Source organism: Scardinius erythrophthalmus, assembly GCF_964197995.2.
Source record: "Scardinius erythrophthalmus genome assembly, chromosome: 1".
In the NCBI taxonomy this organism is placed as follows: Eukaryota; Metazoa; Chordata; class Actinopteri; order Cypriniformes; family Leuciscidae; genus Scardinius; species Scardinius erythrophthalmus.
The window spans coordinates 64,989,078-65,110,973 of NC_138221.1; the positions used below are offsets into that span (position 1 = coordinate 64,989,078).

The window sequence follows — 121,896 nt, forward strand, 5'->3', positions numbered from 1 at the left end:
AGCCCCTGTATAATTATTTAAATGTTCTCTAAGTACTTTGGGGACTTGATTTTTTTTTTTTAATGTGAAATGCATTACCATGAAGGATATCACGGTTAAAGATAGTTTAAAAATAAACGGTCAATGACTGGCAGAAGCGTCTGCCAAACAAAAGCTAGAACTAAGGTAAAATATTATATTTTATATCATAATTATTTAAACAATGTTTTAAAAATGTTACTTTACAAGAATTTTCTAGATTAATTTTGTGAAACACTCTCCTAATGTAACTATCACTGCATCAGCAACTACACAATTAATGCCTTTAAATAAAGCAACATGCAGCATTTCATCAGTGTTTATTGGTCTTCTCCTAGACCAGGGGTCTCCAAACTCGGTCCCGGAGGGCCACTGTTCCCAGATAGCAAGCAACCATCAAAATAATGTTAAATCAGTGTTCGAAAATATATTTCCATATTTTTATAATCATTAAATTTAATGGTTTAAATATATAGAAAAATATATCAAATAATATATTGTGTTAATATTTTGCGTTATTATATTGCAATATATTGATTAATACGTCACATTACATCTACATTAATACAAGCAATTGCTGCTTTTCATACATCAAAAAATATGTGACAATATAGTAGTTATACACTGTAAAATGTAATTAGTTGACTAATCACCATTACGGTGACTTCAAATGAAACACATTAGAGTTAAACCTCTGTTAATTCTCAATAAAAACTTGTGTAGACGTCTGACAGAAATAAAGTCAGTCTGGTTAGTAATAAGTGAAGCTGGTAATGCTGTTTGTGGAGTTGTTTAATCCTCCTCTGCTGAGATCTTTACAGATTTAATGTCTTCTTTTTTCTTCAGTTGATTTCATCTAAAGCCTTATTCGGACGGGACTAGTTTAACATGGAGAGGTGGGGTAATGTTATTTTACTACAGGACGTCTGTGATAATAATGGCCAATTTGCACGGGATAAGATATCTCAGTAAAACTAGAACAAGTGGGAGGGGTAACTCGATTTATGCAACACTGTCACCTCCCTGTCATCATGTGAGTAATAAGATGCTTCCTGATCATCATCATCATGTGCGCAAACACATATATATATAACCTTTGTATATATAAAACAATTAGGTTCAGAAATCAAAAACAGTTAGGTTCAAAATACCCAGTGTTAAATTAACATTCCTCACTATTAACACTACAGTGTGTTAAAAGTAACACTGAAGCAGTGTTGAAGATAATTAAAGGGATAGTTCACTTTGAAATAAAATTTTGGTATGTTTTAGCTTACCTCAAGGGCATCCAAGATGTAGGTGTCTTTGTTTCCGCAGTAGTTTCAATTTTGATATTTTTAGGTAAAACCGTTCTTGTCTGTCAGTCAGAGGTGGAAAGTCCAGGGGTCAGAAAGTAAAAGTCCTGCCATATATTTATTCCACCCAGCATGAACTCACACAGCAAAAACTCCAGTGTTAAATGAACTCTCCTGGGAGTTTATTTGGCTCCAGACTCAAGAGTGTTAAAGTTAATGAGATAAATTAGTGATTGATTGAGTGATGATTGAGCATTATTGAAGACACCTGATGTTAACAAGCAGAATCACCAAAGGAGAAAATCTCTTTTTTCAAGTTGCCATTATGGTGATTAGCGTTTGCTTTAGTTGGGCTCTTGACACTTACACTGTTAACTTTAGATTTTATTTGGCTGATGTATCTGAGTTATAACTCTCAGATGAACAAAGAGAAAAGTTGATCAGGTGGTGTTGATTATGATTTGACATGATCATTGTTTTATCTGAATCACTGAACTCATTTAGAGCCTAATCTCTGACTTAAATGTATATTGATCATTACAGCATCACTGTGATTCTACGGAATAAGATCCAGATTTTTCAATTTAATCCAAAAGATTTCTTAAAAGTTGTTCTGATATAAATAAAATAAAATAAAATCTTTCTTTAAGGCACACACAGACATCAAGAATGAGTGTATGAATCTCAACAATGGTGACAAAAAGAATATTCAATTAGGAAAAGGAAATTACTAAGACAATTCAGATCATAATTTATTCATACTGCAATGCATGATGGGAGCCATGAATGAGTTTTGATTGGTGGCACCCAGAATGCACTGCAACATGCTTTATTATTGTCACCATTGTTTAGAATCACAGACTGATTATTGATGTCTGTGTGTCCAAATACAATACTTCTTTAAAGTCTTTTGATCAGAACAACTTTTAAGAAATCTTTTTGATTATATTGAAAATGCTGAAAATAGTATACTTTAGAATCACAGGCTCCTGTAATCAACAGGGCTAACCTAACTCTCTAAATGAGTTTTATGAGTCAGGTCAAATGATGATTATGTTAAAACATAACCAACACCACCTGATCAGCTTTTCTTGTTGTTCATCTGAGAGTTATAACTCAGATACATCAGTCAAATAAAATCTAAAGTTAACAGTGTAAGTGTCAAGAGCCCAACTAAAGCCAACGCTAATCACCATAATGGCAACTTGAAAAAAGAGATTTTCTCCTTTGGCGATTCTGCTTGTTAACATCAGGTGTCTTCAATAATGCTCAATCATCACTCAATCAATCACTAAATTATCTCATTAACTTCAACACTCTTGAGTCTGGAGCCAAATAAACTCCCAGGCAGAGGTGGAAAGTCCAGGGGTCAGAAAGTAAAAGTCCTGCCATATATTTACTCCACCCATGAACTCACACAGCAAAAACTCCAGTGTTAAATGAACTCTCCTGGGAGTTTATTTGGCTCCACACTCAAGAGTGTTAAAGTTAATGAGATAAATTAGTGATTGATTGAGTGATGATTGAGCATTATTGACGACACCTGATGTTAACAAGCAGAATCACCAAAGGAGAAAATCGCTTTTTTCAAGTTGCCATTATGGTGATTAGCATTTGCTTTAGTTGGGCTCTTGACACTTAAACTGTTAACATTAAATGTTGTTTGGCTGTTGTATCTGAGTTATAACTCTCAGATGAACAAAGAGAAAAGCTGAACAGGTGGTGTTGGTTATGATTTGACATGATCATTGTTTTATCTGAATCACTGAACTCATTTAGAGCCTAATCTCTGACTTAAATGTATATTGATCACTACAGCATCACAGTGATTCTACGTAATAAGATCCAGATTTTTAAATTTAATCCAAATGATTTCATAAAAGTTGTTCTGATATAAATAAAATAAAAAAATCTTTCTTTAAGGCACACACAGACATCAAGAATGAGTGTATGAATCTCAACAATGGTGACAAAAAGAATATTCAATTAGGAAAAGGAAATTACTAAGACAATTCAGATCATAATTTATTCATACCGCAATGCATGATGGGAGCCATGAATGAGTTTTGATTGGTGGCACCCAGAATGCACTGCAACATGCTTTATTATTGTCACCATTGTTGAGAATCACAGGCTGATTATTGATGTCTGTGTGTCCAAATACAATACATTTTTTAAAGTCTTTTGATCAGAACAACTTTTAAGAAATCTTTTTGATTATATTGAAAATGCTGAAAATAGTATACTGTAGAATCACAGGCTCCTGTAATCAACAAGGCTAACCTAACTCTCTAAATGAGTTTTGTGAGTCAGGTCAAATGATGATTATGTCAAAACATAACCAACACCACCTGATCAGCTTTTCTTGTTGTTCATTTGAGAGTTATAAGTCAGATACATCAGCCAAATAAAATCTAAAGTTAACAGTGTAAGTGTCAAGAGCCCAACTAAAGCAAACGCTATTCACCATAATGGCAACTTGAAAAAAGAGATTTTCTCCTTTGGTGATTCTGCTTGTTAACATCAGGTGTCTTCAATAATGCTCAATCATCACTCAATCAATCACTAATTTATCTCATTAGTTCATTTAACACGGGAGTTTTTGCTGTGTGAGTTCATGGGTGGAGTAAATATATGGCAGGACTTTTACTTTCTGACCCCTGGACTTTCCACCTCTGCTCCCAGGAGAGTTCATTTAACACGGGAGTTTTTGCTGTGTGAGTTCATGGGTGGAGTAAATATATGGCAGGACTTTTACTTTCTGACCCCTGGACTTTCCACCTCTGCGGTCTATTAGCCGCACCATTTTTCTGACCCCATGCTGCGCGCGCACCCAACCTAGACGTTCGATGTTCACAAACATTGAAGGGGTCTATATATCTACACTCCAAAAAAAAAATTTTGTCTAAAAATAAGATTTATGTATTTGAATTGCATAACAAATTCCCATGCATTTGGATTACATAGTTTTAACATAAACCAATCAATAATCTGAATGTGATTCATATTTTTAAGTCATATCTAAATGAAACAGATAAGATTTATGTAATTGTATTAATAAACTGAATGTGATTTATATTTGTCAGTCGTATGTAAATGAAACAGGTAAGATTTATATAATAGTACACAGAAAAACGCCCATGTTAAATTAACACTGCTCAGTGTTCATATGTGTGCACACTACAGAGGTAAAGCGGTCTTGAAGTTAATGAGATAATTAACTGATGATTGAGCATTAATGATGAACACCTGCTGTTAACAAGCAGAATCACTGAAGGAAAGAGAAACACACTTGGACGTGGCTGTGTTATTAGAGGTAAAACTATATAAATACTGTTCGTTTTCTCACATAAACCGCTCGTTTCGTGTCTTAGGCCATCAATGTGTACTTACGATGGGGAATTGTTTAATTTGGACGATGGGGAATTGTTTAATTTGGACTCTGTGCATGCTCTTTGAGACAGTGACCATAGACCTGCATTATATGACTGACAGACAAGAACGGTTTGACCTAAAAATATCAAAATTGAAACTACTGCGGAAACAAAGACACCTACATCTTGGATGTCCTTGAGGTAAGCTAAAACATACCAAAATTTTATTTCAAAGTGAACTATCCCTTTAAGTGATAAATAGATCAACTGAAGATAAAAGATGTTAAATTCTATGTATCATCTTTTTACCATTTTAATTTATTTTACTCTAATTCATTTTATAACTGTATCATTTGTATCTCTTTTAATTCCTTTTATAAGTCTTTTATTTTGTGTCTGTTTTCTATGCAAAGCTCTATGAATTGATATAGTGTGATTATTATATGTCCTTTCTATGTAAAGCTTTTAAATTACTGTTTGAATTTTCCATGCTTTTATTTTATGATTATTTTTATTCCTCTCTATGTAAAGCACTTTGAATTGCCATAATGTGCTATATAAATAAACTTGCCTTGCCTTGCCTTACAGAAGTTCTTATTGAGATTTAACAGAGGTTTAGATGTTAATGTTTTATTGAAAATACTGGTTTCGTTTCTTTACCATTATGATGATCACTGTTATATTTAGTTGGTCTCTTGGCCTTTTAATGTTAGTTCAATGTGTGTTTATCATTAAACATTATTTGTTACAAAGCATGCCAAAAACAATGATGATCATGTGCTGTTGGTTAACTGTATTAAATTGGTTTAGTTCATATTTGACAGATCGAAGATTCTCTGTCCGTTTTGGCTCCTCTATGTCCTCTGTTGCTCACCTTCGATGGGGGGTCCCTCAGGGCTCAATCCTGGCCCGGCCCCTATGCTCTTTTCCCTCTATATGCTCCCTTTGGGATCCATATTTAAAAAATATGATGTGTCGTTTCACTGCTATGCAGATGACATTCAGATTTATGTTCCTATTAAACGGGCAGGAAAAAAATCATTTGAGCACCTGTTGGCGTGCCTAGACGAAATAAAGAAGTGGATGTCTGCAAACTTCCTAAAATTAAATGAAAATAAAACGGAACTTATACTCTTTGGTCCTTCTAAAAGTAGTTTAAACCACCTCCCTGAAGCATATACACTTTCTTTGCCAGTAAATACCTGTGTGAAAAATCTTGGTGTTTCATTAGATAGTTTCTTGAAACTGGATAAGCAAGTAAATTCTGTTGTCAGATCTTGTTTTTTCCATCTACGTATGCTGACTAAAGTTAAGCCTTTTCTATGTCCCCAAGCTTTTGAATGGGTGATACATGCATTCCTGTCATCTCGACTGGACTATTGTAATTCTTTATACTATGGAATAAATTCAACTACTCTAACACGTCTTCAAAAGTCCAAAATGGAGCAGCAAGACTTTTAAAAGGCATTCGCAAACGTGAACATATTACCCCGATTTTAGCATCCCTTCACTGGTTGCCGGTTCGTTTTAGGGTTGATTTTAAAATTAGTTTATTTGTTTATAAGTGCCTAAATAATCTAGCTCCCCTCTATCTATCTGAGCTCTTGAGAAATACAATCCTTCCAGAGATCTTAGGTCAGGTACACAGAAACTTTTATCTATACCACGGTACAGGTCAAAACACAGAGGTCATCGTGCCTTTGCCATTGCAGGCCCGACATTATGGAATAGCTTGCCTAATCATGTTCGTTCTGAATCTGACTTGTCAGTTTTCAAGTCACGCTTGAAAACACACTTTTGTTCTTTTGCTTTTAATAACTTGTAATTTGTATTTTATTTTTTCTTGTTCTGTCTGTTGTGTGATATATTGCTTTGTAAAGCACATTGGTCAGCTTGTCTGAATAAATGGTGCTATATAAATAACTTTTGACTTGACTAACTGTAATGGTCATTAAGTGGAGTGAGTCACAAATCTCACTCCTGATTGCTAATGAGTTACTGTTATCTTTACCATGGTTCATATCAGATGCTCTGACATTGGACTTAAAAAAAAAAAAAAAAAAAAAAGCACAAATATCTTTTAGACACAAAAATACATCAATAATCAGCATATGAATCTCAGCAACGGTGACATGCTGCAGTGCATGCTGGGAGCCCTATTATAAGACTCATCCATGGCTCCCAGCATGCATTGATGCATGTCACTGTTGCTGAGATTCATATGCTTATTCAGTCTGTCCAAATTGCATTAAAACATTTTTTTAACAGTGCTATTCATGTTGTCATAACACTGCTGTTAATCAAGATGTGCAGTCACATGAACACTTAACCAATAAACAAAAATATCACCAGTTAAGTCAAAGAGTTTACACTAAATAAAAACAGTGAATCAGGTCACTACATAGTATTTATTATCAACAAGTAGCCAACATCATCTGATCACACTTTCTATATTTCCTGTAACTGTGTTTGGCAACAACAACAACAAAACAAAACAAAAAAAACAGCAAGAGAAAAACCAATTATACTTCAATCTATACTTCTCAATAAGAAGTATAGGTTGAAAAAACTTCAGTCTGGTTAGTAATAAGTGAAGCTGGTAATGCTGTTTGTGGAGTTGTTTAATCCTGCTGAGATCTTGAGAGATTCAGGGGCTGTTTACACAACAAAGTTTCAACTAAAAACGTAAATCTTTTTATGCTTTTTGGCCGCTTGTTTACACAACAACAGCGTTTTATGTCCCTGAAAACGCAAACTTTTGGAAACAATCTCCGTGTAAACAGCAAAAACAGCATGCACATGCGTATTACCTGTTCAGTCTATAGTGTTCCATCGCCATCTAATGGCTTGGCAGCAGAATACAGCATTTTTTGTCGTTCTCGCAGATCTGTGTGAATGGGGATTGTTTTGACAATGGTGTCGTCTGTACGCGGAAAACGTCGCTTGATTTAAGCAAATCTTAGGCTGTGTTCCAGTTAGGGCTGGGCGATTTAAATCGCGATATTGTTATGCGCATCTCGTCAGTAAAGCCGGTTCCTTGATTAGTAGTAAATCGCCATCACCTGCTTTCAGATGAAGCGGCATTTAGGGCTGAGGAAATAATTAAGTGATTAATTTAGCGATGATTGAGCATTATTGAAGACACCTGATGATAACAAGCAGAATCAATGAAGGAGCAAATCACAAATTGTAAGTTACCATTAAGGTGATGGGTGTTTGCTTTAGTTGGGCTCTAGACCATTATATGTTTACTTTAATATTTACTGTTGTTCGTCTGCTGTTATTGCTTTATAACAGTTAACTGAACAAAGTAAAATGTTATCTTATAGTGTTGGCTACGTTTTAACATAAATCATGCTGTGATCTAAAAAAGGAAACATATTGAGATAGTTTGGCTTAACTTGTTAGCAGCAGTTTAGTGATTCTTCAGCCTATGATTATCAGTACTTTACTTATAATTCAAATTTAATAAACATTGTTCTGATCAAAAAGACATTCAGACATATTCTTTTAAAACACAGACATCAATAATCAGCCTGTGAATCTCAACAATGGTGACAATAATAAAGCATGTTGCAGTGGCTGCCACCAATCACAACTCATTAATGGCTCCCATCATGCATTGCGGTATGAATAAATTATGATCTGAATTGTCTATGTAATTTACTTTTCCTCATTGAATAATCTGCTCCTCACCATTGTTGAGATGCATAGACTGAATCTTGACATCTGTGTGTGCCTAAAAGAATTATTTTTTTTAAACATCTTTTAAGAAATCCTTTAAATTACATAAAAATTCTAGCCATTTATTCAGATTCACAGTTATGCTGTAACCAACAACATAAATCAAAGTCAGAAAGAAGGATTTTAATGACTTCAGTGATCAAGTTCAAATGATGATTGTCTTAATTTATCCAACACCATCAGATCACTTTTAATTCTTTGTTCAACTGGCAGTTTTAACTCAAATACAACAGCCAATCAAATTTTAAAGTACACATAAAAGGGTCAGAACCCAACTAAAGCAACTACCCATCACAATAATGGTAACTTACAATTTGCGATTTTCTTCTTCAGCGATTCTACTTGTTAACATCAGGTGTCTTCAATAATGCTCAATCATCACTAAATTAAGCACTTAGTTATCTCATTAACTTAAACACTCTTGAGTGTGGACTCATACACTCCCTGGAGTGTTAATTAAACACTGGATGTTTCGCTGTGTACAAAGAGCCGTAGTTAACTGACAAGCTGAGCCATATCGCATTAAATATCGCTGGCGATACGTCCGCGATATTGGTGCGATTTGGCTCAGCTTGTCAGTGAACTACGGCTCTTTGTAGTAAATGCCGCTCCATCTGAAAGCAGGTGATGGTGATTTACTACTAATCAAGGAACCGGCTTTACAGATGAGATGCGCATAACAATATCGCGATTTAAATCGCCCAGCCCTAGTTCCAGTCCACTTTTAGACACGCACTTGCGAACTTCCCTAAGCACTTCCCCTCGGGGGAATCCCTGCCGCCATTTTGAAGTGCGTTCCACTTCGTTAAGTGGATGAGGGAAGTGTATATGGACAGACCCTACCAGTCTACTTCTTATGTACACTTCAGGCACCTATATGTCCCACAATGCAGTACGATTGTGACGTCACCACAGATCTCGTCTAATCACCACCACAACAAACAAATCTATGATATATTAATTATATTTTTTTAAATTTAAAACAACCCAAACACACCTATATACATTTGGATGCTGCATTAAACAAATTTTTAATCAACTCCATTGCTGATTCCAAGTGATCGAGGGCTTAGGACGTTCCAGTTCAGCCCGTTTCCGCCAGTATTGGGCACTCGTGCAACGTAAGCAATGACGTACATCCGAGCGAACAAGACGGAGGGAAGTTAGCGAGTGAAGGGCATGACAATTTTTAACTGGAAAACAGCCATAGTCGTGTAAATATATCTTTAATGTCTTAATTTATATTTAGTTTATTTAATCTAAGGCTGTGTCTGGAAGTCAGTTGTAGTTCTTATGTTTCTCATTTTTTTCTGTTCTTGTTGTTTCAATGCTTCTGCTTGTTATCATCAGGTGTCTAAATAATGGTCAATTATTACCTAATTTATCACTTAATTATCTCATTATCTTCAACACTGCTTCAGTGTTACTTTTAACTAGGGCTGGGCGATTTAAATCGCGATATTGTTATGCGCATCTCATCAGTAAAGCCGGTTCCTTGATTAGTAGTAAATCACCATCACCTGCTTTCAGATGGAGCGGCATTTACTACAAAGAGCCGTAGTTAACTGACAAGCTGAGCCATATCGCATTAATATCGCGGACGTATCGCCAGCGATATTTAATGCGATATGGCTCAGCTTGTCAGTTAACTACGGCTCGTTGTACACAGCAAAAACTCCAGTGTTAAATGAACACTCCTGGGAGTGTATGAGTCCACACTCAAGAGTGTTGAAGTTAATGAGATTATTAAGTGATTAATTTAGTGATGATTGAACATTATTGAAGACACCAGATGTTAACAAGTAGAATCGCTGAAGGAGAAAATCGCAAATTGTAAGTTACCATTATTGTGATGGGTAGTTGCTTTAGTTGGGCTCTGACCCTTTTATGTGTACTTTAGATTTTGTTTGGTGGTTGTATCTGAGTTAAAACTGCCAGTTGAACAAAGAATAAAAAGTGATCTGATGGTGTTGATTTTACTATGACAATCATCATTTGAACTTGATCACTGAACTCATTAAAATCCTTCTTTCTAACTTTGATTTATGTTGTTGGCTATAGCATAACTGTGAATCTGAATAAATGGCCAGAGTTTTTGATATAATATAAAGGATTTCTTAAAAGTTGTTTTAAAAAAAAAAATCATTCTTTTAGGCAGACACAGATGTCAAGATTCAGTCTATGCATCTCAACAATGGTGAGGAGCAGAATATTCAATGAGGAAAAGTAAATTACATAGACAATTCAGATCTTAATTTATTCATACCGCAATGCATGATGGGAGCCATTAATGAGTTGTGATTGGTGGCAGCCACTGCAACATGCTTTATTATTGCCACCGTTGTTGAGATTCACAGGCTGATTATTAATGTCTGTGTTTTAAATGAATATGTCTGAATGTCTTTTTGATCAGAACAATGTTTATTAAATATTTTGAATTATAAGTAAAGTACTGATAATCATAGGCTGAAGATTCACTAAGCCGCTGCTAACAAGTTAAACCAAACTATCTTAATATGTTTCATTTTTCAGATCACAGCGTGATTATGTTAAAACATAACCAACACTATAAGATAACATTTTACTTTGTTCATTTAACTATTATTAATCAATAACAGGAGACAAACGACAGTAAATATTAAAGTAAACATATAATGGTCTAGAGCCCAACTAAAGCAAACACCCTTCACCTTAATGGTAACTTACAATTTGTGCTTTTCTTCTTCAGTGATTCTGCTTGTTAACATCAGGTGTCTTCAATAATGCTCAATCATCACTAAATTAATGACTTAATTATCTCCTCAGCCCTAAATGCCGCTTCATCTGAAAGCAGGTGATGGTGATTTACTACTAATCAAGGAACCGGCTTTACTGACGAGATGTGCATAACAATATCGCGATTTAAATCGCCCAGCCCTACTTTTAACACTCTGTAATGTGGACACATATGTACACTGAGGATTGTTAATTTAACACTGGGGATTTTGCTGTGAGAAGGAAGTAATAATAGTTACTTCTATAGTTTGAAATGCAAACAAATGGGCATTTTGCCACAACACAGAAGTTCTTCTGCCATCTATCATTATTCAAACTACATAATTCAGAGTACTAGGTTTCAGTTTATCTTTAAACATCACACTCACTGTTTAGTGACCTTGACTAAAAGAGCAGGTATTGTACTTCAAATAACTGTACATTCATCTCATGATTTAAATATGTGGCCTTCTTCCTTATTCCTGGTCTATCACTTCCTTGTTCAAATTCAAATTCAAATTCAAATTCAAATTCAAATTAAAAAAAAACAAAAAACATCCAAGACCCTGTAATGTAATATGAATGTGTGGTCATGAGTGCATTCATAAAATGCACATAATATCGGATTTGATCCAAAATGCAATATATACTATGTCAATATTGTGGAACAAGTCTCGATTTATAAAGGCAAAATATTCTTGTGTGTATGTCAACTGAAGAGCATATGAACTTTTTGAGCTCATATAAACCAACATTGTTAATTAAAATGGAAAGATAAATAGACAATCACAATATGCATAAATATGATTATAAGCACAATTGAGCATAATTTTAAATGCTTTGAGATAATTGTGTCACTTAAATTAAATCATTAAATATCTGAATGATTTCCAGGGGGGAAATATTCCCAGCAACTGCACATTTTGGATGTCACCTCTATCAGACACAACCTGCCCTTACAGAATAACATTTGGCTTTTTAGCTTTAGTTTTTCTCTGGCTGCTGTACAACACATACAACACAGTCATTATGGCAATAAATTATGGGGATAATATGTTGGATATGTATTGATGAGGTTATCATCATTAATTAGTACAATAATACATCACAACACACCTCACTTACCCTTGCACTTCACTTTAAAATGTTTATATTGTTATTTATGTTTATTAATTATGGGTATATTGTGTTGTTATACTGCCATGTAACAGAAACTTGCACCTAAGAATTCCACTGTCAGTACACTTGTGTATACAATGTGTGACAATAAAGAGAATAATAATAATACTGAATCACAGATCAAACTCTAATATTTAACACTGTATTTAAACTATAACAAAAAATCTTATTTTTGTAATAATCAGATATATTTATATTTAAATATATGTTTACAGATATATATGACACATTGTGAACAAAACATTGAAAGTTACAGCAGCCACAGAAAAATTAAAGCTAAAAAGTCAAGTCAAGAGCCCAACTAAACAAACAATGATATCCATAATGGTGATTGTAAAATTATATACTTTTCAATAAATCATCAACATCTAAACCTCTGTTAGTTCGTAATAAAAACTTCTGTAGACGTATGACATAAAGTCAATATTAAGTGAAGCTGGTAATGCTGTTGTTGTTGTTGTTGTTTAACCAGAGGTGGAAAGTCCAGGGGTCAGAAAGTAAAAGTCCTGCCATATATTTACTCCACCCATGAACTCATACAGCAAAAACTCCAGTGTTAAATGAACTCTCCTGGGAGTTTATTTGGCTCCAGACTCAAGAGTGTTAAAGTTAATGAGATAATTTAGTGATTGATTGAGTGATGATTGAGCATTATTGAAGACACCTGATGTTAACAAGCAGAATCACTGAAGGAGAAAATCTCTTTTTTCAAGTTGCCATTATGGTGATTAGCGTTTGCTTTAGTTGGGCTCTTGACACTTAAACTGTTAACATTAAATGTTGTTTGGATGTTGTATCTGAGTTATAACTCTCAGATGAACAAAGAGAAAAGCTGAACAGGTGGTGTTGGTTATGATTTGACATGATCATTGTTTTATCTGAATGACTGAACTCATTTAGAGCCTAATCTCTGACTTAAATGTATATTGATCATTACAGCATCACTGTGATTCTACGGAATAAGATCCAGATTTTTAAATTTAATCCAAATGATTTCTTAAAAGTTGTTCTGATATAAAAAAAATAAAAAAAAATCTTTATTTAAGGCACACACAGACATCAAGAATGAGTGTATGAATCTCAACAATGGTGACAAAAAGAATATTCAATTAGGAAAAGGAAATTACTAAGACAATTCAGATCATAATTTAGTCATACCGCAATGCATGATGGGAGCCATGAATGAGTTTTGATTGGTGGCACCCAGAATGCACTGCAACATGCTTTATTATTGTCACCATTGTTGAGAATCACAGGCTGATTATTGATGTATGTGTGTCCAAAAACAATACTTCTTTAAAGTCTTTTGATCAGAACAACTTTTAAGAAATCTTTTTGATTATATTGAAAATGCTGAAAATAGTATACTTGAGAATCACAGGCTCCTGTAATCAAAAAGGCAAACCTAACTCTCTATATGAGTTTTGTGAGTCAGGTCAAATGATGATTATGTCAAAACATAACCAACACCACCTGATCAGCTTTTCTTGTTGTTCATCTGAGAGTTATAACTCAGATACATCAGCCAAATAAAATCTAAAGTTAACAGTGTAAGTGTCAAGAGCCCAACTAAAGCAAACGCTAATCACCATAATGGCAACTTGAAAAAAGAGATTTTCTCCTTTGGCGATTCTGCTTGTTATCATCAGGTGTCTTCAATAATGCTCAATCATCACTCAATCAATCACTAAATTATCTCATTAACTTCAACACTCTTGAGTCTGGAGCCAAATAAACTCCCAGGAGAGTTCATTTAACACGGGAGTTTTTGCTGTGTGAGTTCATGGGTGGAGTAAATATATGGCAGGACTTTTACTTTCTGACCCCTGGACTTTCCACCTCTGTGTTTAACCCTCCTCCTCCCCTCCAATTTTTTTTATTGCCAACATTGAAGACACCTGATGTTAACAAGCAGAATCACTGAAGTAGAAAACCGTAATTTTAAGTCACCATTAGTGTGATCAGTGTTTGTTTTAGTTGGGCTCTTGACCCTTAAATCATTTACTTAAGATTTTGTTTGGCTGCTGTACTTGAGTTATAACCGCCAGATGAACAAAGATAAAAGGTGATCTGATGGTGTTGGTTGTGTTTTAACATAATCATTATTTCATAATCATTTGACCTGAACCTCTGCTACCATGCAGTAGCAACTGTGCCATTGATACATCTAAAAGGAGTCCTTCTACAAACAAAATATTAAACATTAGTATAAAACTCAAAAACAGTGGAATTCATTTTCCTGTATTCCCTTCTTGCATTTAAACTTAGCATAAATTAACAATAGTGTCCCCTAATGGTGGGTAGTGGAATAGCACCATAAGTAACATTTAACTGTTACATACCACCCTGATCAGAAAGAGATAATAAATTAAATGCACACCATCCATTTACTCATAAACTTGATCAGATCAGCACTTGCTGATTACAACATCATCAAGAAACATCTAATCATATTTTCACTCACCATAACAAATGTACTTTTTTAAAATACTGTTAAAGCAGCCAGAGAAACACTATAAGAAGAGTAAAGGGTCAAGACCTCAAATAAAGGAGCCATTAATCACGATTCTGGTGACTTCAAATAAAACATTCAATGAAACATCAACATCTAAAACTCTGTTAATTCTCAATAAGAGCTTGTCTATGTAGATTCATGATGTCTAAACCATCCAAATGTTCAAACAAACTTTTTATTAAACGTCACTGGACTACATAAACACAAGTTAACAATACGTTTCAGTGTTCGTCCAAACACTCAGTTGTAAAAACACAGGAAGTGACTCTGGCAAATACACACCGACTACAGTCACATGTGACACATATCTGACACAAGTTGTGTAACTATAACACATTAGTGTGTAAAAGGTTTCAACACACTTCTGTTTAAGAGGAATAACACATTAGTTGTGTTAAAGGTAACACAAAATGTGTAGTCCTTATAAACACAGAGAATCGACACAGGTTGTGTGTTAAATTTGACACATGTGTTGTCCCTGAGCATACACACACTACATGTGTTAAAATCTACACAACATGTGTTGTCCCTGAGCAGACACACTACATGTTAAAATCTACACAACATGTGTTAAAATCTACACAACATGTGTTGTCCCTGAGCACACACAATCGACACAGGTTGTGTGTTAAATTTGACATGTGTTAAAATCTACACAACATGTGTTGTCCCTGAGCATACACACACTACATGTGTTAAAATCTACACAACATGTGTTGTCCCTGAGCACACACACTACATGTGTTAAAATCTACACAACATGTGTTGTCCAACAGCACACACACAACATGTGTTAAAATCTACACAACATGTGTTGTCCCTGAGCACACACACTACATGTGTTAAAATCTACACAACATGTGTTGTCCAACAGCACACACACTACATGTGTTAAAATCTACACAACATGTGTTGTCCCTGAGCACACACACTACATGTGTTAAAATCTACACAACATGTGTTGTCCAACAGCACACACACTACATGTGTTAAAATCTACACAACATGTGTCATTTTTAACATCTCTTTTTACAGGTTGTGTTGTTTTCAACTCCTCATTTTGAGTGCCGACACTCACCATCACTGTGAATGGTATGCAGTGTTTGCTATGTTCTCAAACAAACAGACCAATGTAAATACAAGTTATTTGTATACAATATTTTGTCAGTTGCTACATTTTAATTAAATTCAGAGTACAAATTATGTTAACTGTTCTCTCTTCATGAACTTTTGTCAAAAGCAGCATTATCAATTAGGGGTTGAAGTGTGAATAACTGAATAATGTCCAGTACAGTGAGTCTGTCCAGTCATTGAGCTTGAAACATTGTCTTGTTTGTGTGCACATGCATTCTGTACTCGACTATTGATTAAACGGTTAATATTTTTGCATCTGGCCCTTTCACTTTATTTTTTAAAATGACACAATTTGTGTGTTAAAATGACTTACACATTTATTGTGTTAAATTTGACACAACATGTGTTGTCCCTGAGCACACTCACTACACGTGTTAAAACTGACACAACATGTGTCATTTTTAACACATCTCTTTTTAGAGTGCAACTGTAATAACGGAAAATAGGATACAATTCATAACAAGAAAAAAACATTTAGCCCCATGCGCTTGATCTGAAATTTTCAATGTCTAGCTTAACAATCAATGGAAACATGCAGTTTTAATTTTAATAAATAAAGTATATTCATATCTATAATCAATAGACAATTAAACTGAATATAGGCTAAATAAATGGATAGTCCTGCAGCACGGATTTTTATTGCAGATAATATAACAAATAAATAATTATTGATAGGCCTTACTTGTTAAAAGGCTTTTTGTTTAATTTATTTGGCTAGTCTACTGTCATCTGTCAATAATAGAAAAAAAAAGAATGAACGAATTAATTCAAACGAATTGAATGAATAAATAAATAATATTATTGACGCACATTTTTCTGTCTCATTATTGCAACATCTCTCTCTAATAACTGCATAAAGCCGAGGACACACTTTAAGGTTATGAATGTAATTTGATGACTGATCATGCCCAAACGCGTGTTCAGCGCGTTCAGTCTGCAGGGCTGCCAACTTTTGAGTTTAGCTTGGAGTGAGATTTATGTAAAAACAAATATTGCATCACAATAAGTGTAATTGTGATTGTCAAACCATTTGGTAACTAAATAGAATGTTATGAAGTTTAGTGACAACATGTTATGTTTACATTGTACAATGACTGGTAGGATAGAGTTTTTATTGCTTGACAAAAGATTCAAGATTTCAATTCCATTCTTGTGATTTGATTCCGATTTTGAATCAATATTGACTAATTTGGATACATGTTTATTTTAAATTTTATTTAAAAAAATAATCTCACCTAATGCTGTAAACATAGAGGGCCCAATCTGCTGGTATTATTAAAGGTTAAAAATAACAAATTAAATTAAATATAATGCAGTTTTTGTTATAATAACAATTATTTAATGACATACGTAAAAATATAATAAATATGTAATATAGTGCTCAGCAAAATCTCCTCTCTAGTTTTTTTTTTTCTATTCAATTAACATGCTATGGTCATTAAATGGCTTTCCTGAGGTAAATGTAATGTTATGTGACATAATTGTTCTCCTGCTGTTATATTGACATATTTCCGTGGTTGAAAAACACTAATTGGTCGATATTATGTATACTTTCGGTAAGTTGTACTGCATCTTTAAATAAAAAAGTAACAGATGATCAGTTCACGTGCACTTGAACTGAGGCGCTCAGCGATCTGTCACGTCACATTTACAAGCGCCAAACGTATTTTTGTCTGAATTTCGTAATAAAATTGACGGAATCTAAGAGCTGGGAATTAGTTTAATATTAAAAGTACCTCTTTGCTCCGCAATTTTTCTGTGCGTGAGAAAATGGATGTGTGGCGTGAGAGCGTGTGAAAAGTGTCAATTGCGTGAGTCTCACGCTCAATGCGTGAGAGTTGGCAGCCCTGAGTCTGTGTTCAGAGTCGGTGTTTAAAATCTGCTGCAGTCGATGAAAACAGTCAGAGAATGTGTCAGCTAGTCGTGTGTCCCCAGCATTAGTCTGCTATCAGTGGCTCAAACCTCCGTTACTAACTCTAAAATTACGTTTTGGAATTAGCAACGGAGGCATGGGATTAGATGCGTAAGAAATTAGTCCTACATACAAGAGCGTTTTAATGACAACAACTTTACAAACGTTGAAATACATAATCTGAACAATGTTTCGATGTGTGGTAACTGTAGTATAAGAGGAATAATTGACGACAGGTTGAGTCGGGTGTGCATTATTTTTCTAATAATTCAATAATTCATTCTAATAGTCGTCAATTATTCCTTACATATATACCTCATAACATCAGTAACTTGACAGCCCTACCTAGAACGGTTTCCTCCTTCACTGTGCGAAGATTCTGTTGATTTTATACTCGAAAAAAAGTATCATTCAAAGTAAAAATTAATATTACCCCAGAATGAATTGCATTGCTATCCCACCCCAAAACATACAATAATAACAACGATAAATGCTGACCAATACTTAATTATATTACTTTTTACTGAAAATGATTTAATTCAATAAAACAAACAAAATGTAATGTATGTCATATGACATAACTATGTATGAATACACTCTAGAAGTGTATATAGTGAACATCATCTAATCATTTTTATTTATGGTTTCCTTTGCAACAAAATATGTGTTTTGGTAAACACTGTTTCAAAGACAATCACTAGCATCAAAAAATGTATAGAGTCAAACTGGCCAACTAAAGGACAACCTAAAACATCTAAAACTCTGTTAATTCTCAAAAAGAACTTCTGTAGATGAATGACAGAAATAAGGTCAAACTGGTTTGTAATAAGAGAGATTTCATGTGTTTTCAGTTGATTTCATCTAAGGCTACGTTTACACGTGGATCGCTATTTTCATAAACGGACATTTCACCTCTCTTCGTTTTCAAAAATAACATTGTGCAGAATGTGCACACAAACCTGTGTATATGCTGTCAAGAGCATGCCAAACCTGTAGGTGGCAGTGTAACGAGAAGCTCAAGCCCACCTTAGCCAATCAGAATCCCGAAAATAGTCACATTCTGTGACGTCGCTGCCTAAAACTCAGTGGGTGCTTCTCAATTCTTATTTGTGCATCCTCGTTTCCTCTCCTCGCTTCCTTTCCTCGCGTCTCAGCTCCGCCCCCTGTAGGATGCGAGGGAAGGCTGCAAGGAAAAGACGCGAGGACGGAGGAATCGAATGAAAGCTTTTTTTATACATTAGAATCCTTGATCACTCGAGCGTCACTTCATCGCGTCATCAGCAGCGCTCAGAGGATCTGCCCTCATGTTGTTGAAGTTTGTTTATTTAAGAAATTCATAATAAATAATAAGAAAGAAAGATACCCTGTTGAAATATGTGAGGTGTGTGGTTTATATAAACAGCAAAAGTAAAGTATAAATCAAAATTATTGTGGCCGATGTGAAGGGGGAGGAGAATTTATACATGCGTCACGTTTAAGTCGATAAAACTCTTCCGCATAGGATCCACCTGTGTATCCTCGCTCATGACTCCTCAGGAAGCCTCCTAACTCCTCGATCCTCGACTCCTCGCGGTGCAATTAGAGAATTGAGATGTCCTTCAAGATGGCTGAGCTCGATCGGTTTCCGGGTCATAGGATGGAGGACGGAGGAGAGAGGAGACGAGGAGGGATATTGAGAAGCACCCAGTTTTTCCAGAGCCCGTCTACGGAGAGCATTGGCACTTCCTATTAGCCCCATTGTATCGATCTTGGTTGCAGTACCATTAGAATTCCACTGGAGGTGATCGCGGGCGAGTGCAGACTGAATGGGAGTCTATGGGGCTAGACGGCTAAATGTGTCTCTTTCACCCGATTGTCGTTGAGAAATCTCAGATTTTATTGTAGGTTTTGCAAGTTCAACATGGGTTATAGGTCGAAAGTTGAATGAACGAGTACTTATTTCTTTTCGATTTCTTACAGGTTGAGTTGTTGTTGCCCATAACACGCTAGCATTCTGCTAATGACGTCAGCATTCTGATGTCATTGACATTTTAAAAGACTTTTTAAACCAAATATGTGACTCTAAAAAAATCTAACACCCAGCAATGTGTAATTTCTTTGCATCTCCTTTCGAATACAACATTCAAATTACTAGACAAAAAATTATATCCTGAGAAAAGTGGATTTTGAGGGTTTTTCGCCATAGACCTCCATTCATTCTGCACTCGCCTATGAGCGCCCCCGCATGGACAGAGACGTGTTACTGCAACCAGTCCAGAAACCGGAAGTAAGCAGAGAGTGCCAATTCTCTTCCTATTAGACATTCTCTGGTTTTTCTCAGTTTACATGCAAACGTGCAAACGGAGATTTTCAAAATCTCCACTCTGGCCGGAGTTTTTAGAAAGAATCGGTTTCATTGGCGAATCCTCCGTTTTTCAAAATAACCATGTACGTGTAAACGGGGGCTGTGTCTGGAAGTCAGTTATTTTGTTTCTCTTTTCTTCAGTTAATCTGCTTGTTATCATCAGGCGTTTTCAATAATCAAACAATCATCACTCAGTTAATCACTTAATTATCTCATTAACTCTATCACTGCTCCAGTGTTACTTTTAACACTCTGCTGGTGGTTCCCATATAAACACAGAGAGGTGTTAATTTAACACCGGGGATTTTACTGTGTTTTATTGATGCATCTGCTCTAGAGGTATCAGATCTTTGGCATCACAAATGCACAATAGCAAAGAATACTAATATACTTTGGACTTCCCCTCACAGAAAATACCGGGTCAGATGGTAATACCATGCTATAGTATGATACTTGAATTCATGTAGGCCTATGTTTAATGGGAAGTGTGTAAGTCTATCTTTGGAAACAGTAATTCAGATATGTAAGGTTATGCTAGAGTGCCCCCTGCTGCCCACCTGCCCTACTACAGCTTCATGAGATCCCCTGTGTGTCCCAGACTACACTAGAGAGCATGTCAGCTCCAGTTTGGACCCAGCCTATTATGAAGACTTCAGATGCCCAACACATGAGAAGAGACAAACCTTGCTAAGACTTCAGATGAGGTAAACTCTGAATCAACATGCACCAATGCTATATTTTCTAAATGTCATAATCAATTACAAACAAACAAGTATTCATTACTTCAATAAGCTCATTGTATCTGCATTAAATTATAACATCGTTTAAATAAAAAAGAAAATTAGCTAACTGTGATTTTTTTATTATGTACATTTCTGAAATACAAAACTTATGATAATACATAAATCAGACACATAAATATGCATAACTCTGATAACAGAAAATTGTAATGTGGATTTTCTGTAAAGCTGCTTTGAAACAATGTGTATTGTGAAAAGCGCTACACAAATAAATGTGAATTGAACTGATTTCTCTGATCTCATCTTATGTCTAATCTGTGTTTTTATGTGTGTTTTATTGTTATATTTAGTAATCATGGTGTCTCTGTGAATCTTCAGCATAAGATCAGTTTCAACAATCAGTTATTTTGATGAATATTGAAATCACATAATACATAAAACATTTTGAACTCCTACATGTCTAAGACACACAGAGACATCAACTATCAGCAGTGTTGGGGAAAGTTACTTTGAAAAGTAATGCATTACAATATTGCGTTACTCCCTTAAAAAGTAACTAATTGCCGTTTAGTTACTTTTTAGAAAAGTAATGCGTTACGTTACTGTTGCGTTACTTTTTTCCCCACCTGGGCTGGGCTTGTTTTTTGTTGTTTTTTATAACAAAAAAGTAATATTTTTGGACAAATGCAAAGACCCTTTCACACCAAAAGTGAAATAATAAGCCTCAGGCTGAAGGAAATGCAGTTTCACTCCTGTACAGAAGAGGGTGCCGCTCAAACAAACCTTTCAGCTGCTGCTGTTCTGGATAACAGAAGAAGAGGATGCAGGAGAAGAAATTTTAACCAGAGAATGGCTGCGTCCGAAACCGCATACTCAATGAGTAGGTACTTAATTTCAATATGTATACTTAACGAGCGCAAAAAGAGTAGGTACTTTATAGCCAGATTTCATTAACCCATTTAAGCCCACCGGCAACTATAGTTGCCGCAGTACATAGTTTTCATTTTCCTTTTGTAAATATTTTTCTAGATGTTGTCCATGTTTTATTTCTCAATGAAATTCAAGCAAACAACCAAATAAAGGATTTCAAGAGAAAAAAAAAGGTATTCACTTCCTCCCTGTCACATGAGGCTGTCAACTTCCTACCCCTATTTCCAGGAAGCAGGGTGAAGGCAAACGCTCCCAAAGAAAGGTCATTTTCATGTTATTAATAAGTATTTTTTGTTGACATATATATATCTACATAATCATGAAGGTCTCTAGAATCAGCCAAACAAAACAAATCTTAGAAGAGATATATAGTTTTTTGTATACTTAGTCAAAAGTCCAAGCGGCAACTAGTTGCCGGTGGGCAAATGCCTTGTAAGTACATATATCATGGGAAAATGGGGTATACTGTGTTAATAGGTTAATAAATCAAGTTTATTGGTCTTGTTTAGTGCATAAACATAACTTAACCCTTTAAATGACATCTCTATATAGATATATTTTTTTCTTCATTCGATTTATTTGTATTTATTTATTTTCATTTACCTTTTTGATACACAATGCCCTGTTATGGCTGCACTTTGTTCTGCTCCACAACTTTAACCCTTGTGCGCTGTTCGTTTGAGGTTTACAGTCAGGCTGTTTGGGGTCGGAGAGACCCCAGGCAACAAAATGTTATTTTGTAACAATATATATATTTTAAACAAATGGAATTTTACTCAGTTTATTTATGTTTTTACTCTTCGTTTGGACATTTTTACTCCACAAAATGTTCAAAAAAAGAAAAGAAAAATTCTCCAAAAAGAAAAAAAATTATAATAAAAATTTGCCTTATAAAATACCCACATTTCTAACTTTCATTCATGGGGATAAGATGGATAATTTGACATTTAGTGTAAGATTTTTGGCCAAACCTTGGAAAATGCCGTTCTAAAAGTAAAAAAAAAAAAAAAAAAAAAAAAAATCCCTTTAACCAGTAGATGGCTGCAGAGCTCTAAAAGTACTAAAAGTTTCAAACTAAAAGACATCTTTTCACAAGTATTTCCAGTTAGATTCATATCTACATATAATGAAATCACAACTATAACAATAAAAGTTACTTTTTGTCAAAGTTTGGCAGTTTTTGTACTGAAAAAAATCAGTTTTTCAATAATGTTCCATTATGATTAGAATCAAACCTGATCAGGATGTTACAAAGAGAAAAGTTGGAGTTTTTAGAGTTTATCATTTATTTCAAACATCTGTTTTTCATATAATTCTACAAATTTAAAGTGTGCCACTTCATTTCTGTCTATGTGTGTTCTGTGTTGTTTCTGATTTTGAGGATGAATTTTGTCCATTGATCAAATTCATTTGATTCTAATCATATTAAAACATTTTTTTTTTCAGTACAAAAAGTGCCTAAACTTTGACAAAAAGTAACTTTTATTATTATAATTGTGATTTCATTATATGTAGATATGAGTACAACTGGAAAAACTTGTGAAAAGATGTCTTTCAGTTAGTCAAAAAGCAAATAGCAAATAGTGGTGCTCTGCAGCCATCTACTGGTTAAAGTGATAAATTGTTACTTTTAGAACAGCATTTTCCAAAAGATGGGCAAAAATCTTTTAAAAACACTTAACCATGTCAAATTATCCATGTTATCCCCATGAATGAAAGTCAGAAATGTGGGTCAAAAAGACCCTGAACAGCGCACAATGGTTAAGGCAAATGGATTTGTTGTTTGTTGTGTTTTCATATTCAAGAGATTATACGCTAGATGCAGTTTTTTTGGGGTCTGCATCAAATGTTCTTCGACTTTTATACATAATAAATTTGTTTATGATTAAAGATTGATCAGTTGAAAGCAGTTATTTTGAGATAAATGCCAAATGTTCTCCTCCTATTCATATTTTACATTGAAGGGGTGCATACAACATATTTGCCCACCGGCAACTATAGTTGCCGCACATTCAAATATGATTTTCAAGAAAGAAAAAAAAAACCTGGGGAAAATAAATGCAGAACATGTTCACATAGGACACTATTAACAGGATTATATGCATGAAACCATTCAGAAAAATTTGGGCACAAATGGGTTAATTATGAATGCGAACCGGATGCGATATTTTTTTTCCCAGGATGGTAGGGGAAGGCTCATGTATATTAATTAGGGAAGTCATCCCTGATTGGTCTTAACCCCAGTGACGGGTAGGTTTAGGGCGGGGTTAGGAGTAGATCATCAGACCCCCAGTGGCGGGTAGGTTTAGGGGTGGGATTAGGTCATCAGACCAATCAGGGATGACTTCCCTAATTTTATATTCATGAGTCTTCCCCTACCATCCTGGGAAAAAAAATATCCCGAACCGGACATCTGCCATGTATCATGTGACCTACGACGCGTTTTCACCATAGACTGTAAAAAAATATGGATGTAGTGTCCGTGACATCACCCGTAGGTTTCTGAAGAGCATTTTTGAAGCCTAAAGTGGGCGGAGCTGGCCGTCGCCATCTTGGCCTTGCGTCACTCCCGGATTACAGCCTGGCTATCTGAAATCACCACCTAGCTCGACGTGATCGAGTTTTTAGTTCAGGCTGGGCATAGATATATGTTTATATGCAGGCTGGGGAGGTAATTCTATAACGTTATGCAACTGACAGTACCAAGACTGCGACTGCACAGGGCTTTGCGCTAAAGTGACAGTTGATGATGTAAAGCCAATTAAAAGTTCCTATTTTTGGCCTTCGAAATATTAATAGTTAAAAGACATGGCTACATGTGAGACTGTATCGTGATCCTGTACTATTCTGCTAGTTGAAAATGCATATGCAGGAACTCTTAATATTACTCTGAGAGTGTGTGTGTGTGACAGTGATTTATGTGCATAACGTTACATGTCAGTCACTCTTTTTTTAGTCTATGGTCCGTCAGCGCGGCATCGCTCATCAAGTTCGTAGAGAGCTTATTCAGTCCATTTTAAATTCTGATTTTGGCCGCCTCTCAAATGGGTTAAACCATAGATATATTGCCTATGAAGTTCAAGTAAATGCGCTAGAAAATCCGCGCTCATTCAAGGATGTGCATTTATTGCATGAACGGAGAAAGCGCCGACACCTGCAGGATTTCATCTGACGGTACATAAGCATATTATAATCTATATCTGTTCCGTGAGAGCAGAACGAACGAGCCTTTATTGACGTTTTTTAAATCTGAAAACTCCAAAAAGCAACGAAATTGTCAGACATCCATTAGTGCATGTTCACAGAGGAAAACTGAAATACAGCGCTGGTTGTTCTCTCGAACGATACTCGATAAGCCGTGGGCGAAGTTAATGTTACTTAATGGGTGTATTTAATTGTATGAAATAATCCCGAAAAAAAGCACAAAACACGGCAGAGATGGCAAGTTCAGCAGCTAACATTTGCTGAGGTGAAGTGACGGCTAGTAACAGCAGACAAACGGCTAGCATTGACATCAGCGGGAATCCACCTGTCACTCAAATGGCCACACCCTTAATTATGCAGAACTTTAAATATTAATCAACTAAACGGATGAGTTATAAAAAAATTCACCCCCCTCACAGTTGTCATGAAGGGCAAAATTAGCTGTATAGACCAAAGCCACATACAGACACCAGGCTGTAAACACGTTTTTTTCAGTTGTAAAATTTGCCATTTTAACATGGGGGAGATACATATTTGACTCACTTTTGACATCAGCCGCAAGCGGCCCATCAACGGATTGCAGTTTAACTCACTTCCATGTTGGTTTCAAGAGAGAGACGGGGAGGTTGCCGCTTGGTTATCACACACGCAACAACTTAAAAGATTTGAATGACACGTTTAATTAATCTATCATTTTGTGGTATTTTTGAAGAAACTGCTGCCCATTTATTTTGTGAATACATTTAGGGTTGATTTAAGTTCTTATATTTAACCCTACTAATGTGACCCACCGTTTTATCCTTAAAGGGATAGTTCACTTTGAAATTAATTTTTGATATGTTTTAGCTTACCTCAAAGGCATCCAAGATGTAGGTGTCTTTTTTTCCGGAGTAGTTTCAATTTTGATATTTTTAGGTCAAACCGTTCTTGTCTGTCAGTCATATAATGCAGGTCTATGGTCACTGTCTCAAAACAGCATGCACAAAGTCCAAATTAAACAATTCCCCATCGTCCAAATTAAACAATTCCCCATCGTAAGTACACATTGATGGCTTAAGACACGAAACGAGCGGTTTGTGTGAGAAAACGAACAGTATTTATATAGTTTTTGTCCTTTTGTAAACACACACACCCAAATGATCAGAGGACGCGGGTGCTTCGGACTGCGCAAGCGCCGGAAAGCGACGGAAAAGGTCAGAGGGCGCGGGCGCTTCGACCCTTACTGTATATTATTAACTTTCGACTTTGTTTGTCTGCTGTTATTTATTTATAACAGTCAAATGAACAAAGTAAAGTGTGATCTGATAGTGTTGGTTATGTTTTGACATAATCATGCTGTGATCTGAAAAATGAAACTTATTGAGATAGTTTGGTGTAACTTGTTAGCAGCAGCTCTGTGATTCTACAGTATATGATTATCAGCAGTTTTTTTTATCATCCATTATATTTAATAAACATTGTTCTGAGCAAAACACTTTCAAATGTATTAGTTTAGAAACACAGATATCAATAATCAGCCTGTGAATCTCAACAATGGTGACAATAATAAAGCATGTTGCAGTGGCTGCCACCAATCACAACTCATTAATGGCTCCCATCATGCATTGCGGTATGAATAAATTATGATCTGAATTGTCTATGTAATTTACTTTTCCCAATTGTCACCATTGTTGAGATGCATAGACTGAATCTTTATGTCTGTGTGTGCCTAAAAGAAAGATAAAAAAAAAAAAAAACTTTTAAGAAATCCTTTATATTATATTTAAAATTCTGGATATTTTTGCAGAATCACAGTTATGCTGTAACCAACAACAAAAATCAAAAACATAAAGTTCAAATTATGATTGTCATAACATAACCAACACCATCAGATCACTTTTTTTTTCTTTGTTCATCTGGCAGTTGTAAGTCAGACACAGCAATCAAACAAAAATTAAAGTTAATAATTTAAGGGTCAAGAGCCCAACTAAAGCAAACACCCATCACCATAACGGTGGCTTACAATTTGAGATTTTCTCCTTCAGTGATTCTGCTTGTAATCATCAGGTGTCTTCAATAATGCTAAATCATCACTCAATTGATCACTTAATTGTCTCGTTAACTTTAACACCATGTAGAGTGGGACCATATGTGCTCTGAGCAGTGTTAATTTAACACTGGGGAATTTACTGTGTACTGAAGTTTCGGACATACTCTTTTCAAATACTGTTTTCCCCTACTATATAGTAGGAGAGTAGGCATATTCGGACGTACTATAAGTATACGTACGCCCGAATATCGCGATAATTAGTACGTCACTCTGGTAATTCTCGCCTACTCTTTTGTGGATACTAAGGATTCGGACATACTTATTCGCTCGCCTACTGCTTTTTCCATACTATATAGTAGGGAAGTATGCAGTTTCGGATGCAGCCTTAGGGTAAGTCCCAATACACCTACTTATACTACGACCTAAAAGTATGTACTTTTTTTGTGAGGAAAAAGTACATACTTTTGAGTGTGTAGCAAAAGAGTATGCACATTCTGTATGCACATTCTGGGACATACTTCGATGACGTCACGCAACGTAAACGACTGTTAACGACTGTTTACGCACACGCGACTGTTAACAAAACATTTTACATTTCATTCATTCTTATCAGGGGGGAAGGGTTTCATAAAATATTGAAGGTTCCCCGGGCGCCGCCATTGGCTAGCGGACCATCACCTGCTGTTAGCATCCCATTGACTCCCATTCATTTTGGCGTCACTTTAACAGTGAATTACTTTACATCTGAGGCGTTTAAAGACTCCATTTGTCCATTATTTATTTCTAAAGAAACACGACAATGTATAAAAGGCTCCATTACCTTGTATCTTACGTTATGGCCCCGTAGAAGCCGTTTTTGTAAAAATAGGCTAACGATTGCGTCATAACCACGCGACTCTCTGTCGCACAGTAGAGAGATTACCGTATGGACAGCAGGAGAAGCTTACGGACAATCGGGGGGACGTGGAGGCAAAATGACAAAGTAATTAATCAGAATACTTAGCAAAAGTTGCTCCTGCTCCTAGCTCATGGACACCTCCTACTCACACTCTCCGTCTCTGCAAGTTTCGGAAGGGGATGAATCAGATTTCTTTTGGCACAGCTACTAGAAGACAGACGGGTTGCTCACGTCACATCTACGTCGTCAAGCTCAGTTTGAGTCTGCGCAGTACGCTCGACCATCAGGAAGTAAGAGTTTCTAATTGACTTCACTTGTCTCCGTTGAAACCTATGGGGTCGCTGTGTTCAGTTTATATACTGTCTATGATTCTTATAGGGTAGAGTGGGGTAAAATGAGCCAGTGGGTAAGTTGCACCCACCCTCTGTTTCTAGGCAACTATACACATTTGGTGTCATGGGACCATACATTTTGAAGAACTCCATTTATATATTGCTGTGAAGAGGAGAAGCACATGGGACAAGAGGGAAGTTGTCTTTTCCACAAAAACACCTTTTTTGCTTGTTAAAGTAAATTTTCTGCATTTCAGGTATATTAGCCGTTTTGTAAAAAAGCAAATTGATCTAGGTCTAAAGTTGTGTATGGTACATGTTGGTGATTTGTCAACATTTAAAACCGTATGAATCATTAATCTAAAGGTTACCCTGAATTGCTAAGCTAGGCCGTTTTTACCAAAATGGTGACTATGGGGCAAAGTGAGCCAGATGATGTGGGGTAAATTGAACCAGTGGTTCAACCTTTTTGAAATGGAGAAAATCGACTGAAATGTGTTGAAATAAAATGTCTTTGTATAAGCAACATATTAAACCGCAATTAACATTTATATGCCCTAATATTTCATAAAAACGATACAGTCGGCCGAAATATGAAAGACAATATTTTGTTGACTAGTTTTGGATAAATTATAAAGTTTTTTAAAATAGACTACTGCCACATCAAATAAGCTTTTGTTTAGCAATTTCTGAATTTCTGCTCATATGTTTTATATATATATATATATATATATATATATATATATATATATATATATATATATTTAAATATATATATATATATATATATATATATATATATATATATATATATATATATACACACAGTATTTTTTTTATCAAAAATAAAGTCATCAACTAAGATGTTACTATAGTATTTGTTCCAATGTAGGCTATATTCAAATAAATGAATACATATAGTAAAATGTAGGCCTATAATTTATTTTTTACAAAGAAAGAGTACACTTGAAATATTGTTGAAATTGTAATTGTTGTTGTAATTGTAATATTTTTAATAAAATAGCAAAACATATATTTACAAGGTAGATGTAAGCTAAATCTTAAAAGGTCAATATAAGCCTTCTCTTTAAATTATTTGTATTGTGCTTTATATTAGTGACACATTTGGGGAGAAGATTTTGTTTTTTTAATAACCACGCATAAACATTATTCTCTCAAAAATACAAACATGTGCATACATGTTGCTCACATATTATGGTAGCCCTGTTTTGTGCTAAATAGTGCATTTACACCTTTGTCATTAATATGTTTATAAGCAACTAAAAAAAAAATCACAAATGTCAGGGCATTTCAAAACATCCGAAGGACCCCAAAAACACCTCAGACCCCAGAGGGTTAACATTGTTTAGAAAGGTAAGTGTGTTATTGAATTATTATTTTAAAGAGGCAAGTTTTTTTTATTATTATGCTTGCATAAAAAAGTGAAAGATAGGATGGTCAATTTACCCCCAGATGGCTCAATTTGCCCACAGACTGGGGATCAACTTACCCCTAGCCTGGGGTAAGTTGAGTCACATGAACACTTTTTTTTCTGAGGTCATATTTTCAAGGCTCTTTGTCATAGGTGCATTTTTTAATTTTCAGTTTATAGGCAACATCCCAAATTAACAGTGGATGTTTTCACTGTACTTCTGTGTCAATTTCCCTTGCCTTGAGATCCACATAAGTAAAAACAGGCTGATCTTACCCCACACTTTGTGTGCATTATGTTTTGTGATTTCACAAGAACGAATAGAGCACCCGCAACGGATTGAACCTCGTGTCCGAGTGAAGACAGTGTCTACAGTTGACGTTTAGTCTATCTGGGTCTCGTCTACAATCAACGTCCCCGAACGTCTACAGTCGACGTTTAGTCTATCTGGGTCTAATCTAGGGCTGAGCGATATATCGCACGATATTGTTATGCGCATCTCGTCAGTAAAGCCGGTTCCTTGATTAGTAGTAAATCGCCATCACCTGCTTTCAGATGGAGCGGTGTTAAATTAACACTCCTGGGGCTGGGAGTGTATATTAGGGCTGGGCGATTTAAATCGCGATATTGTTATGCGCATCTCGTCAGTAAAGCCGGTTCCTTGATTAGTAGTAAATCACCATCACCTGCTTTCAGATGAAGCGGCATTTAGGGCTGATGAGATAATTAAGTGATTAATTTAGTGATGATTGAGCATTATTGAAGACACCTGATGTTAACAAGCAGAATCACTGAAGGAGAAAATCACAAATTGTAAGTTACCATTAAGGTGATGGGTGTTTGCTTTAGTTGGACTCTTGACCATTATATGTTTACTTTAATATTTACTGTTGTTTGTCTGCTGTTATTGATTTATAACAGTTAAATGAACAAAGTAAAATGTTATCTTATAGTGTTGGTTATGTTTTGACATAATCATGCTGTGATCTGAAAAAGGAAACTTATTGAGATAGTTTGGTTTAACTTGTTAGCAGCAGTTTTGTGATTATTCAGCCTATGATTATCAGTACTTTGCTTATAATTCAAAGTAATTAATAAACATTGTTCTGATCAAAAGACTTTCAAATAAATTCATTTAGAAACACAGACATCAATAATCAGCCTGTGAATCTCAACAATGGTGACAATAATAAAGCATGTTGCAGTGGCTGCCACCAATCACAACTCATTAATGGCTCCCATCATACATTGCGGAATGAATAATTATGATGTGAATTGTCTTTGTAATTTACTTTTCCTAATTGAATATTCTGCTCCTCACCATTGTTGAGATGCATAGATTGAATCTTGACATCTGTGTGTACCTAAAAGAATGATTTTTTTTTTTTTTAAAACAACTTTTAAGAAATCCTTTATATTATGTAAAAAATTCTGGGCATTTACGCAGAATCACAGTTATGCTGTAACCAACAACATAAATCGAAGTCAGAAAGAAGGATCTTAATGAGTTCAGTGATCAAGTTCAAATGATGATTGTCATAATATAACCAACACTATCAGAACACTTTTTTTTCTTTGTTCATCTGGCAGTCATAACTCAAATACAGTAGCCAAACAAAATCTAAAGTAAACATATAAGGATCAAGAGCCCAACTAAAGTAAACAATGATCGCCATAACGGTGGCTTACAATTTGTGATTTTCTCCTTCAGTGATTCTGCTTGTTAACATCAGGTGTCTTCAATAATGCTCAATCATCACTAAATTAATCACTTAATTATCTCATTAACTTCAACACTCTTGAGTGTTCATATACACTCCCAGGAGTGTTAAATTAACACTGGAGTTTTTGCTGTGTACAAAGAGCCGTAGTTAACTGACAAGCTGAGCCATATCGCATTAATTATTGCTGGCGATACGTCCGCGATATTAATGCGATATGGCTCAGCTTGTCAGTTAACTACGGCTCTTTGTACTAAATGCCGCTCCATCTGAAAGCAGGTGATGGTGACTTACTTCTGATCAAGGAACCGGCTTTACTGATGAGATGCGCATAACAATATCGTGCGATATATCGCCCAGCCCAGCGTTTAGTCTATCTGGGTCTCGTCTACAATCAACGTCGCCGAACGTCTACAGTCGGCGTTTAGTCTATCTGGGTCTCGTCTACAATCAACATCCCCTATCTCTAACTTGTTCTCTTAGCTAACTTGCGGCGTAGCAATAATAAACAGACAGACTTCAGCAAATGTCCTGTAAATGCTTTAATCACAGCCAGGAGAGTTCTCGAGCAGTTCTCAGAGAATCTCTCCCAAATAGCAGAATACATAAGGTTTTATAGGATAAAGACAAACACAACAATAAGATGAATCTGCCTAAATCATGACTTAACTCATGTCACCTTCTTTCAATATGATTGGTTCAATTTGTATAAGCAATTTGTTCAAAGTATTAGAATGTTAGGCCTAAAAGGGGAAGTAAGGTTTAGACGTTAGAATCATTTGTTTAAAAGATAGTTTACTGTCTTATCTATTAAAAATCCATCACAACGCGTTTCTCAAACTGACTGCTTAGCAGAAGAGTCAGTTAGGTAACCATGTTGAATATTCTTTATATAAATATAAATATGTTTTTTTTTTTTTTTACTTGACTTGGTGTGCGTCAAATTTGGTGTTATTATCAGCGTATGTTTTAAGATTTGGTTGTGTTTATGTTTTGAAACCTTCAGAAAACTTTAACTAGATCTTTCTCAAAATTTACTTTGCTGACTCTGTTGGCTTCAAATAGGTGTAGATGACTTTTACAATAAATCAATGTTTTTTTTTAGTTTGAAGAGTTTTTTAACAGATAATGTGAAAATAACAAGAACTCTTGTATAAAAAAAATATATATAAAAAAATAATAAAAATATTTAGTCAGCATATGTTACGGATACATGTCCTCAAACCAAGCTCGTGCTCCACTCTTCACCATAATGGTAACCCCCCTAAAATTCCAACATAACAGAAAAAGTTTGTGAAAAAGTTAATGTTAAAAGTTAAATGAAACAATTCAGATTACTTAAAATATGTCAGTTGTGTGAACTCAAAAGAAAAAAGAAAGTTCTAAATTATTAAAAGTTAATTTGATTGAACTAATTTACTAATAACTTTAGTTTACCCTACTCAGGTGAATGAATTATTTTAACCATTATGGAAGATACCAAAGCGTCCAAAGCTTAGATATAAACGCAATAATAGTGATTATGTAAATAACCAAGAAGGTCACATCTATGATTCTTGCCAATCTGGTCCAGTATGGACGCTGTCGGAACTCAGTGTGGATCTGATTCAGATGGTCGAGGATCTTGTCGGGAGTACAAAACTGCTCTTTATTCTGATCTTTAACTGAGTCTGGAGTATTCTGCTGGTCTATTACAACAACTGTGAGAGGAAAAAAGCATAGCTCTGAATTAATGTTTTGTCTCCATAATCTCACATACGATATTTCAATGGAGAATCTTTGCTGATACTCCATTATAGAAAAACAAATGAATTTCACATGTGGTTTTGGGGTGGCTTGTTAAACATGTAATAATGCATGGTTTTACATTTGCTAAGTTCAGACTTGAAAGGCTATTTTAATCCATCCATTTGTCCATCTAAACCGTGTGTCCTATTTTTTAGAGGCACAAGCATGCTGGAACATGGAGTCTAATTTACTCAAAGATTAATTTAATTAGCTTTTCTTTGCATACACAGTAAATTCCCCAGTGTTAAATTAACACTGCTCAGAGCACATATGGTCCCACTCTACATGGTGTTAAAGTAACACTGAAGCAGTGTACAATTAAGTGATTAATTTAGTGATGATTGAGCATTATTGAAGACACCTGATGATAACAAGCAGAATCACTGAAGGAGAAAATCACAAATTGTAAGCCACCGTTATGGTGATGGTTGTTTGCTTTAGTTGGGCTCTTGACCCTTACTGTCTATTATTAACTTTAGATTTTGTTTGTCTGCTGTTATTGATTTATAACAGTCAAATGAACAAATAAAAAGTATGATCTGATAGTGTTGGTTATGTTTTGACATAATCATGCTGTGATCAGAAAATGAAACTTATTGAGATAGTTTGGTGTAACTTGTTAGCAGCAGCTCTGTGATTCTACAGTATATGATTATCAGCAGTTTTCTTATAATCCAATATATTTAATAAACATTGTTCTGATCAAAACACTTTCAAATGTATTAATTTAGAAACACAGACATCAATAATCAGCCTGTGAATCTCAACAATGGTGACAATAATAAAGCATGTTGCAGTGGCTGCCACCAATCACAACTCATTAATGGCTCCCATCATGCATTGCGGTATGAATAAATTATGATCTGAATTCTCTATGTAATTTACTTTTCCCAATTGTCACCATTGTTGAGATGCATAGACTGAATCTTTATGTCTGTGTGTGCCTAAAATATATATATTTTTTAATCACTTTTAAGAAATCCTTTATATTATATCTAAAATTCTGGATATTTTTGCAGAATCACAGTTATGCTGTAACCAACAACATACATCAAAAACATAAAGTTCAAATGATGATTGTCATAACATAACCAGCACCATCAGATCACTTTGTTCTTTGTTCATCTGGCAGTTGTAAGTCAGATACAGCAATCAAACAAAAATTAAAATTAATAATTTAAGGGTCAAGAGCCCAACTAAAGCAAACACCCATCACCATAATGGTGGCTTACAATTTGAGATTTTCTCCTTCAGTGATTCTGCTTGTTATCATCAGGTGTTCATAATTAATGCTCAATCATCACTCGATTAATCACTTAATTATCTCATTAACTTTAACACTGCTTCAGTGTTACTTTAACACCATGTAGAGTGGGACCATATGTGCTCTGAGCAGTGTTAATTTAACACTGGGGAATTTACTGTGTATGTACCAAAGCTACAAATCAAAAAAAATCTTAAACTGAATTCCACTGATAAACCTTAAGTTCAAAATATAAAAGTATAAAATACATGAAAAAGTTACTCATAATCTGATGTCGTGTCAGTTCTTACCATTTTGTCCACTAACAGCAGCTTTAGTTTCCACTGATCTCTTCTTAGCTCCTTTAGCCATCAGATAATTCACTAGAATGGTCTCCAAAATGCTGATGGCAATTAGAAAGAAGATCGCACCGCAGAAAACCCCTGTGAAAAACACAAGAAACAGCCCAGCTAAAAGAGTTTTGTTACAAGAACATTCTCCAAATATTCAGTGTTGGGAATGTATCAAATGCCCAGATTTCTTGACGTTACACTGTTAGACCTTTTTTTTTTTTTTACAGTAAATTACTGGCAACAATGTTGATTGTAGTGATGGCCATTTCTAAAACACTACTTTATGAAGCTCTGAAACCGTTACAAATCTTTTGTTCTGAATCAATGGTTCGGAGCGTGTATCAAACTGCCAGAATCACGTGATTTCAGTAAACGAGGCTTTATTGCGTCAAACTGTTTCATGAAATTTCAATGAATCATGAGGAGTCACTGAGAACCACTGAACAAGTGTCCTTGGGTTTTATCCTTGGTTTCACCTGATCTGGTTTTTACCTGACCACAGCTATGCAGATGACACACAGCTCTACTTAGCCCTATCGCCTAACGATTACAGCCCCATTGACTCCCTGTGCACTGATGCATTGATGAAGTCAACAGTTGGATGTGCCAAAACTTTCTTCAGTTAAACAAAGACAAAACTGAAGTCATTGCATTTGGAAACAAAGATGAAGTTCCCAAGGGGAACGCATACCTTCACTCTAGGGGTCAAACAACTAAACATCAAGTCAGGAATCTTGGTGTGACACTAGAGTCAGACCTTAGTTTCAGTAGTCATGCCCTAAGCAATAACTAAATCAGCATACTATCATCTGAAAAATATTGCAAGAATTAGATGTTTTGTTTCCAGACAAGACATAGAGAAACTTGTGCATGCTTTCATTACCAGCAGGGTGGATTGCTGTAATGGACTCCTCACTGGCCTTCCCAAAAAGACCATAAGACAGTTGCAGCTCATACAGAACGCTGCCGCCAGGATTCTGAGCAGAACCAGAAAATATGAACACATCACACCAGTCCTCAGGTCTTTACACTGGCTCCCAGTTAGATTTAGGATTGATTTTAAAGTATTATTACTGGTATATAAATCATTCAATGGCCTAGGACCTCAATACACTGCAGATATGCTCACTGAATATAAACCCAACAGATCACTCAGATCATTAGGATCATATCAGCTAGAAATACCAAGGGTTCACTCTAAGCACGGCTAATCTGCTTTTAGCTATTATGCCAGCCGCAGCTGGAACCAGCTTCCAGAGGAGATCAGATGTGCTCCTACATTAGTCACATTCAAATCCAGACTCAAAACACATCTGTTTAGCTGTGCATTTACTGAATGAGCACTGTGCCAATGTTCGTCCGACTGTTTGTACTGTACTGTATTTTATTTTATTTTTCTAAACTGTTTTAATTATTCTTATTTCTTTTTATTATTTTAATTTCTTCTATGCGAAGCACTTTGAATTGCCATTGTGTATGAAATGTGTTATATAAATAAACTTGCCTTGCCTTGATCTCTGATCAGTTTTATGCATTTGTAGATATTTTAATTCAACATTATAATTAAAATGAATAATGATAGTTAATAGCCTCTTATTGGCCTGTTTAACTGAGCAATTCATAGAACAAACAAAACAAACCCTGAAAATTGATTAAAATAACATATAGACACTTGATAATCTTATTAGATGATTGCATTTAAAAGTTTTAACTTTCAATTAAAATTTGCAATTGATTTGTAAAAGGTATTTTATCCATGTTTGGTCCGGGTTTTTGTTGCATTTACACTGTTCTGACCACTAGGGGTCACCGGGGAGACGTGTGTCGGATTGTTTCGAAGCGTTGACACGATACGGCACATTTGCTTCAAAATGTCTCAGTGTTCCACGAAGCCTCGATCTGCCCACCACTAACTGTTGCCAGTAATTTACTGTTAATTGTACAGTTCTTTATTACACTTATTGACCAGTATGACTTTATTACCTATGTTTTCTGCAAGCCACATTTGTGCACATGCACATGATTTGTGATTGATTATGATGACAAAATCATCATAAAAACCTGTTCATCCATTAAGCTCACTTAATTCTGTGTCAAAAGTGTTACATTACCACCACTGTAAAACTACAGGATTAACTCAATTCTGTAGTTTCACAGTGGTGGTAATGTAACGTTTTTGAGAATGAGGAACAATGAGGATTTTTTAACACATCATGCACTGAAGGATTGAGGGCAAACCAAACACAAATAAATCTTCCAAATGATTATTTCAAGCATAATTTCACTAGAACTCAACACTCCAGACCCCAATCCAGAACCATAAAATCGAGGCTCCAGCCAGTCTGAGCTAACCAACGAAAACCCCCAGCAAAAATGCCTTGTGTCTACAACCTATGTATATATGTGCCTATTATCACATATAAGTCGTGTAATTTTTATAACTATTAGATGTTTGAATGAAAGTGTGTCTTGTTTCCTATCAGTGCGATCGTATGTTCACAATTATGAAGATGGCTTGATTGAATTCTATGTAAAATGTTTTGTATTCTTATAGGAATCATGTCTAAACTGTGGCCTCTGTACTCTCTGCTAGAGCTGGAGAGTAAAGAGATCACAGATAACGCATGACTTACGACGAGAGGGGACATAACAGCCACCTCTAATGTAAAGACCATGTCTAATAGGTCAGAACTCATCCAGGAGGCTGGACAAACATTTGAGTTTAAATCTTAGGACCCGAAGAAAGCCGGGGGAGTTTTTGCTAGAGAAGATTCCAGAATGCATTAGAAGATACATTGTCAAGGAGACAGACAGACGAGCAACCATGTAGACGAGCAGATGAAATAACCCAAATCAAAAAGAACATGGGTTAAACAGCTTCATTCAAGCCATCTAACTACTCTCGTCTCGGATCTCTCTTATTTTCTTTTCTTTTCCGTTGAGAGTCTCAGTTCTAAGTTAAGTTTTGCTGCAAAGTTTTGGTTAAAGCCCGCTTCCAACTTCAAAGAAGATTGATTGTAAATTGGCCGCCCCAGACATCTATTCAGACAAGAGGAGAAACCCGCCAACGAACTCAGGAAACCCCTTTATACAAAAAAAAAAAACAGTGTTTTCAGTGGTTTGGGTATTTATATCCGCTGGAGAGCTGAATGTTACGGCCTGTTCAAATGAACACTGGACGAGTCATTTGCTTGACTATAATAAATAGTTCTTGCAAATTCCCGATTAGTTAATTAATAATAATAAGTCCCTTTGAGCTAAATTGATCGGTCAGACCCTTACACACAACCAAAGAAAACAGAGCTATACTACTTTGTAGAAACACAGAGATCATCAGTACATGTCTCTCAACAGTGGTGGCAATATACTTTTAATTTATTTATTCATGCAGCAATCTGGGAGTTTTTTTTACTGGAAACCAGCATGCATTGCAACTTGAAACTTTTGATTGTCACCATTGTTGAGATTCATACACTGAATGCTGTGTCTGAGTCAACCAGAAGCAATGTTCTAATGCTTTGCAAAATTTAAATATCATTGAAAATAATCGTTTTCAGAATCATTGCTGAATTTCATGTTGTATACACAGATATATGATTAAAGCTACACTGTGTGATATTTTCCCCCATCTAGTGGTGAGATTGTATATGACTACCGTGTGAATATTAGTTTCTGTTCCTTTCAATTTCGAGGGCGTTTTAACTCCTACGGTGAGCGTATTATTCCAAGATTAAAATGGCTTCCAGTTCGACTTCGTCCAATTGCACCTTTAAAACTATTCATCACCTGTGATCCGTCGCAGCACAGATTTATGTTACAAGGTAAACAATACTTTTTCACCATTGACGCGAGGAAAAGTAATGCAAGTTATACTAGAGGTCGTTCTGGCGTTATGCACAACCATGCTATGGTTAGACAAGCAACTATAAAACTTCGAATTTACACAAATAGGCTGAATTACCTGTCGAGAGGAAAGCAGGCAACTTCGGCGTCCGTTTTAAAATCTTTGCTCCTAATGAGCTCTTTCCATCTGGGAAAAGTTACTCCAGTATTGACGTTTTAATTCTCTCTTTCGCTTCCTTGGTGACTGCTACATGTCCTCGAGAATAGGCGCGATCCTCCATCAGCAATCTTTCAAATCTGCCGGCAGTCGCGAGAAATCTCCCCCACGCTTCCGTCACGGTGTCACTGAGTGTAAAGCGCGAAAGGCGAAGCTTGAATTTACAGGTATGTCCCTCTTTGGCTAATGTAGTTTCAAGATGGAGGGGAAACATGGCGACCAGCATTCGAACCCCTCACCCGTATGTACTTTCAATGGCGGAATATAAACTTACAATAATACTTTATTATAAATATATCAGTAAAAGGTCAAGTGTCAAGAGACCAACTAAAGCAAATACTGATCTCCATCATGGTGACAACATTTTTTTTATTTTCAATAAACCATCAACAACTAAATATATTTTAATTCTCAACGAGAACTTTTGTACATATATGAAAGAAATAATGTTTAACTGGTTTGTAAACTGGTTTCACACTCAGTGTGGGTGGAAGTCAGTTGTTCTTGTGTTTGTCTTTTTTCTGTTCTTGTTTCTCTGTCCTTCAGTGATTCTGCTTATCAGGTGTTCATCACTGTCATAATTTTACTCTCTTCTTTTCATACACTCTGTCAAGTGGACTACATTAGTGGGTTAGGGTTTGGAAAATGTTTTTTTTGTAATGTTTCCTGCAGCTAATTTTATTTTTGTTACCAAAATATTCTTCTAAAAGGTGGGATAACACTCTCTATAAACATTTTAAACATGTTTAGTGATAACATTGATATGACATTATCCCCTAACATTCTTATGAAGTTTTAGTGGGAAGTGTCCCAGCAGACACAGGACTGAAGCTCTTAGTGGGGGGAGCTCTAGAGAGAAACCTGCGAGGAAAAAGCGAGAATACAGTGAAGAAATCCCAAAACTACACTGTTAACCCTTGCTGTAAAAAAAGGCCAAATTCTGACAATATCATACCATTTTCCCTTAAAACAGTAATATATCGTAGAAAACAAAAGTAGCCTACAGGAATATACTGTGAATTAACAGCGCTCAAAGTCGACATTTAGAGGCTGTTTTCACAATCACACCCTATACCCTCATTCACTATTCCCTACATTAATTCACTAATATAGTCCACTTGAATGAAAAGAAGTGAGTGAATTGAGACACTGATGAACACCTGATAAGCAGAATCACTGAAGGACAGAGAAACAAGAACAGAAAAAAGAGAAACACAAAAACTACAATTGACTTCCAGGAACACTGAGTGTGAAACCAGTTTAACATTATTTCTTTCATACATGTACAAAAGTTCTTGTTGAGAATTAACAGAGATATAGTTAATAATAAAGTTTGTTGTCACCATGATTGAGATCAGTATTTGCTTTAGTTGGTCTCTTGTCCCTTGACTTCTTACCATTCATCTCTCTCTGACTGCTGTAACAGTGAGTTTATAAAACACATTTGTTAGGGCAAGAAAAAGTCAAGAGGAAGATGATCAGGTGTTTTTGGCTTTTGTGATAATGTCACAATCATCCTGGACATGTCTGATTCTCTGATCTTTTCTGTATTTATTCTTTGAATTTATGGGTATTTCATATTTAGCATTTATCTGTAAAACTACAACATAAAATCAATACTTCTGTAATAAGGTCTTCTGAAGAATATTGTAATCATATAGCACATTAAAAATCTCCTGTTTGACTCAGACACACACAGACATCAACAATCAGCACATGAATCTCAACAATGGTGACAATCAAAAGTTTCATGTCGCAATGCATGCTGGGTTCCAGAATAATATAAAACTCCCAGCATGCACTGCTGCATGAATAAAAAATATATATATTGCCACCATTGTTGAGATTCATGTGCTAAATTGTGATATCTCTGTGTTTCTAAAAGACAGTGTAGCTCTGTTTCTCTGTTTCTGCATGATGTGTTAAAAAAAATGAATCATTGTAATTTATTGTTGTGGTTTCACAGTGGTGGTAATGTAACACTTTTAATTGAGGATGAATTCCTTAGTGAATGAACAGGCAATATGATGATTTTGTCATCATAATCATTATAACCGCAATCATTCATAAACTGTGTGTGCGCACAAGTGTGACTTGCAAAAACACAGCTGAAGCAGCAAAAGAAACACTAAAGTTTTAGCATCAGCATCCCAACTAAAGCAAGCACTGATCTCTATAATGGTAACTTCAAACAAACATTTTCAATTAAACATCTTAATAACAACTTCTGTAGATGTTTGAAATAAAGTCATACTGGTTAATAATAAGTGTAATAATGTGTAATGGCTGGAAGTCAGTTGTAGTTCTTGTGTTTCTCTATTGTCTGTTCTAACAGCAGGTGTTCATCACTAATGCTCAACAATCACTTACATATTCCCTTAATTATCTCACTGCAAGACTGTCTCAATGTTACTTTTACTCTTTGTAGTGTGGATTTCCCTGTGGGGTTGAAAGGGTTAACAGTGTAAGATTAAAAAGTCACACCCACAAAATGTATTTTAACAGTAATAAACTGTAAGTTATAAAACAGGTTTATACTGGCAACACTGGTGCCAGTAGTTTACTGTAAAATGTATTTTTTGGGTCACCGTTGTGCAGAAGAGTAGAGCCTGTGCTTCAGTCCAGGAGAAGATCGACAAACATTGATGATACGCTGCATGTTGCTTTATTTAACAGGCGGTGACTGTGTAGTTGCTGGTCCAGTGAAAATGTCTTTATTTACAAAAGTTTTGTTGTGGTTTCAAATGAAAGAGGTTCATAGTAATACTTTGCTCACGTTATTAATGCATTATAAATTTTAGTTAATACATTTAAATGACAGTTGGGCAATTTAAGGCAGTCGGTTTCTGAAAATGAAATTAGTTAACTCGAGTTTTAGTGCATTTTTACAGTAAAGAACTGGCAACAGTGTTGCCAGTATTTTACTGTAAAAAAACCCGGTAAGGTCTAAAAGTGTACTGAGCCCTGCTTTAAAAGAGGTTTAGATGTTGAAGTTTGTTTGAAAGTAATAGTTTGGCTGGGTCACCATTGTGGTGATCAGTGTTTTCTTTAGTTGGGCTCTTTGGCCTTGACATCATAAGAACTATTTTTCACTGACTTCTATACATTTTTGTTATAGCAAGAGATAGGGCTGCTCGATTATGGGAAAAATCATAATCATGATTATTTTGGTCAATATTGAAATCACGATTAAGTAACATTATTATTTTTACATGACTGGGAATGTGTTGCATTTATTAAAAAGACACAGTAACACTTTACAATAATGTAGTTAACATTAGTTAATGTATTAACTAACATGAACTAACAATGAGAAAAACATTTGTTACAGTATTTATTAATCTTGTTTAATGCTAGTTAATAAAAATACAGCTGTTCATTGTTTGTTCATGTTAGTTTACAGTGCATTAACTAATGTTAACAAATACAACCTTTCATTTTAATAACGTATTGGTAAATGGTGAAATTAATATTAACTAAGATGCTGTAGAATTATTGTTCATTATTAGTTACATTTTAACAAAGGTGAGTTAGTTATAATGCTAATTAATGAACACCTTTCAACAATTCTTAAAAATCGAAATGTGAACATTGTACTTTTTGACCTATTAAAAAATAATGTAACAGATAATACTTCAATGACTAGGCTATATTAATAATTCCCGCAGGTCTGTCACTTATAATGTGGGAAATTCCCCACAAACATTGATTCACTTTAGCATGTAGATTGTATGAGTATCTTAAATGAATCCACACAGATTATAAAATCAAATCAATAATTTTAAAACTTTCTCCAAGAAGCAATTTCACAAACCGCGTGAGTGTTCAGCGGCGCTGCGTCTTCTCTCTCTCTCTCTCTCTCTGCCTCTCAAAATGCGCTGGACAAAGCAAGCGTCGAAACTACACTTTCGCATTTATGAGTCGGGACATGATGAAATTGTCACTTGTACATTCGGGCCAGCATTGCATCGTAACTAAAGTTAATCATTTTCACTTCTTTTTAAGTCTTATCAGTTTAAACATTCAAGCTGAGAGAGTTTATGCCGGCATCGGGAAGGGCGGATGTGCGCGTGCGCGCGTCATTCAGAACACAAGACAAAATAAGAGTGTTCTTTTAAAACAGAAAATGGCAAAATAATCGTTTTTACTCGATTATACTATTTTGGTGATCGTAGGGAGCAAAAATCGAAATTGAAATTGAAATTCAATTAATTGCACAGCCCTAGCAAGAGATAGTGTGATCAAGTATGTTGGCTATTTGCTGATTATAAAAGTATCATCATTTATTATTCTCTTATGGAATCAATTTTACATGATCACAACAATCCTGGGTTTACATAGAATGAGATCATCTTTCAATGCTTATATGTAATTAATAGCACAAGATGGTCTTCAAATGCTTAAGACGTCAACCCAATTTTAAATTTCACCCAAAATTTTACATCTGGTCGATGTTGGAGTCCACGTCCAATAGCAGTTCTAGCTGAGGTGATTAATATTATGGCCATAATATGAGCACACAATGAGTGCACTGTGAGGTTACACTTTTAGCTCACAGTGAACTCACATTGTGATCATATGAAGAGATCACTGTGAGATCAATGTGTGACTGGGAGGTAGGGCTGGGCGATTTAAATCGCGATATTGTTATGCGCATCTCATCAGTAAAGCCGGTTCCTTGATTAGTAGTAAATCACCATCACCTGCTTTCAGATGAAGCGGCATTTAGCCTACTACAAAGAGCCGTAGTTAACTGACAAGCTGAGCCATATCGCATTAATATCGCGGACGTATCGCCAGCGATATTTAATGCGATATGGCTCAGCTTGTCAGTTAACTACGGCTCGTTGTACACAGCAAAAACTCCAGTGTTAAATGAACACTCCTGGGAGTGTATGAGTCCACACTCAAGAGTGTTGAAGTTAATGAGATTATTAAGTGATTAATTTAGTGATGATTGAACATTATTGAAGACACCTGATGTTAACAAGTAGAATCGCTGAAGGAGAAAATCGCAAATTGTAAGTTACCATTATTGTGATGGGTAGTTGCTTTAGTTGGGCTCTGACCCTTTTATGAGTACTTTAGATTTTGTTTGGCTGTTGTATCTGAGTTAAAACTGCCAGTTGAACAAAGAATAAAAAGTGATCTGATGGTGTTGATTTTATTATGACAATCATCATTTGAACTTTATCACTGAACTCATTAAAATCCTTCTTTCTAATATTTTAATTCTCAACAAGTAATTAATAAAAATATTAATTCTCGTTGAGAATTAATATTTTAATTCTCAATGAGAACTTTTGTACATATATGAAAGAAATAATGTTTAACTGGTTTGTAAACTGGTTTCACACTCAGTGTGGGTGGAAGTCAGTTGTTCTTGTGTTTGTCTTTTTTCTGTTCTTGTTTCTCTGTCCTTCAGTGATTCTGCTTATCAGGTGTTCATCACTGTCTTAATTTTACTCTCTTCTTTTCATACACTCTGTCAAGTGGACTACATTAGTGGGTTAGGGTTTGGAAAATGTTTTTTTTTGTAATGTTTCCTGCAGCTAATTTTATTTTTGTTACCAAAATATTCTTCTAAAAGGTGGGATAACACTCTCTATAAACATTTTAAACATGTTTAGTGATAACATTGATATGACATTATCCCCTAACATTCTTATGAAGTTTTAGTGGGAAGTGTCCCAGCAGACACAGGACTGAAGCTCTTAGTGGGGGGAGCTCTAGAGAGAAACCTGCGAGGAAAAAGCGAGAATACAGTGAAGAAATCCCAAAACTACTGAGCCCTGCTTTAAAAGAGGTTTAGATGTTGAAGTTTGTTTGAAAGTAATAGTTTGGCTGGGTCACCATTGTGGTGATCAGTGTTTTCTTTAGTTGGGCTCTTTGGCCTTGACATCATAAGAACTATTTTTCACTGACTTCTATACATTTTTGTTATAGCAAGAGATAGGGCTGCTCGATTATGGGAAAAATCATAATCATGATTATTTTGGTCAATATTGAAATCACGATTAAGTAACATTATTATTTTTACATGACTGGGAATGTGTTGCATTTATTAAAAAGACACAGTAACACTTTACAATAATGTAGTTAACATTAGTTAATGTATTAACTAACATGAACTAACAATGAGAAAAACATTTGTTACAGTATTTATTAATCTTGTTTAATGCTAGTTAATAAAAATACAGCTGTTCATTGTTTGTTCATGTTAGTTTACAGTGCATTAACTAATGTTAACAAATACAACCTTTCATTTTAATAACGTATTGGTAAATGGTGAAATTAATATTAACTAAGATGCTGTAGAATTATTGTTCATTATTAGTTACATTTTAACAAAGGTGAGTTAGTTATAATGCTAATTAATGAACACCTTTCAACAATTCTTAAAAATCGAAATGTGAACATTGTACTTTTTGACCTATTAAAAAATAATGTAACAGATAATACTTCAATGACTAGGCTATATTAATAATTCCCGCAGGTCTGTCACTTATAATGTGGGAAATTCCCCACAAACATTGATTCACTTTAGCATGTAGATTGTATGAGTATCTTAAATGAATCCACACAGATTATAAAATCAAATCAATAATTTTAAAACTTTCTCCAAGAAGCAATTTCACAAACCGCGTGAGTGTTCAGCGGCGCTGCGTCTTCTCTCTCTCTCTCTCTCTCTGCCTCTCAAAATGCGCTGGACAAAGCAAGCGTCGAAACTACACTTTCGCATTTATGAGTCGGGACATGATGAAATTGTCACTTGTACATTCGGGCCAGCATTGCATCGTAACTAAAGTTAATCATTTTCACTTCTTTTTAAGTCTTATCAGTTTAAACATTCAAGCTGAGAGAGTTTATGCCGGCATCGGGAAGGGCGGATGTGCGCGTGCGCGCGTCATTCAGAACACAAGACAAAATAAGAGTGTTCTTTTAAAACAGAAAATGGCAAAATAATCGTTTTTACTCGATTATACTATTTTGGTGATCGTAGGGAGCAAAAATCGAAATTGAAATTGAAATTCAATTAATTGCACAGCCCTAGCAAGAGATAGTGTGATCAAGTATGTTGGCTATTTGCTGATTATAAAAGTATCATCATTTATTATTCTCTTATGGAATCAATTTTACATGATCACAACAATCCTGGGTTTACATAGAATGAGATCATCTTTCAATGCTTATATGTAATTAATAGCACAAGATGGTCTTCAAATGCTTAAGACGTCAACCCAATTTTAAATTTCACCCAAAATTTTACATCTGGTCGATGTTGGAGTCCACGTCCAATAGCAGTTCTAGCTGAGGTGATTAATATTATGGCCATAATATGAGCACACAATGAGTGCACTGTGAGGTTACACTTTTAGCTCACAGTGAACTCACATTGTGATCATATGAAGAGATCACTGTGAGATCAATGTGTGACTGGGAGGTAGGGCTGGGCGATTTAAATCGCGATATTGTTATGCGCATCTCATCAGTAAAGCCGGTTCCTTGATTAGTAGTAAATCACCATCACCTGCTTTCAGATGAAGCGGCATTTAGCCTACTACAAAGAGCCGTAGTTAACTGACAAGCTGAGCCATATCGCATTAATATCGCGGACGTATCGCCAGCGATATTTAATGCGATATGGCTCAGCTTGTCAGTTAACTACGGCTCGTTGTACACAGCAAAAACTCCAGTGTTAAATGAACACTCCTGGGAGTGTATGAGTCCACACTCAAGAGTGTTGAAGTTAATGAGATTATTAAGTGATTAATTTAGTGATGATTGAACATTATTGAAGACACCTGATGTTAACAAGTAGAATCGCTGAAGGAGAAAATCGCAAATTGTAAGTTACCATTATTGTGATGGGTAGTTGCTTTAGTTGGGCTCTGACCCTTTTATGAGTACTTTAGATTTTGTTTGGCTGTTGTATCTGAGTTAAAACTGCCAGTTGAACAAAGAATAAAAAGTGATCTGATGGTGTTGATTTTATTATGACAATCATCATTTGATCTTGATCACTGAACTCATTAAAATCCTTTTATTAACTTCGATTAATGTTGTTGGTTATAGCATAACTGTGAATATGAATAAATGGCCAGAGTTTTTGATATAATATAAAGGATTTCTTAAAAGTTGTTTTAAAAAAAAATCATTCTTTTAGGCAGACACAGATGTCAAGATTGAGTCTATGCATCTCAACAATGGTGAGGAGCAGAATATTCAATGAGGAAAAGTAAATTACATAGACAATTCAGATCTTAATTTATTCATACCGCAATGCATGATGGGAGCCATTAATGAGTTGTGATTGGTGGCAGCCATTGCAACATGCTTTATTATTGTCACCATTGTTGAGATTCACAGGCTGATTATTGTCTGTGTTTTAAATGAATATGTCTGAATGTCTTTATGATCAGAACAATGTTTATTAAATATTTTGTATTATAAGTAAAGTACTGATAAAAATAGGCTGAAGATTCACTAAACTGCTGCTAACAAGTTAAACCAAACTATCTTAAGATGTTTCATTTTTCAGATCACAGCGTGATTATGTCAAAACATAACTAACACTATAATATAACATTTTATTTTGTTCACTTAACTGTTATTATTCAATAACAGCAGACAAACGACAGTAAATATAAGAGTAAACATATAATGGTCTAGAGCCCAACTAAAGCAAACACCCATCACCTTAATGGTAACTTACATTTGTGCTTTTCTTCTTCAGTGATTCTGCTTGTTAACATCAGGTGTCTTCAATAATGCTCAATCATCACTAAATGAATCACTTAATTATCTCCTCAGCCCTAAATACCGCTCCATCTGAAAGCAGGTGATGCTGATTTACTACTAATCAAGGAACCGGCTTTACTGACGAGATGCGCATAACAATATCGCGATTTAAATCGCCCAGCCCTACTGGGAGGTCAATGTTAGACTCACCAATCAGAGGGACGACTTTCCCTGTAGAGGGCAGTGTGTTGTTAACAAGCAGCAGCATCACAGTAATAGACAGCAGTAAAGTCACTTTGAAGGTCACTTTGTCTGATGCATTTGATTCAACGAAGAAGGAGATCAAATCCAGCACAAGGAAGAAAATGACTGGTATTATAATGTTGATGACATACAGTACAGGTCTCCTTTTTATGGTGATCTGCAATGGAGAGAGAGAGAGAGAGAGAGAGAGAGAGAGAGAGAGAGAGAGAGAGAGAGAGAGAGAGAGAGAGAGAGAGAGAGAGAGAGAGAGAGAGAGAGAGAGAGAGAGAGAGAGAGAGAGAGAGAGAGAGAGAGAGAGAGAGAGAGAGAGAGAGAGAGAGAGAGAGAGAGAGAGAGAGAGAGAGAGAAGTAAATTTTTAAACTTGAACTCAGGATATATTTTGCCATATTTGTCTTGTTTTTAAAGTACATGTTAATGGATTAGAAAAAAGCAACATTCCTTTTCTATCAGGGCTTCGTCACTGAATGAATCCGCATGTTTTCAACAAATCTTCAATGATTCAGTGACCCATTTATAAAGACAGAGGCTGTCTTTGAAATCGCCCCCTAAACCCTCATTCACTATTCCCTACATTACTCGGCTGATATAGTCCACTTGAAGGAGTGAATGAAAATGAATGAGTGAATTCGAACTGTGCACTAGAAGGGCACAAACTGCAAACTGCAGTTTGTGTTTGCTGTTTGATAATCATTTGAAACTGGCAGCTCCAGCAGTAATGAAAGGATTTATCTTGAACTCTGTCATGGAAACTATCATGTGTAAACCTTAATTTAACAATTTAATAATCAATTAAAAAGGAATTTGAACCTGTATGATATTACACTGTTGCCTGTACAGCTGCAGCGCCATCTTCTGGACAGACGCGGGAATTCATTTGGCCTGTGAATCTCATATTGCATTATGGGTATTCTCTAGACATTGAGGCCCTGTCCCAAATGACGCACTTCATGCGGACTTTCGGTCTCATGGACTTGAATTGCGCGTACTCGCTGAGTCTACGAGTCCGTAGGCCGTCCCATTCAGCATTTTACCGCTCTGAAGTGTGCCCCCTTTGTACCCTTGAAGCGGTAACTTTAACTACCCAGGAATCCTTGTGAAAGGCCAATCAGACAACAGATGGCAGGAGATTTCACTCACGGATAATTGTTGTCATGTCTAAGAAGAAAATATTATGTTTTTATGACCTAAATGTACATTTTACCAGTTTATACAAAAATAATGGTCTCAAACATAATAATAGTGCGTTTAATAATACGATCGCATTATGATTCATTAAATAAATAGAACCGAATGTCAGGGCTTTACTGAGTCATGTAAACATAGTATGAATATTGAAACCTGTAAATTGAAAAAAATGTTTTAAAATTGTAATCTTAGTTCAAATGGAACATTATGTATTATTATGTACAACTGAATACATCATTTAAATAAGCATGATATTATCTATTGTTTAATGCCCAGGTGATATGCACAATATCAAAATATAGAACTGTAAAATTAGGCTGTGTAGTTGACATGCAGATAAACCGTCGGAGCGCAAAAATGTGATTTCTCCTGTCCAACAACAACCAGGCCGTTATTTCCGGCATGCCGATCGAGTTTGTCCCAAAAATACCTCTCAATGCGCCCTCGTGGACTCGCGCCAAGGGCCCTATAGGTCTGCACTACATGACGTCACCAAAGTGTGCACTCTGAGGAAGTCCACAAGTCCGGAGTGTGCTATTTGTTATTGCGGTGCATTGTGAGATTTAATGAGTGCACTAAATAACGTCCACTATGATTTCAGACATCACTGCAAATGGCCAGACACTTGCTTTTCCTGAACGAATCGGCTGTTTGAACAAAATGAATGACTGAATGACTCCTTAATGCCGAGTTCAGACTGCACGATTTTAGCCCGGATTTTGGCTCGCCGACAGGTTTTGAGAAATCGCCAACAAATGCCCGAAATCACAGGCAAATCGGTGCTCGTTCACGCGAGTGACAATCAAGCAGTGTGAATGAGCAAAGACGTGATCTGAGAGAATCACAGACGAGTCAAGTCTTCCTATTGTAAAGTCATGCAGTGTGAAACCTTCTGTCGCCGATCCATCGTGCAGTGTGCAGCCACACAGCAGCGACTGAATCCTGGCCAAGATAGTCATGCAGTGTGAAAAGAACAGTGACCCAACTACTTTGAAAATCGCGCATCTGAACTCGGCTTAAGACAGTGACTTGCCGTCACCTACTGATGGTTTTAGTTTAGTGTTTGATGATTAAATAAACAAATACACACACACACACACACACACGGACAAATCAACCTTTTACTGCCACACTTCCTGGGTATCTTGATTGATAAATGTTTCATCCAATCAGCTGTTATCCATTTGCAAAATATACCAACCTTTTCTGTTTTGAATGACTTGTCATTGTGTCATTAATTGTTTGGTTTGTTTGTCTTTTTATTTTCAGTTTACTTTCTTTTGTTACTTGTTTTATATTTATGTTTGAAATAAAGCATTCATTCATTCATTCATTCATTCATTCATTCAAAATCTTGTCATTGTAGTTTTAGTAAAGCCACTGTGTTTACAATTTGTTGTTTTGTTTTTGGATTTGTAATTGTAATTTTGTTTTCATTATTGTGATTTGTTTTGCACTTTTCGGCCACCATGAAAATTTAATATACTTAAAATATTTTTATCAGTGTGAATGGTTTCTTCCAAACATATTTGGCTGAATGCTGTAAAAGGGTCTATTAATAAATAATGTAATGCTGATAGATGTACACACATATTCACATCTTCCATGCAACATCTGTGCGCCTTCTGGTGTAAGAACCATATTATTAATGTATACACTTTATACTCCTGCCTTTTTTAAGAGTTAAAATTTTAAATTTTGGCACATGTGTTGGTATATTTTAAGTATATATATATATATATATATATATATATATATATATATATATATATATATATATATATATATATATATATATATATATATATATATATATATATATATATATATATATATACTCAGTACCTGATATATCAGCTGATTTATTTCAAACTCTCCAACATCACCATCAATATTAGCTCTACTGCTATTTATACTGATGAGCTCCCACTCTCCCTGGGCCTGAAATTGCTCCTTCGACTTGAAGGTCGTCCACTTTGCATCAGATAATGTGTCAAGTATAATCTCCTGATCTGTGGGAACAGACATTAATATTTTATTATTTCAATTTAAAGTCAAATAGTTTAGAAGAATAAACCATGTGATCTTTCATATGTGTGTGTTTGTCAAAACTGATTCATGTATTTCAGATGTACCTGAATACGCTGTCGACTGAAGTGTTATATAGCAGTTTTGGGTGTCGAAGGGAAACCTGTAGAGATCCATCTTACAGGCCGTGGTCAGAGCTATAACATCAGTTGAGACTGTAAAGCCTTGATAGAGCAACATCACATTTGGAGACTCCTTTGTTCCAAAATCTGTCTTGATGCTGAATGGAAAAAATATCAATTAGCATTGATTATTAAAGACATGATGATTGGTATTCAAATCAAATGTATTTGCACATTTGCAGACTACTGAGGATCATGTCAGGGGTGTACAATCCTGCTCCTACACAGCAAAATCCCCAGAGTTAAATGAACTCTGCTCAGAGAACTTTTGGTCCCTCTCTAAAGAATGTTAAATTAACTCTGATTAAAAATTAAAGTTAATGAGATAAATCAGTTATTAATTAAGTGACGATTGATCATTAGTGATGAACACCTGTTGTTAAGAAGCAGAATCACTGAAGGAAAGAGAAACAAGAACAACTGACTTAAAGGTGGGGTATGTGATTTGCAAAACGGCCGGCAGATTTTGAAAATACACAACTCAAATGGTCCTACCTTCTTTCCTTTGACTCCACCCATTCAAAGAACATGGATGGGGGAGGGGGAGGGGGGAGGGGGGATGGTACGACCGTTTGATTGACGCACTTACTGTCCAATGATTCTAGGTGGTCTTGGAAATAATTGGCTAGAGTTTTTCAAGTTCTGCCCGTTTCACAAATGATTCAATTACTTAATTATCATTTCAATGCTTCTAATTCAGTCGCTGTAAGTGGGTTAGAAATAGGATTTCAATGATTTTGAAAAAAATGGCCAAAAATTTGAATTATATACCCCACCTTTAAGCCACAGTCTTAGATGAAATCAACTGAATATAAAAGACTGATGACTTTGCTGTGAGTTTGTGGTTTTCGAAATGATGATAGAAAACACACAGACATCAAGAATCAGCATATGAATCTCAGCAATGGTGACATGCTTCAATCTGCAATGCATTCTGGGAGTCACCATAATATAAAATTCATGGCTCCCAGTATGCATTGTAGCATGAAACATGTCACCATTGTTGAGATTCATATGCTGATTCTTGATGTCTGTGGGTGTCTTATAAAAAGCAAATAAAAATAAAATCTGTAGTGTACTTTCAAAATGTTTCAATTTAAGAATGTATAATCTGTAAATAAGAAATAGCCCTTTTTAGTCAGAGACAAATAGTCAATGTGTACGGCAGTAGTTGATTTTTTGTGGATTATGAAGATTTAAATATATATATTTTTTAATGAACGTATTGCTTCAGAGGGCCTTTATCCTTTTAAACGTGCAAAGAATAGCACCTTATTCTATCGGATTAAAGAATCATTCTCACAAAACTGGATTTTCTGCAAGCTTTTTTCATGGTAACAAAATGGACACTAGGAGACTCCAAAAGGAAACCTAATTACGTCTATATAATTAATGAATTTAAGCACACCAAAGCACACACACAAAACATTACAGAACAAACCTTTTCAGAATTCAGTGTACAGTGCAACAACAAAGAGCTTGTTTACGTTTTAGACATGTGAAGTTTTGATACTGAACAGGACCACATTGAGATGCCAAAAAACAAAAGAAAACAAAAAACTAAACCAACAGCCTTGACCTGACTGCATTATATGCCTATTTCTTTGCTCTTGGCCGAGATGTGGCATTGCTATGGCCTGCTTGTGGCCCATATTTGGCAAACAGGAGCGGTCCACCCAAGTGCCGTAATTCCACGCTGCATGTGGGCCAGATCATCTTTCCACGTGTGCCATATGTGGGCCGGATCTGGGCCGACACAATGTTGCTATGTGGGCATGCATGTCACATTTTTTTGCGGTGCTTAGTCCAACCAAAATTCAACATCTGTCATTAGGCTTTGACGCCAAACAAACGTTGGGTTTAGACGTCAACCTGACTTTCAAATTCAAACCAAAATATGACGTCTGACTGACGTTGGATTAGTTGGAGTCCAACGTCTTCCTGACGTCACATTGACGTAATGTGCCTGCTGGGGACCTATCAATTGTATTCTTGTGTACTTGTATTAGGTGGGGTCCATATGTTGTGATCCCTATGGTGATCCCATATGTGTATTCTTCCATGGGTTGACTCCTGCTGCGTCTCCGTGGCTTCCCTTGGTAGAACCAGTTCTGTCATCACTGACAGGTTGCGTCTCCCCCTGTTATTGGCTGGAGCCACCTCAATGACATGCCATATGTGGTACTGGCCGTTAGCCGCTCAGTCCATATGTGTTTCTCCACGTGCTACCTCCTTCGGGCAGAATGTGGTTCCACAGCGTAGACCTTCAAACGAAAGGTACTCTTCCCATTGGTCCTGTGGAACAGCAGTGACTTTCCTGGCCTAAGTCCGCTGAGACTAAGAATGGGGTCCGCTCGGCTCCTCAGCAAAAAAACAACTGGTGCGCCACTTCCTTTTAAATGCCACTTCCGTATTTATACCCACGCTGCGGGGCGGGACGTGTGATGTCATTCACGCACGCCAATGTCCAGCTCGTTTTTACAATATTCGAAGATGACAGGCTCCCTAGTAGGGCTGGGCGATTTAAATCGCGATATTGTTATGCGCATCTCATCTGTAAAGCCGGTTCCTTGATTAGTAGTAAATCACCATCACCTGCTTTCAGATGGAGCGGCATTTACTACAAAGAGCCGTAGTTCACTGACAAGCTGAGCCAAATCGCACCAATATCGCGGACGTATCGCCAGCGATATTTAATGCGATATGGCTCAGCTTGTCAGTTAACTACGGCTCTTTGTACACAGCGAAACATCCAGTGTTTAATTAACACTCCAGGGAGTGTATGAGTCCACACTCAAGAGTGTTTAAGTTAATGAGATAACTAAGTGCTTAATTTAGTGATGATTGAGCATTATTGAAGACACCTGATGTTAACAAGTAGAATCGCTGAAGAAGAAAATCGCAAATTGTAAGTTACCATTATTGTGATGGGTAGTTGCTTTAGTTGGGTTCTGACCCTTTTATGTGTACTTTAAAATTTGATTGGCTGTTGTATTTGAGTTAAAACTGCCAGTTGAACAAAGAATTAAAAGTGATCTGATGGTGTTGGATAAATTAAGACAATCATCATTTGAACTTGATCACTGAAGTCATTAAAATCCTTCTTTCTGACTTTGATTTATGTTGTTGGTTACAGCATAACTGTGAATCTGAATAAATGGCTAGAATTTTTATGTAATTTAAAGGATTTCTTAAAAGATGTTTAAAAAAAATAATTCTTTTAGGCACACACAGATGTCAAGATTCAGTCTATGCATCTCAACAATGGTGAGGAGCAGATTATTCAATGAGGAAAAGTAAATTACATAGACAATTCAGATCATAATTTATTCATACCGCAATGCATGATGGGAGCCATTAATGAGTTGTGATTGGTGGCAGCCACTGCAACATGCTTTATTATTGTCACCATTGTTGAGATTCACAGGCTGATTATTGATGTCTGTGTTTTAAAAGAATATGTCTGAATGTCTTTTTGATCAGAACAATGTTTATTAAATTTGAATTATAAGTAAAGTACTGATAATCATAGGCTGAAGAATCACTAAACTGCTGCTAACAAGTTAAGCCAAACTATCTCAATATGTTTCCTTTTTTAGATCACAGCATGATTTATGTTAAAACGTAGCCAACACTATAAGATAACATTTTACTTTGTTCAGTTAACTGTTATAAAGCAATAACAGCAGACGAACAACAGTAAATATTAAAGTAAACATATAATGGTCTAGAGCCCAACTAAAGCAAACACCCATCACCTTAATGGTAACTTACAATTTGTGATTTGCTCCTTCATTGATTCTGCTTGTTATCATCAGGTGTCTTCAATAATGCTCAATCATCGCTAAATTAATCACTTAATTATTTCCTCAGCCCTAAATGCCGCTTCATCTGAAAGCAGGTGATGGCGATTTACTACTAATCAAGGAACCGGCTTTACTGACGAGATGCGCATAACAATATCGCGATTTAAATCGCCCAGCCCTACTCCCTAGCGTGATCCCAATCTCCCAGTCTCCGTTCCCTCCTTCAGGGAATGAGGGTTACATACGTAACCGAGACGTTATTCACAACCCTAGTTTGAAACCTAAAACACTGAATAGTTGTGATATATGACAGCGCTGAGCTGATCACATGATGGACTAAACATTCTAATCACACCGGTGTGATCGTACGCTCCAGGGACCAGCCAAGGCTTATCTCACAGGCTGTTTTATGTGCAGTATGAACAAAGCCTTTGAATCGGCTTTATATTTTCCTGTCATTTCCGTTGTCATACTATTACCTTTATTCTATCCATCAATTTTAAATCTTTCTGATCTATCATTAAAAGGTAAAAAAAATAAAAAAATAAAAGGTTCTGACAGGAGTATTTTTTATACCTTTCCATTATATTAATGTCTGGAGTCCAAAACAAATTTTTAGGGGCTGCATATGATTTGATTCCACAATATTGTTTAGGTTTCCACGTCATATTGGAATTTGGCCAACCCTGGAAAATTAGATGAAGTTCAGAGTGATTATAAGACAGAAATTGCACAGTAAATTCCCCAGTGTTGAATTAATACCATTCGGTGTTCATATGGGAACCATAAGCTGGGTGTTAAAGTAACACTGAAGCAGTGTTAGAGTTAACTCGATACTTAAGTGATTAATTGAGTGATGATTGTTTGATTATTGAAGACACCTGATGATAATTAGCAGAATCACTGAAGAAAGAGAAACACAAGAATTACAACTGACTTCAGACACAGCTTTAGATGAAATCAACTAAAGATAAAAGACATTAAATCTCTATTATTACAAACCAGACTGACATTATTTACCATTCATCTACAGAATTTCTTTTTAAGAATTAATACATATATTAATTCTCAAATAACATAACATATATCAAGACTCAGCATATGAATCTCAACAATGGTGACATGCTTCATGTAGCAATGCATGCTCAGAGTGATGAGTTTTATACTATGGTGGTTCCCAGCATGCATTGCGGCATGAAGCATATCACTAATGTTGAATATATGTGCGCATCAAAAGAAAAAAAAGAAGAATAATGTTCCAAGGACAAAATAATAATAAACAAAAAAATTCAGAATGAGTGATCTGTGGCAAGTAATTATTAGAGATGTTCCGATACCCTTTTTCCCTCCTTGATACCGATTCCGATACCTGGACTCAGGGTATCGGCCGATACCGAGTACTGATCCGATACCTGGGTGTGTATCTATACAGCTGCAATTACTAATCCTGTATGAATTGATATAATTATTTTATGGTGTGCTTCAGACTAATCCCTTAATAAAACATGAACAAATAAATACAGTGAACTAGAGTATTTTTATTATCTGACATACATTTCACAGCAATATATTATTTATTTGAAAAAGAACTTCAAATGCAGCCACACATCTAATCCTATAAACTGAAAAAGGTATTTTAGTTTTATTTAGTTATATAACTCTATGAATAATATAAGAAAAATAATCTCTTTATAACTTGAAGTCCAGAAACAATTGTGTTAAATGAACGGCATTTCATTTTTCAAATACATAGGTTAAAAAAAAGAAAAGAAAAAAAAGTACAACAGTTACTTGTACTCAATCTAACGTTAGTCTTTTAAATAAGTGCAGCCACAATGTAGTGAAATAAGAGACTTGAGTATAAATAAACCTCAACTAAAGATGTCGGTAGTAAAGCTGTTTGTTTTCACATCTTTTAGTTTGCATGAAATGTGTTTACGCACTATCTGGAACAGGGCCGTGCACAGACATTTTAAGGGGCAGTGGCCTAAACCAAAAAAGGGGCACTATTTTGTTTTTTTTTTGGGGGGGGGGGGGGGGGGGTTGGCACACTACAAAGTGTGCCAACAACAGAAAATTTAGTTATTTGTATTAGATCTGATCGAGAGTACAATCATTTGATTAGACAAGCTGCTAATTCTAAGAACGAGATATGTTGTACACAGGGCTGGACTGGAGCAACAACAAAAAAAAAAAATCGGCCCTGGCATTTTGGCCTAGACTGGCCCACTATATGATCATAAACACCACCCATCTTTGCACGCCCATAAATATATGCATACCAACTCCAATTCCTTAAAACCACTAATGCCATGTAATGAGTGAGTATATGAACGAGTGAGAGTTAACAGATGAAATAAGTAAAAATTTGACATTTATTAATACAGTGATGAAGCCTAAAACAAGCTATAATCTGCATTGGCATAGCAATACCAGTGTTTCTCACAGGATTTTTGGTAAAACTGTGGTGGGTGGACCTCGGTCCTTCTAGGGGGGTTTGGGGGCCATAAGAAAATTTTGTGCATTTTAATGTTAAATTCATCAATCTGGTGCACTTTGAGAGTTCAAAAATAAAAGCTCCAAACCATATTCTTTGTGCAAATTACACAAAGAAAAATTCAAACCTCTTTTAGTTACAGTGTCTATTTACATTACACCTACTACATAATAATAGTTATAATATTAATCCAATGACAGTAATAGCCATATTTTGTAAAACAAATGCACTAAAACAATAAAGGAAACTTTCATAATTAGTTTTGTACTAATTTCTACTTGAAAGAGATATAAGCACATAATCTTTTATTTTGACAGAAACTGCATCAAGCTTTTATTTTGGCGGAAAACATGGTTTACAAACGCCTCTCATTCAATTTCTAGTGAATTGCGGTAATCGTCAACTATGCAGATGTGGAAATAATCTGTAACTGGGTTATGGGTTCCTACACTCATCACATGGCCTAGGTGTTTTGAAAGTAGTTCTGCTTACCGCAGTCCTGATCCTCCTCACTATCATCATCTGCCAAAGGAGCTGATGAAGGGCAGAAAACATACACTACCGTTCAAAAGTTTGGGGTCAGTAATAATTTTTAATGTTTTTAAAAGAAGTATCTTCTGCTCACCAAGGCTGCATTTATTTGATTAAAAATGCAAACAAAAACAGTAATATTCTGAAATATTATTACAGTTTATAACAGCTGTTTTCTATGTGAATATACAGTAAAGTGTAATTTATTCCTGTGATCAAAGCTGAATGTTCAGCATCATTACTCCAGTCTTCAGTGTCACATGATCCTTCAGAAATCACTCTAATATGAGGATCTGATGCTCAAGAAACATTTATGATTATTATCAGTGTTGAAAACAGTTATTTACATTTTTATTTCAGGATTCTTTGATGAATAGAAAGTTCAAAAGAACAGAATTTATCTGAAATCTAAAGCTTTTGTAACATTAAACACTACCCTTCAAAAGTTTGGGGTAAGAATTTTAATTTTATTTTTAGGGAAAGAAATAAAATAAATCAATAAACTGATCAAAAGTTACAGTAAAGACATGTATAATGTTAGAAAATATTCTATTTTAAATAAATGCTGTTCTTTTGAACTTTCTATTCATCAAAGAATTTTGAAAAATTGATAATAATAATGTTTCTGAGCATCAAATCATCATATTAGAATGATTTCTGAAGGATCATGTGACACTGAAGACTGGAGTAATGATGCTGAACATTCAGCTTTGATTACAGGAATAAATTACAATTTAAAAAATATGAAAAATAGAAAACAGTCATTTTAAATTGTCATAATATTTAACAATATTACTGTTTGTTTTTTATCAAATAAATGCAGCCTTGGTGAGCAGAAGATACTTCTTTTAAAAACTTTAAAAAATCTTACTGACCCCAAACTTTTGAACGGTAGTGTATTTTGACACATTTTACAGTCTGCTTTAAGGGCCTGTTTCTATTTTTTCACGCTGTTTTTCTGCACATTACTTGCATTTCTTCTCTATTTTGACAGATACACACTGACACTGCTGCACGCTCGCTCACTCGTTTAAAGTTGTGATTGGCCCAGCCCAGTGTCAATCAAGAAAAGAACCAATGGGCCGCTGATCTTCGTGTTTCATGGACTGGTCAGTCAGAAGAAGAAAAAAAAACCTAACGCTGACTTTTTCTGACCAATGCATTACATCGGCACAAACCCAGCACCGGCCGCAAATTAAGCAAAACAAAACAAAACGAATGAGCTGCCGATGTACAAATTTTTATAGGCCGTTAAAAAGAAAAAATAATAATAATACAAATAATATATGAGATGTATCGGCCCAAAAAGCACGTCGGCCCACCAGGAAAGTGCGCGGTATGCCCGATGGCCAGTCCAGCCCTGGTTGTAGGCTACAAGTTGTTAGCACTAGTACAAAGAGCCAGAAGCCAGAAGACCAAGAGCAAAACATTACCGACATAAATAAAAAAATAAAAATAAAAAAAGACTAATTTCGCAGATTCAACCACTGTCTTGCATAGCCTACCTGTTAATGCGACAGCTTTCGTGAACTGTCGTATACTGTGAGTGATGCTGCGGAGCGAGCGGGAAAACCTGGAGCGCATTAGCGGAATCAGCGGCATGCTTTGAGCGGAGCGGTGGGGGTGGGGAAGAGGGGCACCTCAGTCGATGAGGGCAGAGGGGCAGTGGCTCTAGCCACCGGGCCACCCCCCTGTGCACGGCCCTGTGTGTGTGTGTGTGTGTGTGTGTGTGACAGAGAGAGAGTGTGTCTATGTGCGTGAGTGTGTGTGTGTGTGTGTGTGTGTGTGTGTGTGTGTGTGTGTGTGTGTGTGTGTGTGTGTGTTAATGAGCTTGTCTGTGTGTGTGTGAGTGAGTTAGTGAGTGTGTGTGTGAGAGAGATAGTGTGTGTGTGTGAGAGAGAGTGAGAGTCTGTGTGTGCATGCTTGTGTGTGTGTATGTCGAAAATTTAAATCTAAACACCTTGAAGACTAAACCAAACTGCCGTTCTATATACTATATGAGCCATTGAGACTCATTTAAACTAATCAACTCTAAACTCATACACTTATAATTAGAATAAGTGTATGAGATTAACTAATTAACTTATAAACTCATGAATTCATAGACTTATAAACTATTAAACTCATAAATTAATAAACTCTGAACTCTTAAACTCATTTAAACTTATAAACTCTAAACTCATTTAAACTTATAAACTCAAAACTCAAAAACTCATACACTTATAAACTCTAAACTCAAACTCTTAAGTGTGCGTGTGTGTGTGTCTGAATGTGTGTGTGTCTGAGTGAGTGTGTGAGCGAGTTAGTGTGTGCGTATGTGTGTGTGTGTTTATCTATCTATCTATTAACTTATTTATCTACCTGCCATAAACTTCAAACTACTGTAAACTACTTTAAACTTCAAACCACTTTAAACTTCTTACGTTTAAAGCTCCCAGTTCCCAAGCAACTCCATAGCAACCAAACTTGAGTACCCTAGAAACAGTTTTGCAGGACCTATATCTCTGTATCAGAACATCGTATAGAGATGAGGTTTGGCTCTTTTGACTCATGCTAGCAAACAGCACTTCCAACATGCTACACATGCTAGCAGTGAATAGCTACATGCTAATAGCGATTAGTTAAGTGCTAAATCATACCAAGATCATGCAAACAACTATATCAAAACTACATAGTAACCATCTGTGACAACTACCAACCACCTAGCAACACCCTAGCAACCACCTAGCAACACCATAGTAACCACCCAGAACACCCTAGCAACCGCCTAGCAACCGCCTAGCAACCACCCAGAATACCTTAGCAACACCATAGCAACCACCCATAACAACCTAGCAACTGCCTAACAACACCCTAGCAACCGCCTAGCAACCACCCAGAACACCCTAGCAACCACCTAGCAACACCATAGCAACCACCCAGAACACCCTAGCAACTGCCTAGCAACCACCCAGAATACCCTAGCAACCACCTAGCAACACCATAGCAACCACCCAGAACACCCTAGCAACCGCCTAGCAACACCATAGCAACGACCCAGAACACCCTAGCAACTGCCTAGCAACCACCCAGAATACCCTAGCAACCGCCTAGCAACCGCCTAGCAACCACCCAGAAGACCTTAGCAACACCATAGCAACCACCCAGAACACCCTAGCAACCGCCTAACAACACCCTAGCAACCACCCAGAACACCCTAGCAACCGCCTAGCAACACCATAGCAACCACCCAGAACACCCTAGCAACCGCCTAGCAACCACCCAGAACACCCTAGTAACCGCCTAGCAACACCATAGCAACCACCCAGAACACCCTAGCAACTGCCTAGCAACCACCCAGAATACCCTAGCAACCGCCTAGCAACCACCCAGAATACCCTAGCAACCGCCTAGCAACCGCCTAGCAACACCATAGCAACCACCCAGAACACCCTAGCAACTGCCTAGCAACCACCCAGAATACCCTAGCAACCGTTTAGCAACCACCCAGAATACCCTAGCAACCGCCTAGCAACCGCCTAGCAACCACCCAGAATACCTTAGCAACCGCCTAGCAACACCATAGCAACCACCCAGAACACCCTAGCAACCGCCTAACAACACGCTAGCAACCGCCTAGCAACCAACCAGAACACCCTAGCAACCGCCTAGCAACACCATAGCAACCACCCAGAACACCCTAGCAACCGCCTAGCAACCACCCAGAATACCTTAGCAACCGCCTAGCAACACCATAGCAACCACCCAGAACACCCTAGCAACCGCCTAACAACACCCTAGCAACCGCCTAGCAACCAACCAGAACACCCTAGCAACCGCCTAGCAACACCATAGCAACCACCCAGAACACCCTAGCAACCGCCTAGCAACCACCCAGAACACCCTAGCAACCGCCTAGCAACCACCCAGAATACCCTAGCAACCGCCTAGCAACCACCCAGAACACCCTAGCAACCGCCTAGCAAAAAACGTTCTGGTCCAAACTTTCTCAAGCCAACTTAAAGTTTGTCTCGACGAACTTTTGCATCTAGTTATTATTATTATTCTTCTGTGAAAAACTGTTGACTCAAACTCGTCCTAGAGCTTTAACTCTACATACTCCAAACTCAGCTCAGACACTCAAACTGATCTGAAGTTAGTTGCTATATCTTTTTAGACTGATCGGACTTACGGTTTTCCTAAAAATGACGATCAAAACTCGGAAAAACTCCCATTGACTTACACTGGGGAGTTCTAAAAAATTCAAATTTAGATTCAAACTCACCAACCGACGAAAATTCAAATCAAAATACCTTGAAGAGTAAACCAAACTGCCGTTCTATATACTATATTAGCCAATGAGACTCATTTAAACTAATGCACTCTAAACTCATACACTTATAAACTAATTAACTTATAAACTCATGAATTCATAGACTTATGAACTCTAAAACCCATAAATTAATAAACTCTGAACTCTTAAACTCATTTAAACTTATAAACTCTAAACTCGTTTAAAACTTATAAACTCTAAACTCAAAAACTCTTACACTTATAAACTCATCAATTTATACACTTATAAACTCTAAACTCATAAACTCTGAGTGTGTGTGTGTGTGTCACACACACACATACACACACACTCTAAACTCATTTAAACTTGTAAACTCAAAACTCGTAAACTACTTTAAACTTCAAACCACTTTAAACTTCTTAAGTTTAAAGCTTCCAGCTCCCAAGCAACTCCATAGCAACCAAACTTGAGTACCCTAGCAACCGTTTTGCAAGACCTATATCTCTGTATCAGAACATCGTATAGAGATGAGGTTTGGCTCTTTTGACTCATGCTAGCAAACAGCACTTCCAACATGCTACACATGCTAGCAGTGAATAGCTACATGCTAATAGCGATTAGTTAAGTGCTAAATCATGCCAAGATCATGCTAAGAACTCTATAAAAACTCCATAGTAACCATCTGTGACAACTACCAACCACCCAGTAACACCATATCAACCGCCCTGAATACCTTAGCAACCGCCTAGCAACACCATAGCAACCACCCAGAACACCCTAGCAACCACCCAGAATACCCTAGCAACCGCCTAGCAACACCATAGCAACCACCCAGAACACCCTAGCAACCGCCTAGCAACCACCCAGAACACCTTAGCAACCGCCTAGCAACCACCCAGAATACCCTAGCAACCACCTAGCAACCACCCAGAACACCCTAGCAACCGCCTAGCAACCACCCAGAATACCCTAGCAACCGCCTAGCAACACCATAGCAACCACCCAGAACACCCTAGCAACCGCATAGCAACATCCTAGCAACCACCCAAAATAACTTAGCAACCACCTAGCAACACCATAGCAACCACCAAGAACACCCTAGCAACCACCCAAAATACCTTAGCAACCACCCAGAACACCCTAACAACCGCCTAGCAACCACCCAAAATACCCTAGCAATCGCTTAGCAACACCCTAGCAACCACCCAGAACACCCTTGCAACTGCCTAGCAACACCTAGCAACCACCCAAAATACCCTAGCAACCGCTTAGCAACACCCTAGCAACCACCCAGAACACCGTAGAAACCGCCTAGCAACCACCCAAAATACCTTAGCAACTGCCTAGCAACACCATAGCAACCACCCAGAACACCCTAGCAACCACCCAAAATACCTTAGCAACCACCTAGCAACCGCCTAGCAACCACCGAGAACACCCTAGCAACCGCCTAGCAACCACTGAGAACACCTTAGCAACCCACTAGAAAACCCCCAACAACTTTTTAACTTTAAACTACCTAATTTAAACTTTAAAGTACTTTAAACTTCAAACTAATTTAAACTTTAAACTAATTTAAACTTCAAACTAATTTAAACTTCAAACTACTTTAAACTTTAAACTACTTTAAACTTCAAACTAATTTAAACTTTAAACTACTTTAAAATTTAAACTAATTTAAACTTTAAACTACTTTAAACTTCAAACTAATTTAAACTTTAAACTACTTTAAACTTTAAACTAATTCAAACTTTAAACTATTTTAAACTTCTTTAAACTTTCTGGTCCGGCTTTCTCAAGCCAACTTAAAGTTTGTCTCGACGAACTTTTTAATCTAGTTAAGTTGGCTTGAGAGAGCCAACATATTGAAATCCTATTTAAACTTATTATTATTATTAAGTTGGCTTGAGAGAGCCAACATATTGAAATCCTATTTAAACTTATTATTATTATTATTATTATTATTATTATTATTCTGACCGTAAAAATTTACAACTCAAACTCCTCCTAGAGCTTTAACTCTACATACTCCAAACTCGGCTCAGACACTCAAACTGATCTGACTCGCGTTGCTATATCTTTTCAGACTGATCGCACTTACGGTTTTCCTAAAAATGACGATCAAAACTCGAAAAAACTCATTCAAAAACTCCCATTGACTTACATTGGGAGTTCTAAAAAATTCAAACCGACGAAAATTCAAATCAAAATACCTTGAAGACTAAACCAAACTGCCGTTCTATATACTATATGAGCCATTGAGACTCATTTAAACTAATGAACTCTAAACTCAAAGTGTGTGTGTGAGAGAGAGAGAGAGCGTGTGTGTCTATGTGTGAGTGTGTGTGTGTGTGTGTGTGTGTGTGTGTGTGTGTGTGTGTGTCTGTGTGTGTAAACTCAAATACTCGTACACACTCATTTAAACTTATAAACTCTTAACTCAAAAACTTGAACACTTATAAACTCTAAACTCATATAAACTCTGAGTGTGTGTGTGTGTGTGTGTGTGTGTGTGAGAGAGAGAGAGAGAGTGTGTCTATGTGCGTGAGTGTGTGTGTGTGTGTGTGTGTGTGTGTGTGTTAATGAGCTTGTCTGTGTGTGTGTGTGTGTGTGTGTGTGTGTGTGTGTGTGTGTGTGTGTGTGAGTGAGTTAGTGAGTGTGTGTGTGAGAGAGATAGTGTGTGTGTGTGTGAGAGAGAGAGTGAGAGTCTGTGTGTGCATGCTTGTGTGTGTGTATGTCGAAAATTTAAATCTAAACACCTTGAAGACTAAACCAAACTGCCGTTCTATATACTAAATGAGCCATTGAGACTCATTTAAACTAATGAACTCTAAACTCAAAACGTGTGTGTGTGAGAGAGAGAGAGAGCGTGTGTGTCTATGTGTGAGTGTGTGTGTGTGTGTGTGTGTGTGTCTGTGTGTGTAAACTCAAATACTCGTACACACTCATTTAAACTTATAAACTCTTAACTCAAAAACTTGAACACTTATAAACTCTAAACTCATATAAACTCTGTGTGTGTGTGTGTGTGTGTGTGTGTGTGTGTGAGAGAGAGAGAGAGAGTGTGTCTATGTGCGTGAGTGTGTGTGTGTGTGTGTGTGTGTGTGTGTGTTAATGAGCTTGTCTGTGTGTGTGTGTGTGTGTGAGTTAGTGAGTGTGTGTGTGAGAGAGATAGTGTGTGTGTGTGAGAGAGAGAGTGAGAGTCTGTGTGTGCATGCTTGTGTGTGTGTGTATGTCGAAAATTTAAATCTAAACACCTTGAAGACTAAACCAAACTGCCGTTCTATATACTATATGAGCCATTGAGACTCATTTAAACTAATAAACTCTAAACTCATACACTTATAATTAGAATAAGTGTATGAGATTAACTAATTAACTTATAAACTCATGAATTCATAGACTTATAAACTATTAAACTCATAAATTAATAAACTCTGAACTCTTAAACTCATTTAAACTTATAAACTCTAAACTCATTTAAACTTATAAACTCAAAACTCAAAAACTCATACACTTATAAACTCTAAACTCAAACTCTTGAGTGTGCGTGTGTGTGTGTCTGAGTGTGTGTGTGTCTGAGTGAGTGTGTGAGCGAGTTAGTGTGTGTGTGTGTGTGTGTGTGTGTGTGTGCGTGTGTGTGTGTGTGTGTGTGTGTGTGTGTGTATGTGTGTGTGTGTTTATCTATCTATTAACCTATCTATCTACCTGCCATAAACTTCAAACTACTGTAAACTACTTTAAACTTCAAACCACTTTAAACTTCTTACGTTTAAAGCTCCAAGCTCCCAAGCAACACCATAGCAACCAAACTTGAGTACCCTAGCAACCGTTTTGCAAGACCTATATCTTTGTATCAGAACATTGTATAGAGATGAGGTTTGGCTCTTTTGACTCATGCTAGCAAACAGCACTTTCAACATGCTACACATGCTAGCAGTGAATAGCTACATGCTAATAGCGATTAGTTAAGTGCTAAATCATCCCAAGATCATGCAAACAACTATATCAAAACTCCATAGTAACCATCTGTGACAACTACCAACCACCTAGCAACACCATAGCAACCACCCAGAACACCCTAGCAACCGCCTAGCAACACCATGGCAACCACCCAGAACACCCTAGCAACTGCCTAGCAAACACCCAGAATACCCTAGCAACCAACTAGCAACACCATAGTAACCACCCAGAAAACCCTAGCAACCGCCTAGCAACCGCCTAGCAACCACCCAGAATACCTTAGCAACACCATAGCAACCACCCATAACACCCTAGCAACTGCCTAACAACACCCTAGCAACCACCTAGCAACCACCCAGAACACCCTAGCAACCGCCTAGCAACACCATAGCAACCACCCAGAACACCCTAGCAACTGCCTAGCAACCACCCAGAACACCCTAGCAACCGCCTAGCAACCACCCAGAATACCTTAGCAACCGCCTAGCAACACCATAGCAACTACCCAGAACACCCTAGCAACCGCCTAACAACACCCTAGCAACCGCCTAGCAACACCATAACAACCACCCAGAACACCCTAGCAACCGCCTAGCAACACCCAGAATACCCTAGCAACCACCTAGCAACCGCCTAGCAACCACCCAGAATACCTTAGCAACCGCCTAGCAACACCATAGCAACCACCCAGAACACCCTAGCAACCGCCTAGCAACCAACCAGAACACCTTAGCAACCGCCTAGCAACACCATAGCAACCACACAGAACACCCTAGCAATCGCCTAGCAACCACCCAGAATACCCTAGCAACCGCCTAGCAACCACCCAGAACACCCTAGCAACCGCCTAGCAAAAAACGTTCTGGTCCAAACTTTCTCAAGCCAACTTAAAGTTTGTCTCGACGAACTTTTGCATCTAGTTATTATTAAGTTGGCTTGAGAGAGCCAACATATTGAAATCCTATTTAAACTTATTATTATTATTATTATTATTATTATTATTATTATTCTGACCGTAAAAATTTACAACTCAAACTCCTCCTAGAGCTTTAACTCTACATACTCCAAACTCGGCTCAGACACTCAAACTGATCTGACTCGCGTTGCTATATCTTTTCAGACTGATCGGACTTACGGTTTTCCTAAAAATGACGATCAAAACTCAAAAAAACTCATTCAAAAACTCCCATTGATTTACATTGGGAGTTCGAAAAAATTCAAACCGACGAAAATTCAAATCAAAATACCTTGAAGACTAAACCAAACTGCCGTTCTATATACTATATGAGCCATTGAGACTCATTTAAACTAATGAACTCTAAACTCAAAACGTCTGTGTGTGTGTGTGTGTGTGTGTGTGTGTGTGAGAGAGAGAGAGCGTGTGTGTTTGTGTGTGTGTGTGTGTGTGTGTGTGTGTGTGTAAACTCAAATACTCGTACATACTCATTTAAACTTATAAACTCTTAACTCAAAAACTTGTACACTTATAAACTCTAAACTCATATAAACTCTTTGTGTGTGTGTGTGTGTGTGTGTGTGTGTGACAGAGAGAGAGTGTGTCTATGTGCGTGAGTGTGTGTGTGTGTGTGTGTGTGTGTTAATGAGCTTGTCTGTGTGTGTGTGAGTGAGTGAGTTAGTGAGTGTGTGTGTGAGAGAGATAGTGTGTGTGTGAGAGAGAGAGTGAGAGTCTGTGTGTGCATGCTTGTGTGTGTGTGTATGTCGAAAATTTAAATCTAAACACCTTGAAGACTAAACCAAACTGCCGTTCTATATACTATATGAGCCATTGAGACTCATTTAAACTAATAAACTCTAAACTCATACACTTATAATTAGAATAAGTATATGAGATTAACTAATTAACTTATAAACTCATGAATTCATAGACTTATAAACTCTGAACTCTTAAACTCATTTAAACTTATAAACTCTAAACTCATTTAAACGTATAAACTCTAAACTTATTTAAACGTATAAACTCTAAACTCAAAAACTCATACACTTATAAAGTCTAAACTTGCTGAGTGAGTGTGTGAGCGAGTTAGTGTGCGTGCGTGCGTGTGTGTGTGTGTATGTGTGTGTGTGTGTGTGTGTGTGTGTGTGTGTATCTATCTAACTTATTTATCTATCTGTCATAAACTTCAAACTACTGTAAACTACTTTAAACTTCAAACCACTTCAAACTTCTTAGTTCTTACGTTTAAAGCTCCCAGCTCCCAAGCAACTCCATACCAACCAAACTTGAGTACCCTAGCAACCGTTTTGCAAGACCTATATCTCTGTATCAGAACATCGTATAGAGATGAGGTTTGGTTCTTTTGACTCATGCTAGCAAACAGCACTTCCAACATGTTACACATGCTAGCAGTGAATAGCTACATGCTAATAGCGATTAGTTAAGTGCTATATCATGCCAAGATCATGCTAAGAACTCTATAAAGACTTCATAGTAACCATCTGTGACAACTACCAACCACCTAGCAACACCCTAGCAACCGCCCAGAACACCCTAGCAACTGCCCAGAATACCTTAGCAACCGCCTAGCAACACCATAGCAACCACCCAGAACATCCTAGCAACCGCCTAGCAACCACTCAGAATACCCTAGCAACCACCTAGCAACACCATAGCAACCACCAAAACACCCTAACAACCGCCTAGCAACATCATAGCAACCACCTAGAACACCCTGGCAACCGCCTAGCAACACCCTAGCAACCCCCCATAATACCCTAGCAACAGCATAGCAACCACCAAAACACCATAGCAACCACCTAGCAACAGCATAGCAACCACCAAAACACCCTAGCAACAGCATAGCAACCACCCAAAACACCCTAGCAACAGCATAGAAACCACCCAGAATACCCTAGCAACCGCCTAGCAACAGCATAGCAACCACCCAAAACACCCTAGCAACAGCATAGCAACCACCCAAAACACCCTAGCAACAGCATAGCAACCACCCAGAATACCCTAGCAACCGCCTAGCAACAGCATAGCAACCACCCAGAACACCCTAGCAACCGCCTAGCAACAGCATATCAACCACCCCGACCACCCTAGCAACCGCCTAGCAACCACCCAGAATACCCTAGCAACCGCCTAGCAACACCATAGCAACCACCCAGAACACCCTAGCAACCGCCTAGCAACCAACCAGAACACCTTAGCAACCGCCTAGCAACACCATAGCAACCACACAGAACACCCTAGCAATCGCCTAGCAACCACCCAGAATACCCTAGCAACCGCCTAGCAACCACCCAGAACACCCTAGCAACCGCCTAGCAAAAAACGTTCTGGTCCAAACTTTCTCAAGCCAACTTAAAGTTTGTCTCGACGAACTTTTGCATCTAGTTATTATTAAGTTGGCTTGAGAGAGCCAACATATTGAAATCCTATTTAAACTTATTATTATTATTATTATTATTATTATTATTCTTCTGACCGTAAAAATTTACAACTCAAACTCCTCCTAGAGCTTTAACTCTACATACTCCAAACTCGGCTCAGACACTCAAACTGATCTGACTCGCGTTGCTATATCTTTTCAGACTGATCGGACTTACGGTTTTCCTAAAAATGACGATCAAAACTCAAAAAAACTCATTCAAAAACTCCCATTGATTTACATTGGGAGTTCTAAAAAATTCAAACCGACGAAAATTCAAATCAAAATACCTTGAAGACTAAACCAAACTGCCGTTCTATATACTATATGAGCCATTGAGACTCATTTAAACTAATGAACTCTAAACTCAAAACGTGTGTGTGTGTGTGTGTGTGTGTGTGTGTGTGTGTGAGAGAGAGAGAGCGTGTGTGTTTGTGTGTGTGTGTGTGTGTGTGTGTGTGTGTGTGTGTGTAAACTCAAATACTCGTACATACTCATTTAAACTTATAAACTCTTAACTCAAAAACTTGTACACTTATAAACTCTAAACTCATATAAACTCTGAGTGTGTGTGTGTGTGTGTGTGTGTGTGTGTGTGTGTGTGTGTGTGTGTGTGTGTGTGTGTGTGTGTGTGTGTGTGTGTGTGTGTGTGTGTGTGTGTGTGACAGAGAGAGAGTGTGTCTATGTGCGTGAGTGTGTGTGTGTGTGTGTGTGTTAATGAGCTTGTCTGTGTGTGTGTGAGTGAGTGAGTTAGTGAGTGTGTGTGTGAGAGAGATAGTGTGTGTGTGAGAGAGAGAGTGAGAGTCTGTGTGTGCATGCTTGTGTGTGTGTATGTCGAAAATTTAAATCTAAACACCTTGAAGACTAAACCAAACTGCCGTTCTATATACTATATGAGCCATTGAGACTCATTTAAACTAATAAACTCTAAACTCATACACTTATAATTAGAATAAGTATATGAGATTAACTAATTAACTTATAAACTCATGAATTCATAGACTTATAAACTCTGAACTCTTAAACTCATTTAAACTTATAAACTCTAAACTCATTTAAACGTATAAACTCTAAACTTATTTAAACGTATAAACTCTAAACTCAAAAACTCATACACTTATAAAGTCTAAACTTGCTGAGTGAGTGTGTGAGCGAGTTAGTGTGCGTGCGTGCGTGTGTGTGTGTGTATGTGTGTGTGTGTGTGTGTGTGTGTGTGTGTGTGTGTGTGTGTGTGTGTGTATCTATCTAACTTATTTATCTATCTGTCATAAACTTCAAACTACTGTAAACTACTTTAAACTTCAAACCACTTCAAACTTCTTAGTTCTTACGTTTAAAGCTCCCAGCTCCCAAGCAACTCCATACCAACCAAACTTGAGTACCCTAGCAACCGTTTTGCAAGACCTATATCTCTGTATCAGAACATCGTATAGAGATGAGGTTTGGTTCTTTTGACTCATGCTAGCAAACAGCACTTCCAACATGTTACACATGCTAGCAGTGAATAGCTACATGCTAATAGCGATTAGTTAAGTGCTATATCATGCCAAGATCATGCTAAGAACTCTATAAAGACTTCATAGTAACCATCTGTGACAACTACCAACCACCTAGCAACACCCTAGCAACCGCCCAGAACACCCTAGCAACTGCCCAGAATACCTTAGCAACCGCCTAGCAACACCATAGCAACCACCCAGAACATCCTAGCAACCGCCTAGCAACCACTCAGAATACCCTAGCAACCACCTAGCAACACCATAGCAACCACCAAAACACCCTAACAACCGCCTAGCAACATCATAGCAACCACCTAGAACACCCTGGCAACCGCCTAGCAACACCCTAGCAACCCCCCATAATACCCTAGCAACAGCATAGCAACCACCAAAACACCATAGCAACCACCTAGCAACAGCATAGCAACCACCAAAACACCCTAGCAACAGCATAGCAACCACCCAAAACACCCTAGCAACAGCATTGAAAACACCCAGAATACCCTAGCAACCGCCTAGCAACAGCATAGCAACCACCCAAAACACCCTAGCAACAGCATAGCAACCACCCAAAACACCCTAGCAACAGCATAGCAACCACCCAGAATACCCTAGCAACCGCCTAGCAACAGCATAGCAACCACCCAGAACACCCTAGCAACCGCCTAGCAACAGCATATCAACCACCCCGACCACCCAAGCAACCGCCTAGCAACCACCCAGAATACCCTAGCAACCGCCTAGCAACACCATAGCAACCACCCAGAACACCCTAGCAACTGCCTAGCAACCATCCAGAACACCCTAGCAACCGCCTAGCAACCACCCAGAATACCTAAGCAACCGCCTAGCAACACCATAGCAACTACGCAGAACACCCTAGCAACCGCCTAACAACCACCCAGAACACCCTAGCAACCACCTAGCAACAGCATAACAACCACCCAGAACACCCTAGCAACCGCCTAGCAACACCATAGCAACCACCCAGAATACCCTAGCAACTGCCTAGCAACCACCCAAAATACCTTAGCAACCGCCTAGCAGCACCATAGCAACCGCCTAGCAACACCATAGCAACCACCCATAACATTCTAGCAACCGCCTAGCAAAAAAACGTTCTGGTCCAAACTTTCTCAAGCCAACTTCAAAGTTTGTCTCGACGAACTTTTGCATCTAGTTAAGTTGGCTTGAGAGAGCCAACATATTGAAATCCTATTTAAACTTATTATTATTATTATTATTATTATTATTATTATTATTATTATTATTATTATTCTGACCGTAAAAATTTACAACTCAAACTCCTCCTAGAGCTTTAACTCTACATACTCCAAACTCGGCTCAGACACTCAAACTGATCTGACTCGCGTTGCTATATCTTTTCAGACTGATCGGACTTACGGTTTTCCTAAAAATGACGATCAAAACTCGAAAAAACTCATTCAAAAACTCCATTGACTTACAATGGGAGTTCTAAAAAATTCAAACCGACGAAAATTCAAATCAAAATACCTTGAAGACTAAACCAAACTGCCGTTCTATATACTATATGAGCCATTGAGACTCATTTAAACTAATGAACTCTAAACTCAAAACGTGTGTGTGTGTGTGTGTGTGTGTGTGTGTGTGTGTGTGTGTGTGTGAGAGAGAGAGAGCGTGTGTGTGTGTGTAAACTCAAATACTTGTACATACTCATTTAAACTTATAAACTCTTAACTCAAAAACTTGTACACTTATAAACTCTGAGTGTGTGTGTGTGTGTGTGTGTGTGTGTGTGTGTGTGTGTGTGTGACAGAGAGAGAGTGTCTATGTGCGTGAGTGTGTGTGTGTGTGTGTGTGTGTGTGTGTGTGTGTGTGTGTGTGTGTGTTAATGAGCTTGTCTGTGTGTGTGTGAGTGAGTTAGTGAGTGTGTGTGTGAGAGAGATAGTGTGTGTGTGAGAGAGAGAGTGAGAGTCTGTGTGTGCATGCTTGTGTGTGTGTATGTCGAAAATTTAAATCTAAACACCTTGAAGACTAAACCAAACTGCCGTTCTATATACTATATGAGCCATTGAGACTCATTTAAACTAATAAACTCTAAACTCATACACTTATAATTAGAATAAGTGTATGAGATTAACTAATTAACTTATAAACTCATGAATTCATAGACTTATAAACTATTAAACTCATAAATTAATAAACTCTGAACTCTTAAACTCATTTAAACTTATAAACTCTAAACTCATTTAAACTTATAAACTCAAAACTCAAAAACTCATACACTTATAAACTCTAAACTCAAACTCTTGAGTGTGCGTGTGTGTGTGTCTGAGTGTGTGTGTGTCTGAGTGAGTGTGTGAGCGAGTTAGTGTGTGTGTGCGTATGTGTGTGTGTGTTTATCTATCTATCTATTAACTTATTTATCTACCTGCCATAAACTTCAAACTACTGTAAACTACTTTAAACTTCAAACCACTTTAAACTTCTTACGTTTAAAGCTCCCAGTTCCCAAGCAACTCCATAGCAACCAAACTTGAGTACCCTAGAAACGGTTTTGCAGGACCTATATCTCTGTATCAGAACATCGTATAGAGATGAGGTTTGGCTCTTTTGACTCATGCTAGCAAACAGCACTTCCAACATGCTACACATGCTAGCAGTGAATAGCTACATGCTAATAGCGATTAGTTAAGTGCTAAATCATACCAAGATCATGCAAACAACTATATCAAAACTACATAGTAACCATCTGTGACAACTACCAACCACCTAGCAACACCCTAGCAACCACCTAGCAACACCATAGTAACCACCCAGAACACCCTAGCAACCGCCTAGCAACCGCCTAGCAACCACCCAGAATACCTTAGCAACACCATAGCAACCACCCATAACACCCTAGCAACTGCCTAACAACACCCTAGCAACACCATAGCAACCACCCAGAACACCCTAGCAACCACCTAGCAACACCATAGCAACCACCCAGAACACCCTAGCAACCACCTAGCAACACCATAGCAACCACCCAGAACACCCTAGCAACTGCCTAGCAACCACCCAGAATACCCTAGCAACCACCTAGCAACACCATAGCAACCACCCAGAACACCCTAGCAACCGCCTAGCAACACCATAGCAACGACCCAGAACACCCTAGCAACTGCCTAGCAACCACCCAGAATACCCTAGCAACCGCCTAGCAACCACCCAGAAGACCTTAGCAACACCATAGCAACCACCCAGAACACCCTAGCAACCGCCTAACAACACCCTAGCAACTGCCTAGCAACACCATAGCAACCACCCAGAACACCCTAGCAACCGCCTAGCAACCACCCAGAACACCCTAGTAACCACCTAGCAACACCATAGCAACCACCCAGAACACCCTAGCAACTGCCTAGCAACCACCCAGAATACCCTAGCAACCGCCTAGCAACCACCCAGAATACCCTAGCAACCGCCTAGCAACCGCCTAGCAACCACCCAGAATACCTTAGCAACCGCCTAGCAACACCATAGCAACCACCCAGAACACCCTAGCAACCGCCTAACAACACCCTAGCAACCGCCTAGCAACCAACCAGAACACCCTAGCAACCGCCTAGCAACACCATAGCAACCACCCAGAACACCCTAGCAACCGCCTAGCAACCACCCAGAATACCTTAGCAACCGCCTAGCAACACCATAGCAACCACCCAGAACACCCTAGCAACCGCCTAACAACACCCTAGCAACCGCCTAGCAACCAACCAGAACACCCTAGCAACCGCCTAGCAACCACCCAGAATACCCTAGCAACCGCCTAGCAACCACCCAGAACACCCTAGCAACCGCCTAGCAAAAAACATTCTGGTCCAAACTTTCTCAAGCCAACTTAAAGTTTGTCTCGACGAACTTTTGCATCTAGTTATTATTATTCTTCTGACCGTAAAAATTTACAACTCAAACTCCTCCTAGAGTTTTAACTCCACATACTCCAAACTCGGCTCAGACACTCAAACTGTTCTGACTCGTGTTGCTATATCTTTTCAGACTGATCGGACTTACGGTTTTCCTAAAAATGACGATCAAAACTCGAAAAAACTCATTCAAAAATCCCATTGACTTACATTGGGGAGTTCTAAAAAATTCAAACCGACGAAAATTCAAATCAAAATACCTTGAAGACTAAACCAAACTGCCATTCTATATACTATATGAGCCATTGAGACTCATTTAAACTAATGCACTCTAAACTCATACACTTATAAAGTAATTAACTTATAAACTCATGAATTCATAGACTTATGAACTCTAAAACTCATAAATTAATAAACTCTGAACTCTTAAACTCATTTAAATTTATAAACTCTAAACTCATTTAAACTTATAAACTCAAAACTCATTTAAACTTATAAACTAAACTCAAAAACTTGTACACTTATAAACTCATCCATTTATACACGTATAAACTCTACACTCATAAACTCTGTGTGTGTGTGTGTGTACACACACACACACACACACACACACACACTCTAAACTCATTTAAACTTATAAACTCAAAACTCAAAACTCAAAAACTCGTAAACTACTTTAAACTTCAAACCACTTTAAACTTATTAAGTTTAAAGCTTCCAGCTCCCAAGCAACTCCATAGCAACCAAACTTGAGAACCCTAGCAACCGTTTTGCAAGACCTATATCTCTGTATCAGAACATCGTATAGAGATGAGGTTTGGCTCTTTTGACTCATGCTAGCAAACAGCACCTCCAACATGCTACACATGCTAGCAGTGAATAGCTACATGCTAATAGCGATTAGTTAAGTGTTAAATCATTCTAAGAACTCTATAAAAACTCCAGAGTAACCATCTGTGACAACTACCAACCACCTAGTAACACCATATCAACCGCCCTGAATACCTTAGCAACCACCTAGCAACCACCCAGAATACCCTAGCAACCGCCTAGCAACACCATAGCAACCACCCAGAACATCCTAGCAACCGCCTAGCAACCACCCAGAATACCCTAGCAACCGCCTAGCAACCACCCAGAATACCCTAGCAACCGCCTAGCAACCGCCTAGCAACCACCCAGAATACCTTAGCAACCGCCTAGCAACACCATAGCAACCACCCAGAACACCCTAGCAACCGCCTAACAACACCCTAGCAACCGCCTAGCAACCAACCAGAACACCCTAGCAACCGCCTAGCAACACCATAGCAACCACCCAGAACACCCTAGCAACCGCCTAGCAACCACCCAGAATACCTTAGCAACCGCCTAGCAACACCATAGCAACCACCCAGAACACCCTAGCAACCGCCTAACAACACCCTAGCAACCGCCTAGCAACCAACCAGAACACCCTAGCAACCGCCTAGCAACACCATAGCAACCACCCAGAACACCCTAGCAACCGCCTAGCAACCACCCAGAACACCCTAGCAACCGCCTAGCAAAAAACATTCTGGTCCAAACTTTCTCAAGCCAACTTAAAGTTTGTCTCGACGAACTTTTGCATCTAGTTATTATTATTCTTCTGACCGTAAAAATTTACAACTCAAACTCCTCCTAGAGTTTTAACTCCACATACTCCAAACTCGGCTCAGACACTCAAACTGTTCTGACTCGCGTTGCTATATCTTTTCAGACTGATCGGACTTACGGTTTTCCTAAAAATGACGATCAAAACTCGAAAAAACTCATTCAAAAATCCCATTGACTTACATTGGGGAGTTCTAAAAAATTCAAACCGACGAAAATTCAAATCAAAATACCTTGAAGACTAAACCAAACTGCCATTCTATATACTATATGAGCCATTGAGACTCATTTAAACTAATGCACTCTAAACTCATACACTTATAAAGTAATTAACTTATAAACTCATGAATTCATAGACTTATGAAATCTAAAACTCATAAATTAATAAACTCTGAACTCTTAAACTCATTTAAATTTATAAACTCTAAACTCATTTAAACTTATAAACTCAAAACTCATTTAAACTTATAAACTAAACTCAAAAACTTGTACACTTATAAACTCATCCATTTATACACGTATAAACTCTACACTCATAAACTCTGTGTGTGTGTGTGTACACACACACACACACACACACACACACACACTCTAAACTCATTTAAACTTATAAACTCAAAACTCAAAACTCAAAAACTCGTAAACTACTTTAAACTTCAAACCACTTTAAACTTATTAAGTTTAAAGCTTCCAGCTCCCAAGCAACTCCATAGCAACCAAACTTGAGAACCCTAGCAACCGTTTTGCAAGACCTATATCTCTGTATCAGAACATCGTATAGAGATGAGGTTTGGCTCTTTTGACTCATGCTAGCAAACAGCACCTCCAACATGCTACACATGCTAGCAGTGAATAGCTACATACTAATAGCGATTAGTTAAGTGTTAAATCATTCTAAGAACTCTATAAAAACTCCAGAGTAACCATCTGTGACAACTACCAACCACCTAGTAACACCATATCAACCGCCCTGAATACCTTAGCAACCACCTAGCAACCACCCAGAATACCCTAGCAACCGCCTAGCAACACCATAGCAACCACCCAGAACATCCTAGCAACCGCCTAGCAACCACCCAGAATACCCTAGCAACCGCCTAGCAACACCATAGCAACCACCCATAACACCCTAGCAACCGCCTAGCAACCACCCAGAACACCCTAGCAACCGCCTAGCAACACAATAGCAACCACCCAGAACACCCTAGCAACCGCCTAGCAACCACCCAGAACACCCTAGCAACCAACCAGAATACCCTAGCAACCACCTAGTAACACCATAGCAACCACCCAGAACACCCTAGCAACCACCCAAAACACCCTAGCAACCTACCAGAATACCCTAGCAACCGCTTAGCAACCACCCAAAACACCCTAGCAACCACCTAGCAACCACCCAGAACACCCTTGCAACCCCCTAGCAACACCCTAGCAACCACCCAGAACACCCTAGCAACCGCCTAGCAACCACCCAAAATACCTTAGCAACCGCCTAGCAACCACCCAGAATACTCTAGCAACCGCCTAGCAACACCATAGCAACCACCCAAAACACCCTAGCAACCGCCTAGCAACCACCCAGAACACCCTAGCAACCGCCTAGCAACACCATAGCAACCACCCAGAACACCCTAGCAACCGCCTAGCAACCACCCAGAACACCTTAGCAACCACCCAAAACACCCTAGCAACCAACCAGAATACCCTAGCAACCGCCTAGCAACCACTCAAAACACCCTAGCAACCATCTAGCAACCACCCAGAACACCCTAGCAACCCCCTAGCAACACCATAGCAACCACCCAGAACACCCTAGCAACCGCCTAGCAACACCATAGCAACCACCCAGAACACCCTAGCAACCGCCTAGCAACCACCCAGAACACCCTAGCAACCAACCAGAATACCCTAGCAACCACCTAGTAACACCATAGCAACCACCCAGAACACCCTAGCAACCACCCAAAACACCCTAGCAACCACCCAGAACACCCTTGCAACCGCCTAGCAACACCCTAGCAACCACCCAGAACACCCTAGCAACTGCCTAGCAACCACCCAAAATACCTTAGCAACCGCCTAGCAACCACCCAGAATACCCTAGCAACTGCCTAGCAACACCATAGCAACCACCCAGAACACCCTAGCAACCGCCTAGCAACCACCCAGAACACCCTAGCAACCGCCTAGCAACCACCAAGAATACCCTAGCAACCGCCTAGCAACACCATAGCAACCACCCAGAACACCCTAGCAACCGCCTAGCAACCACCCAAAATACCTTAGCAACCGCCTAGCAACCACCAAGAATACCCTAGCAACCGCCTAGCAACACCATAGCAACCACCCAGAACACCCTAGCAACCGCCTAGCAACACCATAGCAACCAACCAAAATACCCTAGCAACCGCCTAGCAACCACTCAAAACACCCTAGCAACCACCTAGCAACCACCCAGAACACCCTAGCAACCGCCTAGCAACACCATAGCAACCACCCAGAACACCCTAGCAACCGCCTAGCAACCACCCAAAATACCTTAGCAACCGCCTAGCAACAGCATAGCAACCACCCAGAACACCCTAGCAACCGCCTAGCAAAAAAACGTTCTGGTCCAAACTTTCTCAAGCCAACTTAAAGTTTGTCTCGACGAACTTTTGCATCTAGTTATTATTATTCTTCTGACCGTAAAAATTTACAACTCAAACTCCTCCTAGAGCTTTAACTCTACATACTCCAAACTCGGCTCAGACACTCAAACTGATCTGACTCGCGTTGCTATATCTTTTCAGACTGATCGGACTTACGGTTTTCCTAAAAATGACGATCAAAACTCGAAAAAACTCATTCAAAAACTCCATTGACTTACAATGGGAGTTCTAAAAAATTCAAACCGACGAAAATTCAAATCAAAATACCTTGAAGACTAAACCAAACTGCCATTCTATATACTATATGAGCCATTGAGACTCATTTAAACTAATGAACTCTAAACTCAAAACGTGTGTGTGTGTGTGTGTGTGTGTGTGTGTGTGTGTGTGTGTGTGTGTGTGTGTGTGTGAGAGAGAGAGAGAGAGAGCGTGTGTGTGTGTGTAAACTCAAATACTTGTACATACTCATTTAAACTTATAAACTCTTAACTCAAAAACTTGTACACTTATAAACTCTGAGTGTGTGTGTGTGTGTGACAGAGAGAGAGTGTGTCTATGTGCGTGAGTGTGTGTGTGTGTGTGTGTGTGTGTGTGTGTGTGTGTGTGTGTGTGTGTTAATGAGCTTGTCTGTGTGTGTGTGAGTGAGTTAGTGAGTGTGTGTGTGAGAGAGATAGTGTGTGTGTGTGAGAGAGAGTGAGAGTCTGTGTGTGCATGCTTGTGTGTGTGTATGTCGAAAATTTAAATCTAAACACCTTGAAGACTAAACCAAACTGCCGTTCTATATACTATATGAGCCATTGAGACTCATTTAAACTAATAAACTCTAAACTCATACACTTATAATTAGAATAAGTGTATGAGATTAACTAATTAACTTATAAACTCATGAATTCATAGACTTATAAACTATTAAACTCATAAATTAATAAACTCTGAACTCTTAAACTCATTTAAACTTATAAACTCTAAACTCATTTAATCTTATAAACTCAAAACTCAAAAACTCATACACTTATAAACTCTAAACTCAAACTCTTAAGTGTGTGTGTGTGTGTGTGTGTCTGAGTGTGTGTGTGTCTGAGTGAGTGTGTGAGCGAGTTAGTGTGTGTGTGCGTATGTGTGTGTGTGTTTATCTATCTATCTATTAACTTATTTATCTACCTGCCATAAACTTCAAACTACTGTAAACTACTTTAAACTTCAAACCACTTTAAACTTCTTACGTTTAAAGCTCCCAGTTCCCAAGCAACTCCATAGCAACCAAACTTGAGTACCCTAGAAACAGTTTTGCAGGACCTATATCTCTGTATCAGAACATCGTATAGAGATGAGGTTTGGCTCTTTTGACTCATGCTAGCAAACAGCACTTCCAACATGCTACACATGCTAGCAGTGAATAGCTACATGCTAATAGCGATTAGTTAAGTGCTAAATCATACCAAGATCATGCAAACAACTATATCAAAACTACATAGTAACCATCTGTGACAACTACCAACCACCTAGCAACACCCTAGCAACCACCTAGCAACACCATAGTAACCACCCAGAACACCCTAGCAACCGCCTAGCAACCGCCTAGCAACCACCCAGAATACCTTAGCAACACCATAGCAACCACCCATAACACCCTAGCAACTGCCTAACAACACCCTAGCAACCGCCTAGCAACCACCCAGAACACCCTAGCAACCACCTAGCAACACCATAGCAACCACCCAGAACACCCTAGCAACCACCTAGCAACACCATAGCAACCACCCAGAACACCCTAGCAACTGCCTAGCAACCACCCAGAATACCCTAGCAACCACCTAGCAACACCATAGCAACCACCCAGAACACCCAAGCAACCGCCTAGCAACACCATAGCAACGACCCAGAACACCCTAGCAACTAACTAGCAACCACCCAGAATACCCTAGCAACCACCTAGCAACCGCCTAGCAACCACCCAGAAGACCTTAGCAACACCATAGCAACCACCCAGAACACCCTAGCAACCGCCTAACAACACCCTAGCAACCACCCAGAACACCCTAGCAACCGCCTAGCAACAGCATAGCAACCACCCAGAACACCCTAGCAACCGCCTAGCAACCACCCAGAACACCCTAGTAACCGCCTAGCAAACACCATAGCAACCACCCAGAACACCATAGCAACTGCCTAGCAACAACCCAGAATACCCTAGCAACCGCCTAGCAACCACCCAGAATACCCTAGCAACCGCCTAGCAACCGCCTAGCAACACCATAGCAACCACCCAGAACACCCTAGCAACTGCCTAGCAACCACCCAGAATACCCTAGCAACCGCCTAGCAACCGCCTAGCAACCACCCAGAATACCTTAGCAACCGCCTAGCAACACCATAGCAACCACCCAGAACACCCTAGCAACCGCCTAACAACACCCTAGCAACCGCCTAGCAACCAACCAGAACACCCAAGCAACCGCCTAGCAACACCATAGCAACCACCCAGAACACCCTAGCAACCGCCTAGCAACCACCCAGAATACCTTAGCAACCGCCTAGCAACACCATAGCAACCACCCAGAACACCCTAGCAACCGCCTAACAACACCCTAGCAACCGCCTAGCAACCAACCAGAACACCCTAGCAACCGCCTAGCAACACCATAGCAACCACCCAGAACACCCTAGCAACCGCCTAGCAACCACCCAGAATACCCTAGCAACCGCCTAGCAAAAAACGTTCTGGTCCAAACTTTCTCAAGCCAACTTAAAGTCTGTCTCGACGAACTTTTGCATCTAGTTATTATTATTATTCTTCTGTGAAAAACTGTTGACTCAAACTCGTCCTAGAGCTTTAACTCTACATACTCCAAACTCGGCTCAGACACTCAAACTGATCTGAAGTTAGTTGCTATATCTTTTTAGACTGATCGGACTTACGGTTTTCCTAAAAATGACGATCAAAACTCGGAAAAACTCCCATTGACTTACACTGGGGAGTTCTAAAAAATTCAAATCCAGATTCAAACTCACCAACCGACGAAAATTCTAATCTAAATACCTTGAAGACTAAACCAAACTGCCGTTCTATATACTATATTAGCCAATGAGACTCATTTAAACTAATAAACTCTAAACTCATACACTTATAAACTAATTAACTTATAAACTCATGAATTCATAGACTTATGAACTCTTTAACTCATAAATTAATAAACTCTGAACTCTTAAACTCATTTAAACTTATAAAGTCTAAACTCATTTAAACTTACAAACTCTAAACTCGTTTAAAACGTATAAACTCTAAACTCAAAAACTCTTACACTTATAAACTCATCAATTTATACACTTATAAACTCTAAACTCATAAACTCTGAGTGTGTGTGTGTGTGTGTGTGTGTGTGTGTGTGTGTGTGTGTGTGTGTGTGTGTGTGTGTGTGTGTGTGTGTGTGTGTGTGAACACACACACACACACACACACACATACACACACACTCTAAACTCATTTAAACTTGTAAACTTGTAAACTCAAAACTCGTAAACTACTTTAAACTTCAAACCACTTTAAACTTCTTAAGTTTAAAGCTTCCAGCTCCCAAGCAACTCCATAGCAACCAAACTTGAGTACCCTAGCAACCGTTTTGCAAGACCTATATCTCTGTATCAGAACATCGTGTAGAGATGAGGTTTGGCTCTTTTGACTCATGCTAGCAAACAGCACTTCCAACATGCTACACATGCTAGCAGTGAATAGCTACATGCTAATAGTGATTAGTTAAGTGCTAAATCATGCCAAGATGATGCTAAGAACTCTATAAAAACTCCATAGTAACCATCTGTGACAACTACCAACCACCCAGTAACACCATATCAACCGCCCTGAATACCTTAGCAACCGCCTAGCAACACCATAGCAACCACCCAGAACACCCTAGCAACCGCCTAGCAACCACCTAGAATACCCTAGCAACCGCCTAGCAACACCATAGCAACCACCCAGAACACCCTAGCAACCGCCTAGCAACCACCCAGAACACCCTAGCAACCGCCTAGCAACCGCCTAGCAACCACCCAGAATACCCTAGCAACCACCTAGCAACACCATAGCAACCACCCAGAACACCCTAGCAACCGCCTAGCAACCACCCAGAATACCCTAGCAACCGCCTAGCAACACCATAGCAACCACCCAGAACACCCTAGCAACCGCCTAGCAACATCCTAGCAACCACCCAAAATACCTTAGCAACCGCCTAGCAACACCATAGCAACCACCCAGAACACCCTAGCAACCACCCAAAATACCTTAGCAACCACCCAGAACACCCTAGCAACCGCCTAGCAACCACCCAAAATACCCTAGCAACCGCTTAACAACACCCTAGCAGCCACCCAGAACACCCTAACAACTGCCTAGCAACACCTAGCAACCACCCAAAATACCCTAGCAACCGCTTAGCAACATCCTAGCAACCACCCAGAACACCCTAGAAACCGCCAAGCAACCACCCAAAATACCTTAGCAACTGCCTAGCAACACCATAGCAACCACCCAGAACACCCTAGCAACTAGGGCTGGGCGATATATATCGTGAGATTGTTATGCGCATCTCGTCAGTAAAGCCGGTTCCTTGATTAGTAGTAAATCACCATCACCTGCTTTCAGATGAAGCGGCATTTAGGGCTGAGGAGATAATTAAGTGATTAATTTAGTGATGATTGAGCATTATTGAAGACAACTGATGTTAACAAGCAGAATCACTGACGGAGAAAATCACAAATTGTAAGTTACCATTAAGGTGATGGGTGTTTGCTTTAGTTGGGCTCTAGACTATTACATGTTTACTTTCATATTTACTGTTGTTTGTCTGCTGTTATTGATTTGTAACAGTTAAATGAACAAAGTAAAATGTTATCTTATAGTGTTGGTTATGTTTTGACATAATCATGCTGTGATCTGAAGAAGGAAACTTATTGAGATAGTTTGGTTTCACCTGTTAGCAGCAGTTTAGTGATTCTTCAACCTATGATTATCAATACTTTACTTATAATTCAAAATTATAATTTAATAATATAAAATTTAATATACATTGTTCTGATCAAAAGACATTCAGAAAAATTCATTTAAAACACAGACATCAATAATCAGCCTGTGAATCTCAACAATGGTGACAATAATAAAGCATGTTGCAGTGGCTGCCACCAATCACAACTCATTAATGGCTCCCATCATGCATTGCGGTTTGAATAAATTATGATCTGAATTGTCTATGTAATTTACTTTTCCTAACTGAATATTCTGCTCCTCACCATTGTTGAGATGCATAGACTGAATCTTGACATCTGTGTGTGCCTAAAAGAATGATTTTTTTTTAAACAACTTTTAAGAAATCCTTTATATTATATCAAAAATTCTGGGCATTTATGCAGATTCACTAACCAACAACATAAATCGAAGTCAGAAAGAAGGATTTTAATGAGTTCAGTGATCAAGTTCAAATGATGATTGTCTAACATAACCAACACCATCAGATCACTTTTTTCTTTGTTCAACTGGTGATTATAATTCAGAAACAACAGACAAACAAAATCTAAAGTTAATAATATATGGGTCAAGAGTCCAACTAAAGCAACCATTGATCGTCATAACGGTAACTTATAATTTGTGATTTTCTCCGTCAGTGATTCTGCTTGTTAACATCAGGTGTCTTCAATAATGTTCAATCATCACTAAATTAATCACTTAATTATCTCATTAACTTAAACACTCTTGAGTGTGGACTCATACACTCCCAGGAGTGTTAATTTAACACTGGAGTTTTTGCTGTGTACAAAGCCGTAGTTAACTGACAAGCTGAGCCATATCGCATTAATTATCACTGGCGATACGTCCGCGATATTGATGCGATATGGCTCAGCTTGTCAGTTAACTACGGCTCTTTGTAGTAAATGCCGCTCCATCTGAAAGCAGGTGATGACGATTTACTACTAATCAAGGAACCGGCTTTACTGACGAGATGCGCATATCAATATCGCGATATATATCGCCCAGCCCTACTAGCAACCACCCAAAATACCTTAGCAACCACCTAGCAACACAATAGCAACAACCCAAAACACCCTAGCAACCGCCTAGCAACCACCGAGAACACCTTAGCAACCCACTAGAAAACCCCCAACAACTTTTTAAATTTAAACTACCTAATTTAAACTTAAAACTACTTTAAACTTCAAACTAATTTAAACTTCAAGCTAATTTAAACTTCAAACTAATTTAAACTTTAAACTTCAAACTAATTTAAACTTTAAACTTCAAACTAATTTAAACTTTAAACTACTTTAAACTTTAAACTAATTTAAACTTTAAACTACATTAAACTTTAAACTAATTTAAACTTTAAACTACTTTAAACTTCAAACTAATTTAAACTTTAAACTACTTTAAACTTTAAACTAATTTAAACTCCAAACTATTTTAAACTTCTTTAAACTTTCTGGTCCGGCTTTCTCAAGCCAACTTAAAGTTTGTCTCGACGAACTTTTTAATCTAGTTATTATTACTAATGTATTGTTTAAAAATACACAATAAACCTTGAGCAGTTAAAGCTTCAATTGTTCTTTTTTCTATTTCCCATTAACAGTTAAAATAATATTCCTACAGATTTTCTACATATTTTACAGGTAACACAGTAGCACTATAAAAGTAATAAAATAGCATTTCATAACTGTATAATACTATACAGTATTATTAAAAATCAACGGTATAATACTGTGTTTTAACACGGTAAAAAATTACAGTAAAATAATGTATTTAATTTTACAGTATGCTTAACAGTACTGTATTTAGTGTTACAGTAATTTTACTGTTGAATGAAATACAGCATCTACTGGATAATTGTTACCAGTAAGTTACTGTTAATTTGACAATACATCTTTTACAGTGTGATTATAATTATATCACCTGGTCAGTTCTGTTTATGGCTTCTTTGGCAACAATGCATGTGCTTTGTTAAACACTGTTATAATAACAACTAACTGTTTTAAAGAAAACGGCCAGCATAATGATCACCATAATGGTGACCAGATATTTTAAATAAATCATCAACATCTAAACCTCTGTTAATTCTCAAAAATAACTTCTGTAGATAAATGGCATAAATAACATCAGTCTGGTTTGTAATAAGAGATTTAATTATTTAATTTTATCTGCAGTTGATTTCATCTAAAGTACACTGTTATCCCTTGCTGTAAAAAAGGCCAAATTCTGACAATATTATACCATTTTCCATTAAAACAGTAATATACCGTAAAAAAAAAACTAAAATAGCCTACAGGAATATACTGTGAATTAACAGCGCTCAAAAAGTTTTATTGAAAATAATAAAGTTATTATCACCATGATAAAGATCAGTATTTGCTTTAGTTGGGATCTTGACCCTTGACTTTATAATATCAGTTATTCTCTGGCTGCTTTAAAGCTGGAGTCTATAACTTTTTTATGTTAAAACTTATCCGAAATAATAGGCTAATAATAATTAATAAAAACATAACCATCCAGCGGGAAATTCGAGCTTTGCGTCTTTACGTCACATCTGTCCACATAAAGAAGGAGTTCCGGCAAATAGGCTCTATTGCGTGTGAGGATGTTCGAGGTGTAGATTTATAGCTTTTTCTCACAGCACTTAAAATACACAGACGATGCTATTCTCTACACCTTCGGCCCATCTATGAATATTGTGTTAGACAACCTTCAATCAAGCTTTAATAGCATACAACATTCATTTCGCAGTCTCCAACTAATTTTAAATTCTAGTAAAACCAAATGTATGATCTTCAATCGATCTCTTTCTGCACCTTCCTATACAAAAGAAAATTCCACTCTGGACGGGTTTGTACTGGAAATTGTTGACACTTATAAATACCTTGGTATTTGGTTAGATTCTTCACTCTCTTTCCATACCCACATTAACAAACTCCAATCTAAAATAAAATCCAGGATTGTCTTCCTTTTTCGTAACAGGGCCTCTTTCACTATTCCCGCTAAACATGCTCTTGTGAAAATGACCATCCTTCCCATCTTAGACTTTGGTGATGTAGTCTACAAATCCGCTTCTAACACTCTTCTTAGAAAGCTAGATGTATTATATCCCAGTGCTATAAGCTTTGCCACCAACGCTCCATTTAGCACTCATCATTGTAATCTCTACACACTCATTGGCTGGCCTTCCCTTCACATCCGACGACAAAGACACTGGTTCTATTTCATCTATAAAATTATCCTAGGCAAAGGCCCTACCTACTTGAGAAACCTAATTTCGGTAGTTTCTCCCTCTCACAATCTGCGATCAAGTAGGTTTATCTCATTAACTACTACCAATGTCCGTACTTCCTTTGGCCGTTTTTCTTTTCAGTTTTCTGCAGCTAACGATTGGAACGAACTGCAAAAATCTCTAAGGCTTGAATCAATTGTACCGTTATCCATTTTCAAACGATTGATAACTAACCTATTGTCACATCATTGTTCATGTTAGCATTATCATTTTCTCCCCTGTGCAAAAAAGTGCAATTATTTACCTTTTTATTTTTTTTATTTATTTTTTGTTATTTGTCAATTAGGCCTAATGCATATTGCACTTTACAGTTTAAAATATCTTGTTTTTACTATTGTGTAAAAATGTTTTTACTATTGATCCACTGAATACTGTCTAGTTGTATTTTGATTTATTTTTGTACAATGTACTATTGACTGAACAACTGTTTGTAACCTCTATTACACTTTTTTCACGTTTTGTCTTCGGCAGTAGAGATCGGCAGTAGAGATGCACCGATTACAATTTTCTAGGCCAATTCCGATTTCCGATTTTTCATTGAGTTTGACCTGCCGATTCCGATTTTAGCCGATTCCGATTTAATTTTTTTCTAACCACTTTACAGCACACACAAATATTTATTTTCGATCTTTTCTTTAAACCTTTCACACGTAAGTTTAAAATATTCTAACTGACACCCCCACCACCCACCCCCAGAGTGAGTTTTTTCAAGGCGAACGTTCCCTTTAATTGTTTCCAAGGGCGACCCGTTACGCGATACACCGCAGTCACAATAATACGTATGACAGATGTGTCGCTTTTATTTCGCTTTTTCGTTTTTATTCAAAATATTCACAAACTTACTTACCATGTCATCAACTAGCCTATCTGACATTCCCATTCTCAATGGTCAATTGTCATTTAAATGTATTAACTAAAATGACGAGTTCGGGACTGCTAAGAGACAGCTATCAGCTCCACACGCGACTTAAATGCATTTAAATGTGTTAATGTATGTGTCAGTCTGTTAGAGAATAGCAGTAAGCTTGATCAACTTTAGAATAACATACAGAACATGCACAACATGTCATATTCTAACATTTTATCATTGTTGAACTATATAACATTGATTAGTTTTATGTAAATGTGCTCACCTGTTTAATAAAGTACATGTAGGAGCGGTCGAAGTCTCGGTCGTGGAGCTCTCGTTTATATACTGTCTATGGGAGCTCTCGGCATCTCGAAAACACCGCGCTGACATTGATTCTCGTTTTAGATCTCCTTTTTTATCTAAAGTCTGCTTGCCATGGTCAATAATGTTTGAACGAAACAACAACAGCGTGCAGATAGACATTGCGAACTACATAGTCCACGTCAGTCGCTTTGGTTACTATCAGACAGCTCTGGTTCATAGCTCTGGTTACCATGGCAGCACGAGCGGAAACCAGGGACAACGCGGATATGACGCCATTGACGGCGACAAAACGGAAATAAAAAAACGGTCCGTGTCTTCGAATTAAATTAAAATTTCTCCTGGTTTGAAAGTTGTTGGAAACAGTCGGGATAATGTAAGTACACAACTAAAAAATATATATAACATAGATATAGTGATTTTTGCTATTTTTAAAGCAAAAAAGATACATATTGTAATCAGCCTGTGAATCTCAACAATGGTGACGGTAATAAAGCATGTTGCAGTGGCTGCCACCAATCACAACTCATTAATGGCTCCCATCATGCATTGCGGTATGAATAAATTATGATCTGAATTGTCTATGTAATTTACTTTTCCTAATTGAATATTCTGCTCGTCACCATTGTTGAGATGCATAGACTGAATCTTGATGTCTGTGTGTGCACAAAAGTATTTTTTTTATACAACTTTTAAGAAATCTTTTGTATTATATAAAAAATTCTGGGCATTTACGCAGAATTACAGTTATGCTGTAATCAACAGCATAAATCTACGTCAGAAAGAAGGATCTTAATGAGTTCAGTGATCAAGTTCAAATGATGATTGTCATAATATAACCAACACCATGAGATCACTTTTTTTCTTTGTTCATCTGGCAGTTATAACTCAGATACAACAGCCAAACAAAATCTAAAGTGAACATACAAGGGTCAAGAGCCCAACTAATGCAAACATCCATCACCATATAACGGTGGCTTACAATTTGAGATTTTCTCCTTCAGTGATTCTGCTTGTTAACATCAGGTGTCTTCAATAATGATCAATCATCACTAAATTAATCACTTAATTATCTCATTAACTTAAACACTCTTGAGTGTGGACTCATACACTCCCAGGTAGGGCTGGGCGATTTAAATCGCGATATTGTTATGCGCATCTCGTCAGTAAAGCCAGTTCCTTGATTAGTAGTAAATCACCATCACCTGCTTTCAGATGAAGCGGCATTTAGGGCTGAGGAGATAATTAAGTGATTAATTTAGTGATGATTGAGCATTATTGAAGACACCTGATGTTAACAAGCAGAATCACTGAAGAAGAAAAGCACAAATTGTAAGTTACCATTAAGGTGAAGGGTGTTTGCTTTAGTTGGGCTCTAGACCATTATATGTTTACTCTAATATTTACTGTTGTTTGTCTGCTGTTATTGATTAATAACAGTTAAATGAACAAAGTAAAATGTTATATTATAGTGTTGGTCATGTTTTGACATAATCACGCTGTGATCTGAAAAAGGAAACATATTAAGATAGTTTGGTTTAACTTGTTAGCAGCGGCTTAGTGAATCTTCAGCCTATGATTATCAGTACTTTACTTATAATTCAAAATATTTAATAAACATTGTTCTGATCAAAAAGACATTCAGACATATTCATTTAAAACACAGACATCAATAATCAGCCTGTGAATCTCAACAATTGTGGCAATAATAAAGCATGTTGCAATGGCTGCCACCAATCACAACTCATTAATGGCTCCCATCATGCATTGCGGTATGAATAAATTAAGATCTGAATTGTCTATGTAATTTACTTTTCCTCATTGAATATTCTGCTCCTCACCATTGTTGAGATGCATAGACTGAATCTTGACATCTGTGTCTGCCTAAAAGAATGATTTTTTTTTTTAAAACAACTTTTAAGAAATCCTTTATATTATATCATAAACTCTGGCCATTTATTCAGATTCACAGTTATGCTATAACCAACAACATAAATCGAAGTTAGAAAGACGGATTATAATGAGTTCAGTGATCAAGTTCAAATAATGATTGTCATAATTAAATCAACACCATCAGATCACTTTTTATTCTTTGTTCAACTGGCAATTTTAACTCAGATACAACCGCCAAACAAAATCTAAAGTACACATAAAAGGGTCAGAGCCCAACTAAAGCAACTACCCATCACAATAATGGTAACTTACAATTTGCGATTTTCTCCTTCAGCGATTCTACTTGTTAACATCAGGTGTCTTCAATAATGTTCAATCATCACTAAATTAATCACTTAATAATCTCATTAACTTCAACACTCTTGAGTGTGGACTCATACACTCCCAGGAGTGTTCATTTAACACTTTTCATTTCAACACTTAAGTTTTTGCTGTGTACAACGAGCCGTAGTTAACTGACAAGCTGAGCCATATCGCATTAAATATCGCTGGCGATACGTCCGCGATATTAATGCGATATGGCTCAGCTTGTCAGTTAACTACGGCTCTTTGTAGTAAATGCCGCTTCATCTGAAAGCAGGTGATGGTGATTTACTACTAATCAAGGAACCGGCTTTACTGATGAGATGCGCATAACAATATCGCGATTTAAATCGCCCAGCCCTACTCCCAGGAGTGTTAAATTAACACTGGAGTTTTTGCTGTGTACAAAGAGCCGTAGTTAACTGACAAGCTGAGCCATATCGCATTAATTAGCCTATCGCTGGCGATACGTCCACGATATTAATGCGATATGGCTCAGCTTGTCAGTTAACTACAGCTCTTTGTAGTAAATGCCGCTCCATCTGAAAGCAGGTGATGGCGATTTACTACTAATCAAGGAAACGGCTTTACTGACGAAATGCGCATAACAATTTCGTGCGATATATCGCCCAGCCCTTGAATATGATAAAAATAAAAAATTCCCGACTGCAGCTTTAATTCAACACCAGGGAATTTACTGTGTATGCTTGAAAATCAAATGAAACCTCTATCACAAAATTCTGTAAATTGAGTAACACGTTGTGAGATATGAATGAAATAGGTTTTTAAAACACTTACAGTTATCATTTTGACCAGTGTCGAGATGCTCTGGGCTTTTTCATTCTGTAGATAAAAAAGAAGTGCAGTGAGATGACACTACAACTGCTTGATATCCCATAATGACCTGAATCATGCTGGACACATACCACATTTGTGATGGAGGTCACATATAGGTCCACAGAAATGATGGCAGGGTCGAAGTATTTGACGTCTTCAGGGTCATCGTGGAATGTCAAGGGCGACATTCTAGTATTCTTAGAGGTATCCTCATTCAAGCTGAGACGATCAAAAAGTCTCTTTTTAGCTTGAGCTGTTTCTGGTTTGCTGCAGTTTTCAGCATCAGACTCCTGTCCTGTGCATATGAGACATTCAGTAACACAGCTGAGTATATTCTCCAAGCACACAGTGAAAAAGAATTTCATGTTTAAACATTCGTTTTTTCTACATTCCATGTCTCTACAATAAAAACATCTTGTAAGTTTAACTTCCCAGTTTAAAATATAAATTATTATCTACACAGCAAAAATCCCAGTGTTAAATTAATACCCCTCAGTGTACATAAGTGTCCTTTTTTTTATTATATAGTAGATTAGGCACACATTTTACTAAAGTCTAATAATTTTTTTTGTAACAAGTAAATTCATTAATTGACTCATAAAACACATAAAACACTCTTTTATGCCACCTGCTGGCGTATTTATGTAATATGAAGAAATGGTCACTGAACAAATCAGTGAACAAATCTAAGCAAATCATTTTGGTGAACGAACTGAAAATAAACAAATCTCTTGGAAAAAAAAAACTAAATTTCCACCACTATGTTGTAACTAAGTTATAATAGCCAGACGAGCCAAGAGAAAACAAGATAAGTTGTTGTTATTTGTTTTGACATAATCATCATCTTGTGACCTGAGTTTTTAAGTTAGATTTTCCTTATTAGTTTCAGCAGCCCTGTAACACTTCAGCAAAAGTTCTATCGTTATCAATTTAAAGTGAGATGATTTAAAGATTACTGATAATTAGATAAATATTCAACTTGTCTTAGTAATTGGACATACACAGATATCAATAAATCAGCATATGAATCTCAACAACGGTGACCAGAAAGTATTTGCTGTGCATTCTGGGTGCACCAATCAAAACTCATCCATGGGTCCCAGCATGCATTGCGGCATGAATAAATTATAAGCTAAATTGTCTTAGTAATTTCTTCTTTTTGCTGTTTTTTGTGTGACTTTTTAGTAGCTTGTTTTGTGATGTTCAGAGTTGAACAAACTCAGGGTTACAGGATCAGTTTAGAGTTGACAAAACCAAAACCAAATCAAAAACTCCAATCCAGCTTTGTTGGTACCATGACGCTGATCATCAGCTTTCTTTTTCAACTCATGCTTAAGCAAATTTGATTTTTAACTCATGAATTTCGTGTGCTTACCTGGGGCGGTAGTGGCTTAGTGGTTCATGTAGGTACAATTATGAGTTTCACTGTGTGTTAACAAATAAAATTGAGTAGAAATAATTGAGGAAAACTTTTAAAAAATCAAAGTTTATGAGGATTATTAACTTTTAATTTCCCGTAAACCTTTGTAAGATACTCCACACAATCACAGGTAACGTTATACACACAACCACATGCAGGTAACGTTATACATGACATATGCGCGTAATTTATACTGTTTTAACATATATTCAACATTGCCTACACTGTTATACCTTACCAGGTTGTTGTTTTTTAAATAATTGTAGAGTTCTTTACTGTAATCTACTGCATGTTTCTGTAAAAATGCACTAAATTAAAACTTGAGTTTACTGATTTCACTTGCAGAAACCGACTGCCTTAAATTGACCAACTGTCATTTAAATGTAACTAAAATTTATAATGCACAAATAACGTGAGCAAAGTATTACTGTGAAATTATTTTACTTGAGACCACTAAAAAACTATTGTACACAAAGAGATTTCTACTGGACCAACAACTACACAGTCACCAGTTATTAAATAAAACAACACACAGCGTATCATCTTTGTTTGTAGATCTTCTCCTGGACTGAAGCACAGGCTCTACTATTCTGCACAACGGTGACCCAAAAAATACATTTTACAGTAAACTACTGGCAACAGTGTTGCCAGCATATACACTGTTAGACCTTACCGTTTTTTTTTACAGTAAAATACTGGCAACACTGTTGCCAGAAAAATACTGTTAATTGTACAGTTCTTTAGTGTAGTCTATTTTGTTTCTGTAAAAATGCACTAAATTGTAATTCAAATGAACTAATTACACTTTCAGAAACCGACTGCCTTAAATTGACCAACTATCAGTTAAATGTATTAACTAAAATGTATAATGCATTAATAATGTGAGCAAAGTATTACTGTGAACTTCTTTCATTTGAGACCACTAAAAAAACTATTGTACATAAAAAGATTTTCACTGGACCAGCAACTACACAGTCACCACCTGTTAAATAAAGCAACATGCAGCAAATCATCAATGTTTGTAGATCTTCTCCTGGACTGAAGCACAGGCTCTACTCTTCTGCACAATGGTGACCCAAAAAACAAGATTTTACAGTAAACTACTGGCAACAGTGTTACAGTATAAACCTGTTGTATAACTTACAGTTTATTACTGTTAAAATACATTTTGTGGGTGTGTCTTTTTATATTACACTGTTAACCCTTTCAACCCCACAGGGATATTCACACTACAAAGAGTAAAAAGTTACATTGAGACAGTGTTACAGTGAGATAATTAAGAGAATATGTAAGTGATTGTTGAGCATTAGTGATGAACACCTGCTGTTAACAAACAGAATCACTGAAGAAAAGAGAAACACAAGAACAGAAAATAGAGAAACACAATAACTACGACTGACTTCCAGGCATTATACATTATTACACTTATTATTAACCAGTATTACTTTATTTCTGTTATACAGAAGTTGTTATTGAAAAAGTTTGGTTTGAAGTTACCATTATAGAGATCAGTGCTTGCTTTAGTTGGGATGCTGATGCTAAAACATTAGTGTTTCTTTTGCTGCTTGAGCTGTGTTTTTGCAAGTCACACTTGTGCGCACACAGTTTATGAGTGATTGCGGTTGTAATGCTTATGATGACAAAATCATCATATTGTCTGTTCAAAAAAAAAGTAAAGAGAAAGATAATAAGGTTTTTATGACTGTTGTGATGATTATATAATCATCCTGGACAAGTATGATTCTCTGATCTTAACCAGTGTTAAAGCTTTGAGTTTTTGGATATTTCATATTAATCATATCTGTTAGTCTATAACACGAAATAAAGCAACGTTTCTGTAATTAGTTATTCTGAAGAATATTGAAATAATATGGTGCTTTAAAACATTTTGAACCCCTGCTTGTCTTAGACACAAACAGATATCAACAATCAGCACATGAATCTCAACAATGGTGACAATCAAAAGTCCCATGTTGCAATGCATGCTGGGTTCCAGGATAGTATAAAAGTCCCAGCATGCACTGCTGCATGAATAAATAAATAAAAATAAATTATTGCCACCATTGATGAGAGACATATGCAGATTTTTTATATCTCTGTGTTTCTACTAGACAGTGTAGTTCTGTTTCTTTTTTAGGCTGTGCATGATGTGTTAAAAACAATTGTAACTTATTTCTATAGTTTCACAGTGGTGCTAATATAACACTTTTGATACAGAATTAAAAACTGAAAGAGATTTTTTGAATGAACAGACTAAACCAGTGGTTCCCAACCCTGCTCCTGGAGGACCCCCAACACTGCATGTTTTCTTTGTCTCACTAATCAAACACACCTGATTCAACTCATCAGCTCATTATCACATGGGTTAATGAGCTGATGAGTTGAATCAAGTGTGTTTGATTAGGGAGACAAAGAAAACATGCAGTGTTGGGGGTCCTCCAGGAGCAGGGTTGGGAACCACTGGACTAAACAATGATTTTTTTTTTCATCATAATCAATATAGCTGCAATCATTCACAAACCGTGTGTGTACACACAGTTCAATCAGACAGTGAAAAAACTAATGTTAAAAAGTCAAGGGTCAGCATCCCAACTAAAGCCAGCACTGATCTCTATAATGGTAACTTCAAACCAAACATTTTCAATTAAACATCTCAATAACAACTTCTGTAGATGTCTGACAGAAATAAAGTCATACTGGGGTGCGTTTCCCAAAAGTATTGTTAGCCAACTATGGTCGCAAGTTCCCTCGTTACCAATAGAGTTCAATGGACATTGCGATGAACTTGCGTCTATAGTTGGCCAACGATTCTTTCGGGAAACGCACCCCTGGTTAGTTAATAATAAGTGTAAAAATGTGTAATGGCTGGAAGTCAGTTGTAGTTCTTGTGTTTCTCTATTTTCTGTTCGTGTGTTCCTCTTTCCTTCAGGGATTCTGCTTGTTAACAGGTGTTCATCACTAATGCTCAACAATCACTTACATATTCACTTAATTATCTCACTGTAACACTGTCAATGTTACTTTCACTCTTTGTAGTGTGGATTTCCCTGTGGGGTTGAAAGAGTTAACAGTGTAAGATAAAAAGACACACCCATGAAATGTATTTTAACAGTAATAAACTGTAAGTTATAAAACAGGTTTATACTGGTAACACTGTTGCCATTAGTTTACTGTAAAATCTTTTTTTTTTTTTTTTTTTTTTTTTTTTTGTTGCTTTTTTTGCACAACCATTGTGCAGAAGAGTAGAGCCTGTGCTTCAGTCCAGGAGAAGATCTACATACATTCATGATATGCTGTATGTTGCTGTATTTAATAGGTGGTGCCTTTGTAGTTGCTGGTCCACTGGAAATCTTTTTATGTACAATAGTTTTTTAGTGGTCTCAAATGAAAAAAGCTCACAGTAATATTTTGCTCACATTATTTGTGCGTTATACATTTTAGTTAATACATTTAAATGACAGTTGGTCAATTTAAGGCAGTCGGTTTCTGCAAGTGTAATTAGTTAACGAGTTTTAATTTAGTTTTTACAGTAACATACTGTAGATTACAGTAAAGAACTGTACAATTAACAGTAAATTACTGGCAACAGTGTTTCCAGTATTTTACTGTAAAAACCTGGTAAGGTCTAACAGTGTATATGGGCAGAGAATGTCTAATATGGCGAGAAGTTTCACTCTCACTAGACTTCCGGCTTCTGAACTGGTTGCAGTTCCACTCTGGCTCCATATGAGGGCGCTCACAGGACGAGTGCAGAATGAATGGAGGTCAATGGCGGTATACCCCTCAAAATCCACTTTTCTCAGGATATAATTTTTTGTCTACACTGAAAAAAATGATTCATTGACTAGTTGAATTTACTAAAAAAAAAATGTTAATTGGATCCACATAATTGATTTTAGCTACATTTAAACAAATGCATTACGTTGAACTAAGTTCAGCTTAATGCATTTGTTTAAATGTAGCTAAAATCAATTGTGTGGAACCACTTACGATAATTTTTTTAGTAAATTCAATGATTTCAGTAAATTCATTGAATTTACTAAATGTTTTTATCGTAAGTGGTTCCACACAATTGATTTTAGCTACATTTTAACTAATGCATTAAGCTGAACTTGTTCAACATAATGCATTTGTTTAAATGTAGCTAAAATTAATTATGTGGAACCAATTAACATAATTTTTTTAGCAAATTCAACTAAGTCAATGAATAATTTTTTTCAGTGTAGTAATCTGAATGTTGTATTCAAAAGGAGATGCAAAGAAATTACACATTGCTGGGTGTTAGATTTTTTAGAGTCACTTATTTGCTTTAAAAAGTCTTTCAAAATGTCAATGACGTCAGAATGCTGACGTCATTAGCAGAATGCTAGCGTGTTATGGGCAACAACAACTCAACCAAGAAATCAAAACGACATAAGTACTCGTTCATTCAACTTTCGACCTAAAACCCATGTTGAACTTGCAAAATCTACAATCAGATCTGAGATTTCTCAACGGCAATCGGGTGAAAGAGACCAATTTAGCCGTGTAGCCCCATAGACCAATATTATCTGCCTGCAGAGCCGGAGGCTGCATTTTCAGGACCCCACTTCTAGGACCGCATTTCTAGGACCCCTAGTTTTTTGTGACAGCGCCACCTACCGACTCGGAGAACCGCAGTCTCAGGAACGCATTTCCAGGACCCTAGTTGTGCCAGGCAGTATTTCCACCCACCCAGTTTTAACTACATTAGAGTTTTACAGTTTTATTACACCCAAATACTACTTTATTTATTGCAATTAAACCTGGTTCCTAGGAATGTTGAGAAATTATTGGGTCTAGCATAATATAATAACTCAAGTAAATTAAACAAGGAATCATGTTATAGTCTTTTCAGTCACTAGATCGACCACATTTTCAAGTATAGAGGGAAGACAAGGATGACTCTGGGGGTAGATTGTGTATATTTTACAAAATAATATATATCACACCTCAACTTGAACACACTAAATATTTTACAAAATAATATATAACAACTGAACTTGCACACACAAAATATTTTGCAAAATAATATATAATAACTGAACTTGAACACACACAAAAACAAATTTGTTCATGATGTGGACCACAAACAGAACTTCATGGACAACATCATCACTGACTCCTAAGAGAGAGAGAGGGAGAAAGAGAAGTGAATTAAATAAGGAACATTTAGTTGAACATGTTCTACTCTTTAATTTTTTTTTCTTAGTTACCAAACAGTGCACACATATCAATTAATGTTCATAATACTATTATTGCATACTGTTCAAAGATTTGAAAAAAAAAAAAGGTTTTGATGTTGTGGGAACAAAGGTTCTAGAAACACTCATGTCAATAAAGCCCATCTCAATTGAGAAATCTGAATAGAAATAACATTGACACGACTTTTTTTCTGACCATATATATATATATATACACACACACACACATTTACATATGTATATAATATTTAAAGCACACATTATAAAACCATGTCAAAATGAAGAGACGCATGTAGACGCATACTACACATAACATGTATTGTGGGTAACGTTAAACAGGCTGACTGTGAGCACGTGACAGTGAAAACATTAAGATTATTTTAACTGAATTAAAATGGAAGAACAATGAGTAATTAACAAGCTTTCAGAACGAACATGCTACAGTTTTATTGTGCTGTCAATAAGTCAACACAGGCTTATCACGCAACAGTTCCGTTAAATGAACGTGCTAACAATTCATTTTCAAGCATTAGAGGCTAAATACTATGGCTATGCATTCAAGACTATTTATTTAGCAAATCACCATCACGTTTGCTACGTTAACTTTCCAATTAAATGCATCGCAATTGTAAAAATGTATTCGCATTTGATACTCACACTCTGATTGTCATCCATCTTCGCTGGTCCTCTAATTCGGTAGGTGGCGCTGTCACTAAAAACCTAGGGTCCTAGAAATGCGGTCCTAAAAGTGGGGTCCTGAAAATGCAGCCTCCGGCTCTGCAGGCAGACCCTACTCCCATAGACTCCCATTCATTTTGCACTCATGGCGAGCGCCCCCAGTGGAACTCTGGTGGTACTACAACCAAAATTCGGTACAATAGGACTTAATAGGGAGTGGGCAGGCTCTCCGTAGACGGGCTCTGATATGGGTCAGATATAGCCTGGCTCCGCCCTCCTACGTACTTCCGCTCAATTTCATTTTCCTTCAGTACTATGTCTGGGACTGCTGTATATTCTTAGGTTTCCAGAAACCAATTTTTTGTAGGACCAATCAGCGAACAGAGGGAGTGTCTGAGAACGATGACGTTGATGTAGTGCGTCAGTTTGAGTTGGAGTTCAGTAATGGCAGCGGAGAAAGACGTGTGAAAAGCTATTCGGTCCGTTGTTGCAAAACTGCCGTATATACAGAAGTTAAAGCCAGAGCAAGAACAATGTTTGCTAAGTTTTGTTGGTGGCCATGATGTTCTGGCCCAGGCCCTCCTCCCCACCGGGTTCGGGAAAAGTTTGATTTTCCAGCTCACTCCGCTAGCACTAGAAGTGCCAGAATTCCATAACTACTAGAACTGCCGCAAGCGGTCATTTTGATAGATTCAAAACTCTATATCTTTAATGATAAATCCCCAATTGAGAGATTAATGCATTTATTGTATTAGGATGTCTTTTAAAAACAAAACAACACCAAACTGTACATTTAAACAAGTTTAATTATAATTTATAAATAAATAATATTCGTAGATGCCCTGAACAAAAAAGTAGCCTATGTTTTCGTTTCCACTGTTTGATCGCGCCCGCCGACACACACACACACACACACACACACACACACACACACACACACACACACACACACACACACACACACACCATATTCCAGCATTGCAGCCTGTTCATTATAGCCATAATAAAATAATAAAATAGTCAACCTAACATATAAAAATTCCACTGCTCTGTTTCTCAGTACTAGTAAGCTACAATTTGTACTATTTTATGCGTGTGGAGAGTAGGGTGACCAGACGTCCCGAAAAACAGAGGTGGAAAGTCCAGGGGTCAGAAAGTAAAAGTCCTGCCATATATTTACTCCACCCATGAACTCACTCAGCAAAAACTCCAGTGTTAAATGAACTCTCCTTGGAGTTTATTTGGCTCCAGAGTCAAGAGTGTTAAAGTTAATGAGATAATTTAGTGATTGATTGAGTGATGATTGAGCATTATTGAAGACACCAGATGTTAACAAGCAGAATCACCAAAGGAGAAAATCTCTTTTTTCAAGTTGCCATTATGGTGATTAGCGTTTGCTTTAGTTGGGCTCTTGACACTTACACTGTTAACTTTAGATTTTATTTGGCTGATGTATCTGAGTTATAACTCTCAGATGAACAGAGAGAAAAGCTGATCAGGTGGTGTTGGTTATGTTTTGACATGATCATTGTTTTATCTGAATCACTGAACTCATTTAGAGCCTAATCTCTGACTTAAATGTATATTGATCATTACAGTGATTCTACGGAATAAGATCCAGATTTTTCAATTTAATCCAAATGATTTCTTAAAAGTTGTTCTGATATATATATATATATATATAAAATCTTTCTTTAAGGCACACACAGACATCAAGAATGAGTGGATGAATCTCAACAATGGTGACAAAAAGAATATTAAATTAGGAAAAGGAAATTACTAAGACAATTCAGATCATAATTTATTCATACTGCAATGCATGATGGGAGCCATTAATGAGTTGTGATTGGTGGCAGCCACTGCAACATGCTTTATTATTGTCACCATTGTTGAGAATCACAGGCTGATTATTGATGTCTGTGTGTCCAAATACAATACATTCTTTAAAGTCTTTTGATCAGAACAACTTTTAAGATATCTTTTTGATTATATTGAAAATGCTGAAAATAGTATACTGTAGAATCACAGGCTCCTGTAATCAACAAGGCACACCTAACTCTCTAAATGAGTTTTGTGAGTCAGGTCAAATGATGATTATGTCAAAACATAACCAACACCACCTGATCAGCTTTTCTTGTTGTTCATCTGAGAGTTATAACTCAGATACATCAGCCAAATAAAATCTAAAGTTAACAGTGTAAGTGTCAAGAGCCCAACTAAAGCAAACGCTAATCACCATAATGGCAACTTGAAAAAAGAGATTTTCTCCTTTGGCGATTCTGCTTGTTAACATCTGGTGTCTTCAATAATGCTCAATCATCACTCAATCAATCACTAATTTATCTCATTAACTTTAACACTCTTGAGTCTGGAGCCAAATAAACTCCCAGGAGAGTTCATTTAACACTGGAGTTTTTGCTGTGTGAGTTCATGGGTGGAGTAAATATATGGCAGGACTTTTACTTTCTGACCCCTGGACTTTCCACCTCTGCCGAAAAATTCGGGACAGTCCCGAAATCTAAACTGTTGTCCCGAATCCCGAATCTGGCCCTAATTGTCCCGAAAATTATACTAAAGCAAAATCTTGAGTAGTTATTGTCTGATAAACATTAAAAACTGTCTGCGGAGGTTGAGGCCGGCGACACACTGGCTGCGTGGCGTGTCCGTTTTTATTTCGGCTCCCATGTTAACAGGTTAGAGCTTGCACACTGCCTGCGTGACACGAGCGCCCAAGCCGCGCAGAAAACGCGGCGTGCATGCTAGAAATAGAACCGACGCCTATTTTTCACGCGATCACGCAAGCGTGTTGAAAGCGTTTCCAGGCAAAATAGAATAGGAAAAGATGTTTGTATGTCATTTTGACATGAAAACATATTAATAAATGACATTTTGATGTTTGAAAGTTTAAGTTTTGACTTATGCAGATATAAATGTAATTTAAAAAAAAATATGATCGATTTTCAAATATTGCACCTGTCACAGAACGAAATATTAGCCTATTTTGCCGTCAATACTGCCGACGTTGTCTTTGCTGCTATATATTTATGTTTAACATTAAGTATAGGCCTTCCACAACTCTCTCCCCATGTCGAATATATCACGCATATCACCTACACTGTTAACCCTTGCTGTAAAAAAAGGCGTAATTCAGACAGTATCATACCATTTTCCATTAAAACAGTAATATACCGTAGAAAACAAAACTAGCCTACAGGAATATACTGTAAATGAACAGTGCTCAAAATCGACACTCAGAGGCTGTTTTCCCAATCACACCCTATACCCTCATTCACTATTCCCTACATTAGTTCACTAATATAGTCCCCTTGACAGTGAATGAAAAGAAGAGAGTGAATTCAGACACTGATGAACACATGATAAGCAGAATCACTGAAGGACAGAGAAACAAGAACAGAAAAAAGAGAAACACAAGAACTACAACTGACTTCCAGTAACACTGAGTGTGAAACCAGTTTACAAACCAGTTTAACATTATTTCTTTCGTACATGTACAAAAGTTCTTGTTGAGAATTAACAGAGATTTAGTTAATAATAAAATTTGTTGTCACCATGATGGAGATCAGTATTTGCTTTAGTTGGTCTCTTGTCCCTTGACTGCTTACCATTCATCTCTCTCTGACTGCTGTAACAGTGAGTTTATAAAGCGCATGTGTTATGCTAAGAAAAAGTCAAGAGGAAGTTGATGAGGTGTTTTTGTTCTTTTGTGATGAAATCACAATCATCTTGGACTCTCTGATTTTCAGATTTTTCCTGTATATATTCATGAAAAGTTTCATGTCGCAATGCATGCTGGGTTCCAGGATAATATAAAACTCCCATCATGCACTGCTGCATGAATAATAATAATAATAAAGAAATATTGCCACCATTGTTGAGATTAATGTGCTAAATTGTGATATCTCTGTGTTTCTAAAACATAGTGTAGCTCTGTTTTTTTTAGTTTAAGCATGATGTGTTAAAAAAAATGAGTCATAATAATTTATTGCTGTTGTTCCACAGTAGTGCTAATGTAACACTTTTGACAGAGGATAAAACTCTGAATGAATAAGAATTAATTCCATAGTGAATGAACAGGCAATATGATGATTTTGTCATCATAAGCATTACAACCGCAATCATTCATAAACTGTGTGCGCACAAGTGTGACTTGCAAAAACACAGCTCAAGCAGCAAAAGAAAGACGAATGTTTTAGCATCAGCATCCCAACTAAAGCAAGCACTGATCTCTATAATGGTAACGTCAAACAAACATTTTCAATTAAACATCTTAATAACAACTTCTGTATGACAGAAATAAAGTCATACTGGTTAATAATAAGTGTAATAATGTGTAATGGCTGGAAGTCAGTCGTAGTTATTGTAGGGCTGGGCGATTTAAATCGCGATATTGTTATGCGCATCTCGTCAGTAAAGCCGGTTCCTTGATTAGTAGTAATATCATAGAAGCCCCCCATCCCGCAGACCCCCATCCCCCCCCCCCCCCCCCCGGGTGGAGAGGATGATTTTTTCCGTCGATATTGGAATGAGTGAAGTACAAAGCCTATGATAAAGAATAGTTTAGCATCCAAATACATCGCAAATGTTGAAACATTTTGATTCTAATTAGAGAGTTACGTGAGCCCACCGCCGCTTACTTTCACTTTCGTTTATAAAGCATTTCATTTTGGCTTTAGTTATTTTTTCATTCTTGTTCTGTTCTGAATATCATTACATTTAAATGATTTGTTGTTGAATATAGTGTATTTTTTACCACATTTTATTGTTGCGTATATTGGTATAATAATACCGCGAAATTCAGTGCGGTCAATATGACCGTTTATGGCCGAAATAGGTAAATATTCATTTGTTTGTTTTTTGCCTTATGTGTAATTTATATGAAAAACATTTTAAATGAAAATACAGACACTTTTAGGAAAAGTCAGGTACCAGCAGGATTGTATTTATTTTTTCAACAAAGTTATTGCAGATATAAAATTCAAAACGGTCAAAATGACTGCCATGGCAGTTCTAGTGGTGAATGAGTTAGCTAAGGCATGCAAAGCCGATAGTTGATGTCGTCTCCCCTCGTTGCACTAACAGTTAATGGAGGACCAAGTGAAGGAGGCAGAAAAGTTGTTTCCGTATCGCGCAGTAGCCTGGTGATCACTGTACAGCATTTCCTGCAGATCCGAAACGACCGCAGCGGCGTATTGTTAATGATTAGACCCAGCTTCGACAGTTGACTGATACATCACTGTCCTTAGTGTCAAATATACATTTAGAATTTACAATTGTTCCTTGAACTCTTAAATTCGATGAACAAAACCTGCAGCTCTCGTTAACAGACATCTTATTCTAAACATAATCCTCTGATCATTTGGACTTGTTGTTTCCGGCCGGTTTCGGCGCATGACATACGTCACGACCACACGTTAGCGATTGGCTATGGCAGATCATGAGTGACTCTGGGCAGATCCAATAGTTTTGAACTTTAACAGAGAACCCGCCTACAAGGAAGTAAACGTTTCTATGGCAAGAAGTTTCACTCTCACTACACAGTAAATTCCACAGTGTTAAATCAACACTGCTCAGAGCAAATATGGTCCCACTCTACAGAGTGTTAAAGTTAGGGCTGGGCGATTTAAATCGCGATATTGTTATGCGCATCTCGTCAGTAAAGCCGGTTCCTTGATTAGTAGTAAATCGCCATCACCTGCTTTCAGATGAAGCGGCATTTAGGGCTGAGGAAATAATTAAGTGATTAATTTAGCGATGATTGAGCATTATTGAAGACACCTGATGATAACAAGCAGAATCAATGAAGGAGCAAATCACAAATTGTAAGTTACCATTAAGGTGATGGGTGTTTGCTTTAGTTGGGCTCTAGACCATTATATGTTTACTTTAATATTTACTGTTGTTCGTCTGCTGTTATTGCTTTATAACAGTTAACTGAACAAAGTAAAATGTTATCTTATAGTGTTGGCTACGTTTTAACATAAATCATGCTGTGATCTAAAAAAGGAAACATATTGAGATAGTTTGGCTTAACTTGTTAGCAGCAGTTTAGTGATTCTTCAGCCTATGATTATCAGTACTTTACTTATAATTCAAATTTAATAAACATTGTTCTGATCAAAAAGACATTCAGACATATTCTTTTAAAACACAGACATCAATAATCAGCCTGTGAATCTCAACAATGGTGACAATAATAAAGCATGTTGCAGTGGCTGCCACCAATCACAACTCATTAATGGCTCCCATCATGCATTGCGGTATGAATAAATTATGATCTGAATTGTCTATGTAATTTACTTTTCCTCATTGAATAATCTGCTCCTCACCATTGTTGAGATGCATAGACTGAATCTTGACATCTGTGTGTGCCTAAAAGAATTATTTTTTTTAAACATCTTTTAAGAAATCCTTTAAATTACATAAAAATTCTAGCCATTTATTCAGATTCACAGTTATGCTGTAACCAACAACATAAATCAAAGTCAGAAAGAAGGATTTTAATGACTTCAGTGATCAAGTTCAAATGATGATTGTCTTAATTTATCCAACACCATCAGATCACTTTTAATTCTTTGTTCAACTGGCAGTTTTAACTCAAATACAACAGCCAATCAAATTTTAAAGTACACATAAAAGGGTCAGAACCCAACTAAAGCAACTACCCATCACAATAATGGTAACTTACAATTTGCGATTTTCTTCTTCAGCGATTCTACTTGTTAACATCAGGTGTCTTCAATAATGCTCAATCATCACTAAATTAAGCACTTAGTTATCTCATTAACTTAAACACTCTTGAGTGTGGACTCATACACTCCCTGGAGTGTTAATTAAACACTGGATGTTTCGCTGTGTACAAAGAGCCGTAGTTAACTGACAAGCTGAGCCATATCGCATTAAATATCGCTGGCGATACGTCCGCGATATTGGTGCGATTTGGCTCAGCTTGTCAGTGAACTACGGCTCTTTGTAGTAAATGCCGCTCCATCTGAAAGCAGGTGATGGTGATTTACTACTAATCAAGGAACCGGCTTTACAGATGAGATGCGCATAACAATATCGCGATTTAAATCGCCCAGCCCTAGTTAAAGTAACACTAAAGCGGTGTTAAAGTTAATGAGATAATTAAGTGATTAATTTAGTGATGATTGAGCATTATTGAAGACACCTGATGTTAACAAGCAGAATCACTGAAGGAGAAAATCATAAATTGTAAGTTACCATTATGGTGATGGGTGTTTGCTTTAGTTGGACTCTTGACCCTTCTACATTAACTTTAAATTTTACTGTTCTTTTTCTGCTGTTATTGAATTATAACAGTTACATGAACAAAGTAAAGTGTTATCTGATAGTGTTGGTTATGTTTTGACATAATCATGCTGTGATCTGAAAAATGAAACTTATTGAGATTTGATATAAGAGGTTGAGATATAAAGAGTTTAGTTTAACTTGTTTCCAGCAGCTTTGTGATTTTATCAGCATATGATTATCAGTACTTTACTTACTATCCAAACTATTTAATAAACATTGTTCTGATCAAAACACTTTCATATGTATTAATTTAGAAACACAGATATCAATAATCAGCCTGTGAATCCCAACAATGGTGACAATAATAAATCATGTTGCAGTGGCTGCCACCAATCACAACTCATTAATGACTCCCATCATGCATTGCAGTATGAATAAATTATGATCTGAATTGTCTATGTAATCTACTTTTCCCAATTGTCACCATTGTTGAGATGCATAGACTGAATCTTTATGTCTGTGTGTGCCTAAAAGAAAGATAAAAAAAAATAAAATTCTGGATGTTTATGCAGAATCACAGATATGCTGTAACCAACAACATAAATCAAAACCATGAAGTTCATATGATGATTTTCATAACATAGTCAACACCATCAGATCACTTTTTTTTGTTCATTTAGCAGTTGTAAGTCAGATACAGCAATCAAACAAAAAATAAAGTTAATAATTTAAGGGTCAAGAGCACAACTAAAGCAAACACCCATCACCATAACGGTGGCTTACAATTTGAGATTTTCTCCTTCAGTGATTCTGCTTGTTAACATCAGGTGTCTTCAATAATACTCAATCATCACTCAATTAATCACTTAATTGTCTCATTAACTTTAACACTGCTTCAGTGTTACTTTAACACCATGTAGAGTGGGACCATATGTGCTCTGAGCAGTGTTAATTTAACACTGGGGAATTTACTGTGTAGACTTCCGGCTTCTGAACTGGTTGCAGTTCCACTCTGATTCCATATGAGGGCGCTCACAGGACGAGTGCAGAATGAATGGAGGTCAATGGCGGTATACCCCTCAAAATCCACTTTTCTCAGGATATATTTTTTTGTCTAGTAATTTGAATGTTGTATTCGAAAGGAGATGCAAAGAAATTACACATTGCTGGGTGTTAGATTTTTTAGAGTCACTTATTTGCTTTAAAAAGTCTTTCAAAATGTCAATGACGTCAGAATGCTGACGTCATTAGCAGAATGCTAGCGTGTTATGGGCAACAACAACTCAACCTGTAAAAAATCAAAACGACATAAGTACTCGTTCATTCAACTTTCGACCTAAAACCCATGTTGAACTTGCAAAATCTACAATCAGATCTGAGATTTCTCAACGGCAATCGGGTGAAAGAGACCAATTTAGCCGTGTAGCCCCATAGACTCCCATTCATTTTGCACTCATGGCGAGCGCCCCCAGTGGAACTCTGGTGGTACTACAACCAAAATTCGGTACAATAGGACTTAATAGGGAGTAGGCAGGCTCTCCGTAGACGGGCTCTGGCCAGACTCTGGCTGCGTCCGAAACCGCATACTTCCCTACTATTTAGTATGGAAAAAAAGAGCAGGCGAGCGAAAAAGTAGGCTTGTTTGAGATGAGCCAAATCTGCGCAGAACCGATCACCGGTGATCAGCCCGAGATGCATGCCGGTTAGAAACAGGCCCGGCGTCAAGGGGGGGCTTGGGGGGACTTAGCCCCCCCTAAGATGATCTCAAGCCCCCCTTGCGGTGATCTGAATGATGATTATGTGACTGAGCGTTCGTGCAGGGTTCGCCTAAACACTTTATTTATAAGATAACAATAAACGAGAACTGCCTGAACTGTTCTTTACTTTAGGCTATTAAACGTCTTTTCACACACATGTGAGAGGAAAATCCGAAGACCGTGACACCCCAAGTACGCAATGCATGACCTTAATTGCCTATCTACTAGCCCCGAGGTTTAAATGCATTGCACACATAGAACGAGCGCCAGCACATCCAGAATTAATGTGCATAGATATACAATCAAACATAAGGTCTGTTACAATTATTAGGCTACTTTTATTATCAAATCAATATTAGGCTACAATTAATTAGCCCCGCAATAATCTCATAGCGCATCACTGCATAACCGACGCGCAGCGATGAAGATGTTATATTAGTCCTCATTTAAAAAACAACGTGTTTAACATGAAATAATTCTCATTTTTTTCACCATGGGCCACAAGAGAAATATTAAGAAAATAAATTAAGGTTAGGCCTATACGTTATCAGCACATGTTAAGTAGATTCAGCTCTCATCGGTCAGTTTTTAGTTTCACTTTCTATAGTGAAAAATTGAATGGGATTTGATAGTACTTCTCCACCGACATAACTCACCTTCGCTCAAAGTGCTCGCCTTCATAGTTTAAAACGCAAACATGGCAAATGTTGCGACGTGACGTTTTTCTTTTTCAACAATTGCGCAGAAGGATGGACAACAATCACATTTCGCCGCGATATCCCCACGAAATATTTCCAATCACATTTCGCGCACGTCTTATTAACCCCCCCCCCCCCCCCCACCACCGTCGTCACGCAAGCCCACCTAAAAATTGTAAAAGCCCCCCCAAGTAGTTTGTCCTGGAGCCGGGACTGGTTAGAAATGTGTCCGATTGCGGTCCGCCTTGCTCTGATGTCATGCTGACGTATGTCAAAAATCTCTCGCGAGCGCAAGGCTCACGTGTCGGATTCTGCAGTCGAGCGCAGTTGCTCTCCACTGACTGCGCTGATCAAAAGCATGATGGGAAACGACTTGCTGACGACACAGCTTAATGCTCATTGGTTTAAACAACTGTGATGTATTGTTCTCTTTTAAAATGTTTGATTTTAAAACTCTGATATCATGTTTTATGTGTATACGTTATGTGGTGATATTCCCAAACTATCTCAGTGCGATCTCTATGGAATATGCAATGTAATTTTTATTTTAAAAAAAAGAAAGAAAGAAAAAAACACATGTCTGTATTAAAGAAAAAAATATTGATAAACATGTATTTGGAATGGAATTAAATAATAGGCTACTTTGGGTGTCTTGTTCATTATATTTATTTTCATATAAAAGCAACAGAACTTAAATTCCATCCAGTTTATTAGCAACACTGTGCACGAGCGTGAATCCCGCGATATCCGTCTTTGATCTCGCAGGTGTCAGATCCACGGCGAGAAGAGAGAACTGTCCGGCTTGCCTGCGCTTTTTTCACTCCTCCTCTCACTGCAGCCGCCTACTCTCGCATACATTTCAGGCGAGGCAAGGCGCATCTCAAACAAGCCTAGTATGTACGGATCCAAAAGAGTAGGCGAGAATTACCTGAGTGACGTACTAACTATCGCGAGATTCGGACTTAAGTGCGTTCGAATATACCTACTTTCCTACTATATAGTAGGCGAAAACAGTACGTGAAGGAAGCAGTACGTTCGAAACATCAGTATTCATAAAAGAGTAGGCGAGAAGTTCCCGATTGGCTTACTGCTTCCGGCCAGATTTTCGAGTGCTCAACCGATGGATACTCTTCTATCCCAGGAGGCCACGCGAGAGGATACGTCATTATCAAACATCGCAGAGATCAGCGACGCGGGTGCTTTCAAATGTGAGTAAACACAGTTCCTTTTGTTAAAATTGCATGTGTTGAACTACTGTAGAGTAAACTGTTGAATTGTTGAAGGTGTAAAGACGTTACACAGTATAGTATAGTTGTGATTTTGCTGTAAAAACACGTTTTATTATGTATAACGTTAGCTATCAGAGGAGCTCCAGTAAGGACACGTAAGTTACGTCTCTAAAGTGGATTTATAAACCATATACATCTTAAAGACGCTTATTTTAAATGTCTATTTACATCTGGCAGGAAAACCTTGAAATATCACAACATGAAATAGACATCTGAGTGATGAATGTGTGCTATTATGTAGGACAAATCTATAAAGTAACTAAACATAAGTTATCTATTTTATTTGTCCATTAGTTGATAAATTGAGGAACATTTATATTGGATAAAAAGTTAAAACAACCTCAACATGTAAATGTTGTGTTGAGCTAGGGCTGGGCGATATATATCGCGATATTGATATGCGCATCTCGTCAGTAAAGCCGGTTCCTTGATTAGTAGTAAATCGTCATCACCTGCTTTCAGATGGAGCGGCATTTACTACAAAGAGCCGTAGTTAACTGACAAGCTGAGCCATATCGCATCAATATCGCGGACGTATCGCCAGTGATAATTAATGCGATATGGCTCAGCTTGTCAGTTAACTACGGCTTTGTACACAGCAAAAACTCCAGTGTTAAATTAACACTCCTGGGAGTGTATGAGTCCACACTCAAGAGTGTTTAAGTTAATGAGATAATTAAGTGATTAATTTAGTGATGATTGAACATTATTGAAGACACCTGATGTTAACAAGCAGAATCACTGACGGAGAAAATCACAAATTATAAGTTACCGTTATGACGATCAATGGTTGCTTTAGTTGGACTCTTGACCCATATATTATTAACTTTAGATTTTGTTTGTCTGTTGTTTCTGAATTATAATCACCAGTTGAACAAAGAAAAAAGTGATCTGATGGTGTTGGTTATGTTAGACAATCATCATTTGAACTTGATCACTGAACTCATTAAAATCCTTCTTTCTGACTTCGATTTATGTTGTTGGTTAGTGAATCTGCATAAATGCCCAGAATTTTTGATATAATATAAAGGATTTCTTAAAAGTTGTTTAAAAAAAAATCATTCTTTTAGGCACACACAGATGTCAAGATTCAGTCTATGCATCTCAACAATGGTGAGGAGCAGAATATTCAGTTAGGAAAAGTAAATTACATAGACAATTCAGATCATAATTTATTCAAACCGCAATGCATGATGGGAGCCATTAATGAGTTGTGATTGGTGGCAGCCACTGCAACATGCTTTATTATTGTCACCATTGTTGAGATTCACAGGCTGATTATTGATGTCTGTGTTTTAAATGAATTTTTCTGAATGTCTTTTGATCAGAACAATGTATATTAAATTTTATATTATTAAATTATAATTTTGAATTATAAGTAAAGTATTGATAATCATAGGTTGAAGAATCACTAAACTGCTGCTAACAGGTGAAACCAAACTATCTCAATAAGTTTCCTTCTTCAGATCACAGCATGATTATGTCAAAACATAACCAACACTATAAGATAACATTTTACTTTGTTCATTTAACTGTTACAAATCAATAACAGCAGACAAACAACAGTAAATATGAAAGTAAACATGTAATAGTCTAGAGCCCAACTAAAGCAAACACCCATCACCTTAATGGTAACTTACAATTTGTGATTTTCTCCGTCAGTGATTCTGCTTGTTAACATCAGTTGTCTTCAATAATGCTCAATCATCACTAAATTAATCACTTAATTATCTCCTCAGCCCTAAATGCCGCTTCATCTGAAAGCAGGTGATGGTGATTTACTACTAATCAAGGAACCGGCTTTACTGACGAGATGCGCATAACAATCTCACGATATATATCGCCCAGCCCTATGTTGAGTACGGTGACGCATTGCTGCCACATACATATTATTTTTTCCCCCCAATTATGTCGTAATAACGATATCTTATGTCATTTTAACGACATCTTTTCTCGTAATAACGAGATCTTATGTCGTTTTAACGACATCTTTTCTCGTAATAACGAGATCTTATGTCGTTTTAACGACATCTTTTTTTGCCCTTATAAGGACATGTGTAGCCATGTACAAAATATGCCTTTATCCACATACAATTGAAAGCCTATCGCGCCTTTATCACACATTCAAAAAGCTTAAGCAAATAGTAGCAGCCCCCAACCATGCAAAATTAATCAATGAGGCCCTTTTTAAAAAATATTTTATATAGGCTAAGTTTTTTTTAATATGATATATTATATAGGCCTAATAAGATTTATTTTTGTTATTAGGCTATATCTTCATTACCTAGAGATATAATTAAACAAAAAGTATTCAAAACACATCTAACAGAACATAGCCTGAGTTGTTTATTTTTTACAACATTGTGTTCTTATTTTGTTTAATTAACGAAATGTCAATCTTCGTCTTTATAAGAAGATACAATAAAATACAAAAATCTTCAAGATGTATAACGGATTGTCACCTTATAAACAGTCCTTTTTTAATGGAATAATACACCCTTATAATAAAGAAAACGCTTCAGTTATAAAGAATATGAACGCAATGCATTTAATTATACATTAAGCGTTTTCCTTCCCTTTATTATAAAGAAAATAGGTTGCTCTTAACGTGTCTTTCTATGGGAGGGTGGTATTGCGGTGCACAGCGAATATTGCATTCAATGAAAATATTCAATGGTATTCAATGCAAAACAAAAATGAAAAATACAATTAGCCAATAAAATAAACAAATTATTGTGGCATTAATTATAAACAATATTTATTTTAAAGTCTAAACGAATTTGTTTAAAGAAAACACCAGCGTTGGGTGTTTATCTGTAGGCTAAGTGTTTCAGCCGCCCTTTTCAAACTGGCGCAATAAAATGCAACAGAATTTGAGTTAAACATGAAGAGGATTATCTGTCTGGCATGACCGCTCGCTCTAACGTTAACCTAGATAAATGTTTGCTATTATGAAGCGCATATCCAGTGTTTGTGCGGAGTGTGGAGCGCGCACTATGACATGGATGAAGGCGCCGGTGCCATCACTCGCATTTTCCTATCAACAGTGGAAACAACTTAAAATACTCCATCATTTCTGGTCATACAGAACATAATAATACATCAGTCGCAACTACTTTTATTTGTGTAAACTCACAACAACAAGAAAACGGTGTGCCTTTGTAAAACAAAATAAAACGAACAGGGCGCGCTTTCATGATCTCTGTGAATTGGAGCGCGCCTCAAAAATGAACTGAAAAACAGTGTATAGACAAGCCTCACAGACATGAGAAATATAACTATAAAGTTAATAAAAAAATGCCCACCAACGAAAAAAAAAATCCAATCGAAAGCAAATACGGTAGCTACTATCTGATTAAGTAATCCTGTCCGTAATAAAGGCGCATCTAGGCTACATTACAGCGGAGATGTATGGAGATATGTATGCAGGCAGCCTACACTGATTTAGAAAAGACTAGTTAATTAATAAACAATTAAAATGCTTCGTTATTTTTTTCATATACATTTATTATATCATTAGCCTACTTTTGCTGGTGCTTTGCGGCAAGTTTTATGCATGCGCTTGAGCGCGGAATATAGGCTATATAGCCTACATGCACCCAGGATTGAATATAAACGTGCGATTAGTCCTAATTGCTTAAATTAATGACTAGAAAAATCCTTTAGTCTATGGCAACTCTAATCAATAGCCTACATTTAATATTTGACATTATTTCATTAGTAGCCTAAGTATCCAGCTCGTCACATTTAATTAGCTGAGTTAGCATAATTAATGAACTAATAAAATAATAAAATAAATTTAAATTAAGATACTAACCATATTTTTCTATATAGCATTGCTTATTCCACCACAAAAAGGACTGTTTATAAGGTGACAATCCGTTATACATGTGAAGATTGTAGGCTGTATCTTGAAGATTTTTGTATTGTATTGTATCTTCTGTTATAAAGGCGAAGATTGACATTTCGTTAATTAAGCAAAATAAGAACACAATGTTGTAAAATTTTATTTTAGATGTGTTTTGACTACTTTTTGTTTAATTATATCTCTAGGTAATGAATGAAGATATATATAGCCTATTAACAAAAATAAATCTTATATATAATATATTATATTAAAAAAAAAACTTACAGGCCTATTTAAAGTATATTTTCAAAAAGAGCCTCATTGATTAATTTTGCATGATTGGGGGCTGCTACTATTTGCTTAAGCTTTTTGAACGTGTGATAAAGGCGCGATAGGCTGTCAATTTTATGTGGATAAAGGCATATTTTGTGCATACACATGTCCTTATACGGGCAAAAAAGGATGTCGTTTTAACGACATAACATCTCGTTATTACGAGAAAAAGATGTCGTTTTAACGACATAAGATCTCGTTATTACGAGAAAAAGATGTCGTTAAAACGACATAAGATCTCGTTATTACGAGAAAAGATGTCGTTAAAACGACATAAGATCTCGTTATTACGACATAATTGAGGGGAAAAAATAATATGTATGTGGCAGCAATGCGTCACCGTAGTTGAGCTCATAAATCAGAGGTTATGTGAATCTTGTCTGGATGTTACAGTCGGGACAGATGAACAGATGTGTGTTTATCTGGTGGAGAGTGGCTCATGAAGCTGAATGCTGCCATCAAAGGCTTTGACTGAGTATACTACAGAAATTAATAACAACAACTATTTAAATATTAAGTTGTAGTTTATTTTAATGATTGTAATTTCAAACAGAGCTATTACAGCACTTTTCTGATTCTTGATTTCTGTGCATTTGCTGCAGATCTTTTGAGGTGGAGCAGGACCTGCAAGGGAAGATGATGGCGGCATTTGTGGAAAAAAGCATTTTTGTCTTCTAAATAATACTGAAATCAAATGACATTGTGCGGTTGAAATTACTGCTTTTGTGTTATGTTTGTGCATTTTTGTAGGATCTGAAATGTCAGCAGGCTGGTGTGAGCACTGAGGATGAGGAGCTCAGAGCTGAATCCTGGAAATGGTGCCATGGATGAGACCCTCCATCGCTCCACCTGCCCTTACGAGACCCTCCATCACTCCACCTGCCCTTACGAGACCCTCCATCGGGACCCTCCAACACTCCACCTGCCCTTACGGGACCCTCCAACACTCCACCTGCCCTTACGAGACCCTCCATCACTCCACCTGCCCTTACGAGACCCTCCATCACTCCACCTGCTCTTATGAGACCCTCCATCACTCCACCTGCCCTTACGAGTCCCTCCATCACTCCACCTGCCTTTATTGACTCAGATTGTGAAGCACAACACATCACGCAACAACCTCCGGCACGTAGGCACGGCTCACCTCTGGCGGTCAGCTGATTCATTAGAATAAAGCCTTAGAATGGGCACCGCTGTGTTGAGATGGCAGAAGGATGTGGGGTTCAGCGCCTGTAGTCTACATACATGATTGTAGTTTGAATAAAGCTTTGTTTCATGTGTTGACTTGTGCATTTGTTTATTGTGTGATGGTGACTTTCATTCATTCTTTTACTAATTTATTAATATTTCTCATTGTTGTCAGTAAATAAAATATAATTATTTAATTAATGTTTTATTTAATTGTTTGAAAGAAAATGTAGATATGTTCATTATATACACATCTAGAGTGTATTCAATCATGCATAGCTATGACATACATTACATTTTGTTTGTTTTATTCATTCTGAGGTAGGCTAATATTAATTTTTAATATTAATGATTCTTAAATTTTTCGAGTACAAAATCAACAGTTTTCTCCAAAGGCGAATCTTCGCCCAGCTGCCGTTTGTGCAGACATTACAAACGCTGAGGAAACCCATTCTAGGTAGGGCTGTCCAGTTACTGATGGTATATATATATATATATATATATATATATATATATATATCGGGTTTGCATACATAATTTGAGATTTTTTTACACAGGAAAAAAAACTACAAGATTGAAAATCTTATATATTTTATATATCTTAATAAATAATATCGTTAAGGATAAAACGGTGGGTCACATTAGTAGGGTTAAATATAAAAACTTAAATCAACCCTAAATGTATTCACAAAATAAATGGGCAGCAATTTCTTCAAAAAGACCACAAGATGAGCAAGTTTAATCAATATCAAGATATTTACAGACAGATGAATTAAACGTGTCGTTCAAATCTTTTAAGTTGTTGCGTGTGTGATAACGCGTCGTGGGTCACATAACGTCAAAATGGCAGATGTCCGGTTCGCATTCATACTCAACGAGATCTGGCTATAAAGTACCTACTCTTTTAGCGCTCGTTAAGTAAGTAGGCTACTTATTGAAATTAAGTACCTACTCATTGAGTATGCGGTTTCGAACGCAGCCTCTCTGTACAAATGAAATGTACGAGAGTCTGGTAGAACCAGGCTAGGTCTATGGGATGATTATAGTATCAAAATGATTAACACGTGCAAGCACACTTATCAATGAACTTGATACATGTTGCAGAAATGTTTTATCCATGCCTTTCAACTTGTGTGTGCAAATTTCAAAATTGAATGAATGTGAAGCAATTTGTACAAACAGAGACATTTTTGTGCAGGCCCGGATTGGGTAATCGGGAGAATCGGGAGAATTCCCGGTGGGCCGCTTCACTTTTGGGCCAGTCGAGGATTTTTTTTTTTTTTGTTGTTTTTTGTTTTTTGTTTCACATTTCAATGTCACGTTAGTAACATTACACGTTCCGCCTTCTGACACTGCAGCGCGCAGCCTCTGCATGGGTTGTACCATGTGAGGGAGTTCTTCCCTCCCCTACTATAGAGTTGGTTGGGTCCACAGCCAGTCTTTTCCAAAACGTTTTAGGTAGGCTACTGCGGCCGCGGGCTCGCGGCATCGCCGGCGCCTACCGCGCCTGGCCGGCCCTACCTTAACGGTACACGTCAGGGAGGATGGCTGGGAGGAAGAGGCCAGGAGGTATGGAAGCTTGTTTGCGTCACAGAATAAAACGTTTTAAAAGATAATTGCGACTTTTTATCTCACACTTGCGAGTTTACATTTCGGAATACATCAGAATTGCGTGAAATAAAGTCTCAATTGCGTGTTATAAAGTCAGAATTGCCTGAAATAAAGTTGCAATTGCGTGTTATAAAGTCAGCATTGCGAGATGGTCAGAATTGCGTGATATTAAGTCTCAATTGCGTTTTATAAAGTCAGAATTGCGAGATATAACTGTCAGAATTGCCTGAAATAAAGTTGCAATTGCGTGTTATAAAGTCAGCATTGCGAGATGGTCAAAATTGTGAGATATAAAGTCGCAATTGCGTGTTATAAAGTCAGCATTGTGTGAATTAAAGTCGATTGCTTCTTATAGTCAGAAATTGCAAGATATAAAGTCAGAACTGCGGGATATAAAGTTGCAATTGCTTCTTTTTAAAGTCAGAAATACAGAATTGCGAGATATAGTCTGAATTGTGTGATATAAAATCGCAATTGCTTCTTATAAAGTCTAAGTGAATTATTATTTAACCTTTACATTATTTGTTGAACTATGGTATTAATACCAACTACACAATAGTAACAACTGAACTGTTGCTTCATTTATCCAAATTGGAAAAAGTGCTAATTTGGAATTCCACCGTGGAAAAAGTGGGCCGGTCTTGGGCATGAACTCCAGGGCTGAAAAGTGGCCCCACTCCGGCCCTGCCGTCATTACTGCATTGACGTTAAGCTTTTTCTTTATAATATGCTCTATGGGAGGAAAACTATATAGCCTACAGACAAGAGCCTATATGAACGCGACGCGCGGCGTTTCACGTTAATGGCATTTCCCTGAGCCTGTTAAAAAGAAAAAGCTTAACATGGCATAAGCTTGGCATTTTTTGTTAAAAAAACTTTAAATTTCGCAGTTGTGTTCATATTATAGGCTTATTTTTATCTGACTACACATTGTATAGCCTACATAGGCTATACAAGCTTTGGAATTTGAAAATGTCTGTTTTTAAATGTTAAAGACGATTTTCGCAGATTTTCTACATTTGTTTTCCCTTGACCCGCACTGTTATAGGCTATAGTCTTACTATAGCACGATGAGTTTTAACAATATGCAACCCTTGTATATCGACATGAAATATTAATTGAAAATCAACTGTCCCTGTGTGTGTAGCTGCATATTTCTACATGAGAATGCTTTGACGCGCTAACCACGGCTCGTGATGCACAAGGGAGCGTCTGCTAATTCCACTAACTGTGTTAAAACGTATAATTTGTTTTAATTCAAATTACTTTTAATATTTAAAAACAGACATTTTCAAATTCCAAAGCTCGTAGAAGGTTCCTGTAAGACTGACTTACAAGTAAAATTTGGACAATACTTCCCTTCATGTATGTATTCTGCAGAAAAATACTGTAATTCACCAAAAGGGTTTTTTTCCTGTTCAAAATGGTTGTAGTAGCCTATATGTTCCTAGTGACTAGACTGGCTTACTACAGGAGAAATTGCCCCAATATCTCCCTTCATGTAGCCTATTTACGGTAAACAACTATTATTTTAAACAAAAAATACTGTAATTAACCAAATGGGTTTTTGGTGACTTAGCCTACTACAGGTGAATAATGCAAAATTTCACCTGACTATCACTAGGAATGTACAACCTTTGGAACATGAATAGAAAAACAATTTACAGTAATTAAAAAAAATCGTACTGTTCAATCGAGATATTGGCTGGACATACAGTAGGCTAAGTCAGTCTGCCCACTAGGCATACTATCATTTGAATGAATGACTGGACGTTTATATTTTTTGACTGTGAGTGGAATTTGCAGATGGTCCCTTTAGAAAATGCGGCGAATATCAAACCTAAAACTTACTTCACTGCGCTCTCAGACCGTTGCTCTCCCATACACACGCAAAGTTAAACGCAACTGCAGAATTTCATGTTAAGCTTTTTCTTTTTAACAGGCTCAGGGAAATGCCATTAACGTGAAACGCCGCGCGTCGCGTTCATATAGGCTCTTGTCTGTAGGCTATAGTTTTCCTCCCATAGCGCATATTATAAAGAAAAAGCTTAACGTCAATGCAGTAATGACGGTGATATTTAAACTCAGTAGCCAATAGACCTTACTGAACATGCAACGCGCTATTGCACGTTAAGCGTTTTAAAATGTTTTTCTAATCTTTTTATAATTTAAGTGTTGTTCATAATCTGATGCAATCTGTTTGCCTCTATAAAGTATGCTTTATTAATAAGGTAGGCCAATATTGTGTACTAAATTTGGTGCCTTCAATATCACTCACATTAAGCGTCTTAAATGAGGAAGAGCGCTTGATTACGCTGCCGTTGTCTGTTTTAGCGGAATACTGCCATCTAGTGGTAGCAGGTTTTCTCAGACAGCTGTGTGTGGATCGAGCAAGGTGAAACCTGCGAAATGAAAGTCTCAAAATCCAAATGAATCAAATAGGATCGACTCAGAAACGAGTCAATGAATGCACGCGTGTCACCTGATCCACAAATACACATCTTACTTGTTGCACGCACAAATTCTGGCCTACATTAATTTAAAATCGAGGTTTTGTATTAACAACTATGTCTCTATTTGTACAAAATGCTGCACATTAATGTGATTTTGGATTTTGCACACACAAGTTGTATTGTATTAGTTTAAATGTAGTGAAGCACATTTGTGAATTTGTCAAATAGATGGGTAGTTGTGCACACATTAATAATTAGCACCAGGCCTATTCATTTGTAGTTGTTTGTGTGTGGGTTGTGAAATGCTAAAAAACGCGAAAAGAAAGTCTCAAAATCCAAATGAATCAAATGAGATCGACTCAGAAAAGTCATCAATGAATGCACGCGTGTCACCTGATCCACACATGCACATCTTCTGTGTTGCATGCGCAAATTATGATACACTAATACAAAGGAAAACATTTGTATTCACAAAAATGTCTCTATTTGTTCAAATTGCTTCACATTCATTCAATTTAGAATTTTGCACACACAAGTTGAAAGGCATGGATAAAACATTTCTGCAACATGTATCAAGTTCATTGATAAGTGCATGCACGTGTTAATCATTTTGATACTATAATCATCCCATATAGGTCAGATAAGGAAGACATCCAAAATGCGTAGAGTTGGTGTGCCTCCATGAGCAGGGTTGGGAAACACTGATCTAGATTAACAAGTGTTGTAAAAATGTTGTCATTTGTGATGCCTTATGCATTAACTGCTGTTGACAAATTGAAACTTATTGTAAAGTGTTAAGCAATATTTACTTACCCATTAAGACAAGAAAAACTATTAGCCAGTGCAGGTGCATGTTCAATAGTGGAAAAAAAATTCCAAGTGTCTGCGATACTTCTGCTGTATAGGATGAGGATTCACTCTTGAACAGTCAGTCTTATGCTCATATTTATACACTGCGAGTGAGCAACACATCCTCACACCCAATCATAGGCGGAGCCTGGATATTTTCAGGTTTGCCTTTTGTCTCTCATGCCATTTACATTTTCTTTAAGATTTTTGGTTTCACTTTATTTTGATGGACCTCAAAATGACATCAGCAGCTTAATTTAACACTGGAGTTTTTGCTGTGTAGAAAGACCTGGAACTACATTGACTCTACGTTGAAAATACCCGTTTGTTGCCCGCCAGGTATCCATGGTAGTCACGTGACTGCAAAGTATGAATTCTAGGAATATTGATTTGTAATATTCCAAGAACATAAAAATGTCCAGTTTCCTTAATGTTCATAGAATTCCATTTAATGTAAGTGTTCCTGAAACACTATTTCAATCATTCAAATACCTGCTGTGAAAAAAGTACAGTGGCAAAACCTGTACAATGCCTAATCCTGGCTTAATCTAAGCCCTGTCTGTGAAACAAGGCCCAATAGTATTAAAAGTCAAGTTTTTCAATTTGGGCCAGTGTTCTCAAGTCTGTCATTGTATGTAATACATTGCTCTTTATGGGAAACCATTCAGGTGTCTTGTCCAATTTGCTACAGAGAATTCATGAAAGAGGATATTACACTCCATGCAAGTGTCTGTGGAGAGAGGTGATTTGCATAGCAGTGTTTTATATAACATGTCTGTATGCATGCATGCCTGAATTTATTTACCAATGTATTCTTGCATTTGGTTTTATGTAGTTTGTGTACAGTGACGTCTGCAGCAACTTGTGCTGATGAAGTTATTCCAGTGCACACACCTGCATGTACACCAAAAAGGTAAGAGATTTTGTCTTTTCTTTCATTGAAAAAAAAAGTTAGGCTGTTAATCAAAATGCATTATACACTAATATTACATAAGTAACCATATCTTTAATAACTCCAGATACACATCAGTTGATTTACATTTAGAAATGTTTAATTGGTCTAATATTATGTCCTTCACAGCCTTGAAGAGGTTCTGACATTCCTTAAAGGAGAACTCTGGTCAATTTTAACATTGAGCTCATTTTTTGTACATTTGGGGTG

The 121,896-nt window shown here is 37.2% G+C and overlaps 1 protein-coding gene across 1 annotated transcript; it reads right to left on the reverse strand.

The window, feature by feature from the left end:
* Nucleotides 1-12,169: 12,169 nt before the first annotated feature.
* LOC308696419 (5-hydroxytryptamine receptor 3A-like) lies at nt 12,170-120,790 on the reverse strand (the record flags this gene model as incomplete). Its single annotated transcript, XM_081375154.1, has 10 exons — nt 120,699-120,790; nt 92,207-92,412; nt 92,079-92,123; nt 55,784-55,893; nt 51,327-51,499; nt 51,037-51,203; nt 47,952-48,162; nt 34,898-35,029; nt 33,116-33,255; nt 12,170-12,187 (listed from the first exon to the last, which is right to left on the reverse strand). The coding sequence occupies exons 1-10, from the start codon at nt 120,736-120,738 to the stop codon at nt 12,170-12,172; spliced, it is 1,242 nt and encodes a 413-aa protein (XP_081231280.1). The 5' UTR covers nt 120,739-120,790.
* Nucleotides 120,791-121,896: the final 1,106 nt, after the last annotated feature.